Source organism: Balearica regulorum, chromosome 15 (genome assembly GCF_011004875.1).
Source record: "Balearica regulorum gibbericeps isolate bBalReg1 chromosome 15, bBalReg1.pri, whole genome shotgun sequence".
Classification (NCBI taxonomy): domain Eukaryota; kingdom Metazoa; phylum Chordata; class Aves; order Gruiformes; family Gruidae; genus Balearica; species Balearica regulorum.
The window spans coordinates 2,458,829-2,561,564 of NC_046198.1; the positions used below are offsets into that span (position 1 = coordinate 2,458,829).

General features: G+C 43.4%; 1 protein-coding gene across 3 annotated transcripts; it reads left to right on the forward strand.

The window, feature by feature from the left end:
- The first annotated feature begins 1,172 nt into the window (after positions 1 to 1,172).
- Positions 1,173 to 96,254, forward strand: ADCY9 (adenylate cyclase 9). Of its 3 annotated transcripts, XR_012837886.1 has the most exons (11): positions 1,174 to 3,730; positions 48,128 to 48,300; positions 53,208 to 53,312; positions 57,692 to 57,909; positions 62,498 to 62,600; positions 65,596 to 65,804; positions 73,428 to 73,587; positions 76,602 to 76,750; positions 79,585 to 79,626; positions 85,631 to 87,108; positions 96,003 to 96,254. XR_012837886.1 is itself a non-coding variant. In XM_075767679.1 (10 exons), the coding sequence occupies exons 1-10, from the start codon at positions 2,032 to 2,034 to the stop codon at positions 86,817 to 86,819; spliced, it is 4,047 nt and encodes a 1,348-aa protein (XP_075623794.1). In that variant the 5' UTR covers positions 1,174 to 2,031; the 3' UTR covers positions 86,820 to 96,254. The 3 variants fall into 3 exon arrangements, 2 of the variants coding, with proteins under 2 accessions (XP_075623795.1, XP_075623794.1); XM_075767679.1 differs by having other exon boundaries at positions 85,631 to 96,254; XM_075767680.1 differs by lacking the exon at positions 53,208 to 53,312 and having other exon boundaries at positions 1,173 to 3,730; positions 85,631 to 96,254.
- The last annotated feature ends 6,482 nt before the right edge of the window (positions 96,255 to 102,736 follow it).

Sequence of the window (102,736 nt, forward strand, 5' to 3'; positions counted from 1 at the left end):
GGAATTCGAGATGTCTATGTCACAGCAAAAACAAAATAATTATCACTATTGATTGGAATTTATTATAGATTGTTTTGGTATTCGAGTATGTCAGGAAATCCAAATGTCTTCAAAATAATAATAATAAAACCACATTTTACAGCATGGTTACCACACAATAAGTAATAACTTTACAAAGGAAATAATAGAAAAAAAATACAGGTTTCAGTTCCAGGGACTGTGTGGCCACATATTTGCTATTACTATTAAAAAAAAAAAGAGTGGATTTTACCAAACGGTGGTGTCTTCGGAGGAGAAGGGACTCACCGCTGGAGCGGAGCGCTTTGCGGGCAGCAAAAAGGAAAAGGCTCATGTGGGAAACAGTAAATGGGATTCAGGGAAGCAGGAGCCACAGCAGGGCCCGGGCAGCTGCAGGCAGAAACCGGAGAAGCCCCAGAGCGTGGGCTGAGGGGCAGAAGGAGAAGCTGGTGGGACCGTCACCTGTGGGCAAGGGTGAGGGATGGAGAGCGGGGAAGAGAAGGGCAAGAAGCCGAAGCAAGCGCGGAGAGAAACCCTGCGAAGGAGGGAAAGATACAGGCCGTCTGGGAGGAAGAGATAATAAAACTGAGGGAGCGGTGCAGGCGAGATAGCGTCAGTTATAAACAAGCGAAGAGGAGAGCAGGAAAAAGAAGCCAGCGAGTTTCCAGCAGGCTGCGGGGATGCGGAAAGGTTGAATTGTTTGCCGAAGTGCACGTTGTTTGCGCATGGCCAGTGTCAGCCGTGCCAAGAGCCCCCCCCCCCCCCCCCCCGAACAAACACGGCCCTAAAGGCGGCGGAGGGACCCGCCGGGACGGACCCAGCGCCTGTGGGGAGGGCGGGAGAAGCGCACGGCGAGAGGCCGGACCGCGTGAGGGGAACCCTGAGGGACCCGCCCGGCTCCGGCCGTCGGTTACCCCTCCCCGCCCTCTGTCTGCCTCACAGAGGGATAATTCCCCTTCTCCGAGGGGAAGGGGGCGCAGGGCGGGAGTCGGTCTCCTCACACACACCCCGGCCCCGGGCGCGCCCCTCCGGCCGGGAAGAGCGAGAGAGAACAGGCGGGGGGGGGGGGGGCTGCGCGCTCCCGCCGCGGCGCCGCGCCCCATTGGCCGGCGGGGGCGCGCGCCCGCAGCGCTCACCCCCCTCACCCCCCCTCCCCGTGAGGAAGATGGTGGCGGCGGTGGCCGCCCGCGCCTGAGCGCGTTCCCGCCGCTCCCCTCCCACGGCGGCGCGCAGGCGGGCGGGCCGGCCCCCGCCAGGGCACGGAGCTCCCCGCGGCGGCACGGCACCACCCCGCCGGGAGGGGGGACGGGACCAGCCCCGCCGGGCCCCGCGGCAGGCGAGGAGGAGAGGAGGCGGCCGAGCCCCGCGCCGGGGGCTGAGGGGCGCCGCAGGGGCACTCGGTCTCTCGCCCGGGCGCTGCCCGGGGCGCCAGGAAAGCGCGGGGCGGCTGAGGGCCCAAGGCCCCGTTGGCGGGGAGGGCCGCGCAGGCCGGCGGGGGGCGGCCGCCGGTGCCGTCCCGGCTGGGCGGGCGAGGGAGGGAGGCGGCGCGGCGGGAGCCGGCCCCTTGGCGGCGGCCGTGAGGGGGAGCGCTGCCCGGCGGGCGCGGGGAGGAAGCCGCGACCAGCTGCAGCCGACATGGAGGAGCGGTCCCCTCCCGGCGGGGGCCCGGCGTCCCCCTCCCGGGTCTGAGCGAGCGGCCGCCCGCCCCCCCCCCCCCCCCCCCCGCCTCGGCAGGGCTGCGGGAGCGGGGCCAGCGGCGGGCGGCAGCCCCGGCCCTGCCCGGCCGGCGGAGGCGTGTGAGGCGAAGGGGAATATGTGGGGCTGCCCGCGCCCCAGCGCCCTGTGTGCCCAGCTCGGCGAGCGGCGGAGCGCCGAGGCGCTGCCCGGCCGCCCCTCCGCGCAGGCTGCGGTGGCGGCGGGAGGAGACTAGAGGCGACTGTCCGAGGAGCCCGGTGGCTTTCCCAGCCCGAGAGACCCAACTCCTGAGCGGGCTCTTCGGGAGGAATTGACAACATGGCTTCCCCACCGCACCAGCAGCTGCTGCATCACCACAGCACCGAGGTGAGCTGCGACTCCAGCGGGGACAGCAACAGCGTGACGGTGAAAATCAACCCCAAGCAGCACCAGGGCTGCTCCTCTTCCAAGCACTGCAAGTACAGCATCTCCTCCAGCTGCAGTTCGGGGGAGTCGGGGGGCACCCGCCGAGCCGGTGGAGGTGGCGGCGGCGGCCCCGGCCTCCGCCGGCAGAAGAAGCTGCCGCAGCTCTTCGAGAGGGCCTCTTCCAAGTGGTGGAATCCCAAGTTTGACTCCAACAACCTGGAGGAGGCTTGCATGGAGAGATGCTTCCCGCAGACCCAGCGCAGGTTTCGCTATGCCCTCTTCTACATTGGCGTGGCCTGCCTTCTCTGGGGCATCTACTTTGGCATACACATGAGAGAGAAACAGATTGTGTTCATGGTGCCAGCTCTGTGCTTCCTCTTGGTATGTGTAGCGTTTTTTGTGTTCACTTTCACTAAGACTTACGCCCGGCATTACGTATGGACTTCGCTGATACTCACCCTCCTGGTTTTTGCTTTGACTCTCGCTCCGCAGTTCCAGGCTCTGAAGCCTATCTCAGGAAGCGGTGACATGTCCAATCAGACTCACCCGGCAGATCCCACAGACACTTGTCTTTCTCAAGTAGGCAGTTTTTCTATGTGTATTGAAGTGCTCTTGTTGCTTTACACGGTGATGCACTTACCCTTGTATTTAAGCTTGTTTCTGGGACTGTCGTACTCGGTCCTCTTCGAGACCTTTGGTTACCGCTTCCGCGATGAGAACTGTTTTACACCTCTCGGAGCCGGTGTAGTTTACTGGGAGCTGTTGAGCAAAGCCTTCCTGCACATATGCATCCATGCCATCGGTATTCATTTATTTATCATGTCCGAGGTCAGATCAAGAAGCACATTCCTGAAAGTGGGGCAATCCATCATGCATGGAAAAGACTTAGAAGTGGAAAAAGCCCTGAAAGAGCGGATGATTCATTCTGTTATGCCAAGAATAATAGCCGATGACTTAATGAAGCAGGGGGACGACGAAAGTGAAAACTCCATCAAACGTCATTCCACTTCAAGCCCCAAAAACAGGAAGAAGAAGCCCTCCATACAGAAAACCCCCATAATATTCCGTCCTTTTAAAATGCAACAGATAGAGCAAGTGAGCATTTTGTTCGCAGATATTGTTGGCTTCACGAAAATGAGTGCCAATAAATCTGCCCATGCTCTGGTGGGACTCCTGAACGACCTCTTTGGACGTTTCGATCGTCTGTGTGAGGACACTAAATGCGAGAAAATAAGCACTTTGGGAGACTGTTACTACTGCGTAGCTGGCTGCCCAGAGCCCCGGGCAGATCACGCTTACTGCTGCATCGAGATGGGCTTAGGTATGATTAAAGCCATTGAGCAGTTTTGCCAAGAGAAAAAAGAAATGGTGAACATGAGAGTCGGTGTTCATACCGGGACGGTCCTGTGTGGCATTTTGGGAATGAGGAGATTCAAGTTCGACGTGTGGTCCAACGATGTCAATTTGGCCAATCTGATGGAGCAGCTGGGGGTAGCTGGCAAAGTCCATATTTCAGAAGCTACTGCGAAATATTTGGATGATCGTTATGAAATGGAGGATGGAAAGGTGATCGAGCGAGTCGGTCAGAGCGTGGTAGCTGACCAGTTAAAAGGTACGTGCTTTTATTTTGTGTTCAATCTTTTTTTTTTTCCCCCTCCCTTTTATGAGGGAATACATTTTCCCTAGTGCATGTTTTGTGCTTACTGACGTGCAAATTGAATGCGTTTTACATTTAACTCAGCGTGCTGGTGATCACAAACACCATGGGAATTGCAGAATAAAAGATGCTGCGGAGATAAGCGTGGAATATCTTCTGGGCTACTCCAAATGTACTTAGACTTCATAACTCCTTAGCGCTCCTTGTGAGAGCATCACCTTGTAGGGAGGAGAAGGTTAATGGGTTTGCTGTCTGCGAGAGGTTTTTGTTTTACTGTTGTGTGTCATCCTTTAATTCAGTAAGTAAACTTGGTAATTTACTTCATGTGCCATACATAGAGCATATGTGTTTTGCAAAATTATGTATATCTGTGAAAAGTTTTTTTTGGCATTGGGAGAGTTGGGACTGCGAAGGCATTTGGGAAAAATGACAGCTGGATTCACAGAAAGAAATGAGCACTGTAGATTTGGCAGTTTGATACAGCGAGTTGTTACAGTTCGGAGTTAGGCTGGAAAAAGTTACTCAGGTGGTTCAGTGAGCTGGCAGATGCTCTCGTTTCTGCAGCTCTAAGGATTTGGGGATGAAACTGCAAATTTGCCTTTCGGAAAAGAAAATGAGGGATCCTTTGGTTCCCCTTATGGCTTGGCTAAGAGTCCAATTTTCATTTTTCTACAGAGTATTCATTTTGAGATGAAACCCTTGACCACTTTCTAGCAGCACTTAGAAGCGCGTGCAGGAGGATTGTACATGCTGCAGGTTTAATTGTCTGTCCCTTCACAGAAAGCTTTGCCTGAGTGCCGTGCCTTTGTCTCACAGAGGTACAGTTATCTGCAGTGCTTGTAGCCCAAGGTGGGGAGCAGACAAATCCAAATGTGAGTGGAATATGTTGCAAACCCTTTTATACTATGTGAGTTTATTTGTTCTCTTTATAAATGTACTCATTTTTAAGAAGTAAGAATGGAAAACAGAGCGGAAGAAACCGAAGGAGTCGTAGGACAGCGTTGTGATGAAGGAAGGAGATATTTGTTGCAACAAATAGGAAACGAGGCCAGGATGGTTGTAGAAAGGTCAGTGAGTAAGGACAGGGGGGAGAGTATTGCAAAACAGTGGTGGAAGCGGTAACGGCAGGCCGCTCGCCTGTGGCAGGTGCTTATTTTGATGTGACACAAATACTTATTTTTGGTGAGCTGGCTGTCCGCATGCATATGGCAACAGAGCTGAAATGAGAGGCTTACGGGGAGGAAAAATATCGACAGTGACATTGGTGGCTGGAAGCAATCGAACTGAAGCAGATGTGTGTCCCTGGGCTTTGGCTTTCTGTTTAGCTTCTAAAAATACAAATTCAGTTAATTTCCTTGAAAACTGTTGACATTGATGTATTTCAGTGGAAGGGTGCTTTCAAGAAAAAAGGGTCAGACATCATCTCTCCGTTACTCTAAGCTGAATCTTGCTGTTCTGGTGAAAATAAATTTAATAGGCTGTAGGAAACACCCCTGCGATATTTAAGTCCCTAATTTCCCTCTTCTATCTGCCTTTACAGTCAGATGCGGTGTGAAGGCCGTGTTGTAGCAACAAATGAAATTAAGTATTTTTGCTAAATTTATAACTGTACTTGATATCACTAATCACAAAGTGACATGAACTTACTTGTGGAGACTGATGGTACAGCTCTTAAATATTTTTATTTATTTGTTTATATTTTCTAGGCGATCACAAGAGCACTGTGTACAGCAATTACACCCCATGCCAGGAGTGTTTTTTTCAGTCTTTCTTAGACTTCTGTTCCGTCCTTGGTTACATTTATTGCGAGAGGGCATACGTAGGCTGCTGTGTCTTGTCAGTGGTTCGGCTTTTGCAGCTTTGAATGCCTTTCACAGGTCCTGCTGTAGCCAGGGCACTACAGGTGAATGAACGGAAATGCATTCTAGATAACATGAAGTGTGCTATGTACACTGACATTTTAATGCTCTCTTCTGATCCCGAAACCTAGCTATGAAAGCAACTGGAGCATGTGTTAAGAATTACTTTAACGAGGAATGTGGGTTGGGTTTTTTTCCCCTTTCCCTTCTGTATTTTATTGTGGAACTGTAATTAGCTTCTATTTCTTATCAATGTCTTCTGTAGTTACAGAATACAGAGCCAGTGTGTACTTTTAAACCAGGCAGACCTCTGCCATGACCACCTTTATCTGCAGGTCTGCGGCACGCGTAGTTCCCTTTTCCTCCTGTGCCCAGACCCCCAGGGGCACATGGTGGGTGCTACGGAGCTGCCCGTTATTTCCTGTCTCCTCAGTACTTTGTTCTGCAGTCAGATTACTTGGCTGACAGGTAATTGGCATCAGGGAATTAAAAAAAAAAAAAAAAAAAAGGCAATGATAAAGCAATCTAACAGCAGTGCTACAGGCGGGCGTCTTGAGTCTGCTGCAGGGGAGGGTTTTGTTAAGGAGCAGCGCTGAGATTTAATAAAGTAAACTGAGATTTCACCTCTTAATTAATTGTCCTCTGCCAAGCATCTGCTCAGTTTTGTGAACGGAGGTGCTGTTAGGAAGCTTTGCTTTACTGTTTTCCCTGAGAATTCATTGATAGTAGTGATAGAGAAGAGGAAGTTTGTTGTAGTTGTTTAATTATGTTCTACATGGTACTCTTTTCAAGTATGAAAGTGGTGCAGAGATAACGCACATAAGCTTTGTTTCCCTACCGATACTTCACTTCTCATCTTCCTTCCAACCTTTGGTATCTTAATGATATCCTATTTTTTATGTTGTATGTCTAGTATATTATCTCTTAATTGTCTGAGCTGCTGCATTAGTTGCAGCTATCTTTCTGAGACTAAGTCTAATGTGATCAAGTAAACTCCTTGTAGAATGAAATAGGAGGTACTGAGAACTCGTTGTCCACGTTGTCCATGTTTCAGGACTTCCACCTAAGGCTGGTTCTGGCCTGGGTCTTTGAACAAAAGTACCTCCTTGGTTGGAGCACATCCAGCGTGCTCCTGGAGCGAGCCTCTCGGTGCGGTTCGCCCTGAAGGAATCCAGGTACAACTCAACAGTGTGCACCAAAGCAGGGTACGTAGGAGTGGTCTGCGCAAACTGCTTCAAAACCGTGCTCCCCATTCCGTTTGAAATACTTATCTAGATGTACCCTGAGCTGTCCCTGTGCTGCTCTCCTCGGTTTTTTTTTGGAATAGATGAGGCAAAACTAAATTTCTCTCTCTGTGCTGTTTTGTGGCTCATTGAAATCTGAGGCTGCAAATATCTTTTCTTCCTCCTTTGTTTCCTTGGCTCCTTATTGCAAGAAGTGGGGCCCTAGTATGTTCCCTCCTGTTTCTGACTTCTGAATTAAGTAGATGGTGTCTAAAACAAACCAACAGAGTGAGCGAGCCGTGGATGACCTTACAATATTTTTGCCTGTTTCTGACTGCTGTTTGTTTTAAGATTGCTTAGGCCATCTGTTTTCACAGCACCTGATCCCCTTGGACATGAGGGGAGCGCAGGAGAGCAATGTTGCGGTGATTTTTTGAGGTCATTAGTTCAATTATATCTTCCGTAATAATTTTGCCATAGGATTTGAGACAATTCACTTTTTCTGGTTTTTTCCTAGCAAATAAATTTATTGAAGACTATGAGATACTGAGAGTCACATAATACATGTTAATGTGTCCCTTCTGAACTCTGGAGTCAGAGATCTCTTCTCGGATATAAAAAGTTCTGCTTATGGAAATATTTTTGTTTTGCTCTGTTTTTCTTGGTTGTTTGCATTTCTCTTTCTTGTTACTTAGGAGGTCACAATATTGCTATTTGCCAGCCAGCAACTCTTCCAGAAATACCAGGGTCACCGACATTTTTTTTTTTTTTTTTTTTGAATGCTCAAAATACATAAGCGTGTTGAGGCAAGAATGCTTTCTCTGTGTTTATAGCGCATAGCACAGTGGAACCATGATTTCATTTGGGGCATTTGTATCTATGCTGATACTCTTAATAAGAGTTATTGTTATTGAAGTTCCTGTTAAAATAATTCCTGAACTTTCTGCTGCAAGATACCTCCTTGTTTGATTTGCCTCAAGGAATCGCTTTATCGCTAAGTTTCTGTTAGAAGCCCTTGAAGATACAGACACACTTTTCTCTCTGATTTTTTTTTTTTTTTGTCATTTGCTTCATCATGGAAGAAACGTAAGTGGATCTTGGGCACTTTGTCACCTGGCTAACCAAACGAGTCGTAGGTGGCTTCAGAGTGAAGGTCAGCTTTCGCACCGCTTACTGGGTGCAAATCCACTGGTTCACCTGGGGAACTGGTGGCCATTCCTGATACATCAAAGATATCAAAGAAATGCAGCTTACTGTATTGTCTTTCACTGTTCTCTGCATTTCTTCTAATATCTGCTTTACTTTTAAACATTTTTTTAATAAAGCAAATCAGTTATAAAAGTCACCGTTTTGCTCGATATTGAAACCTTTTAATGTCATTTAAGGTTATTATTTCTCCATAAATAGCCTAGCTCTTTACATGGTGGCAACCTGCGACTGACGGGATGCTTTTCCCTTGGCAGACCACGGGATACAGCTCTGCCTGGTGACTTGATACTCTGCTGCTTTTTCAGGTTTGGGTTACAGGGAACACAGAGTGGATTTTCCTGAATGACAAAAGTCTTGGATAAGGTTATGAAGAGATAAGTCATTGAATTTTTCTTCACTTCCTCCCCTGTGTGACCGATCACGGGGAGACCACGATTACACCCTGACGGCAGTGAAGTCTTCCCTGCCTGCCCCGTCTTTCTGTCTTTTACTAGACAGAGAACCCGTAGCCATCGTGTTTCTGGAAGTTCATAGGTAGATGAAAGATAAGATGAAAGTTTTCCTTAGCTTTTTGAGCCCAGCCTGCTGGGCGTCGTGTAAATCTAGATGGCTTGTGCTTGTGCCAGCAGGACAGCTCTGCAGAGAGCTCTGCACAGATTCATCTTTGCTCTGTGGCTTGGCTAAGAGCGGCTTTAGTTTCTAACTAGGAAGTGTTTTTTGGGGTGAGCGCAGGAGGTTAGGGTGCTTGTCTTGTGTCTTGCTGGGTGCTGTGCAGGTTGTCCCGTTCAACATCTAGTTTCATCGTGCTCAATAAATGTAAATCTTTAGATACTGGCTCTTTATATTTGTTGAACTTGTTTGTGGCAGACATTGTAATTCTGGATTTCATGTGTTCTGATACTAATCTGATGGTCAGGCAACAATTGATAGCTAGAACAAATGTCAGGTTTTTTAAAAATGGTAATGATGTAAGCATGTGTATGTATTTCCACTTTCCCACAAAACAAAATTCTGAGTGCTGAGACAGAAAATTTTAATGACTAGTCTGTTTATCAGTTTTATGTAATCTGACCTATTAACCGTTGTTATTGAGGTAGTGGTTCATGATCTTATTTGCAAGTGTGAGACTGAAAATAAAACATCGTACACAGGTTGACTTCACTCCTGTATTTAAAAAATGAAAAGTATTCAATGACAGATAAAGAATTATAATTAGAGGTAATTAGCATGAAGGCATATTGCCAGGAAGAAGTAAATTCTACAATGATTTAACATTTTGATGTGATCTGTAATTTTACCATGTAATTACTGCCAGGTAGTTTTTGTGACCTCTGCAGGAAGGTCACAATGTCTCCATATTTTGAAGAAGACTTGTTGAGTTGATCTTGGTTTTGTTTGTGCCAGACCAAGTAGAAAAATATCTCAAAAAATATTCACGCTTAAGCTGGTTTTATTATTCAAGGGGAACTTGGATGTTGGCTTTTCAGGCTTTGAGTTTTGATAACATACTTGTTAATTTGGCTAATTTGACTGCACACAGTGAAAAATAATTTATAAGCATAGTTAGTATCTATGTAAGATTAAGGATAGAGATTAACTCTAACCATACACTTCGTTTAACAGTGCGGGCTACGGTTTCAATTTATTGTGTGTCCTGACGCTAATTAACAAATAAGTCAACGCAGTACTGACAGTCTGGTTGTAAAGTGTTGCAGCTCTGCCTGTTTAAGTCCTATATAAGCACTGTAGAATGAAGTAACAATTTCAGAAGACATTTACATCCTACAAGAGTTGAAGTGAGCGTGGCGGGTTTATTCTAGAACATGGGAAAGATGGGTACTGAAAGTCGAAGTTCTGTAATACTGGAGGGACGCCATGGCTTCTGTTGCATTCAGTGATCATCATTTGCAGAGTCTTTCATTTATGTTTCTCTCTTTGGCTATCCAAAATATAGGTGCTGCAATGTAAACAGGTACCCTGCAAATAACAAATCTGAGCTTTCTTCTTCCTTCTTCATGTTCACATCAGTAAATCTTCAGAGGTAGGTGAGGGACTATTTAAATGCAAGAGAACTTCTTTAAATAAAAGCCTTGGCACCATGGCTTTTAGGGGAAAAAGATTGATGGAAAAGACAAAACAAAGTCAAAGACACATAATTTATATTCATCTTCTGTCATGAGGAGGATGCATGATTTGAATGGATTGTTTAAAACTCTTTTCGCAGTTATTTCACAATATGTACTTCACTTTTCCATCTGGCGGGCAAAGTATATAAGAATTTACATTCACCACTTTAAAACAAAGTGCAGTTTCATTGGATTTTAAGTTGCTGTAGATTGTTCTGGAATATTACTAAAATTAGTGAATTAAAATTATTTTCCACCATCTACAGTTTGCGTGTAAGCTATCGCTCTCTTGATCCTGACTCACAAGCTCGCTCCATCCATCCTGGCTCTGTAAGGAGAGACAGCCATTCCTCTTTCCGTTACAGCTGACACTTGAAAATTCTCTGCTATTTTTAGCTGATTTTCAATCTCATTTCTGTCCTTTGAAAAGAAAGAAAAATAAAAAATTCCTAGCCTTTAAATTTTTAATTTCCACTGGATGTTGCTGTTGCAGAGAAGCCAGCTAGTCCATACTCATTAACACATTTTAACAGGTTCTGTTATGTAAGTTTGCATTATTGCGATGGCTCTTTCATAGGTTTGTAGGATATTGTTGGAACTCAATTTCAAACAAATCCATGCACGTTTTGAAAGTGTAGCTGCTTGCTCCCAAGTAAGAATTTGTGAAAATCTAAAGTGGCAGTGGGAAGAGAAGTATAGACTGGAGATGGGACCATAGTGTTACAGCTTTTTCTTCACCTGACCATCACGTTGGGGCCCTGGTATTGACTTAGGCAGAATCTTTACTGCCCTTCGAGGCCAAATCCTTTTCATCAAAAGAATATTCTCTTTCATTTTTTCTTCCAAAATGTTTTAACCTAGAGCAATAGGCCTAGTAGATATATGGCTTTAGGGAGAGAGATTTTTCACGGTTCTGAAATGACTTTGTGAAGGAACAAAATGTTCTAGATATTTTTCTTCAGCTAGCATCCCTCGGACTCAAAATGTCCCTTACAATTGCCTGAAAACTTTTTGGGCTTGTATTTGCTACCATAACTTAATTTGGGAATTCTTAGCAAACCATATAAATATCAATGATTATATTGCAAGTCTTTATTTCTCTGATAGCACTTACTGTTCCTCTTGTCCTCTTCTAAAGCTGTTGTCTTCAACTTGACTCGATAGATTCAGAAATAATGTTATTTATGACAATAATGTTACTTATAAAATCTCCAAAATTGGAACAGTGCAGAGGAACTAATGGAATAAAGTCCACTAGCTTGCTAATGGACCTTTCCTTCTGTCTGCTGCTTAACGTATGCAGAAACATGCAAACAAAGGAAAATGTCTTTTGCTATACATGTAGCATAGTTGAATATCTACTAATCAAAGAGCAATTTGCTTTCCTTTTGGTTTAGGTTTTTTTTTTTTAACCTCCATCAGCTAAAGTTAACTCAAATTCATTTGCGTGGATGTCATCGTGGGATGGAACGTTCCTGTTGGCTACGTGATTCCTTAAACTGTGATTCCTAAAACACAGAAAGAGAGCCGAAAAGCATCCAATAAAGACTTAGTTTCCTTTGAATCTTGTTAATTTATAGGCCTTAATAGAACAATTCCTTTTTTTTTCCTCCTGAAGAGAGAGGGAGGAGGAGAAAGTGGAAAGCAAAGCTAATTGATAATCAATAACAACGATATGATAAGCTATTCATATGTTTTAAGAGCAAAAATGGTGGTGGCTTGGTTGACTGCGCTTAACTTCACAATAAACAAAAAAAAAAGTCTATAATTGAAATCAGATATGGTATTACGTATTGATTCAGCTTACAGGAAACATAGGAAGGCTTCTGCTTCTGATACTGGATGCTTAATTCTTTACATTCATTAGCTAAACAAAGATATTTGCGTCAGAAATGGAATCTTGTTAATTTTTAAATGTGCAGCTTTGAAGTTTGGCTTAGATACATATGCCTACTATACGAAATAGAAGTTAATTATTTTTTTCTTTACAGAGTATTACATTAGGTATGCTATTTTCAAAAGCCTCGCTGGTAAGCTTTTGCATAGCTGGTCCTAGTAGTTCTTGGAATCAAATTCTTGCATTCTTTAGCTCTTGTTTAATGGACATGCAAAGCTGTCCTGTAAGGTACTAAGTTTCTTTAACCCCTGACCGACTTGGATGAAAGTACAATAGATAAATCTTTTGGAAGTGCTCAGGGCCTGACAGGATGTAATGAGGAAATGTTCCTGTAAGCACATTATTTGCAAAGAGACCAGGTACAACATTAGCTCCAAATTTCCTTTGTTTAGACAGCGTGATGCTTAGTAAGAGCTGTCTGTGTTTCTAGGAGGTCTGCGTTTGGACTGCGCTAAGAGAAGAAATGGCCGCAGGCTTCCAGAAGATCGATGGAGACTTTGCAGTGTCGCACACGCCCACAGTGAAATTACACCAGCATATAATCAGACTTTGATCCAAGACTTTTGTAACCTCTCCCATCTATTTCCAGTTCTTAAAACTTTCTTCTGATTTGATAACAATATGTAGGAAAGCAAAAGGATTTTACTTGTTTTGATCTGACTCCCTATTTGACACTGACCTTCCTACTAAGATACAGGTTAGGAAAGAGATTCTATCTTGTATATGTACATATAAGTTACTAATGACAATATGAATAATATTGAATGTTTTACTTGCTGCTTGGCAATGTGGTATCAACCAGAAGCAGAGAGCATTCTTAAAAATACCACGTGAGGGTGAGAAAATTTATTATAAGTTGTTTCATAATCCCAATAAACCATTTAAGAGAAACGCACACACGCCCCATGCCTCACCTCAGGTTCTGGAATCCGTAATGATCGTTAACTGAATTTTTCTGCTGAGGATGTTAAAATAACATATAAATCTTAGGTTATGAAACATTGCTGCTGCTGGAATTTGCTGTGGATACAGAGGGAAACAAAAGGTCTGCTAGTCTTCACTGAAGTCGCATTTTCTTACCTGTGTCAGATACTTTAATTTGCTATTTGATGATAGTTTTCCACAAATAAGTAAAAAAGTCTTCATTACATAAGGCTGTTCTTACTTGCTTTTTATATATACATATATATGTGTATATACAGCATTTCAGTAAATATGTGCATCCTTAGGATGTTTCTTACATGCAAATACTTTGAGTTGTCTTTGCAGTCCGTTATTTCTGAATAATCAGATGCTTGAAGCATGTTTAATCAGCTTGGAAAGTGGGCTTAATTCTTGTAGCACAAATGGCCGATGTTCATCAAATGGGTGGCATTTTTTAGTAAAAAGTTTGGCTTAGCTATCTGGGTTTAATAGGGAGCATCATAAAATCTACTTGTTGATAACAGAAAGTGGAAGCTGCATCTAAGAGAGGTTTTCAAAGCACACTTGTCTTTACAGCGTGGGGCCTGTCCAGCTCTGCTGCGCTGCTTGCAGGAGACCACCTCTGGAAAAGAAAGGTGGTTGCATGTTTGCATACAATCTACGTGCTCATGGTAACTGATAGGGGATGGAAAAAAAGGAGATAAAGGATGCTTTTTTTCTTTTAAATGTGCAGGCGAAGGCTACGGAGAGGAATGTGCTGGTTTCTGAGCCCTGATGAAGCACCGGGACGACCGTTGTGCTTTGTTGCTTACCCCTGCTCAGAGATAGAGACAGTTTGGAGATGGCTGTTTGCTGTTCAGGAGCTGGTTATGATTTTGTGTCCGTAATCGGGTACTGAAAGTGAATCAGACCATACGGAAGACATTTTTGATCAGGCACAGTGTTTTCTAAGTGTTACAAAAAAATGTGTGCGTGATGTGGCTATATTTAAAATGTAGTACATCTGTTAGGCATTAAATTCTTTCCAAGATTTCAGGAGGTGACAAAGTTGGAAATTGTCTTAAAATTTAGATTAAGATTTTTTCCAAGTTAGGATATTTGCCTGCTAGGCTTCCGCACTTACCACCGCTGCTTTGAAGCAGTGTATTTGATAAACACTTAAATAAACTGCATTACTTAAGTATTTTGCGACTTAGATAATTATTTGACTTGTATGAGCCTTATATCAGCCATAGACAAGCGTGCAGCCAATACAGTCGTAAATTTGTGAGAGTTGTGCTGCTGCTGTAATGGAGAAGGCTTTGTGGCATTAGATTGTGCTGACAGCGCGTTATTTGTCTAACCCATTCGGAGTAAAGGATTTGTTAATTCTTACTCTGCTTAGTAAGCCCAGGAGTTGGACCATGCCCCACCAATGGTGCAGCTTTTAAAACACTAAATCCTCCTAATTCAAATGGCGCTCTGTGTTAAATTTTACAGTTATAATTGTTTCATTTCAAAGAAGAACCAGTTGTTTTTAATAGCAGACTTACCGATTTGTGGAAATAACTTGATTGTGCGTGTGTGTGTTAAATGTGATCTCCGGGACATTACGGTAACACAACAGTCTATATGTGGAAATACATAAATACTCCATTCAGGAACTACAGTTAGTATACAACAAGTATGTCTATAGTTTATCTAAATAAGACAACTTTAAATGCAGCAAACGACTTTCACAAATATAAGTAAAGCAAAATGATGTACTAGAAGTCCTTGCTGCTGTATTTAGGTGACTCAGTATAAAATGAACACAAAGTACAAGAGTTAAAGCTGTAAACACAGACTTTGAGATCAGAAGAAGGATGACTGGGAGCGTTTATATGAGTTTTTATTGCCCTTTCAATGCATATGTAAACTACAACTCTGCTGCAATGAGTATTAGGAGACGATCTCATGGAAAATTAGCCCGTGAAACATAGCTGATATTAGATAGTCATTGAAAGGGTTAATCCTTTGATTTTTATTTATAGAATGGGGCACTTCTTGGAGAAGTGGTATTGAATTAATTAAGAAGTCTGTGCTGCTACCTGGGCTTTTCAGTTGATGAGGAGCTGGTGGTCCTGAGCCCCAGCAAGATGTACTCTCGCACAGCAAAGGCAGAGAATGGTGAGCTGGTAACGCGGGTAATTTATTCCAGATGTGCCGTCCCGCTCCATGCGGTGGGGGGGTGTGCATTTTGGAAGCAAGGAAAGGAGGGATGGCAGCTTGAAGTCAGTGTTGGGTCGTAATCTAGAAAAACCAGCGAGGATCCCATCTCTACACTTGAGTTGGTAATGGCTCTGTTAGAGCCTTGTAGGATAGAGAAATAGTTTTTGGTTTTTGAGCATAGTTAGCTTTTTTTTTTCATGATGCGACTTTGCCATGTCTCATAAATTGAAGAAAACTCCCTTCCAAATGCCTCTTTCAAGCAAGTTTAAAATTAATGTCTTAATTTATACGCATTTGGATATTTTTATACTAATATATAGTTGAACTGTAACAAACAGACAATGAAATTTTACTCTCTAGTACTTCCTCCTTCCTTTCCCTTGTCAGGGGATAAAAATCTACCACATAGGCACAGTACACAGACTGGAAAGATCATTGGGTGTTTGAATAACTGGTGCGGATTAAATTTATGTTGCTTGTACATGGATACTGTGGTAAGAGTGAGCCAAGTGCTTGGTTTGAAAACTCTGTCTAGAGTCCCTGTCTTTAGTTTCTTAATGAATAAACTCCTCGTATGTAGCTGTGTAGCCCATTCCTGAAAAACCGTTGTCTAGACATCTGACTGTCTGAATGTATTATTTTTCTGATGATGAAGGATTGGCTTGCTGTAACTGACAGTTCTACTGTAAATTCTGTTGTGTGACTCCTAAAACCAGGTTTGAATCCCTTGCAGTCATACATGCTTTCACTTCTAAAATGTATTTGTGGTAGAATGAGCACACAAAGTACTGGTCTGTGCCCAGGTCAGGTAATGAGCTCGTTTATTGATAAGAACCTGCACTAATAATGCTTTGTTGACAGTGATTCCCAAAGTGCTGTATTTGAGGTTTGCACAGAAATCCGGGTGCTTGGTACTGTAGCAGAGTTAAATAGACTAAATAGTGAGTAGTTAAAATTAGTATTATTGTTCCGTGGGACACAGACTGTATGGCTTGATGATTCTGTCTTGGTTGCTGTTTGTCTGCAAATATTTTTTTTGTGCCAAGATGGGAATATTTTCTCATATCCCGTCACAGTCCCACATTTTCTACCTATAGCCCATGTTGAAGTAAGGGGGAATATAGAAGAGAATTGTACTTTCCCTTTTTAGTATGGCAGTATAAATAATTTGTAAAATAATTTGAGGTCTTAAAGAGGTAAATCTGTTTCTGGACATTAGAATGAGACGAGACAGGGGGACTCTGGAGGTACCAGGCATCGTTGTTTCAAAAACAGGATGAAAAATTGCAGGTTCCGCACAGCAGCATTGAAATCTCTGCACGGATACGGGTAGGTGCGGTATTTGCCCACTTCATCTCCTCAGTAAGTTCTCCTCCTCCAGCCCGCGTGTGCTTTGCTCTCCTGTGCTTGGGCGGCAGATACGCATTAGCGATGTTTTCCCAGTTGCTCGGCTGCGTCTTTTTATTTGGTTTTCAGTTCCTGCGCTCATGGTTGGAGCCGAGTGTTGTGCTTCGAGACTTAGAGAGGAGAAGTTGTTGTCATGAACTCTATTTTTCAGTCTTTTTTTTTTTCTTTAATACAAACCAGATAATGATTTATCTTTCTTACTGCAGTGTTACGGTAGCTCGAGAAGAGAGAGGAGTTTTAAGTGACATTTATTTGGGAGCAAGGACATGATTCTTTAATGGTCTAAAGTTTTCTGGTGCTACCTAGCTTTTGGGGCGATTCATGCTGTTTCCTGAAACAGAATGTAGCTTTTTGGATGTGGGAAAGAGCATACTGCAGCAGAAATAGTGTATCCAAGATGGTTTTTGTTGTTCTTTATTAATAAGCTCTCCCCAAAGTAAATTCCAAGACCTTTAAAACATGAAGAGCCTCTGCTCGACCCACGTGGAGAAGAATTGATTGATTCAGTAAAAATATCCAGCTAATACTTGGCTATTTTGAATACGGATCCTACTTAGCATGCCTGTTTATGTGAACACTATTTAATGTGAACGTGTCTCCATGTGTGGAGAAACTGGAGTTTTTGAACGGTATACGTTGTACAAAAAATTTACATATTTTCAGTTGCAGTTTTATCAGCCAAGACAGCAAAGAGACCAAGTGTATAGTAATACACGGAAACCTGAAAAGGTAAGCGCTAGTGTGAATTCTTACAGGTTGTTGAGTTCCCTCATGTTTGTCTGTAGAGTATAGTATTATGAGGTTTGGAGCTTTAATTACTTGATTTTTAAATATATTGCAGTTCTAATTTTAAATAAAACAAAAAGTCTACTTTAATTTTAAATTTAAAAAAAAAATCTACTTAAGAAGATAGCTGGGGAAAAAATGTTTTAAAAGAACCTGAAGTGAAAGGAAGATTAATGGCGGATTTTTGGTCCAGGGGAGATGATTAGTTCCCATGGTGGTCTGAGCACGGGGATGATGGTGCTTCTCTACGTGGTGAGCTCAGGCGCTGGGGTCTCTCCGTGGAGGTTAGCTTGTCTTTTTGGATGCTCCTTTACATTCTTGACTGCAGACTTTAGGGGCCGCATAGGAGTTGCATTTTCTCTGTGAAGCACAAGCTACTACCCATGGTAGGACTTGTGTAGTTCTAAAGAAAGATTGTATTTGCTGGTAGATCACTCTCCCTCCCCCCCAAAAACCTGACAGCTGTTTTAAGAAGTTATTTTCAGGCTGGAACGTGAAACTTGGAAAAGAACCAGACTCCTTTACAAACAAACTTAGCAGTGTCGTTGTCTGTTGTGTGTCCCCCGCCGCCATTGGAAATGACTCTGTACTTTTATTTACAATGTCGTATAGCTGATCCTATGTCAATGCTGTAGTTTATTTCCCCCTTTTTATTTACTTTAATGTTCTTTAATGTTTGTTTGCTAAGAATTCACAAGCATAAACAACTGGAGGTAGCGGTGGACTTTGTGGTGGGAGCTGTAATAGTGTTTCCAATGCAATTTGCCGATGTGAAATACGTTGTGAAATAGGAAAGGTAGGATTTACAGATACTGGTACTATTTTGGTTTCTGGCCTTAGAACTGAAGAGCAGAATTTATTTCTGAGTAATATCTCGCATATTTCACTGCAAGTTTCCAAGGCCCCATAGCACCATGGTAGCTTTTCTCAAAATATTGTGGCTTATTTAGATAAATTTTCAGTGTTTGTTTTCTTTGTTCTCTTGCAACTGAAGATAAGCCCTGTAGGCATTATAGCAGTAAAATATTTTAATGGGATGTAAGCTGTTAAGAGAAAATAATTATTCCTAAATTTTCTTTTGTATTTCTAATTACCCATTAGATTGTATCTTCTGAGAAGTAAATTAGAGAGGAATTTTGTGATGGTGTTTAGAAAAACTGTGGGGGGTGGTGGGGAAATGGAAATCAAAGGGATGTTGGGTGACAGTGTGAGGGAAGAGATTATAAGAAGTTGAAATCTGTAGAAAACTAACCTGAATGGGGTTTTTTTGTGGGGTGTTTCTTGTTTAGTCCTTAAATCTCATAAATTTTGTCTCAGAATAGAAGAAATATAAACCAAAGTAGGGACTGTTTTGGGTGTCTGGCCTTGGGGCAGGTGAGTGCCTGGGCTGGTCAGCAGTCTTTCAAGCCTTATCATTTATTACTCCTGTGAAGATAACTTACCACCTTCTAGAAAGGATCAGAAAGCTGTGAGTAGTGATTGATTGCTGCTATAAAAGCTTAACTGTGCTGCTGTAAATAAAGATGCGTTATTTCAGCAAGATGGCATTAAAAGAATTTTAATCCTCTTTTTGAATAATTTGGCACAGAACTGTTGCCGATTTACTGAGGGGGAAAGTTTGTTGTTTTGAGGGTTTTGGTTTTTTGATGTTGTGGGTTTGTTTTTTTTTTTGTCTCGTGAACTCTGACTTGTCCAGGACACAGAATAAAAGAGAATTGCTCTGCTTGAAGTGGATAGAGATGATTTTTGCTGTTGTCAAAAGCTACATGGAGTAATAATGTAACACTAAAGCAATGCCTTTTCTTTCTATGTAAGTTTAGTACCTGGCAGTCTTGTAGCCCATCCCGGCAGAGTGCTCCTAGAGGAGCCTGGAGTGCGCATGGATGCAGGTTTGCCCATCCAGGTCGCAAGACGGGGACCCAGATGTGTGTTGGTATCGTGGTACCCGTTTCTGGAATGAAAATGTGATGTGGAACAGGTAATGGTACACTTGCCCTACCTCCCAGTGGCAGCTGCTGAACAGAGCAAGGTGCTTCATAGAGTCAGTGTTCCTTTTGTTTCTCATCTTTTTTTAACACTTAGTCGCTGCTTCTCATCACCGGAGTCGTTCCTATAGGTGGAAATTCAACATTCCTATAGGTGTTAATTTTTATCTTTATACACACATTTGTAGGTATATAAATAAATGCATTCATTCTGTTAGTTCTGAAAACAATATTGCAAACCGATGTTTTTGGCGGCTTGTTTTGCTTTTAATGTGAAGGCCTTTGGATGCTGCAGGCATATAAAATGCCGAGATAGCAGCTGGATATCTGTTGTCATCGTAGCTGTCAGTGAAGTGGTGCCTCTGCTTCGGAGGCAGCTGACGTCCCTGGCAGGTAGATGTGACAGTCTGGGTCAGTGTTGCCTGTGCCTGAGCAAATCTGGCTGTTGTGTCTTCTCTTTCTGGGCTTATCTATGTTTGCCTTGGCCAGCCAAATCCAATTCCTCTCCCGTTAGCCTGGCCTCGGCTTGCAGCGCCGCTGATCCCTGATCTGAAGGTGTTTTTGTTGTGGGTACACTTGTATGATAAGTTTTTTGCGATTACAAATGTATTTGTTGTTGGGATTTATTCCCTTTTGGTCTGCAAGCCTTGCCGTAACATTTCCAGATCTGTTTAATTGGAAACTTCACTCATGCTGTCTAAACTTGCAAAAACAAACCAGACATAACTATTCGGAAAGGTTCTTGTGTGAGCTGTTCTTTCTGTATATTTTCCAAATTTATGTTGCAAACAATAAGATCAAAATGAAAAAACAGAGGTGACTTAGGTGAAAGTGTGAGCCACGGGAGTAAAAGATGTTTCCTCTCTGGCTTTGTGTGAACAAGAGCACGTGTGTATCATGAAACATTCTCAAATATTTTCTCTTCTTAATTTTATTTTTTTTCTTATCTACTAGTACAAGTGTATAGGCTTGCTTATTGATAAGCAGCTAAGTATCAAAGTACTCCTATCAAAGATTAAGAAAATAAACTTGATTTTTCAATTGAGACAAAGCTGGCAAGTGATGGAAAGAGTACAAGTGTGTGAGAACGTTCTCTGAGGTCGGTTAGCCAAATGATTTTATTGGTAATATTTCAGACTTAATGTCTCTCTCAACTGTGAGGGGAGACATCAAATAATTAATTGAATATCATTTTAGCAGTTCTCTCCTTGCAGTTATCTACAGGGAGACTAAATAAAAATACCTTAGAAAAAACATGTGACTAAGATCAAAATATCCTTAGGGGAGGATCACTTCAAGGGCTGTTTTTAGGTGCCTAAAACTTGAGACTCTCTCTTTCTCCTCCAGCTCAGTTTGGTTTTGTATGGTGTTTTACTTGTGTGGGGTTGGGTTTTTTTAACCAATTCTGTTTATTTTCATAATCAGGAAAATTGTTGCCTTGCAGTACTGTATTTTTAAGGGTCTCAGGAAGTCTTAGGGGATTGTAGTGATCCATTTACGTAAAGATTTCTTTGCATCAGTTTTCTTAATTTTTATATCTCTCTGATTTTCTTGTTAAAAGGGCCATGTTTAATGCAGAAAGGCTGCCAGTGTATGTTTGTATCCAGTTTCCTCAATATTTTCTTGTCTCTTTGAGTTTGAAACATTAGTCTTCTATTTGTTTTTGTTCGAGTCTGATGTAACAGTGCCAGACCTAATTATTTAAATTTCCCGTTGTAAACCTCCTTACAATTTAAACATTTTCTACAACATTGAACTTTCACAAGCCCCGAACTTGTCTAGGCTATACCTTGCATTTTATTTGCAATTTGAAATTACAGTGGGAGCTGTGTCCCTAACTCATTTTGATCTATCAAATGAAACTTGGTTGCGGAAACCAAGTTTTAAACTCATATTGGGGAAAAAAACCTGAAGGTATAAATGTATTTTGCTCATCTCACTGGGGCTGTTTTACTAGAAAGCAGGCTGTGTCAAACAATTTGAAGCCTGCCCTTGGTACGATACAGCGCGTTCTCGAGAAGCACCAGGGAGAACTGATGACCTGTTCCTCCAGTCTCCCACTTGTGTGGGATTGATGCAATTGGGATAGACCTGAGATTTAGTCCAATAATCTAAATCCTGCCTTTTGAGGGAAAGACAACAGGGGGTTTAATTTCTCCATCCAGTTGCCAAACACGGTTTTCTCAGGATTCCTGGAGTTGGACGTTGTTTGCTGGAGGACAAGAGAATGCCGACCAGGCTGGTGCTCAGCTGGGGCTGACAGTGGCCCTGGTGTGTTTCTCTCGGCAGGTTTCTCCATTACAGGAGGTTACATGTTTCCCATCGGTGTTCTGCAGTTTTCCCATGTCCATAACCTTGTGTGAATAACTAACCAGCAAAGCTCCATCCCTGCAAATTGTTGTCCAGCCTTGGCATTAATGCTCCTCAGGCTGTATTCCTCAGTTGCTGCTACTTGCTTGCGTGCCTTCTTTTTCTCCCCCTCTCATTAGTGTAACTTTTATTCAAATTAAACTAAGGAAACACAAGGGAAAATGCATACGTTTTAAGAGGTTGGTTGTTCTCTGCTAGTGCAGTGTTTAAATGCTGTTTGGAGTTTGTCTTCATACAAAATTTTCGGCTTTTGCTTTGTGTTAGGAAAGGGGCAGAAGTGAGATCAGGGTTTTTAAGTAGAGGAGGTGATGAGCCTTTGCTGCTTGTAAGGTGTTCAGATGGCTGTGTGGTCTCTTGGTCTCCCCCCCCTCCATGTAGATGAAAATTGTTGAATTTCCAGTTGCCATTTGGAAAATTTGTTTTACCTTCTTTAATCTTAGAAGTGTTTTCCTTCCCCACCTCCAGCTTCTTACTTTTCCCCATGCCCCTTCCCTTCCTTCCAGTCCGTCCTTCCAGGTTTCCACTCTGAGACTGAACCACAAGAAAGGGTTGATTCAGAGTTTGGTACAACCGAAGGAGTAAAAAGCTGAAGCAATGGGAGTATATGAAGTAATGGGAGTAAGTAGCTGGGGTAGGATGGTTGGAAACTTCCGCAGCAAATCTGCTGATAGAAAGGCATTCCTTGTCAGTCTGCAGCAGATCCGCTGCAGGGCTTTCCCACTTCCTCCAGTGTCTCATTTTCTTCCTTGTAGTTGTCCGGTTAATGTCCCATCAGGACAGGATTCCTGAAGAAACAGCCAAAAACTTGATTGGAAAGGGTCATAGTCATCCTTTTAATTTTATATGGGCCACAATCTGGAACATTACGCAATCTCAATGTTGATGAATTGACAGTGAATCTCCAGACTGTTCGTTCTTCAAAACTCATTTTAGCTGGTTTTAATAACATGAAAATTTAAAGATGCAAATGACGGAGTAAATGGCAGAGTAGCCGAGCCCCTTGTTGGTTCCTCTGCATCCTTCCATCTCTGGTGGGCTAGGAGGGGCCCGTAAACCTTTTTGAATCCAAGTAGTTTCTTTTAACTCTGGATTTATGGGATTTACAATAGAGCAAAATGGAAATATCCTATCTGGAGCATCTCTTTTGCACTTGAAAATAAGTGAGTGCAAGGAAGGGAAGAATCAGGCTGACTGTGGGAAGAACAACTTGGCCAGGGATAGCAGCACTGTAGGATGAAGCACAGGGTGCTCACCGCCTTCCCCCCGCACAGACCACAGCCACCAACTCTGCGGGCCATAAAAGGAAACAACATTTCTTGTCAAAATACAGCTGCCCTGCCCGTTCGCTTTCTGGGAAAAATGTCCAGTAACTCTGCTGATCCAGCCTTGTGATGTGCAGATTAAAAATATAAACATTTACTTACACTTAACTAGAATTGTTGGCTTTTCAGAACCCGTAGGGCAGGGGAACAACATAACACTGCTGCCATGTACCAATGTAAAGCCTAGATAGAAGTTTAAAGTTCAAAACAGTTTGCTTTAAAAAAAAAAAAAACCAACCTTTTATTTTATCAGAAGAAATAGAGCAAACAAACTCGTTATTTGGAAAAATCATGCATCTTTGCATTAAATTCAATTCTGGATAAAATGTAGCAAAGATTTTACCCCTCATCATTTAATTTGAATTATTTTATAACACTTTTCCTTCTTGCTCAGAGAATTTTAAATTTCTATAAGCTTTTTAAATGATGCAAGAAAGTACTCTGTTGGCATCTAATGTAAACTGAGTGAGTGGAAAAGTAAATATTTAAGGCTGATATATTGAAGTATAAATAGTGGTTACTGTGTGTAATGTTTCAATTGTGAAAGTATTTCTTGAGGTCTGTTAGTATGCACCATTGCTTGTCAAATGGTAGTGTTGTTTTTTTTTTTTAAAAAAGTTGCATTGATTTTTTTGGAAAAAAAAATCTCAAATCAGTCACAAATACGTCTTTGACAGCTCTGGTGCCTCAGATCCCTTACGTGTTTGTCACTCGTCTCTGGAGAAGGTCTGATCTGCTTGTCAGCAAACACAAATTGATGAGCAGTGAAGTTTATCGTTCTCAGAAGTTTATCCATATGTTCCAAGCTGGATTTAGAGCTGTCTTGTCTAATCCAAAAAATGAGGAAAGTGGTCAGGCAGTGGGATCTGGCTTCATCAAATGCCAGTCTTGGGTCAAATCAAAGTGCGGGGCTTGTGCAGCGCTCCTGGGGGAAGCTTCTTTGGGGACGTGATTGCATCACCCCTTGCACGTACCGTTAACTAACTTTTGTCATCTCAGGCATCTCACCAGGCAAGAGGAGTTTGGGTTTGCTCCCTTTCCTTGGAACTTGATCGTTAGCAGTTGTGTTTTGCAAGAATAGGGTATTTATTGTACCTTGTGTCTTGGACTACCTTGTCCCACGGCTTCAGTTGAGGGACTCTCCTCTGGATTTCCTGCTCTTGTGGATTGAACGAAGATTGTAAGTGTTGTTTTAGCACAGTTCTTGTGTTTAACAGTAATTACACAAGCTTTACTGTATCCTCTCTGTGTCATCAAGACTGGCTGGCTTCCACGTGGGCACGAAACCAGTGAGATGGAAGCTTTTAGCGTGCTTTGACATTGCACAACAGCTGTACGCTACTTAAAGCTAAAGTTTAGCTCAGCCTGAGCCAACCTGACATTTGAACTTAATGTTTAACATATTTTACTTTAGAAATAATATTACGGGGAGGCATCCCTCTGTTGAAAAGAGTTATTATGGTAACAGGTAACGCTTATCTGGAATTCCATTGATAATTATAGCTAAATCTGCTTTGGAAAGTGTGTCTTTTGTGTGTAAAACACGTTTTTACTAAAAGTTTTGTAAAAGGGAGAGTAGTGTGAGAGATCTTTCTAAACTTCAGCTTTTCCAGCTCTTAAAATACTGAGTTTAAAATGCAAAAATTCAGCCTTGGATTGCAGTGCAGAATGTGAATACACTGGAGCCTTTCAGAGTGTTTTCTTACCTTTCTGAAATGTAGCTCGCTTGGACCGGATCAATAAACTTGTCAGTGATATGCACAGCTCTAAATGTTAATATCATGGTCTCCATAGATGCTGCTACTATCTTTGTCAGCTCATGCTTTCTCTAGTTTATTCTTTCTTTAATTTTGCCTACTAATACTGAGTCATATTTTGAAGTTGTGGTTTGGAGACGGCTTTCCAGGACCATGAGCTCTCTACCGGTGAAGCACCATATTGCGTTACTTTCTCCAGTAGCAAGTTCTTTTGGTGGTAACTCCTGTTCCCTTGTTCTCCTCCTGAACCACTTGCAGACTTCACGGCAGAGCGGAATTTTGGGTCGCTGTTCAAAGTAGCTCAATACGTGATTAGCTTTGCAGAGCAGTGCAGAGATAGCAGCTGGACAACTTCTCTTTCTACCTGTCCTCTTGATGAGATGATAATATTTATGGTAAAGGTGGTTTTTGTGCCACTAGCTGGGTCCAAGCAAGAGGAGAGGGAGGATTAAAGGCAACTGCTTCCATTTAAACTAAATCATCTGGTTGTCACAGCATTAGGAAAGGCAACTGGGAACCGCACAAACGTGTCCCCAAGTAATGTTCGTGGTTGTGGTGTTATACGCGTAATTCTTATTCAGTGAAAAATCAAATGGTTCTTAAAAGCTTTTGTTGTTAAGAAAGAAAAAAAGTATCGATTTTTTTTTTTTTTATTGGTTGTTCAACTGTGTACAGTGGAACATTGTTATATATTTAGCAATAAATACTTGGCCTACCACTCCCATACCTGTGATCAGGATGAGGTACTAGTGTTTTTATTATTAACCTAATGTAAATAATTTATTTAGTAAATTATTTTACTTATTCCTTTCTAATCAAATATATAATAATGCTACTGAAAATCAAGAACATTCTCTTAAGTGCTCTAAAAAAAAAATCTCTATCCCTGTGAACTCTGGTTTAAATAAACAAGATAGATGCAATAGAGAGATATAGGTCACAGCAGAAACAAATCTGTGTTCAGGATATGAATATACCTAAATATCTTCTTTTAAAATGAGGTTTTAAAAAGTACCATCTAGTGTCCTATCTTACATAGTTAAAAGTCTAAAAGCTGTGTTCATAATCATCAAATGTGCTGTGCTGATCATGAAATCCAGATGACTCTGAGGCTGGTTAGCACCTCACGCAAGTTTGACCTTGCCAGCTTTCCTCTTAAAAATTTGTTCTCTCCTCCATTTGGTCTGCTGCATTTCTTGCAGCCTACTGCTGCTTTTCCATCTCACTAATTTTATCATTTGTTTATCTGCTCTCTCTGACATACCCAAATCCACATTAGGAAAGCATGGAAGAGAAAGCTGTACAGCAGGAAGATCCCCAGGCACACCGCGTGGTCGATAAGGTCTGGTTGTGGTGCTGCGGGGCTCACCACAACTGCTTTTTACCTTCTCTTTTTCTCTAAGGGCACTTTAAAAAAAAAAAAAAAAAATCACTTCTACAGACTGCTCATTTGCTGTGTTTTAAACGCAGCAAAAAAAGTACTTCAGTCAACGTGGCTGTTTGGAAACGAGCTATCCAAGCTGATTTAGATGGTAATCGTAAGCTGTACATTTATATCCTATTTTACATTTTCTTGCTATTTGTAAATCCTAGCAGCATTTGATTAGAAGTATTCTTCAAGGAAGCTAGGTAAGGTACAGCCAGGTCTCCCCAGGTGCTTGCTTTATGCTTATTTCCTTTCTATGGCTAAAAAAAATGTATTTTTCTCACCATACTACTGACCATCGTCCAGCTGTTTGAGTGATTCATGTAGTAAGAATGTAAAGCTTTAATACTAACAGATTTTACAGGTTGTATGTAGTATTGTAGCCCACAATGATATCTTGAGCAAATGCTTGATTTCTTTTATTGCCCGAGAAATGCTAAGTGCTAATTTATGATGCAGTTGCATTCAGGTTGAATCTTAATTTTATGTGTGTGTCACTTAACAACAGATGCTTTGGGGAATAAAGACTCCTATAATTAGATTTGGCATATGTTTTCATGATAGGTGAAATAGTTTGCATGCTTCTAGAATAAATATTTTCTGCAGCCCATATTTATAATAATGGTAAACAATTGAACATGTTAGCTCCAAGTCCTACATGTTTAGTGTAAGCTGTGGCTTTTGGAACATGTACCCTTGTGATTCAAAAATATTGAGTCCTTTCTAATGGCATTTTTTTGTTGTTGTTTTAATACTCCCAAAAAGGGAAAGATCAAAGTGCAGTCTGTTCTTTCCTGCCCTTCTAGATATACAAAACAGCTGCAAAGCACAATCAACTATTGTAGTGATATGTGCCCGAGGTCTATAAATAGATGTAAAGCTTCAGACTCGAACTGTGCTGCTAGAGAGGCCAGGGGATTTTTTGCTTGGGGTTACTAAACATTCCCTCGCTTGTTTGTGGTTTAGAACCATAATTTCCTAGGCTGCTATATTCCAATTAAATTTGAATTCAAAATGATTTTACCATGAAGGCTTTACATGACTTCACTGTTTGCAGTTTTCTTGTTCCCTGTTTTTTTTTTAACGTTTCTTTTTTTTTTTCCCTTTCCCAACAAACAAGAATTTTGCAAGTTTCTAAAGGAAACCAATTTAAACCCAAGAACTAAATTGTTTACCAAAAAAATACTGCTTTGATGTATGGTCTTAGTGGGAAGTTTATGAAGGTACTTACAAAGAGTGAGAATCAGAATTGTGTTTCATCAAATTGTGGTCTGGACCCTCCTTCAACCTGGAAATGTATAATGTGGTGCTTGATAAGAGCTTCGTGTTCTCTTGAACTGGAAAGTAGGCGGCTGCTGCAAGTACGCTCTGCCTCTCTGTGCGAAAGAGTAATAAAATCTGTACGGCAGATTCAGAGCTGTTAGAGCTGTTCCCAGATTTTTTTAATTCAATATGCCACATATTTTTTATTCATCATGTTAACTCGTATTGGAAGAGCTGTTGAAAATGTGAGAGCTAGGGACTTGTTAGATGGTGAGAGAAAAATTAGTGTGTTTGGCAGAAGGAAGGTGTTGGAGATAATTTGGGGTTTGAGTATCCAGGATGTGGTTGAAGCTGCTGCTGGCAGAGGTGAAGGAGACTTGAAACTGCTCATCTCCTTTCCGCGCTCTCTCTTCTTGAAAAAAACTATTGATTCCCGTTGCATTTCAACAACACTAGCATCTAACAGTATCGGTAGTGCCATCCTGCTTTAAATGTAAATGAGAGGGAGTGATAAAAAGAACTATTTTGGCATTTAAAATTGGCACTGTTCAGATGTAACCTTCATGTTTTGAGTCAGGTGAACCAGTTCATCTCTTGACCCATTCTTCTTTCAACAACAAGACTTGAAGTTCAGTTTATCACTACATGTCAGGAGTGATTTAGAAGGTCTTGCCCCATAAAAACATTTCACTGAAGGTGTTTCATGAAGTTTTCAGTGTGTAAATACAATTTCAATGTATGTGGTCAGCATTTTCCAAGGCCATGTGAGGTGACGGTGGAAGTTGCTCTGTCAGAGAACACAGTGAGAATTTCTAGTACGCTTGATGTTAAAGTGTTGATTTTGAAGAAATAGCAATAAAAATGCTGAAGGAAATATGTTGAAATCTCAACTGAAAAAGAGATGTTTATATATATATATATATTTTTACTAATGTACAGGCTTATGACGTTTATTGCAGCACCCAGAGTTTTGTATAAGGTGCAGGTATGTTTATAGGGCTGGTGTTCTGAACGGTGATGATGGTTACTGAGCAGTGTTTGCCCACGGTTTTTGTCAATCTGACAAAATTCATCTTGAATTCAGAAGGCTCTGTCTTCTCCCTGTCCCGTTGCAATCTTCCTGTCCCAAAGCTGCCGAAACCCAGCTCTGTGCTCGCACACCATATGCTCCAGCCCCCTAACCGTCGTGGTGGCCCTCCCTGGTGTCACTCCACTGTGACAGGAGGCAGACCAAACCTGTGTACCAACACTGGATGACAAATAACTCCATCTGAGAGATCCTCAGTATTCTACCTCTTCAGCTTCAAGAACACAGACCATTTCTAAAGCCCAGCAGAATGTAGAGGGGAAACCTCAAACCTTGCTTTTGTATCTAGGCAGCTATGAGCAGAGAGGACGCCTTTCTCCAGAAGCACTGCGGCTCGTCTGTGTGGAGGCAGAAGAGGCTGAAAGAGGAAAAATCAGTCTCCTGCCCCTTTCCTGCAAATTGTATGGAGGATTTTAGCTGGTTTGCAAAGTCCTGGGTTCTTCCTTAGCATACGTTTTGGTGCGTCCTTGTTCCTCGTGTAGGAGAGATTCCAGAATGCAGCTGGAGAACTTCATCACAAAACCTCTAGCACTTCATGCAGTCGGTGGCTTTTCTCTACAGTGGAAGGGTGAGCTGAGCCTACTCAGTAAAGCAGGGACCTTTCACGCCTGTTTGCTGGAGCCAGTCTGACGTGTTTAATTTCTGACCATCAAGGAGCTTTGTGGTACTGCTGGCAGCAGCGGAGTTTGCAGAAAGGATTTAGAGAAGGCAACATGCACTTTGATAAGCGATCCTGGGAGGCCATTGCCACTCTGGGTTGAGAAGCATGTCCCGATGTCTGTCTAACCTGGTGGTGGTTCATCTCTCTCTCCCAGGGAAGAAGCTGGCCAGAAGTTTCCTTTGGACTGCCAGGCTTAGAGCCCGATTCTGACTCCTCTCTTGTGGGACCTGCCTTGTGTTGTCTCTTGGGTGCAGCGTAAGGCTTGGAAGTTCCGCTCCGCGCTCAGTTTAACACAAATGCACAGTTTTATTCCCCTTTTTTCAGGAAAAAAAATCCCAAAATGTAATTACAAGATTAACTCCTCCTCATTAGAATGTGAGAAACAGAGAGGGATAAAAACATGGAGATGAGAGAGATGCAGATCCATCTGGTTACAAACAAAAGTCGAGGGAGGGACAGGAGCATCTTTTGTTTTCGCTTTCAGAAGAGTGCAGCGAAGGGATTCCTCCGGAGGCACTGCTGCAAGCTCAGCATCACTCTGGGTTCCTCAGCTGCGTACGTCCGTGGAGAGCCCCGGGAGGTACTGGCCGTCGAGAGGGTTTGAGCTGCAGCGGCGGCGCTGCAGGTGCTACCGAGAGCTGCGGGAGCGTGAGGAGCTACTCGGGGGGCACGGTCCGGGGGGTGCCGCTCTCGTTAGCGTTCTGTCACAGATGATAACGGCGATGAAGAGCCTTTGGGGAGGTCAGTGGATTCTTTGTTTTGGACTAGAAGATGATTTTGTCCTCTTAAGTTTCTTTTCCAAGAAAAGAGCGTGGAAATGGAAGCGGTTTAGAAGGGTTGCTCCTCTCTTTTGGGATCAGCTTCTTTGCCCGGCATTTTTAGTGCATCGGGCAAAAATGAACTTAGCTTTACTTCAGTACCCAGTGGTTTTATTTATTTGCTTTTGAGAGCAGTAGCTATTCTGTGTCTTGCTGCAATACTGTTGGGTTTTTTTCCTGTGAGATCTTATTTGATTTCTGCTGTTGTTATGGGCCCCTCAGTTGAACTCCTGAAATCACCTCGTTATCTTGAACAAAGCGTAGCCGGTTGTGATAGTCCTCACAACAGTTCCCTGTTTGAATTGGCAAATCTTTTCCTGAACTTTCTGTACCCTCTAGAAGATAAGTGGCAATCTAAAAGCAACACAGGTTTCACACCAAAAGATCAGCTCCAGGCTTCGCTGAGCACAGCTACTTTTTTTTTTTTAATTTTTTTTTTACCTCCAGGCTTTTGTACTTGCCGGTTTGCCTCGGAGAGAAAGTGCGGCTACCCTGGATGTGTGCACCATGCCGCTCTGGCTGAAAAGACAAATGCTTTGCTTGTGCTTTGGTGCTAATGGGAGAGCAGACTGAAAATAATCAGTTTTCTTCCAAAGTAAACAACTTTTATGCTTCTGACATAAAAGATGAAAAGCACACCTTTTAAAACCAGAGCTTGCTCCTTAAAGATTGTGGCAGCTTCATAAATTTAAAAGAATAAATATATATGCTTCACATGAGAAATTCTTCTTAAGAAACACAGTATGATTTCCATATTCTATATATTCTTCATATTCTACAAACAGAACACCCAGCTGTTGTGTAATACTTTCGGTAGATGGCTGTGACTCAGTGGAGCCCTCCAGTAACTATTAGAAAAGTATTTCCTTTCGCAGTCGTAAGTTTGTACGCTCCTGTTCCAGTTTCCCAAGTGAACTCTTGCATGAAATTCCAGTGGCCTGGATCAATGAGAAATGTCCTTTCTTGGACTGGGCAGCTAATTGGAAAAAAAGACACTGAATTATGAGTTTAGCGCAAGAAGTTTGTTTTAGGTTGGATTTTGTGCTCTGCAGGAGGATAATGCTGTTCATTTGAAGTTGCGTTTTCCTAAGAGATGCGAATGGAGGTTTCCAGTCTGGGGAAGCGTCTCAAGTGGAAAAAAACGCTCTGGGCATGCGTGTAACCCGCTGCAGCACTGCGCTGGGACACCAGTGAAGCCTTCTTCAAAAATTATTAACTGCATAATGCAATGAATTTTGGCTTGTCCATTTTGGTACAACTTTTGATTATTTTTTTTCCTGTAGAAATGATCATTCTATAAGCTCCAGTGGAAGACTGCTGTATTAGCAATGTATATTTGCATACTTATATATATCGTAATATACTTCTCCTTTTCCTGGTGTTTCTAAAAGATCCTAGGATGATGCTTTGTAAGGGAAAAAAATCTCTCACTGCTGCATGATACGCACAGCACTGACCTGTCTGTCTTTATATTAAAAATTATTTTCACTAAGTATTTATTTCATTTTAACTGTTTTTAATAAGTAAACTTCCATTAAACAAGTTTGTTAACAAAGCTTTTTAGATTTAATCATTTGGAAGGGTATCCTTTATTTTGACAAAAAATTAGTCTTTATTTTGACATAAAATTAGTCTGTAATTTTTGTATTGCTGGTTAAGAAAGGAGAGTGTGCAAGAGCAACAGGAACAGTGAAGTGCAGTCAGAAACCCGCCCAGGAGGAGGGCAAAATGCCCATAAAGAGATCTCACTGTACGCAAAAATGATGTGAAAACCAAGATGTAGACTTGTGTGATTGAGGTTTTGATGTTAGTGACAGGGAATATAGGTACTGAATAACCTGTGAACTCACCTGTAAGTCATATGCTCTGTTTAAAACCATTTCATGATACCAGTATCTTTACATTTGATTACATAAAACAGTATATGCAAGTGTGAGGGTAACAAAAAGCATATTCTCTTTCTCATTCAAACCATCTCATAGTGTTTCTTAGATATTTAAAAAAAAAATTGTTATCAGTTTAAAAACACCCTACTTTTTGAGATGAGTAAGCTAAACCCACTGTGATTCATCATGTTTGTCAGAAACCTTGATCCCTAACCTCAGGGAAAGAGTAATCCCACAAAATACTTCGTTCTTCATTGAGGAATTTTGTTTTTGAATGCTTGGATCTTCAAATAAATCATGAAAGACTTCATTAGGCAAGTGATTGGGTAGAGTTACAAAGAAATCAGACCAGGGAGGTGTCCTTTCCAATTCTAACAGCAAATAGCAACAGCAGCACAGGAACAAAAACAGTAGAGGAGGGGATATTTCTTTTTTCTGTGCTTTCACTTGATTTTTAGTTTGTTAGGGTCGCCTTTTTCCACAGGTTTAGCTACAATTAAATACATAGCTTTCACAAGAATCATCTTCTGCAGATCTCAAATGCAACTTTTACTTTTCCCAGTGTCCTTTACACCTTATTTCAGAGTGATTAAGAGACTTCTACTAACTCCATGCCTAGGAGAGAAGGGATTTGTTACGCAGGTACAGCACAACATCAGCCCAAAGCCCCAAAAATCAAGCTGGAGGGGGGCTGATCCCCTAATTTCCATAGGCACCTGGGCCTATTTGTATAGGTACCCTGCAGGGCTACTTTCTTGCTATAACACCCTTTGCAGAGAGGCTGGAGAAAGACACCAGCCTTTCGTGTCGTGTGTGCTGAGCTCATAGTTTAATGCTCTGAGGATACCTGGGCACTACAAGGAGGAGGGGGATGCAGGAATTTGCATGGACTAAAGTAAGTTTCCATAACAGAAACTTTCTGGCAATAAACCTGTTACGTGGTATCATTTAACCATGAGGAAGGTTTCCACAAGAAGAATTTTTACCCATTTCTTTCCAAAACGTGAAGTATTTGGCATGTCCCGAAACTACTGTCTCTTATGTGAGTTTATCAACAGATTACTCATGGTAGTTAGCTATCTAGCATGCAAGCATAACAGAAACATTATTTATATTGTATTTTGTGTAGATATGAGGTGCCTTTTCCTAGGAGACTGGCTGAATCAGTTCACCAGCAGATTAACTAGAGGAGATAGTGAGCCAGTGTCCTGTGGTTTTGGTTTTTTGAGAGGAGATGAGTTTCCGTAGTGAACTATCTATTTATACCAGCTCAGAGCCCACTGATTTTCACCCCGGTTGTTTTTGCATTCCAGACACATTCCTGTACTCCCCAGTAATAACTCTTAGCCTGAGGGAAGTTTGAAATGTAATCAGCTAGTTGTTAGCACGAAGTCTGAGAATGTTTTTGCAAAGGATGAAGAAATCGAATATGGGACACGAGCTGACGGAGAAGCTGGTTGTTGGGGGCTTGCTTTGGTATGAAGCAAACTTCCAGGTTTGGTCCAAATGTGGAGAATAATAATAGCTGATTTATGGAATATTCAAACCTTGGAACAATAGAAACGCTGATTTTTACCCATGTCTGTTTTATGTCACTTGAAAGACTTCTACTTCCGTGTCAGCTCGTGGTGTTAGTATCTCCTTTGGTCTTAAAACTAGGTTTGAGTATCAGCACTGGGCAAAGACTTGTTGCTGTTAGTATGAGGATGAACTCATTTCAACTACAGTAAGAAGCGAAAGGCACATGTCAATGGACTTGGAGAATGTTTATTTAACTATATGTTATTTAATGTCATCCACATTAGGTGGATTTAGTGACATGATGTAATAATGATCAAGCAAATCCATAGGGTAACAAGTGACAAATCTCAATATTAATTTCATCAGTTTACCATTTGGATATATGAAGGAATTTACTACATATGTTTGGTATTTTATGGGCATGTTTCCTCTAAGCTATGATTAATCTATCATGTTACATTTTTTGGTGAAGTGGCTGAACTGGTCAGTGATGCACAGGACCAGAGGGAGTGTGGTTTAAGTGTTGGCACGAGATAGCTGTTTGCTCGAACGTCTCCTGACCCAGGTGTTTGGCTCCTGTATGCTGAGACCTTTGAGTGATGGGATGAAGACCGTCAACAGCTACTCATATGACAAAGTTTGTTCTCTGTCCTTGTAGTTGGGTGGTTGGGTCATCATCCTTCTTGGCTGTTGTGTTGTCTTCTAGTAGTAAGAGATGGAGCTTACTCGACTGGACAGGGGTGTAATGGGTGAGGACAGCAGAAGGTGTCCTAGAAAATGCCTTGTTACGTTGCTGGTTGTTTTCAACCTGTTCTGGTTTGCAGACTCCTGTAAGTGCTTTGTCACGCTTAGAGAGTCAAGGCCAGTTCTCAGCAGGCTCGTTTTCCTTGGCTTTCATTTGCAGACCACTACCAAATACTCCATAAATTAACAGAGCATAATTATCACAGGCTGAAAACAACTGAAAGGCAAATCAATTGTTGGATAAGACTCTTCCAGTGGAGAGGTCGGCTCTGTCTTTCTGATCGGTGTAACTAGCCAAGAGCACGGCACTCTTTGGGTGGGGTGGCAGGTGCCATCGTGTCCTTGGGGGTCTGCTCCATGTGTAGCAACACATGGTTGGTCTCCACGGTAGGTTTAGTGCCACGTCCCAGGTAAAAGGGATCCACGTTGGGGATCCAACCTGGAGTCCAAAACGGCGGCTGCCGTGTAAAGAGGAAGAGGACAGTTAATGTCGTGTCAGGGCCAGGGGTTGTCTGAAAGTTGCACGCGGAGGAAATGGAAGGAATTTCAGAAACGTTTAGACTGTGTGAATAAACATAGTTCTGGAAATATTTCCTTTTTAGCTTTGTTTTGCGACTTTCAAATTCTTTTTATTTTGGGGAGGGATTGTTTGTTTATATGTTTTACTTAAGGAGGGGAAATAAACTGAGGAGATGATACTCTCTGCTTGGGGGAGACAAAACACTCAGTAGCTGTCCTCAGCAGTGGCTCTCAATCTTTCTTTTGTGCTAGAAACACTGCAAATATGCCGTGGCTGAAGTTTGCCAATGAAATTAAAAATACAGCTGCCCAGTGATGCATACTTAAGCAGTGGCTGCACTTTGGGGTTTCTTTTTCACCATCTTACCAGTGTTTATACTACTGCTATATATTGTTATTCTGAAGTGCCTCCTGCAGCAGTTTTATTTGCATTAGTTTTATTTTTCAGTACTGAATTAGTAACCATTTAAAACTGTCAACCACATGTAAACAAGTGGTGCACAAGTTATGAATAACAACTTACCTTGAATTACAACTGCCTGCTTATATTGCACAGGGCACGGCATTGGGGGGAATTGTGAAATGACTGAATTCAGTAGTGCAATATCGTTTCTATTTATCTGGTTTCTTGTAGCCTATTTGAATAAATATCTGGATGCTCGCAGGATTCCCACAGCCAGCGATCCTGGTAGTGGGATTGCTGGATTGCCATGTCGTTGAAATAATGCTGGCTCTGCTCCAGTCCATCTACCATGTGATGAGCAATGTTTTTGCAGGCTCTGTAGAAGCTGTGCTTCCTCCCATGGTAGCTCTTCAGTTCTGACCGATGAGCAACAGAGCTTGGATGGGGAAAAAAATATCATTATTAACTGATTTAACAATAAGGAAATGTATTTAACAAACACTTGATTCAAACATTAATTCTTCAGATTGTGCTGGTGACAGGTGAAAAAGTTATGATCTCTCTCTTTACTTTGAAAACTGACACAGAGATGTAATTTTAAAAAAATAATAGTCTCTTATTTTTCATGCAGAAATTATCTATGATATGCAAATTTATTTCTTTTGATTTGGTCCCTTCAGGACACATCTGTTATATTCTCTGAGTATGACTTAGGCTAATCAAGTTAATGAAGTGTTATTCAAGGTAACCTCAGCGAATGTACTTTGGTGAAATTTGACAAAACATTCTCATTGCCTGGCAAATAGTTTATTTAGGGTTACATCCTTATGACAATGCCTCAGTGCAAACAAACAGGAGTGGAGAAAAGCTAGCCAAAGTGTGCAGTGAAGTTGAATAGCAGAACTGGTGGCCTGTATTTCCTAAAGCCCTGCCGTGCCTTCTCAAATAATTGCCTTTATTTAGTGACTGCTTTCTGTAGTAGGAAGAGGTAACAAGGAATGCATGTGGAGAGCCAGTACTGAGGAAGCGTTAAATGAGACGGGTCATTCTTACCAGTATGGGATGGATATTTGAAAACATAAGAGAGTTTTCTCGTATGTGGTCACAAAGGTGCCTGAGATGTATTTTCGTTCTGCCTTAAGTGAAAATGTGAGTGCTTGCTCTGTGTTTTCAATATTGTTTGATCAGTTGCACGGAAAAAAAAAAAAATTCTGCAAACTGCTGATGGTGGTATGGTGTCTGGTTTTTACTTTACCTTTCAAATGTCAGACTGTGAATTTTTAGCAATGACCAACCAAAAGAAGTTCCATGCGCAGAGCCCACCAGCTCCTAGTAGGTTTGCAAGTGCTACTTTCTTGATTTAGGTTTACTTGCCCGCAAGTCTGGAGAGAGCGGTGCAGTTGCACGGCTCTGCGCGAGGGCATAATTAGCCTGTAGGATTGCCCTGGTTTAAATAAAATGCTGATTTAGCACGTCAAATCCAGACTACCTGCATTATGCAAGAGGGAAAGAATTTGCCTGATTGTAGCCCTGTCAACACAAAGGGATTGCACCACTGTAACAAAATAGACTTCTAAAGTCTTGTTTAAATTGGTGCGTGCTCTTGTCTGGATTCTATTTAAAAAATATTAGTACAGAGAGTCTCAATAGCTCACTCTGTTACCAAGGGCCAGAGTGGGCTCCAGTTGCATCAGACTATTGTTTTTTATTGGAATCCTTTTGTGCATCCTGCACGCTTGCTATTCATCGTTTCTAAAATATCAATCAAAAAGATAGGTGGCACCTTCCAGTCTTGAGTAAAATTTTCCTGGGTGGGATTTCTAATAAACTTCTACCCACTTTCAATCTGGCCATGCCTTTTTCATTTAAATAAATTCCCATTCCCGAGAGCCTGGAGCTAACACAACTTTCACTTGGAGCCTCCCTCTCTTCCACTTATTAAATTCCGCCCGTGCTTTGCAGAGGCTGGTACAGCCCTCCGCAGTTCCTGACATATGCCAGCCAGTATGTGGGCAGAAGAAAATTTAGTATATAAGATGTGTTTCTGGGATGCTTGTGGCTTTGTATAATTTTCCCATCTAGACGAGTGGAATTTTTCTTGAAAAATCCTCATCTGTCCATAGATCTCTCTTTTACAATGCTGCTGTTTAAATAGATTGTTTGAAGTCCTTGCCTTGGAGATAACCCCTGCGCAGTTTTCTGATGGCTTGTTTCCTTCGCACAGTAAAACATAGTTTTAAGTTGGAAACAGTTTTTTTTGTTTATCCAATAATAAAATAAAAGGAAATTTTGGAAGTATACGCTACGTATCCCCAAAGGATCTTTGCATTCTGAGCGATTTGGACTGTCGGAATTTCCCACGTGTGCAAATACACCAGGGAAACATTGATAGATGTGTCACCAGAAGCTTGGATTGAAGGGACTGAATGGGAAGCCAAGGCTTCCTCCAGCATCTTGCTGGCTTCCAAGCTGTTATTGTGGCCTGGCTGCTAGCAGTAATTTAGTGTATGTACAGGGATGCACGTAATGCAAGTGCCTTACGGAGGAACTCCTGGGTCTCGATACACGCTCCTGCAGTTCTTAAAATGGAAGGTTAGGCAGACGTTAAGGTTGGTTATTGCCTTAGCCACCTATTTTTGAACTTTGAGGTAATTTCTTGTGAATTACGAAGGCGGAAAAAAACCCCAAACCCACATTTGCACCCTAAACAAGAAACTAGAAGAAAAAGTCCCGCTTAAATGATACGGTCACATCTTCTGAAGACATTATTCTTAAAGAGCAGAGCCCTAGCATGCCAGAACAGGCATGTTGTATATCTGAAATGTATTTACATCTGCTTTACATCACTGCAGCCATGCAAAGCAGGCCCTGTGTTTCCATACCACAGCTCACAGTTTCCAGTCGGTGTAGTAGTGAGCAGGGCAGTGCTAGCGAGTGGCTTTACTGGGGCGGAGATTGCTCACTTTTCATCCCTGGTGCAAAACATCCCTTCTGCTCCTCAGCCTCTGCAGTTTGCACCTCATTGACAATCCAGCCAGCGAAGCAAGCGTTGAATTTCTGCACGGGCTGTATTCATAGATAGATTTCTTTAGGTATATTTTCAGAGAAGGTATTCTGTAGTAGGAATATTACAATTTTTGAAGAAGTTTGAAGCCCCGGAAAAAGCTGTGCCCCTGTGTGCATGGTTGATTCTTGTTTTGGCAGCTGCATGGCTCAAAAATTTCATTTTCTCTCATCGTGCTCGTTCCTTCCCAGTTGTTAATTTTAACAGAGAGGGCAAAGGGATAGTCAATAAATGTGAAAAAATAATGCCAATAAGATAATAGCAGATGCTTTTCCACGCATGCAATTGCATCATGGAACTTGTTTTCACAAAGACAGTACAGAGACAAGACCACAGGAGAGTTTATGGGATTGAACAGTGCGAGTGAAAGCTGGACGGTGTCTTTACCAGTTAATCCCAAATAACCCAGAGCTGGAGTTAGCCCCTCTTTTTGCTGTAAATGTAGAAACATCATAGATCTCTCAAGTTTTGGGAGGAATCTCTGGGACAGAGATAACCTTTTAACTGCAACACATTACTAAATTTGCTGGACTTCAAGCTTCTTTTTTTGGAGCACACCATTTCTGACTGAAAAATCCCAGGCTTACCTTTTGACTCAAACAAACTTTTCTTTCCTAGTGAGGTGTCAAGCTGCGAGCCGCGTGGAGTAAAACAGGAGTTCAAAACCAAGAGTCATTCCAGGGAACGGACAAAGCCGGTGGAGCTGAAAGTAAATAAAGGCAGTTGTAAATCCCAGGATAGGGATCAGTCTCGCTTGTCATCCCATCTTTTATTTTGCCAGTCAAATTTAAAAACACATATGTAAATATAGTCCTGAGCCAAGAGTGGGGTTTGAGCTGCATGTCCGTGCTGGATTTGCCTAGGCTTTTCCCTGGTGTTTTGTGGGTTTGGTTTTTTTTTTTTTTTCCTTACACAGGTGAGAGGAAGATGAAAGAGGCCGAAGGAGGACAGAACAGCAGCCTGCAACTTTATTTCTGCAGTTTAGCTATAAATGTAGATTGCGGGTTGGGGTACAGGGTTCCCCACTTAAAACTGGCAGATGTTGAATACCAAAATTACACATATGTTGTTGATCAGCATTTTCCAAGCCCACTGTTGTCTGTTAGCTAATCAAAAGTAAGTATTTTGTTAAACAAAAGAGGCATAAGAAAAACAGCGGTTTTCCATAACAGAGAAGATGCCTCTGGTTTCTCTGGCTCTTTGCAGTTCATCTTTGGAGATTCTGAAGATAGGTTTGGGGTTTTGTGTTTTTGGAGTTTCTTTTGTGTTTTCAGTCTGTGAAGTTCTGCTTCTTATTATCATTGTTTCTGCTTTCCAGAGACCTAAGATAACAAGTTGGCTCATAAATTCCCTTTCTAATTTTAGCCACAGGAAGTGTTGCTCCATACATTCAAAATGCTTTTTCCAGGTATGCTGGTTTGTTAGAATCCAGGCATTTTGGGTTACGTGCTTTTGTTTGCGCTGAGCTGGAAGTGGTTTCTACAGGTTAGAGGGTGGCACTTTGGAAACGCAGCTTTGCAGATTGGAGAAAATGACTTCTAGTTTTTGTAAAGTCATCCAATGTCGTCTTGCACAATCCTGCAGTGTGAGTGACAGAAAATGCCTATTGATATTAAAGACAGTTGATGTGCTTTTGATTTCCGGCTATATTGCTGAAATATCTGGAGGTAAAAAGCTGAAAATCAGGACTACAGCAGGATAATTCTTAAGAGCATTTTTAGGGCTTTAAAAAACCCCCACAAAACTCATGAAATATTTTTCATGTTATTCTACATAGCCACTTACCAGAGCGGTAGGACGCATTGTCTGACTTTCCACGGCTACTTTTTAAGAAGGACAGATATCATAATGTGGACGGTTTTAGATTTTATTTAATAATATTGAAGTGTTCAGTAAACCACTGTGGTGTGTAATGTTGCACACAAACACATCATGCAGAAGCAGTAGACATTTTCAAGCATTTTTTATAGGAGTTATTAGAATTAACATAAAAGTCGTCTTTAATTGTGCATGAAGTTGTTTGCTGGCTTTGGCTCTGCAGGGACCAGATCGCTTTCAGGCGTGAAGATGACAGGAGGAAGGGACTGTACGATGCAGGACACCTCTGCGTGGGGTCTTCTGCAAGGAGGGAGTCTGTGGCTGACGGGCCTTGCGGCACTAACCTCTCCTGCTGGACTTGGGTCCGAGATTGGGTCTGTGTGCTGAGGGAGAGGTGCGGGTTTTTCGAGCCTGCCCCTGCTACCTGGAGGAAGGACGGCAGGAGAGATGCTGTGCCTGGAGGAGAAGTAATTCTCAGTGATGCTGGGGAAGTTGTCTAATAGAATTAAGTAAAGGCTCATTTGCTGTATGGTTACAGAAACATGTTCTGCTCCTCTCAAAATCCTGTTTAGTTTATCTGGGATGATGGTGAAACAGGCAAAGGTCTAGAAAAATTCCCAGGGAACTGTGAATTTGTAGTCGGAAGCAAGCAAAAGCAGCACCCCGTGGGTATGTGTAGGGTGGGAGCTATTACAGCCTTGCAGCTGGAGTAAAGACTAATTGTAAAGACAAAATATAGTTAAGCACTCCTTCCTTTCTCTCTGATCTTTCCCAGGGGGTGAGGGAGAACAGGACTTTTTTAGATGCTGTCTCTAGTGTTGTTTAACCGCAGCTGCTGGTAGTTCCTTCAGGAAATCAGATAAACTCTGTTTGGCACAGCCCGTCGGGCACAGCCAGCAGGCTGGGTTAGGCAAGCGTTTCCACTCTTGGGGCATCTTGTAAACTTGCTGGAAAAGCCGCTCCTCTTGCAGTTAAAGATCAGGTTAGTAACCCCGCATCCTGGCCCTGATGCCTTGGAGGGAGGCTGTAAGGTTTTGCCATGGAAGCTCTGCACTCTCCTCTGTTCAACACGGGCAAGCAGATGTTTGATCGTCTGTCCGTGCCTCTTCGGGGAGGAAGGTGCTGCGAGTGGCCTCTTAGCACGGCCTTCAGCGCGGCACGCTCCCACGAGGTCTGGGCCGCTGCAGATGTTCAAGCAGACATCGATTATTTGTATTTATTTATTTCCCCCCCAGTTGCTGAAATGTTCAACTGCAGTTTTCTCTCCAGGCAATCTAATTACAACATGGTCACTTGCTTGAAAATAAAAATGTACCTATAGGTTTTTACATGCCTAAATTTTGGAATACCAAAAGCCTAAAGTTGAGCTTCAAAGTCAGAGCGACTCCAGCCACTTGCAGCATAGAATTCTTACGTGGTGTTTCTGCTCTCACAACTGTGATGGCTCAATTGACCGACAGATGTTTTGCAGGGATGTCACAACCCCTTGGATTATCCAGTTTGTATTTGCCAGGTGCTGTTGTTAGGTAAGGATGTTCCTCTGAGCCTTTGCTTCTCTCTTCATTTCTGCATGCCACAAGTACTTTAATCATGAAATTATTAGAAGCTTCGAGGAAAAAACCTCATTGTAGTTATTTAAGTGTAACGATCTTTTGGCAAATTAAGATTGCAAAATAGGAAAAAAATTATAAGTAATGACCCTTATTTACATGTAAAGTTGCACAGTTCTTGGCGCTACGTTCAACTTGGTTACTGGATACGTCTGAATTTTAAATTTCGTATTCACCCATTTTCACTTGAAATAAAGTGAAAGCTTCTGTCCTTCGGTTTCTAATATTTATGTATTTTGAGCAGCATTTCGTGTTCTAATTGCATGTTGCGGGCAGTTGATGCTTTGCGTAGCTGCGTGGATCAGCAGTGCTCGTTGGTGTGCTGTGCAGCCCCGGCGGGCTGTCAGGGCTCAGTGGCCGTGCTCAGCTTTTGCTGGTTCTGAGGTTTCTTCTTGTGGTTTAAAGTACCAGTTCCCGGCTCAGCAGACAAGAGCGTTGTGCTGGGGAGACGACAAAGAGGTTTGCATGAACTCTCTGTGCAAGAGTGCGTCTAATAAAGTGAGAAAATAGTCCCCGTAAACACAGATTTGGCAACTATTGCATTTTAAGAATGAGGGAGAGTATTTGCTATTGAAAATCATCTTTAGACTCAGCAACATCTTGGGCCCAAAGGATTCTAAAGCTCCCAGGAATGATACTGTGCTGTATGTTATTTCTTGCTTAAACGTTAGGCTAGATTAGTACCTGAAAAATTCTTTAAGCTTTGACAAGGAAAAAAACCAACGTGGCAAAGTTAGGAGAGAGATGCCAAAAAGCAACTGCAATTAGAAGTAGTAAATACATTTCTGGTCACTTTTCCTACTATAATTTGCCTGTCACATTACATTCCAGAAATTGCAGTTAATCATTTTTTTTACAGAGCAAGTCAGAGTCTAATGAAATTGTAGAGCAGCATATTTTGTTGTATGAGAAAACCTAACCATAGGGCCTCCATTTCCTTTCCCCGGAATGACAGTGTCTGAAAACCAGTATGTTTCACTCCCAGGTTTTTGGCAAAGTGCAAAGATGATGTCTTTAAAAGGTGCGGAGAAAACTTCTTGTATTTCTAAAAAGAGAAAGCAAGAGCTGATTGACTGCAGAGAAACGTAACCCAAAAGTTGAGTTACCACCCATCAGTTCAGAAAGGAAGGAGCTAAATCCTGAACTGCAAAGCTTTTTTATGACCTCGCTATACCACTGCTAGTTACTTGTATCAGAGTTATATAAAATGAGGTATTAAATTATTGAAAGATAATAGCTAACATTGTTCATCATGGCAGGCTGCAGCAGGTGATTAAAATTATTTTCTAGCTGGAAAGTAATTCTTATTCTCACATGGGACTGACAGTCACCACGGTTCTCGTGATGAAACAGTTTTCATGCAAATTCTAGTTTTGTGAGGTAAGATACTGCAAATGTAGAAGGTTGTGAAAATAGAGCTCAGTTAGTTTTGTACATTTATACTTATTTGGAAAGAAATATGATTAAATGATTAAAGTGTGTCGACGCTAAGGGAAATGATGGAAAGATAAATAATGAAGATGAATTGTTAATATAAAGCAATTTGGTAAAGGGGGCATAATTAATATAATTTGTATTTTATTACATCAATAGGAGGAATGGTACTAGCGTGACAGAAGAGAGGGCTGTATACCAGGAGCGGTTACTCTGAAAAGGAAGCTCACCTGTTCAGTAAATGCTCTTTCCCTGTACTGCAACTGAAAGGGTGAAGCGATTCGTGGAGGGAGGAACAGGAATATATAATAAGAGTGGAATTATATTTTTATTAGATGAATCGGTAAGACTATGACTGAAATATTGCTATCATTTTTTGGTGTCTCTTAGAATGACTGCTGAAAAGTTCATTAGAGACGTGACAAGTATGACACGTTCAGTTTGCCAGAGAGAAAGTAATTTTCCTGTCCGCTATCAATAGAGGGCTAAAAATTTTCAATTCCATACAGGTAGAGCATCAAAAATTGAAACTTGAATCTTACTTTGCCAAGGAATTGCTTTAACTTTTGCATTAATCCCCCATCTCTTGAGATCTCCTGTAGGAGAAGACATCCCATCTTTAAAAGATGCACGGAGGGATGCCCTCTGCTTATGTACAGATCGGATTAGACCGGCATGATAGCAACTTCTGTCCTGAAGTCGTAAGGATAAATGAGCCGAAGGAAAGGAAATCAATGACTTAATTAACGACTTGAAGGACCAGAACATCTTTTCTCTCCCTTTCCCCATTCCTTCCCAGTGACTTCCCACCAGTTACCTTGAGACACTTCTTCCCGGCAAACGCAGCTACAGTCGAGTCGCTCTGCCCTGACCCATCTGGGTATAACCCAGCGGCTGGCAGGGTGCAGGCAGGGTGCAGGCAAGGAGGCAGCCCCAGTCTCTGCCTGCCCCTGCCTGCACCCACGTTACTGAACTTTCCGGTTGTTCTGCAACGACCGGGTTTTCTCACGCTACCGAAACCAGGTTGAAGCCTGGGATGTTTATACACAGCCTTATTTATACTTCTGTTTATTTTTGTCCATACGGAAATTAATTTGTGTGTGAGTGCATGCATATGATTTTTTTATTGTTATTAGGAGTATTTTTTAGTGTTTGGGATGGTTTTCTGTTTTTATAAGTTCAGAGAAATGCCACTGATCAAAGGAAAAGCTAACTGAAGGGAGCCAAGGACAGAAATTTCCTAATGCTTCTAAAATTCAATGGTAGTAGGACCAAGAAACTCACTGTAGTTCTGCAGAGATCTCACCTGTTAACTGTTTTGTCCAAAATACGCTTTACAAACACCGCCATGTCGGTATTCCGAACGGTCGAATTGAAGAAATGAGTGTTTTAGCTCAGCGTACGGGAGCTATTACTCTTTATAACACTTACAGATTTTCAGAACTTGAGGACAAGTGAAGGAAATGGCTTGTGTTTCTCAAAGACAAATGCTGTCTTTGAGCTAATTTTTTTCCCCAGGGCAGAAAATACTACTGGGGGGTGGGTGGTTCTGGCCGGTTCCCCCTGTTTGCTTCCAAGAGCCATTTCTGGAAAAAGCAGAAATGCGCTGCAGGATAAAGCCTGCCAGAGTACAGATTTGCTATCAGGTTGTTTGATGTTGTCTTATTTTTCAGCATTTATTTGGAATAAATGTGGGGGGAAGGAAATGAGTGTAAGATTGAGAACAGCAGGAGGGGAAGAAAGGATGAGCTTTGCCTTTAGAGACGGCGGTATAAGCATCTCCTAGCACTTTCTTCATTGCCGTGTCTTGAGTTACATCGTTGCGCAGCAACACAGACCAAAAATTGCACCGTGTTTGCTGGTTTTCACATAAAATAGCAGCTCCTCCGTTGTTGGCTTATTCATTTAATATCATTGCGTTGCCTAATTGATTTAAACGTGTTGCATGGTGATGCGAACGTTTTTCACTCCATACGCCGTTTGTATGGAAAATGACAGAGTGTTGGTAGTACTAATGCACTGGAGAAGGAGAAGGAGGAAGAATATTGTTCTCGTGTAATACATTTCAGTGACATTGATACGGTTCTGCTGAATTAATGACCCTTTTTTTTAATACAGAAATATTTCAGACTGAACGTAGGAGTTGCTTTGCGAAGTGTCACAGAATTGCAAGGAATACTAAAGCAAATTGAATTTTCCTATCGTAAGACGATTTAATAACAAACAAAGCATTAGGTAGGCAATATTAGTAAATTTACATAAAGACAAAAGATTTTTTACACCTCCTAATTTTCCAAAACTTTCCAAAACAACCCTTTTTTTCCTTACTTGTTCCTCTGAGACCCTGACCTTGTATTCAGCACTAGAAGTAGCCCTGCTGACTCCTTACTAAACGTATGCCGTGATTCTGCAGGATATCGGCTTTTCTTTGCCCCACTTTGACTACCGCTCCTTGCTCAAGCAGATGTGGTGGGGCTGGGGAACCCGAGGAGGTAATAAAGAGATTTTTATAGTTCTTGATGCCAACATCCAGCTGTTTTAGCCAACTTCAGCAGCATGAAGCGGGTGCGAGCAGCCATCGATGCAAAACGTGGCGATGGCGGCTGTTGGCTGGTGGTTTTGCCACGGGTGGGAAGGACGGGGGGTGGATTTTGCTTTCCCAAACATTTTTTCAATTACTGATGTACCTTAGCCTTTTCCCTTTTTCCTCGGTGTGGAGCTCACACTGGAGATAATTTTACTCTGTGCAACAGATTGACGAAATAATTACGCTGCGCAGCGCAGTAAGACATGAAAAGTGCCTTTTCAAAAATACAAAACCCAAAGAAAATATGTTTGTTTAGGAAAAAAATAGAGGAATAATAGGAATGGTAAAATAATAAGCTTTTAAAAATAGGAGTAGTAAGCTTAATGCTCCAGCTTTTACCACAGTAAACATATAATTGTAAGCTGATTGTGGTGAATTCCTTAAATGACAACCTCCATCAATATAAATTTTAAAGAGACAGTCCTACATCTGGAAGCCAGCAGCAGCTCAGGATTTTATTAAGCAGTACAGCTACATAAAACCCAAGCGCTAGTATAAACCATATAAAAAATAAAGATTGGCTGTAGCTGAACATCTCACATAGGCGAGCGAGTGCTCCGGAGCTTGGAGAGGCTGTGAGTGCACCATAACTTTCCCAGCAGCTTTTGAGCCTGAGGTTGAAATGGTCAATAGAGGGTTTCTGCATTGGGTGTAGAGGTGTTCAGGAGCTTCGGTTACTGGTGGAATAAACAGAGAAACTGCAAAATTGCTGTTAGTATGTTCATGGCGGGTTGTTCAGCCTGGAGAAAAGGCGGCTCCGGGGAGATCTAATTGCGGCTGACCAGTACCTGAAGGGGCCTACAGGAAAGATGGGGAGGGGCTGTTTATCAGGGAGCGTAGTGACAGGAGAAGGGGGAATGGGTTCAAGCTGAGGGTCGATTTAGATTAGATGTTAGAAAGAAATTCTTTACTGTTAGAGTGGTGAGGCACTGGCACAGGTTGCCCAGAGAGGCTGTGGATGCCCCATCCCTGGCAGTGTTCAAGGCCAGGTTGGATGAGGCTTTGGGCAACCTGGGCTGGTGGAGGGTGTCCCTGCCCGCAGCAGGGGGGTTGGAACTAGATGATCTTTGAGGTCCCTTCCAACCCAAACCATTCTATGATTCTATGATTTTTTTTGGAAATGTTACAAAGTACTGTGTTACATATTACAGTCCAAAAAAGGTTTACAGAACATGATTTTCTGACTGTAAAGAAGGATATGAGAGAATGACCTTATGATAAGGAACAGAAACCTGCCCTCTTCCAAGGGCTGCAACTTGACATTGCTATTTCCAGCTTTCATCCTACGGATGGAGGATTGAGTGCAGTCGATGGCTGTGACGGTCATGTGTCTGGCTGCAACGGCGTGACAAGTATCAGAAAAAGGGAGGGGGGTGATGCACAGCTGACCCAAATACAAACTCAGCAGCCATCCCGGGAGCGAGAGGTCAGCTGCGGAATCACACGGGACAACAGTCTCCAGTACCGCAAAATACCAAGTGCTTTCCAGTTCTGCGAGCTGATGACCTCCACGCTTTTTGGAGCACGTCAGTGCCCTTCCTTGCTGAGTGGGAGGTTTCCCATACAGTGGCAATAACATGAACTCATTGGAATTCAGAAAGCAGTGTGATTAGTAGCTCCTTCTTAGTCTTTGTGTCTAGAAATAACCCAGAACATTGTAACGCAAAGTTTCAAGGAAGTAAAATGAGTGATAGTCTGAACAAAATTCAGCGCTCTTATTTTTTAACAGGTTTTTGATACAGCTCAGCTTGATACAGCATGGTATTTACCAGCCTGGCCTTTAATATTGGATCTGCTTTCCAATTATGCTTCAATTCATACAACAGTTGCAGAGAGCGTGTGTGGGCGTACATGCGAGAGAGAGATTGATTTTGTTCTTTAAAAATGTGAAGTCTGCACTAGGCATGAAAACCCATCAGAATTTCTAGCACTTAAACGCCATTTCTTTTCTCAATGTGCTACCAGCATTAAGCAATCTTCGCGACATCTCTCTGACAAATGGAGAGTGCAAGTGGAAGAATACTTAAGTAGAGTATTCAACACAGATAGCACTGAAAAGCAGGCTGCAAATCCTTTGCAGAAGTAAAGAGTTAATGTGAGATCTCAAATTACATCTTGGAAACAAATACATAAGGTCTTAGCTCTATTTTTCAGAAGTACTTGAGTGAAAATGGAATAAAGTACGTACGCATCAGTCCTGGTGGCTGCTGTGTGTTAGAGTAGTCTCTTGTGTCTGGGGCAGCAGATGTTGGGCAAGCCTCACTGCCACCACTTTACACAGAGAGTCTTCATATTCCTGGTGCTTGTTCCCAGCCGCTTTGTTTTTTGCGTGCTGTATTCCTGAGCCTTGATACTGCTTTGATACTTACTCCATGTCATATCTGAGAAGTCCAGAAGAGTGTTATTTTTTTGTCTTTCTGCAGTTCTGATTCTTCATTTCTTCTTTTTTTCTGTAGGTTTGAAGACCTATCTGATCTCTGGTCAGAAGGTGAAGGAGCCCCACTGCAGCTGTTCCCAAGCATTGCTTCCTGGCTTGGAGTCCGGAGATGGAGCCAGGATCCAGGGAGCATCATCGACTGAGAACGCCAGTGACTTGACAAAAACTCTCAAACATGCAGAAAAGCCGAAGGTGAGTTCTTGTTTCTAACCCAAGCAGCATAAATCTCAAACTGTGCGAACCAGGGAGATGTGTGTGGATGGGGAAACCTTACAGATTTGTTTATGCACTGCTTTATATATCTGTATCTATACCTATGTATATGTGTGTGTGTAGACACGCATACAGTGACAAAATGTAGTTTGAAGGACCAAAAAATTTACAAAATAAAATGCTTTGCTGGTTGACAAGGAATCCCCAAAGTAAAGTGAACACTTTTTAAAGGTGGTTTCAAATACGCTTTTTTGTTGTTTTGTAGTTCAGGACTTGAGAGGTCAGTGCTGCTTTTTCAGTTGTCTTGATTTTATGGGGGAATAAAGAATATGCTTTAAGCAGCTACTGTAACTTCTATTATTTTCTGCTTTTGCTGCACCCTGCTTTTGCCATTCTTCTCGCATGCAGGTCATGTACCTGTGAACCTTTTCATAGGAGTACACAACAGCCATCTCCGCAAAAAGGGGATAGGGTTGTTTGTGTGGTGGGAGAAAATGCCCCGGTAGGCTGTGAGATTGTCTTTTATCTGCTTACTCTAGAAACCTATATCTAGAACCGAGGACAGTGATTCGTATGGATTCAGCTTAGAGAAATGATGACATTTTGTTATGTTCACACCTCTCACAAGATCTCTTGACAAGGAAATCTGTGAAACAATGTGTATTGCTTTGAAGCTTTGCTGTTACTCTCCATCTTCCAGCTCAGAACAGATTTCCCAAACAACAGATGTCTGTTCTCTATTTTTGTTTGTGCTGAGTTCCTCATCCTGGCTTGCCCAAGCTGGGCAGGAATGTCAGAACCACGGGTGGTCATTTGCAGGTCACTGTCCTCAGTCTGCAAGGTGTTTAGTCCTGAGCTTCAACACAGGTTTGAGATTTAGCTGACAGACTTGATGGGAAGGTGACTTTCATGCTACTCTATTTTTGCTGTTTGCATGTTTGTCATCTGGATTAGGAGAGCACCTTTACCGTGCCTCTGTGCCCAGTTTTGAGTTTTGAAGTAAAACCACTGTGTTGCAAGGGAGAGCAGCTGGAAGGCTGGCCTAAAGATAGGGTCCAAAGTTAAGTGAGCTGCTTAGAGAGCAAGCCAGGACTGTTGAACAACAGAAGGTAGCTGTAGCCACCTTTATCCCTCCCCAAACTATGCACTGTGTTGTTTGACTGCATCCGAGTTGCTGGTGATACTTTTCTTTTCCTTCTTCCGTGTAAGAAAGAATATATTTGGCGTTCCTCAGGCACCAGCTTTCCAGCTCTCTTCTTGTCTGTCAATGAAGGTTCTAGCAAATAAGGTAGGAAAACACATCTCAGCAGTCGATGGGCGTCTGTACAAATAAGCCTGTCCAGCACATGGCCCTGCAGAGGTACAGATGTGACAGTAAGGAGTAGAAACTCCTTTATTTCAAGTAGTGAAGAAAAACATACCATGTGGAGCAGTATTACTGAGCTGCCTGTCCCTTGAGCAGAAGGGAGAGAGGAGGGACGAAACAAAGCAGTAAATCAAAGGGTGCTGTTCTGAGAGAACGCGAGGGTGCCTTGTTAATGTCAGACAGCAAAACAAGCTGTAACTGGAGGACCGTGAAACTACAGCGAAGTACAGGACTGACCCGACTGCAGCTGGGATTTGATGAAATTTGTTATGTATTAAATTGTGGTACTTCGTGTTAAACTGATCCCAGTCCAAAATGAAATCTGTTGTTAAGGCTCAGCTGTGGTACATGTTTTCTAAAACACGCGGTGACTTACACTGCAGAAGGGTAGATACAAATGTACCACTATTTCTGAACAGCTAGCACGCAGTGTGGAGGCATGCTGCTGGCCCACGATGTTTTGTTTGCTGCCTAGTCCCCAGTTTTCTGCTCTGGAACCGTCTTGGCTGGATGTTAATTGCTGTTTAAATGCTGAATGATGCACAGTGCAAAAATGCAAACGTGGCTATCCAAATAAGTGAAGGAGAAGCTAAAAGAAGCTGCTTCAGAAGAACTTCTAGGACAAGTGCCAGCTCGGTTTCAGCCTTCTTGGGTACCCTATCTACTGTTGTGCTAAAGCCACTGCCTCGAGTTTATGCTTACAGATACCCGGTTTATTGATCACCACGAGCACTGCAGGTCTGGCCGGTGATTTCCTAAGCAGCCTCACAACTCTCTGAAAATAGCGCGCCTGTCTCGCCCAAAATACACTGATGCTGGAGTGAATTTTGAATGACCCCAAAGTCAGCTTTCCCCGCATTCTGATAATGCGTGCCACAAACCGTGTCAGAATGCATGTAGCATAGTGATGAAGCAATCGTGGGAATGCTGAGCGCTTACTTAAAAACGTGTTCTGTGACTAGTTGCAGCACAGGAGAGCAAAGCGTACCTGCTTCTCACAGCTGTGTGATGCAATGGCTAGGTACAGCTATTCCAAACTCCGCAGCATGCTTTCAAGGGTAGATGTGCACCAGCCTTCTCTTCACTGGGTAATCTGTTATTGGGGTGATTGTGGACTGAGAAGGCTGGGTCAAGCTTCCAAAGAATGTTTAATTTGCCAGTCATGCTAGAGTAAATAAATAAATAAATATGTATATTAAAAAATCCCCACAAAGGACAACTGTGCAATTTAATCACAGATCATGCACAATTTTTGAAAAGGAGTAGGTTTCTTTTTTACACCTTTTTTTTTTTTTTTTCTTTTTTTAAAGCCTGCAGCTTTCTGGTAGGGTCTGGAGATGATAATTTGCAAAAGAATCATGACTTACATGCCAACTGTTTTAAATACAAAGCTGTAAACAGTGTCAGTGTAGGAGGAGATGACTCCAGCTCTGCAAAAGAGACTTAAGTAGGAGGAGCAAAATTACAGGCAAGTTGAAATATTTTTATTTTAAAGGGAATAAGTGGCCATATTGGATGCAAAGGATGACTTTGACATTTTGGGCTTGAACGGATGTTCTAGCAGACAAGATCTGTTAAGGAAAGTCAGGAAGGAGAATGCAGCAGTAATTGATCCATGAAAGGAATTGTATTTCCTCCTCTCCTCCGGTGTATCTGTAGTTCATTTAATTGCAAGCCTTGTTGCAGCATGGATATCAATAAAATGTGTGTACATAATTAAAATGGTGAAGACAGAGGCTAAAAACTATAAGGAGAGCTATAATAGCAGCTGATTTTTTGAATGAAAACATGGTAACTTGCTTAACTGGTTTTGGTATCGGTTTATTTTTCTTATCATATTTTACAAAATCCCTTACTTGACTGCGAATCAAGCTGTTGTAAAAACGTTTTAATCATCTCTTGGTATGAAAACAGAAAGTACTTTTGCTTGTCTTGGTGTTTGCTGAAAGCGTATTAATGTATTATTCATTGTGATGAGGTCACATACGCACTGAGCTTGTGTCTGGAATAGAGGATGAAGTTAATGATGTTGACTTGAGCACGTGGTGTAAGTCAGATGGACTTCCGCCTCTCCGCAAAAGGTTGGGCTTCTTTTCTGAAATTTTTGTCTCCTGGTTGAACCCTAGGAGCTAAGCATTTGAGGTGGTCTTGCTGATTTATGAGCAAGATCAAACGGGAGGTATTTTCTTTATTTTTGATGTTAGAGGTATTTGGTTTTGCTAACTAGCTAATGCTCTAGGAGCATAGTTACTTCAAGCCTGCTGGTATTTGTTCAGCCTACACAGGTTCAGAACTGGATGTAACTTGCTTATCTATTGCCAGATGTGAAAACTCTTAGTCACTTCAGTGCCCCCAAAAAGGGACTTTGGGTGAAAAGTCAGTTCTGCAAAGACTCGTGTACTCATCTCTGAGAGAGCAACCTGAAGGCAGAAGTTGTGGTTTTGGACCAGGAGAATGATAGAGGCTTGAACGAGTCCCGAGTCCAAAATAAACACATAAAATGGACATGGGGTGTTGAGTTTGGGACAAAAGGCTCAAGTTGCTTCTTGGAAAATGTATCAAGATGTTTAGTGGATCACCTACCATCATTTAGTATATAGTGTGCCAAATTTAGTATGCCGTTCCCCGTGACTGGTGTCTCTGTACCCATGAGTAGACTCCTGGCAAGACAGGCAACAGCAAACTGTCTCTGGAGCAGAGGAATTGCCAACAGGGATCAGATGCAGGGTCCCTCTGATGCCCCATCCTGCCTGCTCGTGGCCAGGGCTGGAGAAAAGCACGAAGAACTTGGAAGATACAGATGTGGACCTAATTCCACTTCAGAAGATCACATTTTAACTCTAAGGGGTTAGATTGTTTTAAAAGCCAAAGTGTTAGTTACATTTTAGGTTGCTTCCAAAATGCATAACCTGAAACTATTGCAAGTCCGGATGTTTTTGCTTTCCTTGTTTCCTGTGACATTTCCTGGGTGTTTGCCTTCAACAATGTACAATAACCTAAGCTCCGCTCTACTGTCTTAGACTGCTATATGAAAAAGTATTTCCCTTTATTAGTTTCAGATTTGTTGTTTTCCATTTCCCTGTGGTGTTCATAATGCATTGTGGTGTTTTGTGCTTTTTTTTTTAATTTTGCAGCGTTTTGTGCTAAGTGTTCACTCATAATGCCATTCAGATCCTTTTGCAGACAGTTTTTAAACAAGAAAATTGCACTTTTCTCACTCGAGTATTCCGTTCTTCCTGGGGAAGCCTTTTGCGAGTATGCAGTGATTATAGTGTATCTGTGATCTTACACTAGTAAAGCTTTCCTGGATTAGATTTAGCTTCAGTAAACAGAAAATCTGTGATTTATTTTTGAAATGGTGCATTCTGTTCCAGTCAAATTTTGCTCCCTGCTTCCCATTCTGTAGCTTTGTTTATCTTTTAGCCATGCCGCAAGTATACAAGTGGACTGAATTATAAATTGCATAATACTATGGGGATACCAGAACGTTCCTGGCTAAAATTTTTTTGTCTCATTGCAGCCTTGCCCTTCATGTAGTACCACCCTTGCTCCCCACTGTGATGTCAGCATAGACGAAGGAGCTATCCAAAATGGTTGTCAGGATGAGCATAAAAACAGTACAAAGGTAATTTAAGTATTTGTCATATTATCCCTCCTTTTCCCTTATTTCTTTGCGTCAGTTAGCTTTCTCATTTTGGTATTGCTGTTCCTTTATTCAAGCTCTTAAGCAGCAGAACCAGTTTTGATTTTGAGCAGTTGTCTTCTAAAATGTAGTTGAGCCCCCCCCAAATTTTCCAAATTATTAGTAATTTTATGTGCCCAGTTTGATACTGAGAAGACCCTAAAATTTGGACTCTTTAAATTATGCTAAGGCTTCCCAAAGAAAGACGCACAAACAACTCCACTCCGCTCTCCATCCCTTGCACCAGCTGGCTGTGTGTCACCTAGCCACAAGTTTACACCTATCTCTTGCCAATGTCTTTCTGCATTGTGGCTCTAAGCTAAGACAGGACAGAGTTGTTCCGGTTCACACACACAGCTGAACTTCACAGCTTCTAAGTCAGTTCACATCCTTTTTCTGACTAGCAAATGCAGCATCTTACATAGTCAGCATGCTGCTGCTAAGATTGCTTTCCTTGCCCGTTGGTTAGATATTCTCACCGAAGCCACCTACATTCTCTACGATACCAGGCATTGCCTATTTGTTGTCTTGTCCGTGCCCTTTGTAGCTTCGCCGCTCTGCCTGTCGCCTCTCACTCCTTCCTGAATATTAAGCTCCTGCCTACATGCAGATTGCATACCAGTGCTCATCACCTGACTCTTATTTTCAAATAAGTTTATTGCTTTCTCTTCTTGGGGAGAAACACATTCAGAGATAGCTATCTTATTGGGGTTTTTTAACTCATATTTGTCTTTATAACTCATCTCACATATAGAGCTAATGGAAAAACTAGCCAGCATTTATTCTACTGATGAGCTACTACATTAATCTGTGTTTGTTCCTCTGCTCTTGGCCTGTATTTGACCTGTTGTCTCTTATGCTTAAATTGTAAGCTCAGAAGCAGGGGCTGCTTTACTGTACTGGACTGAAATGGTTTGTAAACCCAGTAAACCATGTTCTGTGCCAGGGCTCCTAGGAAACAGCCTAAGAAAAAAATAAAATAATAATCCCTTTGACTCTGAGGAAGATAAGAGCAGAGTGGCCAGCAGGTACTGGTCTCGGAACAGCATGAGATCTTTAAGACAGAAAACACTGTGGGAGATGTGCCCAGGCTGCCAAGAGGGTATGTGCGAGATGCTTCTCCCCCAGGCTGCCTCTGCCCACGTGCCAGGGATCTCCAGGAACTGACTGCAAACAGAGATTTTCCTTAGGTACCAACTGCCTCCGTTGTATGTTGTCTTCATCACAATTACCCTTTCAGTTTCTTCCTACTACAGCTGTAATAGCTTCATGTGCGTTAATCGGAAAGTCATCTATCCTTGCATAAAAGATCTCTGTACAGTGCTGAATAAAATGTCCATAATTTCACTGGAAGAAACGTGCTAGTGGAGACCAAATTGCACGTCCTTGCATTTGATTTAGTTATTGCTAAGTCAAAAATTGGATCAGGTAAGTGGCTGCCAGTAACTCTGGGGTGCCTGGTTAACTGAAAACTTAAGCAACAGCTACATGCACAAAGTTGCCCTGGCATTTCATTTCCAGATCTCCTCTGCATCTCAGCTTTCTTGGGAAGAAGAGCCATAAGCTCCCTCTACCCATCTCTGGAGCCCGTTCCCTGCGACACTCATGTCCCCCATCGTTAGGGAGTGTTAATGATGTTAACCACGTCCTTGGACCTTCGTGGGTCCTAGCAGGCTCCAGCGCCTCCGTGTCTCTTGATGAGAGGAGATTGTCACGTGGTACGTCAAATCTCTGAGTGGTCAAAAAAACCCCACGCAGCCTGTTGCCATCAGAAACCGCAGTAACATTGGAGCTAACAACATTTAATAAATAGGGATTTTCTCCTTACACACAAGCAGTTTCACACTCTAATCCCCTCCTGTTAAGATTAACAGAGTGGAGACAGCACAAGAAAACCCTGAGCTGACTGAAGGGAAGAATTTTCTTAGGGATTTGAGCCTTTGCCAAGGAGAAAAGAGAAAAGGCCAAGAGAAGTCCATACTGACCTTCTCTGAAAGAGCAGAAATTTTTGCTACATTCTTCAGATGAACTTGAAGAACAGTCAGGGAAAGCAAACAGTGCGCAGGAGTCCATATCTTTTATTTGAGCTGCTCGTAGCAAAAATTGTGTTCTCTCAGATACTGCTTTTCAATTAACGTACATCTGCTGCAGGGGTGAGGAAAAGGAGAAAGAGTCTTTACCAGGAAAAAAAAAATAAATAAAGCAGATAACTATGACCTTCATGGTAGTTTCTTTAAGACCTCAAGATGTTCTGGGAAGTGCTCTGAGCAAATATAATCTTTAGCATAAATTAAAAAAAAAAAAAAAAAAAAGAAGACCTTTCACTTCTAGCAACTTGTTGGACGGTTGTCTTTAATTTGCCTTTGTTAGTACTCCTCATTTCAAAAACAGAGAGGTTACCCTGGCACTGCAGTAGTCTCGTGCCCTCCGGGTAGGCTAGAAAACCTGTGAGGGTTGCGGGAGGACTTGCTCTGAAGCTGCTGGATGTTTTCCCTTAGAAAAGAAACTGGTGACCTTTTATGTGAGAAGTTCTCATGCCTCTGGCTTACCGGGAGAGTGCCCTTCTGTCATGTGCAAGCACCTAGATGATGCAAGGGTTTTTGCTCTGCTTTTGCTGAGATAATGTGTTGCTGAAATCACCTTTCTCTTCTGTTGATTACATTCTTTAGCAAAACATTGGCAGCACACCAAGGTAACTACTAAATTTCCTATTCTACTTCATCAGCTGCTGTCACTGGGCTGTGAACACCTGCAAGCTGCCAAAACGGCTGTTGTGAGCAGTAGAAGGGACTGGACTGGGAATCCTTTCATCTCCTGGCTCCCAGCACATGGCTCTAGGGGCTCACACATCCATCCGCGCAGCCCGCAGGGTGGGGATCCTGCGTCCCTCCCAAGCGGGAGGAAGGGGAAGCACAGCCCACCTCCCTCCTGCTTTTCCTGTAGCTCCAGGGAACCATTCCCACACACCTTGTCATGACTTTAGCTCTTGAGGTCTTGGCAGTGGAGCCAAGCCCGAGTGCTTTCTGACTCTTCCCTGCACAAGGTGACGTTCTCCTGCTGCTCCATTAGTCTTGTGTCTTCACTGGTTGTGTATGCACCTTTAATTACACCTGCCTATATTCGTGCACCTCATTTGCTTTAGAGGATTGATACACGAGGAGGTTGAATTAATTTTGCGTGGGCAACCAGAAACTGGATATTTCTTAACTTTAACTGAGTTGATTTTACAATCCAAGTAACATTTCAGCACATGGCTGGGGTGGTGATGATATTTATGGTATTTATTTATGGTCACTGCGGTGACATCCAAGAATAGTCTTCTGGAGGAGCTTGTCACTGCTGTGCTGACTGCTGAACAGGCAGAAACGAAACTTCTGTCATGAGTGGGTTTTAGGATGAGGGTAAATGATACATGATAAATGATAAGACATGGAGCGGGGAGATGAGCGTTCAGATATGTCAAGTTTGATGTATGTTTGCATTTGAAAATGATCCTGATTGACTGCAGTTCATTTTCATTCTAACCATATTTAGTTGTCCAATTATTTTTTTTAATTGCTTCTGTGCATATTGGTCTAGGTCAAAGAAAATGTAAAAGAAGGAACTTAAGATTCCATGAAAATAGAGTAATTTTCAGTTGAAAGTAATTTGTGTTCTCAAATGGATGAAAGCAAAATCGATAATACTGTATACCTAAGCTGTGTTGCAAGCTGGTGCCAGAATTTCAAAATGCAGTATTAATTTAATACAAAGGCAAAAGAAAACCAGACAGAAGTATATCTTGGTGAAGAAAACTTAGTTTAATTTGCAGGATAACTGTTTTTGTATGACGATGAGAGGTACAGAAGGGCTGTTCCCACGGATGGGAGAAAGGGGGAAGCTCCATCTGGGAAGGCAGCAGGGCTGTAGTTGTCAGTGGAAGGATCGGCAAGGGCTGGCAGAGTAAGTTGTCTCGTGACCTGAGGAAAGATAGCACAGTTTAAGTAGGTATTTAAAAAGCTTTTTTGAAGAATCTTGACCTTAAAATGAGTGAACGAAATTTGGGCTTGTGGTTGGTCTTCGTTGCGTGTGTGAAAACATGCTTTGTTTTCTGCTCCTTGGGAAGTTGGTACGTAAAAAGCAAAAAGACGACACCTATATCGGTGTGCGCTTACAGAAGATGTGAATGACTTCAAGGCAGGTGGAGTTAGGTGTTTGACGTGATCAGTAAAAGCTCAGTGTGTTGAGGGAAGAACTTTTTTCAACTTTTGCTCCACAAAATCTCCTCTGTCCACATTCTCAACCACTGATGTTCCCCGTGCATGTTTTGCTTTGTCCTTCAGGCTCCAGGAGGGCACAGTCCAAAGACTCAAAACGGCCTTTTGAGTCCTCCACAGGAAGAAAAGCTCAGCAATAGTCAAACCTCACTTTATGAAATGTTGCAAGAGAAAGGAAGATGGGGCGGAGTGAGTCTGGATCAATCGGCTCTCCTTCCTTTGAGGTTCAAAAACATCAGAGAAAAGACAGACGCTCACTTTGTGGATGTGATTAAAGAAGACAGGTAAGGAAAATCAAGCTGTACGATGTAAAATTGTATAAAGGAGAGAAGGTGCTAACAGAGGTCCCATATCTTCAATCTTTATTTGTGTGCTTTTTGTCTAATGTCAATAATTATTGTTAACATATAACATGTCATGTGCTTTCTGTTCTTAGTATGTTTTCTGGTCAAACTACAATAGGAACTTGGTATCAGAAGCATTCTGCTCAGGAATATGTAAAGCCAGGTTTTCCATTGTTTCCGTGGTGAACAGTCATTCTTTAGTCAAGTCTTCAAAAACAAAAAATGCTCTTTAAATGACTTGTCGTAAAGTTGAACCCTTATCTTTACATTCAGAAGTCCGCTTAATGCACATAGTACGTACCTTCCTCTGAAATTAAGCCTAACATAAAATCTGAACCACAAAACTCACATTTTTGTATAGCAGAAGAGCAACATCTGATAATATTGTGTGACTGACTAATGCTTAGAAATCATACTGGGCTTGGAAGCAGAATTAATAGGAGTAAATTCTCATGGACCTACTACCTATCTACAGCGTTTTGTAAAGCTAGCTTCTCTCTCTGTTTCAAACCAAAAAACCCCTTATTTTGGGCAGAGGAAAATATGTTCTCTAAAATTCAGTAGCACGTGATTTTTGTTAACACACAACCATATCTCCCTTATTATTGCAGTGACTTGGCTGGATCAACTGAACAGATAACTTGAGTTTGTTATTGTTTATGGCTATTCTTATTTTTGCTTCACCGCTTTCACTCAGATTAGGGGTATTTTATCTAAATATCCTTGAAACTCTATGCTCAGATAGACTCCAGACTGCTTGGAGCAGGGACGCTGTCATCTTAACTGAAAAAATGACTAAAGCAGGGAGAAGTGAGAAGGAGAGACACCAGTCACTCTCCAGTCTCTTCTCTAGATTTTTTTAGGATTACCTTTCTCCTGTGGCCAACTTCAATTAAAATTTAGGTTCCTCCTAAATTTTTTCCTCCTCTGCGTGCAGTCTGTCATTAGGGGCTGAGAATAGGTGTTTTGCTGATATTTTCTAATATTAGAAGACAGAAGGATTGGGAAAGTCCAAATGTTGGCAGAAATCAGCAAGAACAAATGCATTTTTTGTTTAAAATGCAACTACCGCACTGCAAACTAAGTTATAGAAGTAGCTTAATTTATGCCATTAGTTTGCAGCTCAAGCTCTTGTGTTCCTGGAGCTTTCCTCCTCCACTTACCAAATGGATAATTCTTTCTGATTTGGAATAAGGAAAAAGTAGGACTGTGATTTGACATCAGTCAAAGCCTAGCTTTTTTTGGGGGGGTCTCAATTAAATGTCATCGTTACCATATTAAGTGGGCCATTTCTTGTTGCCAGGGAAACTTCTCTGCTGAGTTCAGTTCATGTAAACATAACTTTCCAAAAATAATCTTCTGATTAATTAGGTCTATGCAGAATGGTTTTAGCCTACCGTTTTACATTAATCCTTTTTAACATTTCTCATTGTAAAGTTGTATATAATAAGTCATTTTAAAAACGTACTTCATTCCCTGCTGTAAAACATAATACATCCTGTGAGCTTCCCCTAGCATCGGGCAGTGATTTCCACTGTGGTACACGATGCTGGTGTTCTGATCTGTGACAGAAATTTGTATTAACAGAAAGTACCTGACCCAGATACGGTGATAAGGTGAATAAATTAATCACGCAGGCTTTCTGTACAGCTGGGAAGAGTTAAACATATCCTAGGGAGGATTCAGGAGCCCGTACGCTGCGTTAGGAAGCTGTCTAGGGCTAGCTAGGAGGAAATGCTGGACACTGGTGATATTTTTCATTTCCCAGCCTCTTTCCCCCAGTTTAGGGGTGTGCCTGAGAGTTTCACGAGTGGCCGTTGGTCTCTTTGCATGCCTTGGAGCTGGGATCTCAGCACAGTTCCAGTTGTCTTTAAAAATAATAATAAAGCCAATGTTAGTGTGGCGTGTTTGTATTATTGCATTATACAACAATCCTTTCCATAGAAGTTATCAGTTTGCATCTTCTTACAACTCGATTCTGTATATTTGGCAAACAGTGTATAGTTTGAGCTCTGAGTCTGGCTTTACTACAACCGCTATAACAATGCCATGCTTTGTTCGTTGTAATTTGCATGTTACTGTGTATTTTAAAAGAAAACTAGAGTGTAAGAATACAAAATGTTTAAACCTAATTGCATTGGGGATACCCTCAAAGGATTCTTGCTTTTTAGATTTTTATTTCCAAGAAAAATTACATATTCCTTAGGTTATAAACCTCTTGAAGCACAAGAAACAAGTACTCATCAGGACAGTGCTTACAAGTGATCTCTTTAAATACAGAGCAGAGTCCCAGGGAGGTAGGAAGCTCCCACAGAAGGTAGATCCTGTGCAGGCCTTCACACCCCTCTTGGGTCCGTTTTCTGTTTAAATACTTTTAAAATGTGTTTTCTTTCTTTCATCCCCCACTTCCCAGTCTGGCTGGATTCAGGGAAAACTTGTGCTGGGGAGGCACAGCACCTCCTGGGAAGCAGATTATGTACTTGACTGTGTTTAGTCAACTAAACTGGGATCTTCACCTTTGAAGCAGATGACTGTTGACGTGGAACTGGACTGGCACGGTATGGCTGGCTGACATCAGAAATGCTGCCTTTGCTCTGATTTTATCATGTTATACCTTCCGTTTTGTGCAGTGCGCGCAAATTGGATTGTTCTTCCTGCATCCTTAGACCATCGCAGCTCCAGTGCAACATCACCATACTCTGTTGAGCTTCCTTGGGGGAAGAAAGTGAATTCAACAATAGTTTAAAAAAAAAAAAGAAAAAAAAGCAAGCTTGCAAAAATCATATTGTAAGATGTTCTTAGAAACCTCTGAGAGGTGAGGGACAGAAGACAAGGAAGAATGAAAGAGAGAAGGGGAACAGAAGGGAATGTGTCCTGTCATTCCTTCAGAGTCTCCTGATGTTTTTAATATATTGGCCAAGGCCAGAATGTTTAAAGGTTATAAAGTATCTGCCATATTCATGGCTGAAGTCCTTTGTCTTCTCAAGCTTCAGTCTAGGAATGTGTGTTTGATTGGTCTTGCATCTGAAGAAAAAAATCCTTCCCACGTGCCATCTTGTGCTGCGGAGCTTGTACTTCCAAAAAACCTCTTTGCCAGGAGTCCAGAAAAACCCACCACCACCACAAAACAAGAACAAACAAGAAAGGATCTGGTCACGGATGAGCTCTGTAGGACCTTTCAGTTCTTCATCTGCTTGGAATTTGATCTCATGTGCATCTCTGTGGTTTTTGCTTACAAGTTATCAACTGCAAAATAGTCTGACCTGATTGTTGTTTCAGTGCTGCAGTTTTGAAGGTAGCAATAGCACTTGGAAAGAAGCCGCCCATTTCACACTCTACAGCAATTTTAAAAACAGTTAGTTCACTGTAAATAACTAGTGGAATGGTTTGCTTGAAAATGAGAGAAAGTTCATGGCAAGAGCCTGTGTTCTGCAGTCTCAGGTGAGGACGGCACAGAAGAGAGTGACAGGCTATCCCACAATAAATGGCACGAGCGGGTGTGACCTTACTCTGCGACCATCAGGCACAAAGCACTCGGGGCTTTGTGAGTCGAGTCCTTTCAGCTCTTCGACACCTACCAGAGAAAGACGAGGTTTGCACATCAAGTGCCACAGATGTCATTACAAAACCTCTTTCATAAACCTCTCACAACTAGTGTAAAACTCAAATAATATTGTATTTTGCCCCAGAGGGTGGGGAATAAAAACAATTTTTTAACGGTTGAGGCCTCTTTTGTGTTTGGGTTTGTTTGGGGTTTTTCCTGCACCTGATGCTGGAAGATAAGGTGAAGGAGTGCATAAACACCCTCTGGTAGATGCTGCCTCCTGGTTCGTTAGTGGTAATGAGCCACTTTCATTATTTGTCAGTGCCTTTGTTGGTGATTCTGGTGATTTCAAACTTTCTGTTTCAGAAGTAAACATAAGCTATCTGTCTCCTCAGGTTCCGTTTCTCTGCAGCCCAGATTGTTACGGGAATGTTCCCAGTTGAGTTACTGAGTTATTTTAGTGTCTTTGAAACAACAAGAAAGTGCTGTTTCTAAAACGAACAACTTTTTCTTTTTTTTTTTTTCCCCCTAACAATTTGTCACCTTTGTCATCCCTGGCTTGCTTTGAAGGATAGCATTTCACCTGAGGCGCAAATATCCCGCAGCCGTGTGTCTCCTAAGGTTGTGCCTCTGTAGCAGCAATTAACCTTTCCTTTTTGCTGGTGCTTTTATATATATATATATATATATATATATATATATATATATCTGTAGTCACCTGCAGCTATAGCTGTTAAGTTTCTGGAAGGACTTATTAGTCCCTTCCTGAAAGTATAAAAGTTTGCTCTGTCTTTTTTTTATAACATATTTCCTTTGAGTGATGTGGATAAGGGGGTAGCTCGGTGACCAAGAGCGAAGAAAAGCTACAGGAACTTCAAAGCTGAGCGCCAACGTTCCTAGAAACAGAAACCATGGAACGGGGGGCTCTGGGAGAGTTACAGCTGAATAAACTGATGTTGGTATCGTCTTTTCTCCTCCTTTTAGCCTCATGAAAGACTACTTCTTTAAACCGCCTATTAACAAGCTGAGCCTGAACTTCTTGGATCAGGATTTGGAGATGGCCTACAGGACGAGCTATCAGGAAGAGGTGTGTTTCTCCTGGGATTGATTTCCTTCTGTAACCTGTCTAAGCAACTGTCTGTCATTGTTTTTAAGACATTTCCTTGCAGTTGATGACAAGGGTCATGAAATGTCACGTGTGATTTACGACTTGGTATCGCTGCCTCTGAAAACAGCCTCCTTTCAGCTTACCTGTCTCATGCTGTGTCCTGAGTCTAGTCCAACATTTAGGCTGGAAATACATTTTCACAGTCCACCAAGACACACTACGTCTCACCTGCCTTTTCTCCATTTTCAGGTTAATGTTTTAAGGCTTTAGGCAGGCCAGAGAACCCTGCTAAGATGAAAGTAAAGGACCAAATGCTCCTTGCCTTCTCATCAAATACCCTGACTTTGAGAATGGTAACTTTGAATTTGATTCTTGTTCATGTCACAGCCCCATGTTTTTTCCTGTGGAACCCAAACCTGCTCTGAACTCAAATGTCCTAAGTTGTGTAAGTGTGCTGCGTTCAGAAACAGGCAGTTCAAAACCCTGCATAATGGTAAGGAACAGCGAGTAAATTGTAAGGAACTTGGTGCCTTCTTCAGGATTCTGCACTGAGTGTAAAAAGTCCTTAATGCCCTTGGGGGCTAATGGTACCGCAGGTTTTCCCTGTCAGTAGATACTCCTGCCTGGTTGGTATGAACTAGCAAGATGTTGTAAGTTTGCATTAGGTGTCGCCACTAACTGAGTCTGCATTTCCCAAGTAGCTGAAAAGTTGCTGCCAAAAGAGGGCAGTTGCTCTCCCCTCCTTGTTCCTCCTCCTCCCTGCTCCTTCTAATGGCTCTGGTGCTTATCAGCCTTCCCTGCTGAGAGCCAGTTCATTTTACCAACCTAGCGTCAAATATTCACGTTTTGTTTTTCTGTTTGAGGCTTTTTTTCTTTTTCTGCCTGGGTCTGTTTTCTGCTGTATTGAACCAGCAGCTCACAGAGAGGTTGGCAAGTGCCAGAGCCAGCACAAGTGTCCGGCAGCAGGAAAGGGAATGGGCCCTTCCCTTCCAGTAGTGTTGAGCTATTGGTTTGGGTCATCCATCCGGCAGAATTGCGTCGTGATAACTATTGGTGTTGATTTCCTTTCTTCCCGATATGTCCTACATCTGAGGGCAGATAGGATTTCTGCTCCTGCTGCTTGTTGCTTTCTGTTTGTGGGCTGCTTTCAGTTCTGGGCAGTGTTGTCACATTGTCCTTAGCAATAGTCCCTATTTGCCTGGTTTTCAATGTTTACAAATGAGACCTAGCTTAGTTTTTTGACAAAGGGAAGTGTAATTGCGTTGCAGTTCAGTTTGTTCACTTTGATCAGGAACTCCGTACTCATTCTGCAGCGCTGTGTTCCAGTGGTATCTGTGAATAAAGCTCATGCAGCAACAACAGGGAGAAGCTTCTCATAGGACATAGCCTGCAAAATGTGCACAAACTATACAGAAAATAGTAAATCAAGTTCTTTCCAATAGAAAGATTGGAAAGAGAAGCGAAGCAGTGATAGTCAAATGTATACAGATTGGCCTATTAATGTGGGTGTGTAGGAAATTCAGAGAAGGAGCAGGAATGTGGTCTGTGTGTTTTGTTAGTGGCAAGCTATTAATTTGAAAATTATTATGTAAACCTCCCTGGAAATGGGAATCTTCACTCTGTAATAGTAACTCTGCAGCATTAGGGCGAAACCTGGTCCAAAACAACAAAAATCTTCTCTTGGGAGAGTGAAATGATTTGTCAGTGCTGCTGGTTATTTAATTGCCTTGCAGTAAACTTGCTGAAAGTAACTTCCAACACCACTGATTCCACCTCTAATTACACAGTGCCGGCTGCGCGCTCGGTTTGCTATCGTTCTCTGTAAGTGACTCCGATTCCGAAGAGCTTGCTTCGCCTGTTCTTGTTTGGAAATTAAGGCACTACTTAACACTGTTAGGGCATCCTTAACACTGTTGCTTTAGGATACAGTGCTGCTTTCCTTAATTCAATTTCTGTGACTTTCTTTGTGGACTAACAGGATTCTGCTACAGTTCAGATTAAAAGGTAATTTTGGCACTGAGTGACGCTGACCGAATATATTAGTTTGCAGAGAGGTACAAGTGAGGAACAAGTTCATTTCCTAATACTGCTGAGTGCAGACAGCATTCTAAGGAGCAGAAGAAATTTCCAAATGAAACCAGAGTGTAAGACCGTAGTATTCAAACTGGGCTACTTCATGGTGATATGGATAACATCCCTTTCGGTTTTCTTTGGAACTTGCTTTCGGTGGTCCTTCAGGTAGATATAAATGCTCCTAAGCCTGGGCTCATCCGAGTAAGCCAGGATGTTGAGCTCATGATCTAGTCTTGAGCTGGACTGGCCAAAGTAGCAGAGAGCACAGCTGCACCAGTACCGGGGCCAGGACAAGACAGGACAGGAATGTGTGGTAAGGTGGTACAGAAGAATAGAACTTGGTGTCCTGGACTCCGATCAGTTTGGATTACATAGCATCCCGATCGCTGCTTTTAATCCGGTCTGAAAGGGAGATGTGAACTCTACCACAGGCAAGTAACTGTTTCTGTAGAGTGGTGTTTGGAGCGTTTTCTTAAACCCATTGGAGCTGAAAGAGTTTATTGTAAAATCTATTATTATTTTAAATGAAAATCCTTGAAGAACAGTTCTGATAGCTTTATCTGCTAGTAATTATGGGTTTTATGTTTCTTTGCGTAGAATAGGCAATTTTCATAGGGTTTATTTCTGTATCATAATATTCTGTAAAAATCACCCCAGACATAGGGGCTGCACTGCCAGTGCTTTTATTTGACATAGACTTATTCTCAGGGAGCTGCGATAGCCATTGAACTACCTCTTCTGTTTCTTGTTTCAAAACAGTACTTACGTTGGATTGATGAAGTGGCAAAAAGTTCTGTATCCCTTTATTTTTTTCTGAGCTGCTGTTTATGCTGCAGTTGAACTCAGCAAAACACCATTTATTCATTTTCATCCCTTCCCTCAATCCCTGTGTTCCACACAGGTTATAAGGAATGCTCCGGTGAAGACATTTGCCAGCGCTACCTTCAGCTCGCTCCTGGATGTGTTCCTCTCCACCACAGTCTTCCTCATCCTGTCTATCACGTGTTTCCTGAAACACGGGATGGTCGCATCCCCTCCACCGCCTGCAGCAGTCGTGGTGTTCGTCATCGCCATCCTGCTAGAGGTGCTGTCCCTTGTCGTCTCAATTAGGTAAATAAAGCGTAAAAAACTCTTGCTATAGCAGTGAGAACTAAAATGGTGGCTGGCTTGGGAATATTTTGTTTGACAGCATCTCAGGAGCTCATTTGGACAGTCTGTAATATTTGGAGAATGGTGTTAGTGAAGGGAAGGCAGCTTGCGGCAGATTTTGTGCAAAGAGAGCTCTAGCTGCAGAAATTGGAGGAGAGAAATGTGATTCTGATAGACGGTGCTTAAGGAAACAGAATCTGCATGCCATGCCTGCCCCTGCTTATTGTTCCTTGGGATGCCACACGTGACTGGATATCGTCTCCCCTCACAGGGACATCAGAGTGAGGGAATTCAAACAGAAAATTTTTATCTGTCCTTCAAAAAAAAACCCCAAACCTCGCCTTTAAATTCCTAGATAAAAGGACACCATTCTGGTGTTAAGACTAAAATAGTTTATCAGGAAGACAAAAAGCAGTCCTTTACTCAAAAAAAAAAAATATAAAAAAAATTGCAAAAGTCATGTTGCATCTGTCCAGAATTAGCTTTCATAATGATCTCTATTTCAAGTCTCATGGGCTTAATATGCGAATAGTTTGTGTTTTCCCTGTTTGACACATAATTGGAGTTCAGCATTTCCCCCGAGCCCTGGGCTGTGTGACACTCAGCTGCCGCTTGCAGAGAGGGTGACTTCACAGGACTGTGCTCGGCAGTGCCAGCCCCACGCTGCTTTTGGCAGCCAAGAATCCCCAGCCCTGAATTCTTAGACTTCCCCGCAAGCCCTGCGCCTCTGCCTCTCCTCTGCCCTTGGAGGTGAGGCTTGGCTGCAGCTGCAGATACCTGATATTTAGCAGTGACTTCTCGTTCCTGACGTGCACCCAGTCACTGGAGGACATGTGGTCTGGACTTCTAGGACTCTTGTGGACCTTACCCCGGCATTTGTTACTAGTCGACGAGCGGTTGCTGTGCGGTTCCGACGTAATGTGGGGTTTCCCCCGGGACGCTGGAGTTAGTAATGCATTCAAGCGTAGCAGGAGACTGCAGTTGTACATGCTTTCAGTAAAGCTCATGCGCTCCTGGGTGTGTTGTCTGATTTATACAGATACCACGTGTAACCTGTTATTAACCGGGATGATAGACCTAATAATAAGTTGTGAGAGCAAGTTTATTCTGCCCTCCGCATCCCCCATTTTCACTGCTCTTCCTTGTGACACAAGAGTGCGTTTTAAGGGTGGTGTGCGGAAACATGTGTCCTTGCTCGTAGTTCTGCAAATCTGTTGGGTACGTGTAGTTTAAAATGCTTTTGTAATTACAAATTAGAAGCAATTCTGCCATTGTTTCAAAAGAAACAAGAGATTGCAGTTTGCGCTTTTATTTTGACTTTTCAGGGTCAAGGTAAAAAATACTAAATTAGTAATTTAGTCATTGAAGCAAGGTTTTAACTCAGTGTACATATAAATGTGTGCGAGCATTTTATATCAAAGCTGGTGTTTAGGAGCAGAGAGATGCCATTTATGAAGAGTGGAAATGCTTTCAAGGATAGTATTTCTTAGCAGGTCTATTTGGTTGTTGCAATTTGAATAGTATTGTAGTTTTGGACTTCTTAGAAAACCTGGACATTTAGAAAGTGTTAAGACACCTGTACTAGGAGATGGTTGAACTGCTAGGACTGGCATTCTAGTGCATCCTAAACTGGATTAACTGTTGCTCTGTCCTCTCTCTTGCACCAGAAATGCATTTTTCCCTTTACAGAACAGTTTCACTGCTCTGTCTTGGGGGGAGGAAGGGGTTTTTTTTGTCAGTTTGATGTGCCTGGGCAGCTCTTTGATCGCACTGGGCAGGAGAGCAGAAAGACAGCAGTGAGCAGGTAGTCAGGGCTTGGGAGCCATGGCATTGCATCTCTGAATTTGTTCAGCTCTGAACAACTCCAGCACTGCTTTGCAGAAGAGCTGGTTTCTGCCATCTAGATATGTTTGGAGAGAATTTGTGTTCATTCACCTTGCAGGTACCTTATCAAAATACTCCATTTTAGTATTTTCCAATTCATTACTGTTCCCACTTGTTTTTCCAATGCTACATTGCAGTCACCTTTTATTTTGTACATTTATAAAAACCTCTTTGCTAAAATCTTAGAAATTTTTGTATGTAGGTACATAAGGGTTTATTTCAGTCCTGTTCTGTAGTTGGTGGTTTACAGGTTTCTTAAGGAGAAGGAAAATTGTTGGTTTCAATATGCTATCTATATAGTCAAGAATTTGCATAGCGGTTTTGTCTTTGAGTTGTGTACGGCTGCACGGAGGTTTGGCTTCATTGCAGCACCATGTTGGTGAGAGCCATGCTCTCTGGTAGTGAGCCTGGGCCATTACTGACGTGAATTTAAGTGGCTTTGTAATGTTTTCTTAACCCTATTTGGTTTTGCCACTGACATTTCTAATATTTTCATGAGACTATGTTGGCTTAAAGCCCGAATTTTACTTTCTAAGCTGGCTTGGATGCCTCATTCAAAGTCAGTGAGATTTAAAAAGCAGGTGTTTCAGGATGATTCCTAAGTCTTTGAAGTATATATTTTTTAATATTAATCATTCTTTTGTGCTTATTTCTGATTTGAAAAGCAGATTGAGAAACATCTCACACTGTGGAGAAGACCCGTAGCCAGCCGTCAAAACTCACGTAGTCCCACCTGGTGTAGTAATAACAGATTTTCAATAACCGCTGTACTGACAGCATGCGGGACTGCCCGTGCACTCACAGGAGGTTTGGGCATATAGGGAATTCTGCAATTCCTGCACAGCTACTGCGGGTGCAGCTGGTCGGTGGTCACTAGCACTTGCTGCGGTTCTTGGCAAGACGACTGTGAATCTCAAGACCCCGCAAATTCTCGTGGTTAGTTTGGGAAAGAGGAGTCACTGGATGGGATCAGCAATTGCTGCCCTTCCCTGCCCTCGCCGTCAAATGGGATCATCTCAGGTCTGAGTGGATCTTGCCCAGGGTACCTCCTTGAAAGTAGCCTCATACTATACACCAAAAAAAGAGCAGTGTTTGGAGATAAAAAATCTCAGAAGCTTTCTGGTAGGTGTTCAGTTTTAAATGTAATGACAATGGTGTATTTGGGAGGGACTTTTGTAGGAGAAGATATCTGGTTTGGCTTGGAAGGTTGGTGGGATTTTTTTTGTTTTGAATTTATAATATGTATTTACTTCATAGTAAATACATAAAGTACGCTTGTGGGCCGCTCCAGTCTCCACAACCTGAGGCACACACTTCTGTACAGTTCCCTTGAGCAGAAAGAAGAAAATTGTCTTTTTCCTCTTCAGATCCTCTTCAAAGTGAGGGCTGCTCACTCCGACCACTCGTTATGCACAGAAATGGTGCAGAGCTTCCTGTGCAGAAATGTCATCCCAAATGACGATCACAGAATACCACCGAGATATCTTAAGGGAGGAGATTGGACTACAATGCTGGGCACAATCCCAGAATTTCAGGAAAAGGGATTATTTTAGGACCAGAAATTCTTGCCTAAGTTTCTCATTGTATTTTCAGTATCGTGATGCGAAACACCCTGCCTTTAAATCAGCCTAACTTTTAATTGAGTCCAGGACTCAGCCTAGGAAGTACTTGCTACAGCTTTTGTGGCTAAGACCTTTGGTCCAGCTGCAGGAGTGGGAGAGGAGAGCACAATCGCTGCCTGTACCGTGAGAAATGAGTTAAAACTTTCAAGTTCTAGAAGAGCAGAAGTCCTCCTGGAGCAAAGCTTACAAGGGAGAAGGATGTTTTGATTCCTCTGAAGTGTCTGGTAATAAATTATTGGAGTACCTATAGATGAGGATCCCACTGTTATCACAAGTGCTACTCAAAAATTAATTGTATAAAGCTGCATGCAAAAAAATGGTGCTTCATTTGTGAGCATGTGGAAGATGTCATCTGCTGTTCTGTAAACGTAGTGCAAAGAATGTCCTTCTACCCACTTGAAATGTGACTACTTTGACTTTCATGAGTTCAGTTGAAGTCTAAGAGGTCCTAAAGTTCTGCTGTTCTATAAAAATATCTCGGGAAATGTCATTGAACATACGACTGTGTGAGATTTCAGCTGGGATTCTTAGGGGTGCTTCTGCAGGGATACAGGTAAAAGACATCTGCTCACTATTTTAGCTGTAAATACGGGATTTTTGTTAACTGGATACTTTTGACATCTAGTTCTTGTTCTCGAGTAAAACTGTTTAAAAAAAAAAAAAAAGTGTTTCTTTTGATAGCATCCTTCAGTGAAGACTTGTGAGTGAAGAGATGAGGCCAGAATAGTGGATATTTCAACCCTGCTCAAAACAATATGAGGTGGGAGCACTTGATAAGATGCTTCATGAATTAGAAGTACCTTTCTAGAGGGAAAAAAAATATTTTCTAGATGAAGAAAGCAAGCAAGTACAACCAAAACGGTAGAATGGGAAGCTGCTGTGGTCTGACTAAGCAGAACCACCCTTTACCCAGTACTGCACCTTCCCAGGCGTGCTGAAATAACACCCACGGTCTGTCTGCAACTGGCCAACCAGTTGGATCTTCTTCTTAAATTCCTCGTGACCAGCAACAGAAATTGTATTCTGCACCTAGAGCTTAATAAACCGGTTCTCTTAACAACCTGACTGAGCAGTATTGATGCAAGGGACAACAATGTATTCTGTTCGCCTTTTATTTCTTTCCAACATCTGTGACTTTGGTATTTAATATCCCACCAAATTGCTGCTACGCCAAAAGCTTTTGATTTGAACTATGGGAATCGATTTTAAGCTGCCAGTAAATACAGAAATGATGGTAACATTCTCCATTACCCATTAATCATTTATGTCAAAGTTACTAATTTGAACTCCAGCTTGTGTAAACATCTTGGATGCTTTAGCATTGAAGCCCTGTTGAGCTCCCCACTGACACTGCATTATTTACTGATACTGCCCTGTAGCCATTAAATCTGTCTGCAGCTCTCATTGCCGTCTGGATTTAATGCACTTCTTCCTGCCATGGGAGGGTTGTGCTGTATTCACAGGCTTTCCCTGTTTTCTGAAGGATGAAATTTCAATCATTTTAATTCCAGAGTGCAGAGCATTGCAATAAATACCGGACCGAAAAAGAAAAAAAAAAAAAAATCGATGCAAGAAGGTAAACATTATCACGAGAAATGTGGCGTTGCCCTGGAATTTGCGCTGGCTTTTTTTGAAACGCGCAGCTGCCTAAATAAAGAAGTGTCCTCATTGTAGGATTAACTGATTGGGTTCGCTGATGGATTTGTTGCTATAGTTCCTGCAAGAATTTGTCCTGGCATGGAGGCTTGGCAAAAAAAAAAAAATTAAAAAAAAAAAAATTTTTTTTTTTTTTTAAAAAGCTTTTCTGCACTGTGGAGTCCCTGTTGTGTGGGTTGGGGTGAGAGACATGAGCTGCGCTGGGGATCTGCCACGCTTTGCGTGCCACAGAGCTGGTTTCTGTGCCAGCCTACGTGGGAGCGACGTGGAAGCTCAGGCAGAGCGTGGGCAGAGGTGTCGCTGATCTGCCTTCGCACACGGCTTCTCCTGGCTCCCCAGCCAGCTGCCCCGGGGAGCGCCGGGATGGAGTTTAGCCCGGGGGTGCTCTGCCTTGGAGCCCAATTTGCTTTCCTTTCTCACAGTTCAGCCTTGTAAATGTTAATCCTAATTCGAGGGCTTTGGGAGAATGGAACTTTATTTTTAGAGGCATGAACTTGGGTGGCATTTTCAGAAGTGCTCGGTACTGGGTGAACTTGGCTGCCGCTGGAGACAGGGATAGTTCTGTCGTTGCTGTCGGAGGCAACTGAGTTAGGACACTTCAGAAAACCCAATTCTTTTTTTTTTTTTTTTTTAAATTTTATTTTTCTTTATATACAATTTTTTAATTTCTGGGCTTTGTTGGAAATTCTTTATTGTGATGGAATAGGGCTATAATTTTGAGTGTAAATGGAAGTCCGTTGAACTAGAAACTAGCAAATCTGTGAGCACCCTCTCGTGGACTCCTGATGTATTACAGCATCTTCCATCCTGTCACCCCGAATTTATCTTTTTCTATGCATTTAAGTATAATTTCCAGATTTTAATATATTAAATCAGGGAAGAGCTCTTGAAGCTTAAAAAAAAATGCTTAAAGTTGCAAAATTCACAGAAGCCTATATCAGAGAATTAAAATATCATTCATACACAATACCTATTTAAAAGGTGTAGAATTGGTGTCAAATCTACATTAAAAACTTTACATTTTATCCTGGTTTGTGTCAGGTTTTTATCTAGCATAATACTTTGTATTTTAGACAAAAGTGTTTAAACAAAAAAATCAGTGGATAGCTTTTCTCTTTTAAAAAAGATATAGGTAATATGGAATAATTTATGTAACTTTGGAGATGTGAATTTCATATTTAGTGTATGTTCTATTTATACATTTTTGTTAGTCGTGAGCATCTCGGTCCAAAAACCCAGTAATTATTTGCTGTTTGGGCTCTGCTGTAGTCAGCTGTTCCAATAACAACGTTACCTGCCCAGACCAATTCTGATTATCACATACATCCCTGATGAAATGGCTTTGAACGAAGCTAACTGTACTACATTACCTTTTTAAGTCTTCATAAAAATAATTAGGAACTTGGAACAGCAGTTGCAATTTTTCTGGAGTGACTAATGTTTTTTCAGCTTTTAGAAAGCAAATTATCCCGAGGATTTGTTTCTGTAGATAAGTAATAGTTTTCTATGCCATTTCCTCGAGCATTAAGCATCCTTTTACCTTTGCTTATTCGTTTTAACAATTAGAGGTGCTCTCACTGCAGAAGTATCTCCGTTAAGCTTCTCTCCAGAGCTCTTCCAGTTGGCTCCTTCAGCACTTCGCAGGTTTGGGCCGTCGCTTTATCACCAGCTTGAGGCAAGAACCGTTCCTTCCCGCGTGCTTTGTGCGGAGCCAACTGGGTTGCTGTGATAGATACCAACAGGCGAGCGGAGGAACGTGTCAGCTGCCAGCTGGCCTCCGAGGTGCTCATCGCAACTGTTCTCGGGCTCTGCTGCCTGCCGAGGGTGCCAGCTCTCAGCCCACGCTCTTCTTCCCTCTTTTTCCCCTTCCCTAATGAGAAGGAACGGAGTCCGATTGCAGACTGGGAATTGGTGGGTGTAACTGGGAGAACTGGTTTCGGTTGCAGTGTAACGTTAAGAAGGCAGGGATTTGCACGGCCTCTGGGTGACTGATCTGTTAGCAGGGTATACGGCCCCGCTCTTCGAGTGTTCCTCATGTTATTTTAGGTAATTTTTTTTACTTGTAAAAGCTTCCCCTCTGCCCACCTGCTTTAAGGCTAAATATCTAGGAACAGAGAGAAGTCCTTTCTCCACTTTCCTTCCAGGTAAGTGAAATCTGGGGTTGAATTTGTTTTCTCAAAGCCCACCGTCCCACTTGCTGTCTCTCCCTTTGCTGACACCCCTTGCCGGAGCAAAACTGGTCATCCTTCAGCAAAGGTGGATTATTTCTTGAAATTACCAGCAGGTGCTATGGCACGTAAGGTGCTGTGATTGCTCATGCTGTCTAAGTGAAGGATTTGAAGTTATATTATTACAGGTAAATGAGACGTACAAAGTGATGCGCTGAAATTAACGCCTCAATCTGTGATTTCATTTGTTCCAGAATGGCGTTCTTTCTGGAGGAGGTGATGACTTGCACCAAGCGTCTCCTGGAGGTGATATCTGGCTGGCTGCCTCGCCACTTTTTCGGTGCAATCCTGGTTTCTCTCCCAGCTCTTGCAGTTTTTTCACACTTCACCTCTGATTTTGAAACAAATATACATGTAAGTTGTCGAACTCTGTTTCATAATCTGACGTTTTGGATCTAACAAAGCTTGTGGCTTGCCTGCCGTCTTCCTTCACCTCCCTCATGCTTTACATCTGTTTGATACAAACCCCTTAGAGGGGAGGGATAGGGCTTTCGTGTGTGATGAAATGCCTAGTGTGTTATGTAAATACAGTCACTTGCTTATTTGAAAACTCTCATACGAAAGAGCAGAGGGATATCTATACCTGCCTGCCTATATACTTTTTTTTCTTAGACGAAACACTTCTGCAGGTGTTTATTCTAGATAATGCAAGTAGTGTCTCTCAGGCTTTTCGTTGCATTCATTCTGGTTTTGATTCAGAGTTTGTCGTCAGAGATGCTGAGTATACTTAAAAACTTTGCATGCACATTCGTGAATCTCAACAGCGAGGAGTATCAGCCGTGGATGGTTTTTCTTTGCAGAGTTAGATGGAGGAACTCAAAGGAGAGAGCTCGCAATACATAGAAGTGATTACTCTGCAGGGGCTGCAGGAATGGTTAAAGGAATGGAACCACTGGCTTCTGAGAAGGAATGGAAAGAAATTGGGTTATTTAGCCCAGCCACAGGACAGTCCACAGGGGATTTGGTGTCTCCTTTAATAAAAACATTCAGAAGGGGGTACAAGGGGTTAAATAGTGAGGAGGGGCAAGAACAGTTTAATTTAAAGGCCAACTGTAGCATAAAATCAATGCTTAAAAATTGGTTGTGAATAAACCAGACTGGAACTGGAGATGAAAGTTTGTTTTTCTGCAAGTTTCTCTTAGGTAGCACAGCGTACGATCCTTCTTTTCCGGGATCTTCAGGGAATTCTGTTTCACAAATCTGTTGCTATTGCAGGGCCCTGGGCATAGGTAACAACCAGATCCTCTTCATTCTTCCTGTCACGGTTTAGTATGGGGTGTTGGGAAGTGTTTGTTCCGGGGGAATGTGTGGACCAGGCGGTTTTTGGTCCTTCCTGATTTAAAAATGTATTGTTCCATGGTTATCACAGTCACAGAACGAGTGTATTTGATATTCTTTCACATCCCACATTTAAAACCATTCTGCAGCCTTTACCTTTTGTGAATTTTAGTTACCTATTTTTAAGCTGTATATTATTCTTTTTTCAGTTTAATGATGGTTTTCATCCCTTGTGACTACCAGTAAACTAATTGTAGGAATGTTTTCCTCATGCTGAATGGAGCTGAAAACCTTCAAATCTCTCAAATCTGTCTGCTGATTTTTATATCATCCCATTCATCACCATCCTTGATCATCTCTCCAAACGTTTAAAAATAACGTTGGAAGAACCATTTTCTCAGTGTATTCTCGATACTTGTTCAGATCAGGTTGTTAGCCTGGATGCCTCAGGCAGCGGCAGTGAGACGATGATGTTCGTCACCAAACTGGGAATGAACTTTGCTTTCTTTCCTCTTGCAGGTCCTCCAGAGTCGTGGGGTTGTTGGCTCACTCTCCAAGAGATGTCCCAACTCATCTTGTGCTCAGTGTTTCAACAGTCACGGAGCTCTAGGAAACGGAGCAAATCTATAGAGGGTCAGGTAAGTGTCATATTTTACTATGACATGGTTTTGCGAAGTTTTTTTTTTATTCGTAGCATTTTATACCTTCCCTGGATATAAAATAATTAAAATCAAAATTAACAGAAATAGCAATAATTAAAAAAAAAACTTTCCAAAGCCATGCATACATAGTAAAACGCAGCGCTTACTGACCCTCTATAGGCTGGCTTCATGCTGGGGCATCACTTGGAGTGAGAACCAGTGCTCTGCCACTTTAGGAGACCTGAAATGGGGGAAAAAAAGTAAGTTTAAATTACTGGGTTTTATGGACGCTTCTGAAATTCCTTTTATCCATTTTTGAGTCATTTAAAAAACAACAACTGTGCTGGTGGTTTAAAAATGGTAAATTATGTAAGGTTTTTTTCCCATACGCTGTGTCTACTTCTGAATCACATGCTTATTTGTTATGCTACAGTATTGCTAATCTGCAGTCTCTGCACTTCAGCTGTAAAGGAAATTTAAAACGAGAGAGAAAGGGAGAGAATGATCATTTGATACCGTAAAACGCAGTCTATAGCTACAACAGAACTCCGTAACGCAGTTGTGGAGCCTCTGTTTTAGCTTGGATGGTCATGAATATTCTTGATAAATCCAGAATTTCTGCAGCAGCTTGAGAGTTTTGACCACTGTGAAATTGTATCTCAGGGAAATGAAGTCATTTTAGGGAATATATCCATTCTGCCCTTCCTTCTCTTCGTCCGGTGAAGATGGAAAGGGAAACTTGTGGGGTTTTTGAGATAGGCCATTTGGAACAGAAAATCTAAAATTGTCCTTTCAAATTGGTACAAGGGGTGGTATTACCGAGCATCGTTTGACAGTGACTGATACCTGCCTTTTGTTATCAAAACAGATTATTTTTTTTTTTTTTTGAATTTGAATTCACCTGCTGCTGGGCAGTATGATAATGTCCTCTAAAGATGTGCTTTTAAAGTAGACAGTTGGGTGAAGTTTCTGAGGGTGAATGTGTTCTGTACTCTCAGTGCGGGGAAATTTTGACGTTCAGTTGAAAACAGACAGGGTTGAACCCCAGCAATGAAGAGGAGGTTACCAGGAATGTTTTGCCTTTTTTTTTTAATTTTATTTTTATTTTTTAATAAGAAGAGGCACTAAGCTTTTTGCAAAGGTAAGCTGAAGGTTTTGAAAGTTACTGAAATAATGGTTGTGTAATGCAGTAATACAAAACTCCATTTAGGGAAAATTGTGACATACTACCTGTGCTAAAAGTTTTCTTGCTCTTTGAAGGGAAGACTTCCATCTTCAAGTGCTGTCTCCTGATACACTGTGAGGGATTACTTACTGTGCATATAATACAGACGAAATTAGATCCTTCTCTTTCATATCACAAATCCTTTAATTTACGCTGGCATTTATGTGCAGAAGGGCTCCGGTCAGCAAGAAGAAGCTAACTCGCGCTTTCTCTCTTTGTTGCAGTACACCATGTTTATGTGTTGCGCGATTCTGATCACCATTGTGCAGTACTGTAACTTCTGCCAGCTTAGCTCCTGGATGAGATCTCTGTTGGCAACCGTAGTAGGAGCAGTGCTTCTCATTCTGCTCTACGTCTCCTTGTGTCCAGACAGGTGAGCATCGCACCTTAGCACTCGTAGACCCTGTTTTGGATGAACACATTTGGTTTTCTTCGATCTAATGCATGGGATTTTAGTATCTGTCATGAATTTCTCCAGCATCTCAGACGTAATAATTTTATTTGGGAAGAGATCGGCGTTTTTTGGTGGGTTTTTTTTGAAGGATTTCAGGATGATATCTGAGGGGCTCTTTCCTGTAATTCGTTTTGAAATTACACTCTGTCCTCAAGTGATGTGTTTTTACGGCACACTTATCAGACCCATAGAATTGCCTTTCACCATGTGTTTGAAAGTCTATTTTATTAAGAAATTCCTGAGGCATTTGGTGGTGCCAGAGAGCCCAGTTGTTCCCCCACACTGCTCTGGATTTATTTCTGCCCTTAGGAATCCTGGATCTTTCTTCCACCTCCACCACAGTTCTCACTGTGGAAGGCAGGTGCTTAGATTTAATAGGATTCTAATGCCCTGTTTCCTTTCTCACTTTCCTGCTTTTTCAGAGGATGCTGCAAGACAGTAACCAGAGGAGTCAAGTTAATGCAGTTTCTGTGCAGTAACCTTAAGGCTTTTTAGTTTTTCCTCTGATAAGGAATTTTCCCCACAGGAGAACTGGTTTGCGGTATTCTCCTTCTATTTTCTTTCCAAGAGAGTCAAGGGATTCCTTCCAGCCATGCACTCCTGCTGTCAAATTTTATAATCAACTTGCACTTCTCTGTGGCTTGAGAGATCTCCTAGCCTTTGGCACTCTTACCATAGTGTGGACATCAAAAAACCCCAAACAAACCAAAAAGAGTTTGCAGATACATGTTTGGTGTGAGTATTTAGCTTTCAATCCCCTCTTCAAGTATCTTCAGTGGTCTCTTTTTAATCTTGTTCTAATTTATATTAAAAAAGGGAGAATAAAAGTCACCCTTCAACACCTGTTCACATCTGTAATTTGGAAGTAGCTGTAGGGATTGTAGGAAGAAAGTCTTTCCCTGGAAAAAGAAGTAACTTGGAACATTTGTCAGTTGACAAATGGTTTTTAGATCATATTAAACTCAAAAAAAATCCCTTTCTTGTCTCTCTGCAGAGCACTCAGGCAAGAAGAGCAGGACAGTTGTGTCTAGATTCAGTGGAGGGACATAGCGTTTAGTTTCTGGATGCACCTCCCCTTCCTCATCTTTGATTTGTCCCCTTGATTTTAGCTGTCCAGCTTACCTAACGTTGTCTCTCCTCCAGCACTCTAAGTGACCCTCTCCCAGTAAGGAAGCTGACTTTTTCCCTTACAACACCGACACTCGCTGTCCAACCACCAGCTTCACTGAGAAGTTAGCCCCCAGGTTGGTTTCTCAGGGAATTTAGTGAAGAACAAACCCCTGATGCCATTTCTTGCCTCCCTGGCTACTTTTCCATAATTTCCCCCCAAGCAGGGGTTCTTGCATTCAACTACATGTGTAGTAGCATGTCTGCAAGGAGCTAAAGTGACATACCTAGGTGCTGGTTCACGGCAGAACCTTTTAACATGGGGGAATACGGTGTGTTTGTTGTACCAAAAGTCTTCATACAAGGGCAGCCAGTCAAAGCAAAGCTTGAAAAAGGAATCATTGCGATTGACGTGCGTGATTGTCTGAACAGATCATCCATGTCAGAGGCATTTTGTTGCAGAAGAGAATTGGAGGGTTTGGTGCCATAATTGTAACTCCTAATTCCTTATTCAAAGGCAAACTGTTAAAACAAATTGTATGTGTGATTACTAAATCAGCTTGTGTGCCAGCTCTTTATTAAGACTTTGTACAGAAAGATGGACACAACATTGGGGATTTTCCCTGCATTTGGACTTTATTAAGGGACTGGGAAAGGCTGTTCCCAAGCAGAGAGGTGGAGACCTTGCTGTTGTATCGGTTCATTGTCTTAAGAAATTTTGGTAACAATAGCATCTCTTTGCCTGTGGTTTGAATAGCAGTTACACAAGTGAAGTACAGAAATCACGAAATATGTTGTTATTTAATCTTTTAAAAATAAATATTTAAAGTAATACAGAGCTGTTCCACTGCAGATCTGAAAAAGTGATTTGTAGAATTGATCATGAACAAAAGTAATACAGGTTGAATTAGTGAGACCCATCACTTTTGTTTCTTAATAATAACTTTTTTGTTCCTCTCTTATCATTAGTCTGGATAATATTTTTTTTGTCACAGTGGTGATTGCAGCTTTGTATGCATCACAGGCAATTCCATTCTGCAGATTTCTTTAGTTACTTTTGGAAAAAGGAATAATCCTGAGAGTTGAAATACTTGGTTGCAGTAGAGAATTTGTAATGCAAGTAAACACAAAAATTGCTTGACTGCTTATTTATTTTCTGTAATAGCATTTTCAAAAATAGACTCTATATTTGTTCAGTGTTGGTTTTGTTTTGGGAGGGTGTGGGGTTTTGGTTTTTGGGGGTTTTTTGGGTGTGTTGTTTGTGGGGTTTTTTTTAAATCTTTGTATTGTGTGGTCAGATAAGTTGAAAGCATAACTGGGTTTTAGACCTCTGAAATTACTTTTCCATGTTTCCAAGGTAAGATTGGATTGTTTAACAATTCCTTGTTCCAGGCATCATCTTGAGCGCGTTATCATCGGTTACCCTTCAGAGGTGTTTGCATCTCTGTGTCTGGCTGCGGTTGCTTCTTCCGAGCAAAAAGTGCAGATAAGTCACGTTCAAACAAAGTTTGTCTGAAGCTGATCAAGCGTGCAATGCAATTATTGGTCCTACAGTCTACATAATAGAAAAGTTTAAAATGCTAACTGAAATTCTGGCAGAATGCTTTAACTTTCCTTCTGATATCAATGCTTTTTTTTTATTTCAGCTCTGTGGAAACTTTTCATCTAGATTTGGCACAGAACTTTAGGTAAGCTTTATATAAAATTACCCTCTTTATGTTTAGGGATAGAAACCTTTTCAGTCAATAATATGTAGCAAAACTTTGCATCCACAGCAGTACACTTGAGAATTCGACAAATTGGTTCAGCAAGTTGTCTTTAAGCTCCTTGTGTACATAATTTCCTTTACAGAGGACTTAGGTATGACCAAAAGTCATCAGAGAGCTGATGCTGCAGTCAGAGTTGTGTAATGCTATTTTCTTTTTAAATCTGATTTCTAGGAAATAGAACTATGGAAGAGTTACATAAAATAGCATCTGTTTTTCTAGTAGTAGCAGTTTTTCAAGCATTATCTGTACATCATGAGCTATTTATTTTATTTCCTTGGTTGATTTGCACCATTCAGAAGTGTTCCAAGTTGGATGCTACCCACAGCTGGCCAGGTGAGAATTCCCTGCAGTAGAGGAACTTCAGCTGAAAAAGCTGGCTGTGAAGTCGGCTGCCTTCACCAGGACGGAGGGATGCTGGCGAGGACAGCCTGGGTGCTGTCTGCCACCCTGAGCTCGCTTAGGCAGAATAGGAAGTCGTGTCACGGAGAGCAAATGACTTTTAAACAGGCTTTTAAACAAACAAACAAAAATCTTTTCCTGGGTTATTAATAGCCCCTTATAAATCAACACGTTAAAGAGTCAGTCTAATTATTTCAGTGCTGAATTTCTCAGGGGTTTATTGCAAGTTTTGCAATACTATTTTGAAAGTGTTTTTACTGGTCCGTAGTATTAGAAAAGTATGTGTTTGCTAATTGCAAGTTTGAGGGCAATACTGGGGCAATATTGTACTTGATTGAGCCAATGACCCTGTGAATGTATGACTCAGTAATTCATCTGAAGTGTGTATCCAGGAGGATGCTGCTTTTACTGGGAATATGTATCAAAACAAAATGACTTGTTAAAAATATCACCTACAGAAATGCTGTGGTACAGAGAGAGAGAGAGAAACTGTGTTTTCATGTTGCATATTTACTGACCAAGAAGTTAGCACTTACTACCGTGATTTTATTTTTTTTTTAACATGGATTTTCCTTTTTGTATGGCAAGTATCTATGTAGAAATATTCCTATTTGTATTCATGAAAGATAACTCATTTTCATAACAGAATTCCATTTCACTAAAGCCAGAACGGAAAGTTAAAGCCGAAAGAACAGAGGTGGCTTGATTTTTTTGTTTAATATTTTTTTTGTAAGCTAAAACACTCAAAATGCAATGTACAAAAAATGAAAGCATGGTGATCACTGGAAGTAGTGCCTTAGGATTAGCATGAGATTGGATCATTAGTGGTTTATTATTAGTTTGTGAAATCACCGAACCTTTTGTGCTGCCCAGAATTACAAATATCTTGCCCAGCGCTGACAACAGCTTAGCAGGTTCCTAACCAGCTGCTAATCACTAATAAATAATTCATTCTGCCTTAAATAATTGACAACCCAGTCTTCGTTCAGTGACTGTTTCTGTATCATCATCATTTATTAGAAATCTGTCAAAAATTAGCTATCAAGCACTGTTTGCGTGCAAATATTTTTCTTCTGGAAAGGTAGCGTGTAACTTCTAACTCATGACAAATAAAGGTAAAAGTGGGTAAGAAACAAACCATGCAGAAGATGTTTTTGCAAACAGGCACGGAGCGCGCTCTGCCTGCTTTGCAAATCCTGGCTTGTGATTTAAATACCAAATAAGGCAGTGACCAAAATATCTGGCTCCTTAAACATTTCTAAACTTCATTTTAAACTTTTTATTAGGAGATGTACTAGTCTGTCATTCCTTCAGTTGGGGGAAAAAAAAAAAACCCACATCTATTGTGCATGTGTTAATACAACATAGCGCTGCCCTTTCTGCACGGCAGCAGCAGCGTTGTCAGGTTGGTCGGTCTCTGTTTCAGTGCAGGGACTGTTTCAGTCCGGCGTGATCCCCGTTAACAATCCAGTGCTGATCTGAAGCTGCCCAAGCTTGTAAATTAATACAATTCTTCCAAGTGCCAGCAATTAAGAGAGAGAACGAGGAGTTAATCCTATTCTGTTTCTACCATTAATTCACAACAGAATTTGGCTTCTCTTTTTCAGGGCTCTTTTCAGGTGCATTATTGTGTATCACAGTTCTAGAGTTCTGTGCAAACAGAATTTCCCCTTGCTCCAGGTGATGGACCAACAAAAAAAGTATCCTCACAAACCTTTTCGTTGATCCTTTCTCACTGAAATCAATAAATAAATAAGATTCTTTGCTCATCCCAGTCAGCACAAGAGATTTTCTCGTGTTTTAAGAAGGCCAAACAAACTTTTCACTTGCATGCCTTTAATGAGGTTATTCCCTTTTCTTGATCAAGAATTAAGGTAATTATTAGGTAATTAATAAGGTAATTATTAATGTTGCATGGGAAGAGAGATACTAGTAATGTTCTGAAGTCTTAGCACAAAGTTCATTTCTGGACTGTCCATGCTATGCTCAATAAATCAAAATATGGAATTTGCCTTGTTTTCCAGCCAGACCAGTTCTTCAACCCAAAAGAGATACTACCATAAACAACAACTTTTAAGAAAGAAATATTTCTCCTTTTCATTCATTTTTTATCTCAGAGCAGGTAGGGTGTATTATTTTCCAGTTCACGACGCCTCGGGCCAGAACAGTGATAGGCCACTTGAGGTGGAAAACTAAAATTTCTTGATGATAGGGATTTTTTTAATATGCATCCACTATATGTTCTTCATCGAAAGCAGCTGTTTGATTTCCCCTTTCTGCGCTGTTCCGCCATTGCATTCTTTTTTAAGATTTAGGAGGCATGCATCCTCTTTAAATATAGCAAGATACCCAAATCCAAACATAGGTTACTGGCTCAGAAGCAAAATGGCTTTCCAAAAATCTTTATAAGTAGAAAGCCATTATCTTTATGATTTGTGATCAAGCCAAAGGAGATTCTATCTCCGGAGCTCTCACTTGTTCCATATTCAACACCCAGCCTGGATGAAGATGCCAAGTTAATAGTTAGTCATCTGTGCCAGGAAGCACTTCACCAGTTTGAGTTAAAGGAACATTGTCAGCTTAAGATTTCAATTTGATTGATTTTTTAAAATGAGTTTTCTGCTGCAACACCTCATAAAAAGTAGAGCTTAAAAAGATTTGGGGGGGTGTGATCCTTCCTGTTATAGGTGTGGGGGTTTTTTTCCCCTTCTTTTCTTTCTAAAGGGTAGTTTCAGGTCATCTTTGCTAACTGAATGCATAAGATGATTTATACTCCTGTAGGTACTGTAACCTGGTAACTTCAAAGTCCTGAAATTTGATTTCCAAATGAGTGACGTGTAATTTCTCCCTCCTTCAGGCTGGCATCGTGGCTTTTTGTACTAACGCTTGTAGCAGTCGCATCGTGATCGAAGATGCCTGCTCTGGAAAAGATACTGCACCTTCTTTTCTGAGATACTAACCCATTACCTTATTAATGAAATCAGGTCAGCTTACAAGTGAGTCACTCATTTCACAAGCAGATCTCTTAAGGTTGTACACCCACGTGCGAAACAAGGTCAGGCCAATGCTCGAGGAGATGACAGAGTTCACAGATGCAAGTACTTGAGGAGCGGTGAACGGGAGGCAGTGGTTTCTTCTTAAAAGGCAGATCGTGCGTTCAACACAAGCCGCTTTCTGTAACGTAAAATTTGTGGTGCTTGCCTAATTCATTTAAGAGGAATTAAAGTACTTTGACGAGTATTTTGTACAATAAGCTGTAAATAAAAAGCCTTTAATGACTTAAATAAATCCCTGTGGCAGGGATGTTTGATGTTAGAGCAGATTATCTGGATCAAACTCGTACTCTCAAAGGAGTAACATGTCATTGCTCAGATCTCTTCCCACAAGATAGGGAAAACAGAGAACTGTCCTGAAGACAACCTGAATCATGCTCCTTAACCAAGATTCATTCCTCACCTTCTCCAGCCTTATTTATTCTCTCAAGATCTTTTCTCTTATGTATCCTCCCCTCGTTTTGTTTTATAAGCCCGTCAAACTGGGAGGATGCTCTGCCACCTGCAACATAGGTAGCAAGGAGTGTATTTCAGGAATTGTTACCATTCTGGTCATTAATAACTTAGCCTTTGTCTTGGTCTCTGACTTGTCTTTCTGGGAGAAAATGAACAGGTTCATAACAGAGCTTCTGTTGAGAAAAGTGGTTGTAAGCGAGAAAGGAAGGAGTCTGAGTACAGCAACACACCAGCAATTATGGGAACCTGATTGTAGGGACCTATTCCGTGAGTTGGGAGTAATCGCCTCCTTTCATTCTTCCCTTGTGGGTTTTTTTTAAATATCAAACCAATAAAATGAATATACCTTCATTTCTCCTGGGAGAAGTATATTTACAGTTGAAAACAAAAGGTGTGATTTCCAACGTAATATGCGGTCTTAGCTTTAATCTGAAATTCAAGTTATAAGCTCTCTAGTGTAAATGTTTTACAGGAAACTTTTTCTCCTGTAGGCTTACTGTGATAAGAGCTAATAGATAAAAACAAAGACCATAGCATGTGCAAATGTTTTCAGAGATTGCGTGCATTCATCTGTTTCACAACTGTGCTATGTTTTTGCTTCATCACGCTTTTATGTCCATCAAATATTGAGGAATGAATATTCAGAAAAAGAAACTGGGTGTGTAATACAGCTCAAGTGCTAAAACGTCCGCTTCAATTTCAGAAGTGGAAGCATGTCCCCCATAGACATAAAGAAACAAACTGAACTTAGAAATACAGAAACAAATTTAGTCTTCTTGAGCTCTTTGCTACAGTTGTGCTTTGAGTTTTCATCTCTTCTGCCAACATACCTGCATAAAATACAGACAGAGACTGAGATACGGGTTGCCTTTCTGTTTTTCAGGGAGAAAGGTTGAGCGATGCTTTCCCTTATCAAACCATCTCTTCACTTGAAAAACTTCAGTGTGTGTCTGCTCATATCAAATCTTAAGCTTTGGCATAATTTTACAGAAAAAACTTGCGGTTAAGTGACTCCAGAAATCACTGTGTGCCAATCTGTCAGGGTCCAGACTCAGTTTCTGGGATTGCATAGGTGGTGTCTTCTCAGGTTGAGTTGGTGCCTTTGCATCTCTCCAGAAAGCTGAGGTCGGAGACTGCAGGTGTCTCCCGTTAAGGGCGGTTTGGCACTGGAAGCATCTTCCATCGGTGCTTCATAATCTGCACAGGCAGTTGAATTGTCAAAAGGATTTGAAATATTACTCTCAATCTATGCGAGACATGACTTTTTTTTTTTTTTTTTTTTTTTTTAATCTTGGCACTTTGAGAAACTTTCTGTCTCCACCATTAAAAGCTTCAGTGGTTATAACGTACAAAAGACATCAACCCAGGGCTCCATATTCTCTGCTTTCACGCAGGAGACATGCAAGTTGTTCGTTAAGTGTCTCGTACAGGGTTTTCTTCTTCCAAAACCTTCATGTGTTAACATTAAAGGCCCACTGCAAAGGTTACTGGTCTCTGATGAGGAGGCAAGGGAAAAGTATGAGGAGTGTATAGTGTTTCTGAATATTGGTGGCAATACAAAAAAAGATAAATTCCACAAAACTTACACACACCTATACAGATATACATGTGCACCCATATATCTAAACACACACGCAGGCATTATTAAGCATTTTTATATACATATTTACATGTAGTGCTTTTAGTTATATATTTAGATATAACGAGAACTGTTTCCTTGGTGAAGTCCTTAAAATGGGACTACTTAAAATAGGTAAAGGCTGAGCAATTTCTGTGCTGCTGAATCTTCTGATAGCCCTTTAAGGAAGTACTCAGTGAGTTTAAGAATGAAATTAATTCTTTAGCATGTTTAGCAGCAGATAAAGTTATCGAAGACTATTTTAAAGTTTAGTATACATACACTTCCTACGCTTTTTTCTAGAACAGGATTTCTAACTACAGAGCAGAAACGGCAGTGCCCTAACTCTCTGTTTTTAAATGTACCTTTCGTGTTTTTCCCTTTCTTCTGCTTCCAGCTCCAGAAGAAGTCCGTGCAACAGTTCGGTGCCAAATGATATGAAGAGGCCAGCAGACCTAATCGGTCAGGAAGTGATTTTGGTTTCCTTCCTTCTACTCCTCCTGGTCTGGTTTCTGAATCGAGAGTTTGAGGTCAGTTACCGCCTCCACTACCATGGAGACGTGGAGGCCGATCTTCACCGCACCAAAATTCAGAGCATGAGGGATCAAGCTGACTGGTTGCTGCGGAATATTATTCCCTACCACGTGGCCGAGCAGTTGAAGGTTTCCCAGAGCTATTCCAAAAACCACGACAGCGGCGGAGTGATCTTTGCAAGTATTGTGAACTTCAGCGAGTTCTATGAAGAGAACTACGAAGGAGGCAAAGAGTGCTACCGAGTCCTGAATGAATTGATTGGGGATTTTGATGAGCTGCTGAGCAAACCGCATTACAGCAGCATTGAGAAAATCAAAACAATTGGGGCAACCTACATGGCCGCTTCAGGACTGAACACCTCGCAGTGTCAGGACAACAACCATCCCCACGGACATTTGCAGACCCTTTTTGAATTTGCCAAAGAAATGATGCGAGTGGTGGATGACTTCAACAACAACATGCTGTGGTTTAATTTTAAACTTAGGATTGGCTTTAACCACGGCCCCCTCACCGCTGGGGTCATCGGCACCACCAAGTTGTTGTACGACATTTGGGGTGACACTGTGAACATTGCTAGCAGAATGGACACCACTGGCGTCGAGTGTCGTATACAGGTGAGTGAGGAGAGCTACCGCATCCTAAACAAGATGGGGTATGACTTTGACTATAGGGGGACGGTCAATGTGAAGGGGAAAGGTCAGATGAAGACCTACCTTTACCCAAAATGCATGGACAATGGGATCGTGCCACATCACCAGTTGTCCATATCTCCAGACATTCGGGTTCAAGTGGATGGCAGCATTGGGCGATCTCCGACGGACGAGATCGCCAACCTGGTGCCTTCTGTACAGAATTCTGATAAGATAGCCCACGGCACAGATAACTCGGAAACCAAGGACATCCTTCCTTCCACCAAGAAGCTCCAGAAAGACGTGGTGAGGGCAGAGGAGAGGTGCAGGTTTGGCAAAGCCGCGGAGAAGACTGACTGTGAGGAAGCGGGAACTGAGGAGGTCAATGAACTGACAAAGCTAAATATCTCTAAGAGTGTATGATGCACTGTCGGAGTTGCATGAAGTGCTCTGTCGATAGAAACACAGACATTTGCAATTGGCAGTTTTCTTTTTCAAGAGAGACCTTCTCAACACCTGGGTTGTACGTTTGTTTTCATTTTGGCGCCTGATGCTGTGTGGATCACAGCTCTTCAGGGCTTGTTTTCATCCATCTCTCTCCTCCGTGCCCCAAATCACATCCCAAGCTCCCCAGCTCCCTGTGCAACCATCTTACAGCTGAGTAGAGGATATTAAGTGCCTTCAGATATACTCCATTGGACTCCCTGTCAAGGTACAGAGGCCCCAAGTGAAATCATAGCTTTGGGTATTTATCTAATTTTAAAGAAAAGAAAAGCTGTGGTTATATCATTTTTATTGTTGTTTCTCACAAAACACTTTTTTTGGCTAATGCAACTCCTTGGGTTTTTTATATCTCTCTGAACAATGTTTTACTGTTATCAGACCTTTTGTATGTAAACACACAGACAAATGTGCATGTATCTACCATATGAGACTGACATAAAGTGCCAGTAACGTACCACAAAAGAGTGTCTTGGCGAGGGGGTGACACAATTTGACTTTGTGTTGGGCTGGAGGAGGAGTTCTGCAGTGGCTCGACATTTAGTTAGAGTAGGCTGAACAACCGCTGTAGTTTTATTCTCCTTTTACCAATGCTTTCTTCAACCTTAACGTGCCGTTGTGTGCTTCGGATAAACTTCTTTTCCGTATAGCCGATGAGTTACTGATCTGTGGGAGTGGAATAAGGGTTCGGACTTCACCAGCTCTCAGGACAGGTTTCCAGAAGCAGATGAGTGACCGTGAGAGTGTTACAATCCAGGTCCTAGCGAGTCTAAAGCAGTTTCGTGTTAATCCGTACCCTGGCTGAATTTGCGAAGGTAGGTGAAGTTGGTATCCCTAAGCTGGTCTGATTTGAGAGAGAGAGAGGAAAAAAAAAGCGAAATAAATGTTTGGGGAATGCCGTTTATTTATTTATTTATTTAAGTCCTGTTTTTATTTTGTTTGGAGGTTTTTGTGTGCTTGTGCGGAAGGGATCAGGAGAGACGAATTGTTAATTGGGTTAAGAAGAGTAATAAGACGGTGTTTCAGCCTCTTTGAACTACCAACCACTGTGAGGAAGTTACCTAGGCAATATTTGTTTAAAAGCTGGTGAAACTTCCGAAGCCACCAAACGCAATTGAGTACCCCAGCTTTCCCTCTGTACTGAATCAATGGTGCTGCACAATATTTTTCAGGATTTCCCCCCTCCACCCCCGCCCTACACTGTGCTTTTGCAGCAGGGAATAGAACAGCACGCTCCCTGCGTGCCGCTGAAAGCGGGAATAGGGAAAAGAGTCCTTTCTAGTGAGCTGAGAAGCACAATAATTTCCCGGTCCTGCAGATGAGACTCTGCAGGTCCCTGGGACCGGAGACCTGCGGGAGCACAGGAACCTGCTTGCACAGAGGGAACTGCAGGATGGGGCCTTAAGACTACACCAGTTTGCCCTCGGCACGCTTCCATCACCTCCTTCGCTTATGTTCGATGCCCTGCTTTGGATAATATTAATTATTCAACTATTTCAGTTCAGCTAACTCCTGCAACACCAAATAAAATGAAAGAATTTTTATGTCCGAAACAAGTTCGTTAGCCAGGGAAGAGCTGGTGAAACGCGATGCTGTGCTTTCTGTGTATTGGTGTGGGTTTTAATTCTTTCTTTCCATCTGAACTCAAGTCACATTATATTGATACTTCTTTTTATTCTCTATGTGATTTTTGGAGTTTGAGTAATAAATACATACATTGTAAAGTTCCTATTCAGCTATTTGAGGTCCATCTACCCTCGGCAGCCAGCACAGAGCCCTTGAAGCCTTTGTCAAACGCAAATCTGCGAGATTTCCCATCTCGGTTAGTTAAATAAGACTCTGCACACTGTTCTCGCAAAAGCTGCTGTTTATGCACCTCTAGATTGCCTTTGATATGAAAGCTCTTTAAAATGAATCTTACTTGCTCGATCTGCCAGCACACACAAAAAAATAGGGGATTCTTGTCCCCATACCCTTGTGTCACAGATAAAAACATAAAGTTTTTATTAGTGCACAGTTCTACAGCAGCCTTCCTTCTCCATCGATTAAAACTAGCCCCGTTCCGCCCCCTCCCCGCAGTGGGTTGCACTTCCAACTTTCAGGTAGTATAACTCTGCAAATACCTCTTGCATCCGAAGAATGTATTCTTGAAACCATTTTTAGGGTTCTCGTTTCAGTTAAGCGTGTGTCAGTATTTCTTTTCTTACAACAGAGGTGTTAACGTGTCCAGAATTGTTTACATGCCTTCTAGTGTTATATTAGCGTCTCAAAGTCGTTCAAACCTTTCTCCCTTTCACTTCTTTCTCCCGATTTTATAGATGACTCTATCCAGTATTTCTGTCTCCTTGATCAGCTGTTGGCAAAGCCAGAGTTCAGTCGAGATGTGCCGGCTTCTCTCTCGCGTGAGACACTGCACGATAACCAAACCCCCACCAGCAAGAGAGGTTTGCACCCTATGATTAAACCTGAAAAGAAGGTGCTGAAGCAGGGCCCCGGACCCACAGCGCCTGCCGCCTTGTTATCCAAGCAACGCGCTGCAGAATATGAAAGCCCGTAAAGTAAATAACGCTCCCGTGCTGTCGTGGTACGGTGCTGCGGGAGCATTGCTGGGTTTCTGGTAACATTAGAATATCCCAAAAAATACCAGGGCCTCTTTTTTTTGTTGCCACGAAGCAAATAAAATGCCCGAGGACAGAAGTATTAGCGGACTCTGAAATCGAGGGCTGTTGTCTGCTGTGGGAACTGCCGGCGACGTTACTCTGCCTTAACTCTGAAGCTGGGAAAAAGAGTCGTAAGAAGTTGAGTAACTCGTGGTGCCCCTGTTTGCTTATTGCCACCAGAACGGCAGCAAGCGTGCGACAACTGAGACTGCAGGTCTTCTTCCCGACGTTTTAAATCTTCTCTTTAGTGCAGCATAGGAACAAAATCAAGAAACTAAGCTCTCGGTTTGGTTTTGGATAGCGAGATTTTCCCAGGCACAAGGAGCAAGGAGATACCTGTTTTCTATCGTAAAACAGTGGGAGCCGAACCTTTGCACCTTCCCTTTACGCCTTTGAAAAGACGTCCCGATATTCACAAAAATTACTCTGGAGGCGTTTTTAATGGCATCGTGCGGTTCTGCGTTCCTCTCTGCAGCCGTGACACGTGTGCGCTTGCAGGAGGCCTTGATCAAAGTTCGCTTCGTTAAAATACCTTTTGTGCTTGTTCTGTTAGTGCCAGCGCAATTCGACCACGGTGTAAAACTTGAGGACTTTGGCCAGGTGCCTGGAAATGTATTCTGCAAGAATAGTCGGTGCGTTGCCGCGTTTCCTATCCTTAGGGTGGTTTAATGGTGATAATTGAAAAATTATCCAGAGGAGAGGAGGGAGGGGAAAGATTGCTGAATACTTGTTAGCCCCGTGTCACCTTCTGCTGCAGATCACTTGCGGGAGCCGCTCCAGAGCGTAATGAGGAATATGCTGCGTATTTTCTGCAGTGTCGTCTTAATCTGCTGCTAACACACAAAAATGCTTATTTTTCTCCCAGCTACTTCTCTGAGACAGATTTCTCATTCGAAAACAAGTAAATGGCATTCCCGTTGATTTCCCTCTGGCATTTATGATTTTGAGAAGAACAGATTTTGCCTGTTACTTATTGCCTGGGATTTGGGGCCGTTCCCCTTTGCTGGAGGTAACGCCAGAGCCGCGAGCAGGGCGGGATGGGGACGGTGCCTGACTGTCCTAATCCAAAGCGCAGGAGGATTTTGATGTGACAAAATGAGGAGAGGGGAGAGGATGGACTCCCCAAGGGCTTTAAAAGAAAATAATAACTAACTATGTGGATACTCTTATTTCAGGGCTAAAACACAGAAAGGAGGCGCCCGGAGCAAAAATGAAAGGAGCTGTAAACCAAACACTGTACTCAGACCAGCTTTTAGCTAAAGAAGAGCTTATTCTTGATTAAAGAGCCAAGCTTTTAGGGTATCTAGCATTTCAAAATTGCTAACTCTTAAGCTATTTCTAAAACTTTTAATTCTGAATATGACCCAAAAAAAAAAAAAAAATGTTGCCAGGGAGCAACGTTAATTCGTGTCTTTATTTTGCAACATCACAAGAGGCCGAGCGCGCCTGAGGTTGGATATAATGCGATCAGCTATTTAACTCTGCACCTTGGGGGGGCTTATTGCCCAATTGAAGGTCTATTTTCTCCCTTCTGCCCTGCTGTGGCCTTTGTTTGCTGGGTCTGGATGGGACGCTGTCCCCGCTCCTCACCTTTGCTAAACCGCGTCTTCGGCGCTGCACAGATCTCGTTTGGTATCTCGGTCCGTTTGTCTGGTCACAGCTGCAGCTTTCTCCTTGTGCTGTTCTTAAGCTGCTTGACAGAAGATAGAGAAGAGCAGCAGGCGCATCCCAGCAGTTAATTTTAAGAATTCTGTGAAAAAATACATTTTTCATCAAACCAGAAGTGAAGGAAAAAAAAAAAGTTATTTCCCTGAGTTTTAGCAGGCGCGCAAAAGCAGAAATAAAATCCGGTGTTTGCTGTCAGCGTTGGGATTCACTGAAGCAGCGTTCCTTTCAGTCCTGTTTTAGTTAAATATTACAAAACCGCTAAAAGTGCGGTAATTATTTATTGATGTGACTTTCCTAGATGCTGAAGGTGGTGTCACGGGGGTGGTTGGACTGTAAATACAGAATGATTTTCATGTGGAAAGAGAAACAGTCGAGGTAGAGGTGCAGGGATCATCCCCCAGGCAGCTGCGAAAACCCAGTCGGGGTCCCAGAGCAATCCTGAGACTTGGCTCGCTGTATGTGGAACAGGAATTTGGGCAGGAAAGTCATTTATTCCAACGTGGTGGGTTTTTTTTTTCCCTTTCCAGTTCTCTCCACAGGCTGTAGCAGTCCTTGTTTTGATTTCTAGAGGAGCAATGTTTAAGGGGAAGAACCTGAACTACTGTTTGTTGTTGCTGAGAATATCCTCCACTGCCAGTAGCGGTGGGATTCTGCAACATCCTGTAAAAAAGTTGGAAATTATAACCATTACACGCTAATTCTGGCAGATACTGTAGTTGTCCAGGTTTTAGTTTGAGTGCTCCGTTGGTCTGAGGATTTTTCGGTCGAGAGCTGTGAAATTGTGGACCATTTTCTGTTAAAATATATCAAAAAATATAAAGGAAACTGGAGAGGTGGAAGACCACGGTGTGCAGAAATGCGTAGGATACAGCGCAACGATGGGGGTTTGGTTGTGCGATGATGTGTGTTTCCAGGTCTGAAATCAGGGAGAAAAGGAGAAGGTGAACGTGAATGAAAGCGTCGGGTTGTTTCGAAGGCTGATCTTTAATTTCCAGGTGCGATGTCTTTGCCGGGTGCTGCGGGGGAAGGTTTCGCGGGCGCGAAGCAGAGCCCTGGCTCTCCAGCAGGCTGAGCAAGGCAGGTTTTCTCTGGTGGGATCAGGGAGCCTTCAAATGGGCTCATTTTAAAAAAAAATCTGCTTTAATGTCACCCTCTGAACTCTGTTCAGAGTCTTGACAGTGAAAATCAGACAGGGATTTGTCTTTGTCTTGTTAGAGTTCGTTTAAAATTAAACACCAGGCTCTGAAGAGGTTCAAGTAGAAAATAAAATAGGGATGAAATATATTTTGTCCTAACAGTGGGTCAGTTTGCGTGATGCCCTGGGGAGGAGTTTTGAGGTGCTTGACAGACACTCCCTAAAGCTCTGGTAGAAAGAAAATAATGCAAGTTTTTGGTTTAAAATATTTTTCAAGTTTTTACCAGACAAGCTACACCTCTGTTTTCAACCCGGAGTAAGTGGCCGGGCTGTACGACGTGTTTGCTACTTACCTTTGAGAGTCAATGTTAGCTTTTGAGAAAGATTCTTCTGGGAAAAAATCGATCGGTAAAAGATATTTAAAGCTTTTTCTTTCCCTGGTCCCTTATTGTAGCTGCTAAACCGAGCCGCCCGGCCCGATGCAATACGTCGGCCGCTCCAGATGCAATACAATACGTTTAACATCCTTTTTAGCAGCTGTGGACACGCGTGTCTCCGAGACGGAAATCGGCGGCGTTCCCGTTTTACGCTTCTGGAGAGGCCCCGAGGCTGCTGTGTCGGCTTCTCGCGTCTTAGCCTTTACGTGGTTTGTTCTGTTCTCTCCCTGTTTTCTGGCTCGCTGCAGCAGCACGTATTTTAATCTCCGGAAGTTGCAGCGTTCACTGAATCTGAAGAACTGCAGAGAAGGTCACGGCTGGGAAGAGTTACTAAAATTTTAAGTTTCAGCTCTAACCAATTTGTCATCCGGCGATGAGCAGCGATGCGCAAAATCAGAGTCGAGCGTCCCGGTGCCGCCGCTCGCACGTCCCCGATTTGAACATCGATTCTCAAATCCTCCTTTGGATGAGTCAAAACAAAGCAACTTTCTCGAGTTTTTCTTTCTTTTCTCCCGTAGTCGCTCGTGTCTTCGCTTGTTTCTAACTTAACGCTAATACTTGGCGAAATACTAGTTTGCAGTTGCAAGATGGTTTGTATCAAGTCGTTGTTGAAAGATTTAAGGGCAGGGCAGGAAAAAATGTGGCGTGTGGTACGGGGAGAATGCCTCTTTAGCATCTTTGAAACTTCACCTTTATTCGCGGGAGACCCAAGCTTCGTTTGTGATTTATTTCTAATATCAGCTGTATAACTCCATCTCGCTGTCGCCCCTAGAAATTGTTCAAAGGAGAGGGTTTGCAGTATTGCAGCCGTCTGCTCTACATCGCTGCCTGAACCAGGATTTGGCCACCACGCAGGTACCGGCACGGTCCCACCGGCACCGTCAGATGTTTCTCTTCACGTGTGGTAGTTCAGGAGTCCACACTTGCCAGAGTAACCTTCTCCCCTATTTAATTTCTTCTAGTTTTCAGAGACCATGTTGAGATAGATACGTATATATATATATGCTGAGACAGAGACTTGTTATACCCTACTGCGAGTACAGCTTTAAACTTCCAAAGTAATAAACTCCTTAAAGCCAAGAGCCTTAACAACTCCGAACATCTGCTGAGAGACAAAACACCGTTTCAGGTTTGCGCTGGATATTGGGGAATTTTTCTGCTCGCTGGCGGGTGTCTCCCATTTGCGAGGAGGCAGCGGCAGCATCCAAAGATGACAAGGACCTTGGCCACCCTCACCCAATTACCCAGGAACAGGTAGACAGGCTCTCCCCCTCCCCTTGTGCTCTCAGGAAAGTCTCCTCTCTCCCCAGGGCTGGTCTGATGGCTTTATATATCGCATTGCTCGGAAAAAATCTCCTTCGTTCCATGAAACAGTATTTTTAACTTAGCATAAAACGTTGTCTTTGCTGGCGGCGGGGGCTGGGTTCCTCCTTTCCCACCCCCCGGGGCTCTTTCGGTCCTGCGGCGTTGAGATGAAGGAGGAGGCAGGAGGCAGAGATGCGGATGAAGGGAAAGCTGGGTGAGTCGGGAAGGAGCTGGACGTGCCCCTGGAGCCGGGGCTTCGGCAGCCGCGGGCCGGCGAGGCGACGGAGGTTTGGGCAGGTTTGCTCTGGGGCAGCTTCCCGCCGCCCTGCTCGGTTGAACGGGTCCACGGCCAGCCCGACGGCTGTCGGATGCCTTCGTAAATACGTCTTCCCTCCTGGGCTGTCGGTTTCGTTTCACGTTTTCCCGTAAGGAAATTCCAGCTGGTTTTTAAAACCCTGTACTCTAAGTCGAGGCGTTGCTGTCCGACCCCGGCCGGGCTGCGGGGCACGCGGGTGTGTTTATACGGTATCGCACCTACACCTCGCCCTGTACGAGCGCCGCGGTACCCGATTACAAACAGCCTGTCAGAAATTATTTTCAGAGTGAGAAACTCAAATCAGGGTTGGCTTTGGATTACCGGGAGCTGTCAGCCGGACAGTGGTGCGGGGCCGGGGGACCGGTGCGGACCCCCGACCATCCCCTGCTTTCTTTAAAAGCCGCCTGCACAGTATTTACCGAGACTTCAGCACTGCCTGGCCTTGCATAAGCACACGTGGAGATGGTCTAGAAAGTGTTGAGAACATCATCAAAACGTTATTGAATTCTGAATTGAAACATTAATTGAGAACAGTTTCTGGTTTAAAAAAAAAAAAGAGGAAAAAAAGAAAAAAAAAAAAAGGCAAATTAAACCATTTTAAGGTCTCCAGGTTAGCTGGAAATTGTTTCTTCATGACGTCTCTGTTTTCTTTCTCTCCCCACCCCAGGGAAGTCCATGTTCCCGCTACCTTCTCCCCTCCCTTCTTGCAAAAAGAGAGAACCGGTCTGTTTACACACACCGCTGGGGGAAGCTGGCAGCTTCTGCCGGGGCTTTGCTGGGGGACGGGGCTTCCTCGCAGCGGCTTCACTGTAAATATTCCGCCTATGCTTTGTTGACAAAACCGAATTGGAAAAATGTTGTATCTGTGAAATATTTAAGCTATATATGTATATAGATAAGACACGTATTATCTCTGACTCGTTACTACGGCTCTGTAATCAATTGTATATTAAACTGTTTTACTGTATGGCAGATCATTTCACGCTATCTTAGATGTAGAAAAGCTGAGAAAGTAATTCACAATACACTATGTCAACTTAAAATTGGTTCGCTTTTTTATTTTTGCTCCAGCACGACTTCAAACGCAGTCCCGTGCCGTTTGCACATTGTTTTGAAGAATAATAGTTTGGAACAGAAGTTTTTTTCAGCCCTTTGTTTTGGATCTGGCTTTTTACAATGTGTGTTTGATAAATCACGCAACCCTCGAGTTAATTTTTGATTAGGTGCATATTTAGAAGGCATTTTAAAAGCAGAAGGAATTTGTCACATAGACCCGCTGCGCTTTGATGTGTTGGTTGGCAGTAAATGACCTTCGTGTTCCCAAAGCCAGCTGGGAAGAAGACTCCGTCCTCATTTGTCTTCACTTTAATCCTGCTCTGAAGCGTTGGGAAGGGGCCGTGCACCTCTGCAGCCATCCTGTTGTCGCTGCTGGCTGCCACGGGAGGTCTCGGCGGAGACTTTTTTCCATGCTTTGGCCAAAATTGGGGATGAAGTTTTGAATAGTTGCTTTTTTCTTTAGCAGAGAGCGTGGATGGTTTCTTCTGGAATACCAGTGCCTTATTCAGATTCTCTTAATCTGCTTAGGAAAGTGGAGTGAGGCATTGTGATCCCGGAGTAAGTCCCCAGAAAAAGAAACAGCTGACCGGGGTGGCTGGCGGAGGAGAGGAGCCTTGGTGCTTTCGAAACCCAAAATCATCCGGCCGACAGAGCTGTAGGCGTTGGGCTGCTGGAGGTGGCTCAGCAGCAAAGCCCAGGGCTCTGGCTCTCCTCTAACCCCCGCCGCGGGGGTCTCCTTTAAACATCCCGTTGGGTTTTCGTTGGGTTTCACTTGGGGGGGGGGGGGAAATGAACAACAAACCAACCCTAATGAGTCCTGAGCCCTTGCAAAGGAAGGATTTCACCTGGAAGATCTGAAGGTTTCCTCTGGATCCGTGCCCAGGCGCTCTGCTGCTCTCCTCCTGCCCCACGACGACCAGAGACCTGCCGCCACCATGTCCTTCTCCTCTTCGCACTTGCCGACGACGGGGCCGCGCGGCCATAAGCTTTTGTACGGGTCTGGCCGGGCATCTGCGTCCCGGTGACTCGGTTTCCCTTTCCCCTGCTCTCCCTGCAGGCTGCAGCAGACCAAGAGCTTTGTCCTCCTGGAATCATGGAGAAGTGGAGTCCGGTTCCCCCAAGGGTGCCCATTTATTGCTTTCCCTCATATTTTAAATAGGTTTTTTTTTTTTTCCCCAGAGACGAGGTAAGTATCAGAGCACGCGTGTGGCACGACTGGCTCTGCAGCCAGCAGCTGCACCGTGTTCCTCGATGCCAGCCCAGGTTTTTAATGCCTGTCGGCGCGTGTAAGCCGTGCTCGAGTGTTCCTGGGTGTTCGCCTTCCGTTGTAGGGGAAAACTGTTCCAGTGTTATCCAGGCGGGTTTCTATTGTAGAACATGGTGACTGTCAACTACCAAGGGATATTTTTTAATAAATCTTATCAAGGTATTTCAAATAAATCCAGTCTTCCTGTTTTCAGTTCTGCGCTGTCTTCTCCCCAGGTAAAGTTCCTTCTCTTTCCGTGCCTTGGTTCGTGGCCAAGAACGCATTGTGCACCGGTGTCGGGTACGTTGAGATACACCCTGTTTGTTCCGTTTACGTGGGGACTGTGGGTACAAGAAAAGCCCAAAGATCTTTCAAGGACGGGTTTCGCAGCGGTTCCCGAGAGTCCAGGCTGCGTTTGTGCTCGCGCGGCCTCGGGGCGACGCGGGACGGTGGAGGACGATGAGGCCAACCTGGAGGCCCTTGTGTGTGTCTCTCCCATCTGCAGCCGCTGGTTTTGTCCTCCTTTGTGTTCCGAGATTGTCCTGGATGCCTGAAAGATAAGTATTACCTCACCCCTGGGGTGGGGGAGCGTGGCGGGGGGTCCCGGCCTGGTGCGCGTCCCCCCGGCTGTGCTGCTTGGGGGGTCAACGGCTCCCGAGCCACCGTCAGCTCCGGGGTAATCAAGAGAAGCGAACGTCCGCCTTGCCCCGGAGCTGCTGGAGCACCCGGAGCTGTCTCGTCTCGCCGTCTGTGAGCCGTCGGGTGGCTGGAAACCACGCCCGGTGATGAATTTCCACCTTCGGAAGGTGAGAACCTGCGGGTGACGGCTGGCCTGGGCTCCGCTGGGCACGAGGACGCCCGGGCGCCCTCCGGCTCCGGTGTCATGGAAGGTGGTTGAGGAGCAGATCTGCCAGCTCCCTGGGGATCCCCAAGCTCCAGTGGTTTCCTGGGGCTGCTCCAGCTCCCCCCGGTCTCGGGGGCAGCCCAGCTGGACACCACCTCTGCTCGAGGGGACGCCCGCCTGCTGCCCCATCGCCGAGGCTTCACCGAAGGAGCTGGTGGGCATGGCAGCGAGGGTGCTGGAGCCTGGCTCCCCGCACCAGCAGCTGCCTTTTATTTTCACGCCATTTAAAAAGCTTTTCCTCCATCTCTGGGGCCAAATCTTTAAAGCAATTATTTCCTGCCCCCCCCCCCCAGCTCTCCCTGGTTTCAGAACGTTTCAGTCCAGCCAAAGCCCGTAAGCAATTTGTACTCAGTTCCCGTTGCCGCTGAAGCACCCGTGGGTGGCATCGTGCGACACGGATCTGCCACCGTGCTCAGGGGAGCGGGCACCTGCCGGGGCTTTGCTCGGCCGGGCCGCTGCCGGCTTTTGTTCTCACTTGTTAACCAGTGTTTTGCTTTTGGTAACTAAATTTTTTGTTGCTTTGTGGTATCGAGCGGCAATTCTCATTTCACAGCTTTGCAGAGTTTATGGGAATGTAAGAGCTAGATGCAAATGAACTTCATTAACATGCTTAATTATCTTATAAACCTCGTATCCATCTGTCCTGCATATGCTTTGTACTCGATGCTTTAAGACAAGCCACCGTGTCAGCCTTGGCACGAGGCGGCTGCGAGCGGGAGCCGCTGGGGAGAGCCCAGCTCTGCCCATGGAGGAACTGGGCTTTAATGCTGGGGGCGCGTGTCAGAGCTGAAATGTCATTTTCCCAAGGCCGGGTCCAAGCTGGGAGCCTGGAAACGACCCGGTAAAACCCACGGCAGGATGGCGCGATCTTAGGAATTACTTGCTGAAAGCAAAACACAAATGTGGAAAGTTTCCTGATGGGTCAAAAGGGGAGAGACGCTGGGGAGAGGCTCCGGGCCAGCAGCTCTTCGATGGGCGAGAGGTCGGGGCTGGGAAGGCAAAGCCGGAGCCGGGAGTTTCACCCGAGGGGGTTTCCTACGGAAAAGCTTTGAGCAAGTCCCGAGAAGAGACCCGGCCTCGTGGTGCGGCACTGAAGGACCCGTCCCACGCTCGGCCGTCTCTAGGTGAGGCTTTTCTAAGCCGGGTGATGTGCAGAGGGTGGGTTTGCTGTCAGGGTCACCAGAGAGCTTCGTGCCGGGGCTCAGGTCAGGCTCCCTCCTCTCTCGCACCCGGGGGGCTGTCGGCGTCACAGGAGAGCCGCAGGGTCTGGCAGAGCACCCGTGGGTGCCCCACTCGGGCACCAGCCTGGCACGTGTGACGGCGTCCGGGTGCCGGGCGCTAACACCAGTTACTCACAGCAATCTCCGGCCCCCGGACCAGGGGGTTTTGGATGCCTGGATGATTTTTGTGGTTTCCGGCAGAAAGCGAGGCAGAGGCACGAGAGCGTTCGAGAGCCGGATGGGATCTTCCCTGAGCCAAATCTCTGGGTCCGGCTGGCTGTTTCAGCGGTCAGTGCTCCTGCCTGGGTTTGGGAACTTGGAGAGCCAGAGCCTTCCCTGACGGCCGGCTCCTCTCCTGCCTGGAGAGCGATTAAAATAAACCCCAAACCTCACTCGTCTGCAGCCCAAGACCCTGAACTTGCACCCCTTGGTGGCACGTGATGCACTGCACAGTGGGTGCCACGAGCAGAATACCAGGGAATGCTTTCATGCTTATTTAATTTTATTCAAAAATATCATTAAAAAAAAAAAGAGCTTTTACTTCCAGGTTGCCTTGCAAATCCGTAGATCTGCTGGGTAAGAGACAGTGCAAATCCCAGACTTGGACCAGAGCCCCCGCAGGGGTTACGGGCCATAGCGGGGGGCTGAGCAGAGGGAGCAGCTCCGCAGGAGGGGACGAGGTGGCCGCAGGGGCTGGGACGCGGAGCTGGAGATGGTGCGGTCGGGCGCTGGCGGCAGGGACTGTCTTGGCAGGGAAAAACAAGCCAAGAGCAGGATTTGGTACAAAGCTTTAGCTCTTTTATACACAGCGTCGTGCCGCAGGTGCCTCCGGCAGCGGCCTCTCAGCGCACAGGGGTGACCCATGGGGGTGCTGCTGCGTGCACCTCGCCCTCCCCTCATCCTGGGAAAAGCAGCGATACTGCTTTGCGCCGAATCGCTGCTTCTCAGGGGTACGTTTGTAATGAAGCAGAATGTGAATTTTTCCAGGCCTGGGAGGGAACGAGGACCCGGCATGCAGTAACCCCGGAGCCACGCAGCCCTTGGGATGCACGTCCTGCTACCGCAGCGGTGAATTCGGCAAGCAACGTAGTGCAACACGTAGCACAGTGCCGACGGAGGATCTCCTTCCCTTCTCTGGCTCCTGCCAGCTCACATCATGGCAAAGACACCTTGTTCCCGCAGGGGCTCAGGTAACGCCCCGGCCCGGGCACCCCTCTGCGGCCAGCATCCCTGGCCCAAGGCCAGCGTCACTATCGAGTTACCAGCCACCCCAGCCGCCCCATTTTCCTCCAGTGCACGGCCGGATATGAAGTTTAAGAGTGAGGATATTGAAAAATTTAGAGCTGGAGCTTGAAAAAATTTTAAATGTTAGCAAGTGATGGTAACACTGTGCACTTAGGGGCTACACAGTGGGATGCTGGAGCTGGAACGATGCTCAGCACCCAGGGAAGCACCAAAACGTTTGGCACAAACAGAGACGCGGCTGCAGGGTGAGCGACCCCGCTCTGTGCCACCGTGGGCACGGGGACCCGTTTGCAGCCCAAGGGCCCTCGCCGAGCCGTGGCAGAGGAGGCGGAAAGCCAGCACAGACCCGAGGACGGGCGTTGCTCTGCACAAGGAGCTGCCAGCAAAGCCTGAACGCCCCCCTCACCACGTCCAGCTCCCCTGCGGCACTGGGGTCTGGGGAGGCCACGAGCCCAAACCCTCTGGAAATCCAGCTGAGGGCAATGGGGCGAGAAAACGTGGGTTTGGGACTGGTTGGTGGTTTGGAGCTCAGGAATGCGCCCGGCGAGCAGAGACCCTGAGGGAACTGTGGTTTGATGGCATTGCGGGCGACGTACAAACCTTTATCAATATCATCATCGTGGTTATAACTCTGGAACTGCTGCGCCAGCCGGGCTCTGAATCCCTCCTCCTGGAAAAAAGGGGATAAATTTTACCTTTTCTTTTTTAATCCATGGAAAATACAAATGAAAAGTGCCCCCCTCATGTTGCTCTTGCCCCGTGGAGCTGCTGTCACACTGTGCTTACCCCAGCATGCGGCACTGATTTGTGCCGCGGGACCCACGGCTGCACCCATGGGTGCCTGTGAGATCCAGCTGTGCGTGAGCAGCCCTGACGGGGACAGGTCCTGTTGGTTTGGCTCCTCGGCTCCAGGAGTTCTCCCAAACTCTGCCTGGCAAAATCCTCCCGTTTCCAGTGAGAGAGAGGGAGCCTGCGGGGAGGGGAGCGTCCGGGGGAGGAGAGGAGCTGGCGTGATCCCGGGGTGGCGCCTGGAGCCGGAGATCCCCCGCAATGGTTTCTAGGCCTGGAGGTGCCCCGTCTGCTGGTGCAGTGGCCCCGCGGGGGCCAGCTCCGCTGTGCCGATGCCGAGTGCGCCCGCGGGAGCATCGGGAGAGGAGAGCCGGGGCAGCGCTGGGCTGAGCTTCCAGCTGAGGTCTTGCAGCGTGTGTCACACTCTGCTTCCAGGCCGGGGCCCCAGACTCCTCTTTCAGTGCTGGTCCCTGTTCTGTGCTCCGCGTGCTGTTTTCCTTCCTCCCGGGTGCGTTTTCGGGTGCCTCTCTGCTATCTGCACGTGGCAGAAAGCGGCTTTTTGCTTTTATACATCCGTGCAAACGCCTTAAGGACCTTCATCACTAAAGGCGCTTCCCAAAGACTGAAGGTGTCGGGAAAGACCCTGCCAAGCACTACGACTGCGACACGCGGAAACGTGCAGCTCGCCCCTTCGCCCCTGCGGGCAGCTGGGGACAGGGTGGCCCTGGGGATGGGGGACAGAAGTGGGCTGGCGAAGGCGCGGGGCCCGGCATGTCCCGGCCTTTATCTCCCCCTAGTGCCACCCGCTCGGCTCCGGCGCTGCACGGTGCACAGAGTCCGGCGGTGCCGCACACGGCGGCCGTGGGGCTTGGGGAAACCCAGCTCTGGAGCAGCGACGTCCCGGAGCAGCGCAGGGAGCGCAGCCGGGAGCACAGGGCGCAGCGTCGCGGTGGGGCAGGACTCCTTGTTGGCATCAGGAGCGACGACCCGAGTAACTCAAAAACCAGGTCGAGCAAACGGCAGGCAGGGCCGTGGCATCTGACAGCAATGAGGAGGCGTCCGGCGTCCGGGGAGGAGATGCAGGGGTGATGCGGGGAGGAGAGGGAGATGATGGAGAACGAGATGCTGAAGGCGCGAAGGTACCCAAAAAGTGATGTTTTCTAGGCTGAAATGGGGTTGTTTCAGGGTCAGCTGGACGTTGTGACCTGTGCAGGCCTGAGGATCCACGGGGTGAAAGGAGAGGGAGGCCCTGGGGGCTGTAAGACCGAGCCCTGCTGGGTGTCTGCCCGCGCTGGAGCTGGGGATCAGCCCTGGGCACCGCAGGACCTTTGAGGACAAGGACCTGGACCCATCTTGTCCCTGGGCCATGCGTGCACCGAACAATGTCCAGCCTCAGCGGGAGCCGCGGGGTCGCACACAGTCCGTTGGGGCTCCCCGGGCGTCTCTGCTCCGCTGTGGGCGGCATGCGGGTTTGTCCTCTGCCATCACCTCCGAGCTGTCGGTCTCCTGTGGTCTGAACAGGGAAAAAGAGGAAGAGGCTCCTCGGAGAGCGGATCGAGCGTCAGCCCAGCGCAGTACGGCGTGTGCCAGGGAAATGGTTAAAAAGACACATTTGGCACCATGAAAGGGCTTTGTATGGCCATGGGTAGCGGGGCTCTACCCCAGGTTTGGCTCCCCAGGAACCTCGCGCCCCTGTGCCCTTTCACACCCCGCTGCAGGCGACACGCTGTGCTCTGCCTCGGGTGACCTGGCGCCAGCGGGGACTCCGCGTTTCAGGGTTGTCCCCGAGCCGGGGCCAGAGCTTGTCCTGATTCAGCGCGTCCCTGTTGCCCTTTGGGCTCTTTGGGGTGTTTTAGCC

Coding starts and splice junctions, on each gene's coding strand:
- ADCY9 (XM_075767679.1), top strand. CDS start 2,032: ATGGCTTCCCCACCGCACCAGCAGCTGCTGCATCACCACAGCACCGAG. Junction 57,910..62,497: donor GATGTGATTAAAGAAGACAG/GTAAGGAAAATC, acceptor TCCTCCTTTTAG/CCTCATGAAAGACTACTTCT. Junction 62,601..65,595: donor GGACGAGCTATCAGGAAGAG/GTGTGTTTCTCC, acceptor TGTTCCACACAG/GTTATAAGGAATGCTCCGGT.